Source organism: Rhinolophus sinicus, chromosome 6 (assembly GCF_057876585.1).
Source record: "Rhinolophus sinicus isolate RSI-liver-muscle chromosome 6, RSI-T2T, whole genome shotgun sequence".
Classification (NCBI taxonomy): Eukaryota; Metazoa; Chordata; class Mammalia; order Chiroptera; family Rhinolophidae; genus Rhinolophus; species Rhinolophus sinicus.
In genome coordinates this window covers 14,925,883-15,045,794 of record NC_142506.1, presented here as the reverse complement: position 1 = coordinate 15,045,794, position 119,912 = coordinate 14,925,883, and the positions used below count along the sequence as shown (strand labels likewise).

Sequence of the window (119,912 nt, the reverse complement as noted above, 5' to 3'; positions counted from 1 at the left end):
CTACATTGATTCCAAATAGAATTTCCTGAGGATTTTTGAAAAATCCTGATGCCCAAAGCACCCTAAGACCAGTTATCTGTGGGGTGAGACCAAGGTATTCGTTTTTGTAAGCTTTCCAGGCAATTCTAAAAGCCAAGCTTGAGACCACTAACCTAACCTCTGCCTGACACAGAGGTGATCTCAATAAAGAAAGGAATGGATGAATGAATGATTCAAGGAATGGAGTCATGTAGCTCCTGCTTATCTTTCAATTCTCTTCTCCTTGGTCCTTCTATACATGATCTGTTATTCAGGGATGCAACACCCCCCACCCCACCCCGCCTCAAACAAGCCCTACACTGTTGTTTGTACAAGTTTTCATATGCTACCATGAACAGCCATACCCTATCTCAGCTACCTTAGGAATTTCCCTGTTGGACCACCTGCTAAAATCTGGGTTTGGGCTCAATAGTATCTTCTCTGCCAGAGCTTTCCCAGGGTCCCCAAAGGGCTCCTCTCTCCTTGCCATGTCCCTGTTAGAGTAGTCATGCTGCTGCCTGCTGTGTCATGACTGTTCTTGTCCCCTTGTATCCTCATGTGCAGCAGATGGCCCAGCCAGAGATGGCGTGCAGCAGAGACTGTGAAATGAATTCATAAGTTAATGGATTAACACACTGAATGAATGTTTAAAGAGATGATGTACAGTCTTTTATTTGTTTGCTTGCTTGTTTGGGGGGATTTTTAAACAGCTTTACTGAGCTATGAATCACATGACATACAAATGCCTCAATTTAAATTGTACAGTTCCATGGTCTGTAGGATATTCACAGAGCTAATTGTCACCACAGTAAATTCTAGAACATTTTCATCACTCCAAAAATGAAACCCATTAACAGTCACTCTCCATGTCTCCCCAGCTTCCCAATTCTAAGTAACCACTAATCTACTTTCTGTCTCTATAGATTTGCCTCTTTAGGACATTTCATTTAAATGGAATCATATAATCACTGTTTTTTTGTGATTGGCAGCTACTGTGTTTACCCGAAAATGAGACTGGGTCTTACATTAAGGTTTGCCCCTAAAGACGCATTAGAGCTTATGTTCAGGGGATGTCATCCTGAAAACTCATGCTAAGGCTTATTTTCCGGTTAGGCCTGATTTTGGGGGAAACACGGTAGTTCTACTTTGGAAGAATTATTTGGCCGCAAGCATCCCTTTCACATGGAGTCAACGTGACGGAATATGGGCTCTGGTAGAGGTCTTGGGGGACAAACCAAGGCAGTATTTCTTAGACCATATTACACAGCAACCTGGTAAATCATCCAAATTCCTGAGCTGGGGGAAGGAGTATAGAGAAGCTTGGATGCACTTGCTACAGAAAAAAAGGAAAGGGGGTGGATTCCAAGATGGCGTGTCTGTGGCCTCTCCAGCCCCGTCCCAGTGAGGCCACTGGGGCCAGACCTCCTATGCTCTAAGGCTCCCACGTTGAGGGCAAACTGCCCAAGTCAGACTCTAGCTTTGCCACATATGAGCTATCACTCTTTATTCCCTGCTTCATCTTTAAAAAGAGGATAAAAATAATCCCTACCTTATAAGCACCCATCGCCGTATTATAATAAAGATTAATTAAGGGAAGGCCTATCGACTGCACAGTACGGCCCTGAGGCATTCTAAATGCCTGATAAATAGTTATGCTACTGTAGTTGTTCAAGTTTGGCCACAGCTACTTAGATATTGTTGTTCTAAGTAAAGTTTAATATGGAAAGAGGGTTCTGGTGTTTTAAAAAACGAATGCAGACTGTTATTCTAGGAAAACTCCATGCTGATAGCCACGGCCCAAAGGTCCTGTGTGTTCTGCTTGATGAGAGTCTGGACAGTGGCAGGATTGAGCTGAAACTGAAGAGTAGCTGTTAACGGAAAGTGGGGGGAAGGGGTAAGTGAGGCCCATTCCTGGCATAAAAGCTGATGGAAGGAACCTCAGTTTTCTCACCAAATGTTCCTCAGAGCCACTAGCAGGAAGAACATGTTGGCTCCATGGGCCTTGGGTCTTATCTGTTCATCTGCATTTCTCTCCAGCAATTTCTTTATTTTCCTTCTATTCTTATGTGGCAGACCTGCCTGTGGCATCCTCAGCTAAGCCCTCCTGGGGTGTCTCTGAAGCACATCTGAAATCAGAACTTGGGGGGCTGACCCATGGAAGGCGATCCAATGGTCGGACACAAATATTGTAGCAAGTGGCCACGGGACAGACCAATTTTGCTACCAATTGATCAGACAATTATAGTGCCAGCTCCAGGAGAGCTGTTCTTGCGTGCAAGCATTGAGCGTCTATTCTGAGTTATGGAGGGAAGGTAAATTAGTGGGCCTTCATCTGACTTCCACTGCTTTGAATGGTCTTTCTTGCACATCTGGTAAACCTCTGTTCAGATTCAGCTCAACTGTCTCTCTTTCTTGCCTTCCCCTCCCCCCTCTATGATCCCATAGTTCCCTGTACATGCCTGAGGGATAGCACTTAGACAGGTCCAGTTATCACCTGTGTATATGACCATCTCTTCTGCTGAACTGTGAGCAAATAAAACACAGGGGCCTCTTTCACTTATCTCTCCTATTAATAGCCCTGGGCCAGCACACAGCGCTCATTCCTCCCATTTTATAAGTACATTTTAAGAGCCTACTGTGTGATGATACTTCAAAATGCAAATATTCCATAAAAGCATGGGATTTTTAAGGATGAAAGAAATTTTGAGACAAAGAAATGAGGCCCAGAGAAGGTTGTCTTATCAAGTTTCCCATTTTCTGGAGAAGGGAAAATATTGAGGATAGAATTCAAATCTTCTGCACCTTGTTCTTTTATGGCAGGGATTTTTCCTTTGGTTAAAACAATAGAATTTTTTTAAACGCGATTAGAAAACTAGAGAAACTATGAATGATTATTTTATTCGTGGGTGGTTTTTCCAGCTTGAGCAGTACCCTTCAAAGCACTCCTGAGTTGGGACTGAAGCTGTTAACACAGACCAACCAAAATCTGCAAGGTGGCTAATTTCACTACTGTCTAACTCTCTGTAATAATCACACCCCCTGTCCTGGATTCACATCCCATGCCAGGCCGACCAAGGGCCTGTAAAAATTTAACTTGGTGTGATTGCACAATCATAAAAGCTTGAGTTGCTTTTTGGGGTGATGAATACAATTCTTCAATTGTGAGAATGTTTCCAGTGGGAGGGAAAACAGACCAAGTTGTCACAATCATAAATGTCCCCGTCCAGCTCAGATGAGGTTATTATACAACTAAAGGACATAAGGGACACAGGTTGGGGTACAAACAGAATCTTGTTCTGTTGCTTTTCTTATTCCTTTGTTGAATATCTATTGTTAAGAACCCTTTCGAAAGTGATGGATATGTTTATTACTTTGATTGGTGTATGCATATGTCCAAACGCATCGAATTACAGACATTAGATATGCAGTTTTTTTATATTAGTTATACCTTAATAGATTTGTTTTAAAGGAAAAATAAAGACCTGTTTCCTCAGTGAATCAAAACCATGGTCCAGCAAGCCCAGTGGTCTGTGTCTGTCACAAAGACAGACTTTGGCAAGAAAGAGCAAGACTTTAATTCCTACCTAGCTCCTACCAGGCTGCTGCTGAGTTTCTCTTAATTACTCATGATGGCACTAACTCCAATAAATGCCACTATTTTAGGCCAGGTCATCGTCACCTTTCATCTGGACCACTGAGAAAGGTGCCTAACCATCCTCCTTAACTCCAGTTTGAAGTCTTCTAACATGTCTTCCATATTTCAGCCAGAGAGATGGTCCTAAGATTCTAACCTGACCACCTACTTCATGTGCTTGATACTGTGCTGGGTTTCCCACTGTCCTGAAGATAAAGCATGAACTCCTTCACGTAGTTTAGGAATCACCTGGTTAAGGTTTCTGCCTAAAGATCTCCAGCGAGGGAGTTGAGTGAGCGGGAACCCAATCCATGTTCCACATGTCAAGCCCTGAGGCCTGGCACTGGCCCACTTCTGCCCTAGACCCCAAAAGAGATAGAGGTGTCCCCTGCAGGGCTTGTTACTTGCTGCTGTAAGGTCATATCTCATCGCCCCGACACCTGCTTCCATCCTAACCTCAGCACTAGAATCCCACCATCTTAGAATCTCAAAATTCTCCCCCTTCAAATATATGGTGATGGAAGGAGAACTGACTCTGAGTGGTGAGCACACAGTGGGATATACAGATGACGTATTACAGAATTGTACACTTGAAACCTATGTAATTTTACTCACTATGGTCACCCCATTAAATTAAAAAAAAAAAAAAATCTGCTGTCTTGCTTTTGCCCATATTCTCCTCTGCTTGAACTTTTCATTCTTCTCTTCAGCTGGGTCCGTCCCACTCTTCCTTCTGCTCTCCGCTTATGCATCCCCTCCTCTGAGCCTGTTGGGCTGCGTTAGGTGCTCCTATTATGTGTTCTCAAAGCACCATGTGTTTTTCATAACAGAGTGCTCATTCTACAGCTTTATAATTGCCTATTTATCTGTCTTTCCTTGAAAGCAGGGACTGTATCACAGTACTTTGTAACGTCCTTATGTAAGTATTCAATAGATAGCTGTTGATCAAAGAAATGGATGAATAAATGGATGGATACATAAAAGATGTTAAGAAAAAAATGTCAACGCATGTTTCCAACGATCAACACTTTTTGACTAAAAGCTCCGAAAGCTTATTACCTACTGTCTGTAAAACAGCTCCCCCTCATCCATGGTTTCTCCTGCAGTTTGAGTTACCTGCAGTCCCAAAATATGAAATGAAAAATTCCAGAAGTAATTCCTACGTTTTACACTGAGGGCCATTCTGAGTCCTGTGATGAGATCTTGCACAGTTCTGCTCTGTCCCTCTTGGGACGTGAATCATCCTTTTGTCCAGCATCTGCGGGCTGGACACCCACTAGTCACTTAGGAGCCATCTGGGTTATCAGATCCACTGTCACAGTATCATGGAGATTGTTTTCATGTCACCCTTATTTTATATAATAATGGCCCCAAAGTGCAAGACTGGTGGTACTGGCGATTGGGATATGCCAAAGAGAAGCCATAGACTGCTTCCTTTCAGTGCAAAGGTGAACATTTGGTACTATCTGTAGTTTCAGGCATCCACTGGGGGTCTTGGAATGCATCCCCTGTAGATAAAGGAAGGACTACTGTATTTGTCTTAACTGTATTTTTTTTCTGCTTTCACAGAACGCACTTGAAAAGACAGAGCTCCAGGAATTGGGAACTCATCTTAGCTCCTCCAAAAGCACAGCTTTCCTATTTTTTATAGACTCAAAATACCTGACTTCTTTCTTTTTAGTCCAAATGAAAAGATGCTGGTCTTTCTAAGGTGTCTTCATTCATGGGTCTGCCCACCCTCCCCCAACATGGCACCCAAGGCAACACCCGTGGGAGGCCTGGGATGTCTTGCTGAGGAGTTTGCCATTTGTCCTGTGGATGATAGGCAATCATTAAGGGCTTAACACGGAAGAGTGACATGTTCAGATTTGAGTACTTGCTCTAACAGGGGTAAGGAGGATGAGAGGCCTGGGGGCAGGGACGTGAGAAGGAAAGCCACTGGAGTGGTCCAGGCAAGGGATGAAGATCTTGACCAGGGAAGGAATCGTGGCAACAGAGAAGACGAGGAGAAACCAAGAAACGTTTAGGAGGAAAAGTCTCTAGGACTTGATTAAATATGGTTGTGAAGGAAGGAGAAGAATCAGGGATTCTGGCTTCAGCAACTGGGTCGCTGGTTGTGCCATCATGTGCAGTCAGGACTGTGAAGCTAGTGAGTTCATTCTAAGATGTGTGCGGTTTAAGTCATGGACTTCCGTAAGAAATAAAGGTAGGACCCATCTCTGCATCCCCAGTTTCCGGCATGCCTTGTGCATAGGGGGTGCTCACAATGTTTCTTGAATTGAACTGAAGGTGGAGTACATCCTACTTATAGAATTTTCAGTATCTCATTTCAGCTCTGTCTTTGGTCAAATTCCATGCAAAGACCTGTTCAGCCATACGCTCTACCATTAACATGATATAATATTTATCTATAAGACAAGCTAACATTTCAACCCCCTGGAAAATATGACTAAGAAATGTTACTGCAATAATTTTCACTAAGCAGTGGAAGGAGTCAGGAAAGGAGACAGTTATTACAGCAACCACAAATTGGTCCAGAGCTACACTTGGCTTTCAATTTCACTACAAATTTCAGAGAAGCCATAAAAGATTCAAATGAGTTCTGGTTGGTTGATTAGAAACATTCGAAGGAACCCCAAGCAGGCACGTGTTTCATATTTCCTGCTCTGAAGTTTGCCAAGTATTAATCATCATCCTCCCTGTGTTATTCCAGAAAACAGAATCACTCCAGCTGGCCTTTTGAAGGGACAGAACCTGGGTTAAGAGAATGTCCACAAATCCAGGACGTCCATAGGCAAAGAATTAGCAGATAAATGCCATGCAGAAGGAAGGTTGCCACACCCAATGTCCCCCATCGTCCCCAACCCGGCTCCTTATGTCACCCTCCAGGAGGCCACCCTCAACCAGTCTGTGGTCCCCTCCATGTCACAAGAGAAGAGGGAGTTTGCGGATGAAGCCTCTCAAGTGAGAACACTGTTGCTACATCCTGAACCTCCCTCCCTCCCTCCCGAACACAGATTCCAGAACGGAACAGGCACAGGCTTTGGAGACAGAAACTCCCACACTTGACACCAAACTCCACCTTTTACTTTGTAGAATTTACTTAACCTCTCTGACCCTCAGATTTCTTCATTTACAAAACAAGACCCACGTTGAAGGGTGAAGCCCACATGAGGTAATTTATGGAAAACACGTATATGTGTGTGATGGGAGCAAACGTGTTTGGACCCTTCTCACACCCCCTTCCTTCTGTATGACGACTTGCCCAGGCAAGTGTGGAGCCCAAAGTGTCACTACACATAGTCTCACTCACAGCAGTCCCAAGGGAATGCAGTCCAATTCACCCAGCAACTGGGGACCTGATACACGTGGTCCTCCTGTCACTCACAGAGCATGTGAGATAACAGGTCTGGCCTCAGACTAAAGTGCTACGAGAGCAAGGATGGAAAAGCTAATTTTGCCTGGAACCGTTGGGTAAGACCTCATAGATGAGGCATCGTTTAAACTGGGCCTTAATGGGTGAAGAACATTTTTGGGGGAAGAGAATCAGAGATATTTCATGCAAAAGGAATAAATGAATAAAGACACTGAGGCCGCAATGTGCTAAAAAAAAAACCAATAACTGGTTAGCTACGGCTAGACGAGAGGCAAACGAGAGAAATGTTGGGAGATGGGGCTGGCCAGCTCAACTGGGTTAGTTTACCAAGAGTTTTCCATGCTAGGTGGAGCTTCTGGACTGAGTCCTGTAAATAAGGCAGATTTGAAATTTTGTCTTTTGCATTTTAGTGTACAGATGCTTCTAGCCTTACAATGGGATTACATCCCAGCCAATCCCTCGTAAATTGAAAATACCGGAAGTTGAAAATGCCTTTAATACATTTAACCTACTTAAACTTGCTCAGAACCAATGTCCAAAAAATGCTGGCAACACAGTCCACTGCGGAGCATTGGTTGTTGGTTGATGCTCGTGATTTGTGTGGTTGACGGGCAGCTTTGGCTCGCTGCCACCGCCCAGCCTCATCAGAGAACATCATACCACATACCACTCGCCCAGGAAAGGATCAAAATTCAAAGTACGGTTTCGACTGAATGCCTATTGCTTTCGCACCATTGTAAAGTCACAAAATTGTTAAGTTGGGGACCCACTGTATTTTGTTTTTAGCGTTCTCTATTCTCATTATGAAAACCACATACATAATACCAAAAAAAAAAAAGTATTCAAACAGTACAAAAGGGGATCATAAAAAAATGAATCCCTCTCTTTATCCCAGACTACTGAGTCTCCTCCTCAATATTAAATCTTCATTCTCTCTCCTTCCAGAAAACTTCAGCATACATATGCGTAAGTCTTCCTGTGAAGGAATAGTTTTACTCTGCACTGTACATGCTTCTTTCGCACTCTACAATGCATCATGAAGATCTTGCCATTTCAGCATATATAATTTTACCTCAGTATTTTAGATAGCTGTGTGGTGTGCCACACAACAAGATTGTTGCCTCATCTTTTCTTTAATTTTTAGTTGGTATGTATTTAAGTTGTTCCCCATTGCTTATTATTACAAACAAGGCTGTAATCCATCCTCGTACTTACATCTTTGCAAATATGTGAGAATCTTCCTGTAGGAAAAACAACTAAAAGCAGAATTACTGGATCAAAGGGAATGTGCTTTTAAAATCTGAGAGCTGTTTTCAACTTGCCCATTAAAAAAAGTACCTATTTATACTCCCACCATCAGAGTATGTCTGTATCTGTTTCCACATACCCTTGACATTACTCTTTCCTCAAACTTTTAAATCTTGGCCAATATGATATTTTTTAAATTCTCTTGTTTTGACTTATATTTCTATAACAGAGTGAAGATAAGCAACTGCTAATATTTATAAACCACTTGTACTTCTTTGTCTGAGAACAGTTTTTTTTAATTTTCCTCACCAATTTTTCTATTAGTTTGTGGTCTTTTCCTTACTGATTTATAAGAGCTCTTTATATATTAAGAAAATAGGCAAATTAACCACAATTTCATTTATGGCTTCTGGGCCCTAGCCAGTTCTTAGAAATGTCTCTTTCACTCACTCCAATATTATTTTAAAATCCACCCATGTTTTCCTTCATACTTTTATGACTTCCTATTTCATGTTTACATTTTAGATTTATCATGAGTTTCTTTTCCTACAAGGTATCAGACGTGGCTTTTATGTTATTATTCTTTCTTTGTGTGTTTTAAAAGGTCATTTTACCCCATTTAAGTCTATTCACGTGATAGATGTGTTTTTAGTTAACCTAAGTTATGTTTTCTATGTTTAATGCTTCCTCTGTTTTCTAATTTTTGCTACATGGTCTATTTTTATTTTCTTTGATATACCTGTATTTTTTTTTTTTTCCTTTTCTTTACAGAGAACTAACTATTTGATGGAAAAACAAGGCGGTCTGGCTGGCACACAACAAAGCCTCATAGGTCAGAAGTGTTTCCCGTGCATGTGTCTGTCTGCCTGTTTGTATCAGTTAAATCTGGTGTGATTGCCATCTACCATCTCTACTGCACCCTCGCGCTCTGAGAATTCTTGTGAAGATGGCACCTCTCCAGGATTCTCTTTTTGGCTCACTTCCCAGGACACTTCACAACGTGGGACAGGGACTGGACACATTCCTTGTCTACCCACAACCCCACACGTTGCTGATTCGGGCACAATTGGCCCTTGAGTGGTGTGTTTCTTCTTTTTGGAGACCATTACGGAAATGCAGATTTACTCTAAGAGTCTTCTCTCATTTAGACCCGAATTTTACTGGGTTCAGCAACTATTCTTCAGAGGTTGAGATTGTAGGTATTTTCTAAGTTCTTTAACGGTAAACATTTTCTTTTTTTTTCAGTTCATTTTAAAAGACAGCATTGGGGGGGAAAAACAGCTTTATTCCTCTGTGTTAGCTAGAAGATAGTTAGGCAGGAGTGACGATACGGATATAAAACATTAGGATGTGAGAAGTGGCCGTGGAGGCACAAAAACCAACTAGGAGGCTAGTGCAGTCACCAAACACGGAAGCCAGCTGAAGCAAACCTGGAGTAGGTGGTGGGAGCAGTAAAGGAAAGTCTAAAAGAAATTCAGTGGGGCAAATTGACAGGACTTTGAACTGATTAAAAGGGAAGGTTAGAGTAAGTGGAAAAGAAAGAGGTCATTTAGTGGATGGCCATGCAGTAGCTGAGAGAGGGGATACAGCAGAGGGAAAAGTTCCATTTTTTTTTTTTTTTTTTTTTTTTTTTTAATATGGTGAAGTTCCTGGGACATTCAGAAGAAGGTATAAAAAAGCAAGCTGTTAGAAAGACGGGGCTGAGATTCAGGAAAGAGTCAAGGCAGTAGGTATGGATTTAGAAATCTCCAGCAGATTGAAAGTGGTGGTGGCTGGAGACACGAGATAGATTACTTTGCCAAGAAAGACAGTATAAAGTAAGAGGTGGGTGAAGACGGAAGCGAGAGAACACCAGCCTTTAAGGAGCTGGTGGGGAAAGCTGAGCCCATGAAGCACAGAATTGTAAAGGTAGGAAGAAAACAAGAGACAGTAAGTAGCATTATGAAAAACAGCGGGAGAGAGTACCAAAAAGGATGCATAGTCAGCAGTGTCAAATGCTAAAAAGGGTTATAAAGCACCAAAAGTTGTCCACAGAATTTGGCCATCTCGTGAGAGCAATTTGGGGAGTTAGGGAGGAGAGCAGAGGAGAAGATAACAAACTAATACTAAGTATCTAATACACACCAGGCAATACACTAGTGTTTTGCACATGCCATTCCAGTTAATCTTCACAAAAATCCCCCAGAAGAGGAAACAGAGGCTGAAAGACATTAAGTAAAACTTGCACCATCACCCAGAAACTAAGGAGGGAGCTAGATTTACACACAAGCTTGTCCTGTCTTCAAAACCCCATCCTGTTTCTTTCAAGATTGTAGTCAATTAACACATGCTTGTGGCCTAAAAAATGTAGTGTGTTTCAGATCATAGTTTCTCAGTGACTTTGATAACAAAATTGTTGTTAGATTCCTGTAACAAATTCTGGCTGTCAACACTGCACCCAAGACTGGGCTGGTACAGTTTTAGGCTGGTGCAAAAGTAGTTGCAGTTTTTGTAATTCTTTTCCATCTTTTAAACCCCAATTACGTTTGCACCAATCTAGTAGTTTACCAGCCCCACTCCTATCAAACAACCAGACTGCATTCATGGGCTTCATTCCTGGCAATGGTAAGTGCCCAGCAAATGGTAACTAAATTAACACAGGTCACAAAATTAGGGGCAAAAGAAAGGCAACCATGTAAATATCTTCCTACTTGCCCTGCTCATTTTCAGTAGAAATTTCTCCATCCTGAGTTGTATATATTAATTTCCAACTACCTAGTAAAGAGATGAAAGTATAAGCTTTCTTGACCTGAGAGCTTATGTTATAATCATCCTTTCTCAGGATATCATCTTCTCTTGTGGATTCTGTCTCTCCCAGGAGCCATCATTGGTCTTCACACTTAATACAGTACTTGCCACACAGTAAGTGCTCAATGAATGTTTGTTTTACTGAGTCTTTTTCCCAGTCCGCGGTTACCGCAGGTGATTTTATAACACATTTGCCTCTCTTACAAAGAGACGAAAAACACCAAGGCTGGGGTACATGCCCAAGTTCATTGCTCAACGAATTCAAAACCAACCAATTAATGATATTGGTTGGGGGCGGGTACCAGGAACTTTATAGTGTCCTTCAATATAGGAAAAAGACATGTTTTGTGGACATACTTATAATGGGAACGTATTTAAAGATTCTGGAACCCTTCTATGCCATTTCCATCCAGGGCACCTACCCCCCAAACACAGAGAATCCTATGAGTAATGGTATTTCCCATGTGGCCACAGGACCAGGACCCATATGTACAGAATAGTCACAGCAGTGATTCCCCCAACCAACTTAATTAGAAGGAAAGAATTACTCCTTGTTTTGCCACTGTGGTGACTGCAGCTTACAAGGCACGCATCCTCCAGCTGATGGATGGTATAGCTTTTACTAGACATGCTTTCATGTATGCATTTTCTCAACAGGGAAATTATTAAGGAAGAAAACAATGAACACTATCATTTATTGCATATTATTCACCTGCCAGGACCTGAATTAATTTTTCCAACAATTCTATGAGTTAAATGCCTTCACCAAAGTCACACACGTGCAGTTCGGTAGAGCTAAGGTTCAGATCTGTTTGTTATTAAATCTAGAATTTTAATCATAAGACTAGAGACTGATGATCCTCCCCTAATTGAAAAAAAAAAAAAAAAAAAGACTGAAATATTGAAGTGAAACATTTCTTTCAGGAGTTGTGTCAGATCCTGCCACTTTTCTCCCTGATCTCCGCTCTCCTTCAGTAATTGAATGCCTGATATTTAGGTGAGCCTGCAGCTCTGCAAAAAAGACTACATTTCCCAGACTCCTTTGTAACTAGCTATGTCCATGGCTAAATTTTGGTTAATGTGATTTAAGCAGAAGTGGTATATGCAATTTCTTAGAAGTATTCTTAAATGTAGGGGCATATTATTCTTCATCACGTCCTCCTTCCTGCTGGCTAGCATTTATGTGTAATCCAGCAGCCATTTTGGAATGGAAGCCACACTCAACAGTGCAATAAGAAAGAAGGTGTCTAGATCACTTGTGGCAGAAAGTGCCGGCTACCGCCTACTGACATCCTGAATGTGGGGTAGCAATACACTTCTACTGCCTCTGTTTCCTATTTCCCACAGTTGTGTCTAATCCTAACCAATGTAGGAACCTTATGACATCTTGTGTATTATGACGTCCTGTAACGTTGTTGAATGTAAGTTAATTTAAGTTAAACTGTTATTGGATATGCTAAGTCCTGTGGACAGAAATGACTAAGACACAGTCTTGCTTCAAGGAGGGTTCGCTTTAGAAAGGGGGAAGAGACATGTCCATGAGACTACAATAAAGGGAATAGTTGGTGTGTGAGTAGAAAAGTTCTATGCACAGTGTGTTTTTAGTATGTTTTGGAGTCTTTGTATCTATTTTCCCTACCTGGACGAGAGAAAGTCTTCACTTCTCTGTTGTCTTTGTTTGTTTTTTACCCTTGCATACCAGCAGGTACTCAATAGTTTGACCAATTGATAAATATATTCAATTGACCCACTGCACTTCAGTAAAACTGGAAATTTGGAAGGCTTCTTGTTGGAACCACTAAGCCCTGCCCCACCTTCCTTCTGTGCAAAAGAAAGATAAAGATGCTAAGAAGAGGAGCACCAAACACATGGTCCCTTCCCCTGTAAGAAAAAGAACCAGGACCCCTTTCACTAGCTCTGTGCACCATAGAAACTCAGGATGCCCTGAGAGAAATCCTGGAGGAGGGTTCTCAGAATAAAGATGTAGGTTCCAGCCCCTGGCTCTGCCTTCTCTTCTCACCTCTCTGGGCAGCACAGTCCTTAATTAACAAGAATTAATTAATTAAATATAACAAGAAGGTTGGGCTCAATGGCCTCTAGGGTCGTGTTTAGCACAAATGCTCTGTGACTCTATGGCTGGAACAAGCCCTAAATAGGGAGTTGGGGAATGTACATCTCATTGGGTTGATGACCTTAAGAGTGATATGTGATATCTGCTAACCTCAGGTCTTTCACCAGTAAGATAAGGGAGTTGAGCAAGATGCCTTACAATGTTTCATAGCAGTCAACTAGTCTATAAATGCTTTATGCACAATTATTCTTTCTTGATGGAAAAAAATCAAGTTAATAACATTGTTAGATTTTAAATCTATAGGTTATAATAACCACACGCACAAAATAAGGATGGTTTCTTTATCAAAAGTGACCACCCTGTGAGAATAATAATATTGGCTCAGAGATGGAATTTTGCATTATCTTTCATTATTTCACACAGGCTGTTAGAGGTCATAATTAAGGTCAGAAATGAAAATATCCCTTATAGAAATACAAGTGCCTCTAACAAGCAGAGGGGTTCCTGTTGATAAGCACAACCAACAGTCTTAACGTCATGCTGTTCCCCTTGATCCCAAGTCAAAATGTTCTCTCTTATCCAAGTCCAAACAATTCATCTATGTCCACTGGAAGAAGATTGTTCAGCATCATCTATCCTTTCTTTTCACACCCTGGAAATCCTCCTTTATAGCAAAAGTCAGCCTAAGGCCAGCAAAGTATCATGGTTTTTCCTCCCCTTCTTGTACAATGTGTACACATTTCCAGAGCAAGACATTCTACGTCAACTCTAGGCTGTAACTAAGGACTTAGTAAACAAAAGAGTCAGGGCTGGTGAACACAGCTTAGTGCCAAAAATGGAAAAATTGCCATCTTTATCAAACAGTGAAATCCCGAGTGAATGGAAAATTTTAGTGCTTTGGCTTTTTCAAGCTGGTTTTCAATTTGTCAGAAGAACACGTGTTTATTTACCCATTAAAGGTAAACTTTAACAAAATAAACACCCCCAAGCTTCTCCCCTTCCTGAATTGAGGCTGAAAGTTTGAAGCTTCATGTTACTATAAGCTGAATTGTGTCCCTTCAAAATTCATTGGTTGAAGACCTAACCTCTACTACCTCAGAATGTGACTATACTTGGAAATAGGGTCTTTAAAGAGATAATTTAGACAAAATGAGATGATATGAATGGGCCCCAATCCAATATAACTGGTATCCTTATAAGAAGAATAGATTAGGACATAAGTAACACACAGAGGAAAGACCAGGTGAAGGCACGAGTAGAAAGTAGCCATTTGGAAGCCAAGAAGAAAGGTCTCGGAAGGAACGACCCTGATGACACCTTGATCTTGGACTTCTAGCCTCTAGAACTGTAAGGAAATAAATATCTGTTGTTTGAGCCACCCAGTCTGTGGTACTTTGTTATGGCAGCCCTATAATCTAATATACTTTGCATATTCTGTCGCAGATTTACAGATAGTGAGTCTCTTCGGTCTCTCAGAGCTTAGCACATTTCCTTGGACAGTGTAAACACTGCCTTTGTTTGTCAAACAAATTAATTAATTAGTTTCAAAATGAAACCACCACTCACCTAGATTTCCCACGCTTAATTCTCCATGACGTGATAAATGGAAATGGAAAGACCAGCCGGGTTTTCTTTCATCCTCCTCTCTCCTTGCCCCCGCAATATCAGGCCACTATTTCCATTCAAGTTTTTGTTTTGTCTGTGAAGGCAACCACTACTCTTATTATATTGTTTTCATACATGTTCTGGATTCTTCTAGAATTCTATCCAAAAGTCAGGAAGTAATCTTAGTCTCTTGTGTGTAGCCTTACAAGATACCGGAATAGTGGAGAAAATTTAAGAGTCAACTTCAAAGGCCTAAAGAAACTGATCCATCTTGAGAGTTGAGGAATTGATAGGACCAAATAAATAAGAATCACCTAGTCATCTGGTTCCCCATTGTATGTCTTCCCATTTAACTCTATTGGGTTGAAAATTTACTTGCGTTCTTCCTTCCCGTCCATCCAAATGGACAGAGTCTCAATTATAAAATTTATCTTGGGGCAGTCTTCCCTTCCTACTTTATATTTCAGCTATTTATAAACACATCTCCAAGGAACTACAGAACTACGTGAGGGCAGGATCAACATGGCATACAGGGCCTGGCCCACAGAGCGCTCAGTAAAGCAGTGGCGTCAGTGAATGAACAAGCATCTCGAAAAGATGCCGACAGTCATTCAACCAATTACTTATTAAGTGCATCATCACTGCAGATATAGTGAGCCGGAAGTGTCATCAAGGAGCTCCAGACCACACGGAAGTGCCCTGAGTGAATGGCAATGATACCATGTGACATTAGCTACAGTGTGTGTAAAGAGTCAGTGGGAAAACAGCAAAATGAAAAACCGAAATATCATACGGCAAGGACTCTCATCTTTTTTCTGACTTTTCAATTTCATGCACTTCTATAATATTTGACTCATTACAAAGAGTGTGTATGTATCTTGTAAATTTTTGAGTCCTATTGTCTGAGCTTTTGAAAAGAGCAGCTTCAGTTTTATGTCCTTGGGGGAACTCTTTTCTGATGACCCCACGGTTGTCAGCTCTCTGCCTTCCTTGAAGTCATTTAATAATGACTTCAAGACCACCTAAGAGACACTTCAATTATTCACATGAACTGCTATTTGCCTCAAGCATAGCTTGTATGTTATACCTGCTTAGAGACTGCAAGCTTCTGGAAGGCAGGAGCCATGTCTACTCACAGCATGTTAGAAACTGAAGGAATCTAATGGTCATTTGATCCAGCTCCATCTTTCACAGGTGAGAAAACCCAGAGTCGAGGACATTACCACTTGCCCATAAGAACACACAAAGTTAGTAAAGGAACAAAACTAAAATGCAAAGCCAGAATGACTTACAACACGTATTAGGAGACTAACAGTCCTGACCTATTTTTCCAAAAGCCAGCATCTCCCTGGGTTTTCGTTCTTTCCTCTGATATCTTCTCTCTCTTGAACTCGGTCCCTATAAAATGAAATAAAGAAATATTTTATCCCTAAGGAATAATCGTCCTTTTGCTCATGTGTGTGTGTGCATCTGTATGTATGTGTGTGCATACATACACGGAGCAGTACTGTAGAAAACTACACCCTTTGGGTTGTGTTAACTCCAGAGACTTTGGAATCAGACAGTCTGGGGTCAAATCACACATCTTCCACTACTTTTTTGGTTAACTTTGGGCATCTCCAATCTCAGTTTCCTTATCTATCAGATAAAAATTAGAGTACCTACCTCTTTAACCTCTCACAAGATCAGAGTTGTAAGTGTTAGCATAATGCATCAAGTAAATGCTCATGACATTTAAAACTTAAAGGCATAGCCTTTGATAGGCCCCTGTTTGACTAACATGAAAAGTAGAGGTAAAAACGGACGGATAAAGGCATCATGTAAACTCTTCATATACCATTACACAACTCAAACCTCAGCATCCCTAAATTACTACTTTTCTTTAAAAAAAATGTCTTTAAAGATACAAAAATTCTTCCCTTTCCAACCAAAACTGAAGACCACAAGCGATCCCCCTCCCAGTTAGTGAAACTACTTTCTGAGTGAAATTACTCAGAAAATATTTCAAGGCGTTTATTTCTGTTTGCAGGGTGAGAAGACAGGCATGAAGGTGAAAGCTGCTATTCATTCCATCTAATCCCCTTTCCACTCTCATACAAAAACAGGAATCAATTAATTTCCTTCAGACACCCACCAGTCAAGTCCACTGGGCATCATGGAAGGTTTCTAAGGACTTTCTTTTGTCAATGATGTCATTCAGAGCTTTGTGCGTTTCCTTCCTCCCTGCATGTGTCTTTCTTCAGAGCAGGACATTCCATTCACTGCTCTTTTTTCTTTCCTGGTGGAAAAATAAAAATTTATGGTAACAGTATGAAAAATGACCCCCATTAGAGTTTTCCTTCAGTGCTGCCAAAACAAAGCAAAACAAAACAAGGTTGCCACAGAACTTGAGGAACACGCAAACCAGTCCTCCAAACATGGAGAGGGACTGAGTGAGTTGTCTGAGTTCCAGTAGACAATGTGAATGCTCCATCCCTGGAGGTCTTTCTGCCAGGGAGCTGATGCTCTAGGAAGAAGCGACCAAAAGCCTTTTCTCTCCTCCTGGACTCTCCAAACAAAACAATTCAGATAGGCTCACAGTGGCACTCTGCTGAAGCCAATTGGGCTCAAAGGATATGTGTATTTCTGCCTGGGAACAATGCCTCTGTGAGTGCAGCATAAAGAGTAAGTGGAGAGGGCGTGAGAAGAGGCCGCCTCCCTTCTGCTCCCACCTCCATCCCAGCCATTCCTCCCATGGCGGAAACGCACCAGCACGGCGCTAGCAAAACAGTGAGGTACAGCAGATGGGCTTCGTCTTCGGGGGCAACCAGGCACATGAGTCCATCACAGACGGGGCTGCTTCAAACTACCCGTTAGCAGCCTGTCCAGCAGGGCGGGGACGCTCAAACTACACTGTGACCAAATCACCCCAAGTGTTTGTGAAACGGGCAGATGTCCAGATCTCGCTCGTGAAAGACTGATTTGGCTGCACAGCAATCTGATGTTTTAATAAGCAGCCCAGGTGGGACTGTGGTATAGGTGATGAGACCATACATCCTGCAGGACTTCCCGGGATAGTGGGTCAGGCCCCACACCCTTCTTTCTCAAAACTCACCCTCACCCTCAGCTAGCCGTCTCCCTGGAAACCAGCCATCTCACAGAGCCCAGGAGGTAAGAACGAGGACCCATTGCTCGCCCAGAAATGTCTTTTCGGTTTAATGGGGGTAAGAAAAAGTAGGTAGCTGGTTTAGAAAAACACTTTGCCATAAAGGAAAGGTGCATGCCCAAGGCAACGATGAGCATTTCAGTAGGGACGGAGGGAGACCGCTGGCTGCTGAGCTCAATAGTGAGGGAGCTGCCTGTTCATGAATCTTGCAGGTACAAGCCCGTCACACAGAACACATGAACAGAGAGCCCACGCCCAGGTCTCTCCCTGGAGCGCGGGGCAGGGGTCCTCCTGGGCAGTTTGAGGGAGCCCCACTGTGCCTGGCCCTTTGGCTTTTCTTCCCATCTGTCCAGGAATCTCCAGCTTCCCGTTCTCGGTTCTCAAAGTTTCTCAGGGGACTTAAGCCCTCCCTGAAGTTGTCTCCCAGTCCACATTCTACCTACTCAAGCTGGGTGTGTTTGGCATCACCAGGCACTGGTTTCTTTTGTAGTTTTTGTGTGTTCGTTGCACTTTTCCAATGCAGGATATTATGCGTCAGGGGAGAGCCCTGAAGAGTGAAAAAGGTGATATTCTCAGTTCTCTGTTGGATGGAAAGACTAAAGATTACAGGGGCGGCCAGATGGCTCAGCTGGTTAGAGCGCGAGCTCTGAACACCAGGGTTGCCGGTGCGATTCCCACATGGGATGGTGGGCTGCGCCCCCTGCAACTAAGACTCAAAACAGCAACTGGACTTGGAGCTGAGCTGCGCCCTCCGCAACTAGATTGAAGGACAATGACTTGGAGCTGACGGGCCCTGGAGAAACACACTGTTCCCCAATATTCCCCAATAAAATTAAAAAAATAAATTTAAAAAGAGACTAAAGATTGCTCCTCCTACGTTGAAGACACCTAACGCATGCGTTGCTGATTCGGGCTGTACCAATGTGATTCAGTATTTTTGCTCATGAAAGCCACGGAGAGGACGGCATGGTGGTCTGTGTTCAGAGCTCCCACTAATTCCCAGACACGGAGCTAAGTACGCAACACCCACTGTGCAATTTAAATCTTCTAAGAGCCCTGCCCTGAACAGGAAATGTTATTACGCCCATTTAACAGATGAAGAAAGAGAGGTTCAGAGGGGTTTAAGTGGTTGAAGTCACACACCTGGAGAGCAGAGAGCTGGGATTGCTCCTCTGACTGCATCACCCATCCTCTTACCATTACATCATGCTCCCTTTGGCACATGACAAATTAATTAAAAGTGATTAATTTACAAGTACTAATGTCCTGAATTGACACAGTGGATGCTCTATCTGTGTCCTTTTTGATACCAAAAGCCCATACTATGTGTTTCCCCAGAATTGTGACTATCGTTTAATCAAAACCATACTGTACCCAAACAGCCACCAGATACTCATGACGTGTTTAACACTCTAGAGAAGGAGGTACTGCAACATAAAACCCATCCGAGCAACATGCTTAAAACTGCATTTGCAAACGTCATTCTCCAGTCAACCAAAAACAGGATGGCTTTTTAATTCCAGGGAATTAGTTCAAATCTGTTCTAGATTTGAATCAACAGAAAATTCTTCCCTCCTGACAGGCGCTCATGCTCATTCTCGGTAAGCTGGTGTCCCAGCAGGCAGAGCAGCCTGTGCACAATTCTGAATGCCACCGGCCTCTGCCGAACCCCATGGCAAGAGTTGGGGGAAACCGGAGGAAAAGACTGACTTCCTTTAAAAACAGTCCCTAAAGGGACCCCACGCTTAAGGCAAAACAGATGCTCCTGAGAAACATCAGGCTAAAGAAAGGCATGTGTCCTGCCACAAACCATCCCTTAATTCAAAGCATCCCTTTGCCCAGGTCTCCCCTTTTTCCAATCCTCTTCTTTTGTGTCTTAAAAACAGCATCTGCACGTGCACTCGTGTGTATACACACACACACACACACACACACACACACACACACACACCAGAAGTCCTGGGTACAGCTCCTCAGGATGACGGGAAATCTTCCGGCTTTCCACCACACTGGTTGTGTGTGACCCTATCCAATAGCAATGCAAACAGCTATGTGTATTAAGCACTTAATGTGCCAGGCCTGAGCCAAGTGCTCCCTGTGGGTGTGTAGAGGAGGACTTGGAGGCTTCCAGAAGTCATCATTTCCAAGGTCACATGCCCAGCAAACAGTGGTCCTCTGACTGTTTATCTGGCAAGCCAGACCACCTCCATCATCCTGTGGTCCAAACTGCCATCATCTCTCACTGGATTATGGCAACTGCCTCCTGGCTGGCCTCTGCCCCTTACCCTCATGCCTCATACACAGAGAATGAACCTTTTAAATGTTAGACCAATTCACTTGTCTACTCAAAACGCTACAATGACGTCTCATTCTCCTTGGAATAAATTTCCAAACCCTCATCACAACCGGCAAGTTCCTACACGTACTCTGATGACACCTTCACCCATTCGTTCCTCACTTACGCTAACGCAATAGTTCTCAAAGCGTAGTTCCTGACACCCTTTTGGGGCTCTGGAAGTCAAAATTACTTTCAGTCTAAGATTCTAATTATTCTAATATGCTAGTGTTGTTTTCGTGCCCATTTTCTCAAAGGGGGACAGAGAACAAATATTTCATTGACATAGTTTCTGATTCCATATTGCAACTACCCTTTAAAAAGACTACCATTTATTACGTTTTGATGTCATATCAGAGAAGAATAACTGCAGATATCTGAAAAGGCTGTTAAAACACTGTTCCATTTTTCAACCACGTACCTGGGTGAGTCCAGATTTTCTTAATATCCTAAAATCAAAACAACATAGTACAATGGATTGGATGCACGAACAGGTATGAGATCCAGCTGTCCTATAGCAAGCTCGACATTTAAGAGATTTATGAAAATGCAAAACAATGTTATCCTTCTCATTAAATACTGTTTTGCAAAATACGTTTTTCATAAAAATATTACTTTTATTAATGTCATGTGCTTATTGTAATTTTTAAACAAACCAATAAAAATTTTAAATTTTCTCCGTTTTAACTTCTAATATGACAAATATCAATAGAATCCATATCACCAACACTCTTAGGGAGCCTCAATAATTTTTCGCAGTGCAAACGGGCCCTGCGACTAAAAAGTTTGAGAACCACTACTCTCAACTCATTGGCCTTCTCACTGTTCCTTCCCATGCCAAAAAGAGGTTTACTCTAAGAAACTGGCTCACCGATTATGGAGGCTGAGAAGGTCAAGATCTGTAGTCAGCAACCTGGAGACCCAGGAGAGCTGGTGGTGTTAAGTTCCAGTCGGAGTCTGACGTCGAGAATAAACCAATGTCCCAGCTAGAAAACAGACAGGCAGAGACGGACTTCTTTCTTACTCAGCATTTATTCTATGCAGGCCGTCAATGGATTAGATAAGGCCCACCCACCGTATGGAGAGCAATCTGCTTTACTCAGTCTACACACTCACTTCACGTTAGTCTCATCCAGAAACACACTCACAGACACACCCAGACGTAATATTTAACCAAACATCCGGGCATCCCGTGGCACATTCAAGTAGATGCATAAAATTTACCATCACACCTTCCATTCATTTAGGTCACTGCTCAAATATTATTTTATCAAAGATAGGTTTCCCTATACCACCCTACAAAAAATAATACTAATACTCCCATATCCTATCTCCTTAACCATGCTCCAGTTTTCTTAGCATGTATCACCATTATTTCTTCCTGCCCCACTAAAATGTAAGCTTTTTAGACTACTGAATAGTTTAGTTCCCAGTTGCATCCTAGAACCGGCACACAGTAGTCTCAATAAATACTTATTGAATAAATATGTCACACTATTCAGCCTTAAGGCTATAATTAAGGTTTGAAGAAACAAAATTAATAGGGAGAAAGCATGGAGTTCCCCTGAAGTGGATTTTGATGTGTATATGTCAAATGTAGTGCTTTCAGCAAGGCAGGTATTTATTTTTCTTTCACCTAAAAGTTCAGAACTAGGCAATTTAGGGAAGGTACAGCAGCTCTGCTTTGCAAAGTCCCCAGGGACTCTATGATGTGGCCCTTGTTTCTTGGTCCAATAGGGCAAGTAAAGAGCCAGCCATCATATGTTCCTTCCAAAAGAAAGGAAGGGAAAAAACTAAGAAGAAAAGCGAGGCAAAGGGAACATAACAGCTATTTTTAAAGAAAGATTTTCTGAAGTTGTCCTACAACAACCTTACATAAATTCATATGCCAGATTTAGTCAAATGGCCACACCTGTTTGCAAGTGAGCCTGAGAAACATGCTTTTATTCTGGATGGAAACATACACACCGTGTTTCCCTGAAAATAAGACCGGGTTTTATATTAATTGCTCCAAAAGACGCATTAGGGCTAATGTTCAGGGGATGTCATCCTGAAAAATCATGCTAGGGCTTATTTTCCGGTTAGGTCTTATTTTCAGGGAAACACGGTAGCTAAAACATTGGGGGCGGAATGGAAGAATAGATATTGAGAGACCATTAGCAGTCTCTGCTATAGGGTAGTTATTATTTCAGTCTGTCCTCTTCTTCTGGTAATGGAACCCCTTTTCCATTAACAAACCCTTCCTCAACCTAGAGGATTTCTTGTGATGCTGATGATGTGGGCTACACAGTACTTCTTCCTCTAGCAAACGTGGGATTGTGACGAAGGCTGGGTGAGTCATCACACCCTATCCTCTTGGCCCATTGATTGGTCCGGAGATGCGCATGCAACCAGAGCCAGCCCTGCAATGGACAAGCATGGACAGACAACTTCCTCTGAGATTTGTATGCAAATGGTGGAAGGGAAAAGCTGTTTTGTCCTGGGGTTGCTAAGCTGGGAATGAGTGAATGCCAGGATACTAACATCCATTTCACCCCAACTCCACATTTTAAGTCCTATCTGCAATTGGAGGAGATAAGGCCAGCACACCAAGGCAAGCAGACCCCGGAGGCTGGAAAGATGACATCATCTGAGTTCTCTGATCCAAGTGTGCCTGCAGCCTGATGTCTCGTTGACAAGATCCAGCAAGTTCCTTTCTTCGCTTACGTTGGTTTTTGTTGGATATCTGTCCCTTGCATTTGAAATTCCTGACTACTAAAATGTGTATCATGAGCATAAGTTTTCCTTAACATTTGTTCTCAAATGTTACTTACGACTCAATAAAGATTAATTCATGAGGCAAAATGGAGAAAGTGTGTATGTTTCTGCCTCAAACACACATTTTTGAAGTCTGGGTGTCCTCCGTTGGAAGGCTTTCCCTGACCAAGCTCTCCTTTCCATGGTCCCTGCCCACCTCTGCCTGCGTGGTGACCTGTTCTCTGTCACACAGCACCTGGCTTCCATCTAACACAATACATATCACGTTGTATGGGAACTCCTTGTTTCTAGGACCTGTCCCTTGCAATGACGATGCCCTTGAGGACAAGGGACATCCTGTCTTACTCACCTTTCCATCTTCATAACCCCAGCATTGACCTCAGCAGGGTGTACAGTAATGATTATATTAAACCTAGTGTTGCAAATATGTACACACAACTTTTTATCACCACCTCATGGTAGAGGATCTAAATGACTCTTCCATTTCCTTTGGAATGTATTGATTGAATACATCAAGTCCCCTTGGAAGTGGAAACTACAATACCAAAGTAATACGTTATAGAATAATTCCTGTTCAGCTGACTCAATTAGAGTAAAATTCGCAAAAATGGGAGGTGCTGAAAGGTTTCTAAAGCAAAACCACCCCCCAAAATAGTAGGCCGATGCCTCTAATTTGAAATAAATCTTAACAAAGATCAAATCGTAGGAATCCACTTTGGGAGCTAAAGTTTGGCTTATACTTTTGAAATTCGTATTAGGTCAGAGGATTATTTTTTTAAATTCTGGTTCATTTTTTGCATAAAAGTGGTCTGAAGTCAGTAAACTTTCATTTGTTTCTGTCCTTGAGATGAAAAGCAAGGTCTGGTGCAATCACAGTGCCTGGGCAACCAACTGGTTGCATTTCAGTATCAACAATAAGAGACCTGGGGAGGGGTAGCTGTGGCCTTCTCAGCTTGCCCCTCCTGGCATGGGATCTTCACGCTGTGAATGATTTAGGACGATCAGGCCCCTTATTCTCAGACTACTGCGCTCAGGGAAGAGCCTCCCCGCTTGGGTAAGTGGGGGCTGAATGGGGGAGGGGTATAGCCCGCCTCGCGGCTGCAGTTACCAGGAACTTAGTCTCTGTAACTTGAAGTTGGAGGCAATTAGGGAAGTGGTTGGCCTGACCCTCCTGGTAACTGACAGGATTGGGTGCTGTCTTTTGGGCCCCACCTGCCTGGAGTGGAGCTTCCATGAAGCTCAGCGAGCAGGCACAGAGGGAGGGAGAGGCTATGCATGGTTCCAGCACCACTGACTGGTGCTGGATCTTACATACTTGGCACTGTTCGCTGAATAACTATTTCTTCCTTTGCTGTATGCTCTTAGGATAGTTTCCAGAGACTTTACATGGTTCTATGGGGTTTTTGGATCCTTTTTGTTACTAGTTGTGGTTGTTTCAGTGGAGAATCAGTCAGCAGATCTCTTCACCCCTTTCCAGAAGTTTCAGCCCCCCCGTTTTTTTTAAAAGCAGAATTCCACAAGCTAACATTAGAACTGCTAGCTTTCATTGTCACTCTTGTTGGCTGTTTCATTTTCAAGTTATAGTAAGTGCGAGTAAGGTAGAGAAATGCTATTTTTTTCCTGATCAAGTTGACTTGCGTCCTCTGAAATAAACAAACTGTATGTAAATCTTTAAAGAGAAATGGGAAGAGGGAACCAAGTGGGAGCAACATTTTCTAATTTGTCAAGTTAAGAATACAGGCACTTTTTTTTTTTTTTTTTTTTTTCAGTTTTAACAAACACCAAGACTTAAAGTGAATTTGTATTTTACAAAGGAAAGCAAGCATGTAGATACTGGCTACCAAGCTGAGCCCCCAAGTTTTTATTCTATATTTGAATGTAGGTAACTCACCATGATCCACATTTCTGCATCTATTACATGAGCATCTTGCTTACAATATGGCTTCATTAATTGGAACTCTTTGGGTAGGGTCCATATGAATTAACAAAAATAATTAATAGTTATTGTTCTAAAAGCTAGCATTTACTGAGTGCATATGCCAGGCCCTTTAAAAACTGTTTTAATTGTATAATTTCAATTAGTTCTAGCAAACATTACTATGAGGCAATTTGGATTCTTACTATCCCCATGTCATAGATGAAGCAACCGAGGTCGGAGAGGTTAAGTTACTTGCCTAATGTCGCACAGCTTATCAATCAGTGGTGGAGGCTGGATTTGAACCCAGACAGATTAGTTCACTGAACCTTTGTCCTATGCTAATATTTTTTTTAAAAAACTGGCTTCATTACCAAAAATGCAGCCAGTAACCTCCTAAGAGTGGTGCTTAGGAAATCTTTGAATTTTTCATTCACTCATTCAACAAACTTACTAAGCACCGACTACAGTCATGAAGATGGACGGTTCAATTACACATGAAAACTAAATACCAACCTTTTAGGATAAAAGTTGACTCCTGTCAGAATGGAAAATAACTTCATGAGACTCAAAACCTGAGAGTCACGTTATTAAGCACTAACACGGGCTTGTGACTATGGCAACGGTCTTAACATTTTAATGAGCATATACTACAAGCTGGGTGCCATGTTATGCACAAATGCTTTATGTAAGTATTTCATTTCATTCCTCCAAAAATCACTGGGTAAGTGGTTAAGAGGTCAGGCTCCAAATCAGCCTAGTGGGGTCTGAATTCCAGTTCCATCAGTGACTAGCTGCATAAATCACACAAATTATTTAACATCTCTGGGCCTCAGTTTCCTCATCTGGAGATTGTCGATCATAATGGTACTTCCTGTAATAGGAATGTATTCAACCGCAAGTAAAGGAATATCTGACCATAGTGGCTTTAAGATAAGAGTCTATTCTTCCACATAATTGGAAATCTGGTAAATGGTTACTGTAGATGTTGGTTTAGCATTTCAACAATGTTATGGCTGGTATCTGTGATTCTTTCATCCTTTCTTTCAGCACAAGAGAGCTGCTGCAGTTCCAGACACAATGTCTGTGTTCAGGGTAGAAAGAGCAGAAGAGGTACCAGCCACAGGGGTCCTCTTGAGCAGGAAAGCCAAGGCAGAACCCCCCTAGATTTCCACGTACAGATAATTTCCTAGAAAAAGTGCTACACACCTCATTGCTGAATATCACTGTGGTCACCTTCGAAGTACTCCCCTTGGGAAGCTCTGCACTGAGCCAGCGCCTAGTCCACCCTTCAAAGCAATTTTGGAACTTTTTCTGGAATGGCCATCAGAGCTGTCGTTGTATTAACCTTGCCGTCCCGAATGTCATCAAAATGTCTTCCTTTCAATATTTCCTTTATCTTCAGGTAAAGAAAGAAGTCATTGGGGATCAGATCAGGTGAGTAGGGAGGCTGTTCCAATACAGTTATTTGTTTACTGGATAAAAACTCCCTCACAGACAGTGCTGTGTGAGCTGGTCCATTGTTGTGATGCAAGAGCCATGAATTGTTGGCGAAAAGCTCAGGTCGTCTAACTTTTTCACGCAGCCTTTTCAGCACTTCCAAATAGTAAAGTTAGTAAACTGTTTGTCCAGTTGGTACAAATTCATAATGAATATTCCCTCTGGTATCAAAAAAAAGGTTAGCAGCATCGGTGCAACAAGTTCGTGAACTTCATTGTCAGACCTTGTATGTCTCCATGACCAGAACTCCGTCAAACATGGCTACTCGAGCTGCAAGTGAAGCTTGAAACACAAATATGTAGGAAGCACATTTTCACCCACACAAAATCAGGGCTCTATAAGTGAGGGAGGGGAGAAGGCCTATCATTGGTGAGCACCTAAACAGTGTCTGCCATGCTGCCTCTTGGGGTTGGGAGGCTTGAGAAAATTCATGCTACGCACTTAACACACGGTCTGTCATCGTCATCCAGGGCCCATAGACATTAGTGGTTTCATTTTGCAAATGAGGAGGTTAAACAGCTTACTCCACATCACAATTTCTATACAAGAGAGATGAGATTCAGAGGCAACTTGTGAGTCCAAAGCCTAACCAGTAACAGCATGAAGAGTCTTTAGGACAGATGGGTAGAGGCTGTTGCTCCTGAATCCCTTTTTGTACTCCATTTACGCATCACACGTTTCTCCTTCACAGATATGCTAAGGTACGCCTCAGCTGGAGCCCCTGCAGGCATTAGTGGAAAGAGAAGTGAAGTAGCCAGCTCTTGTGTTAAGTCTTCTGAATCACCAGGCAACCACCTAAGATGCAGCATTAGAACATCTGTATTTACCACTACAAAACCTCTGTATTTAATAGGAAAAATAGCCATGAAACTCGCTCATTTAATTAAGCATGGAAACCAAATCCTGACCTCTTAGGATAACCGCTGGCCCCTCTCGGAATGGAAAAACAACTGGATGAGAATCGAAACCTGATGTGTGAAGGGTCCCCTCGAAGCAAGATATTCAAGAGACGTTAGAAGCTTTCGCCAGGAAAACAGACATCTCTATTTTTCAGTTTTAAAAAAAAGTACCGTTACTAATTAAAACCACAATATTTAAAGAATGATGTCTCTCCTATCGCATGAAAGGACGTGGGTCTGTATTTGCAAGGTGTAAGGAACATGTGAGGTCTGGTGACCTCATACATAATAACTCTATGCATATAATTACTGTGCACAGAGGTGTCTGGAGAGCAGATTTGTAGTCAGTGCCAAGACAGCCTGTATTACATTAATAGAAAATGTAAAACACATGGTTCCAAGTCGGTTTGCTCAACCCTAAAATGAGCAGGGAATTACTGACTTGACTCCCACCCACAGGACGAAAGAGCAGAAGATAAGTTCCATCAGACACAAGCTTATGTTTACAAAGTACTGAGGGCAGTGGTTTCTAGACTTGGGGAATTCAAGGATTATCAAGTCTGACCTTGTCAAGTAGGAATATTAAAATGATAATCAACCAGCCAATCAACAAACCACCTTCCACTGCCATAATCATTCCCTAAAAGGACTTTTTAACACCGAGCAACTAGGATGAACATACTGATTCGCAAAGGCAGTACTCTCAATGGAATGAATGTTATAAAATTTCACTCCCTCATCCTGATTTTCCTCATTTGCTAGGCACAGATTAACATGCAGGAGTCCCAGGGTCAGTCCTGGCATTGTTCTCTCGGTCCTGGATAACCTATCTGGACACCAGATTTCAAGGACAAGAGGGCTCTGTCAGAGCATCACAGGCAGGGCCCAAGAGTTTCAGGATACACACAACTCTTCACTAGCGATTTCTAGAGCGTATCTGTAATTGGAGCAGAGAACTTGGCAAGGCTCTCCCCACTCCCTCCATCGCCTGCCTTAAGGTATCTCAGTAGTTTAAGTTTAGACTCCAGGTCCAAGTTCCCGTTATTGCTACTTATGGATTCATTTCAAGTCTACAATTAGAACGGAGACTCCCTGAAGGCAGGGGGCTTCAACTCCCCCCTGGAGTCTCACACTCGACAGGCATCCAGTGAGACCTATGGACGTGGTAGGACATTGATGCCTGTGGGGCCTGTGAAAGTTCTAAAGGCCAGCATGGCAGCTGACGGACATCCCTGTGCGCTGATCTTGGGAAGAAGATAGGTCTGTCCAAAGAGGTAAGAAGAGAAACCAGTTCACACTCAATTGAAACTTTTCATAGTCATACAGCTAACTACATAATGTCTTACGTACCTGCTCTGAGCGTATACAGATGGTCTGAGGCTAAAAGGTACGTTCTTTTTAGAAAATTCAAATAAAACCAGCCAAGGCTATCTGCATTTAAAAACTGAAACAAGGGCTTTATAACCTAATGTTCTTAAACAACGTGTGACCTTCTCTATGGATATACTGTACAGTGGTTAACAGAATAATCACAGGAGTTTGGCAACCGGCAAGAAACTTCGAGACAATCTTATACAGTCTTCTCATCTTTCAAGGAAATTAAGCTGCAGTGCGTTTGGGTGATTTATTTGAAGCCACAACACTAGATACCGTGAAGGTGGGACATAGCACCCAGGTTTCCTGTTTTCCAGAACCATCTCTCCACAGAGTTATTTACTCTCTGGCTCATGAAATCACCTTCTGCTTTTACGCTCAATAAAATTCAGTAAAAACAGCCCATTTTAAGTGCCAGTGGTGACTTGCAGTGTGGCACTAGATAAAGGAGAATAAGCATCATAAATAGGATAATGAAATGAACTCAGCCCTCACTCAGTGACTCATAATTAAACGGGAAGGACTTCACACACCCAAGTAACATGTTTCTGGGGTAAAAGTTTATCTTGAGAAATAATAAAATTTTCTCCCTTTTCGACCCACCCCATTTGCTGAGTCCTTTCTTCTTTCTCTACTCTATTCATACTATCTAACACGTGCACATTCCACAGAATACCTGGTGCAGACAACTGCATATATCCTTATTGAAAAAGCAAAGCCCTCTAGAGACAGCTTCTTGACGCTGGTGAGTGGAAAAATGAAATAATATACTCTATGCAATTCCCCTTGGTACAAAACTCTGCACATCCGTCTATACCCTGCCATGGAACTTGTAACCATCATACCAATAGAAATAAGAATGCCACTTAAGTGGATGTACATCCGTGTTACGCTAAGCAATGTTCCAAGCAAATACCATCGTGGTAAGAGCAATGAAGACCACAAGAGTACCTAATGAACTACGTGAGCACTGTATGAGTTACACATGAGAAAAGAGTGAGCGAAAGCACTAGCTCTCAGTGGCATGATCTTTCAGGACAGGGGCTGTCTGTCTTATTGACTAGATTATCATAGTAAATAATTTAGGTTATAGAAATGATCCAAATACACTCACAGCCTAGAGGCATGACAATTCTGTTAATTTTCTTCTTAGCAAATATTCCCATATATCCTTCACTCAGTTTCTCCTATGTTAACATGTTACGTTACCATAGCACATTTGTCAAATCTAAGAAATGAACATTGGTACATTCATTAAGTTCCAGAATGTATTTTGATTTCACTAAATTTTTTTCTGTTGCAGGATCCAATCCGGGAAAACCCATTGCATTGTTGTCATGTCTCCTTACGTCTCCCCTGGTCTGTGACAGCCTCTCCATCATTCCTCATTTGACATGAATGTAATAGTTTTAAGAAGTCTTTTGTGGAGTATCCCTCCTTTTGGGTTTGCCTGATGTTTTTTTCTCACTAGACGGCATAGATTGGGATTGTGGGTTTTTATGCTCCCAGAGAAGCATACCCACAGAGGTCCTTTCTCATCTCATCATACTGAGGACGACATGGTATCAATGACTTCTCACTGGTGACATTTACTATGATCACTTGGTGAAGGTAGCGCCTGTCTTTCTTAACCGTAAAGTTACTAGTTTTCCCTTTCCATACTGTATTCTTTGGAAGTGAGTCATAAAGTCTAGCCCACATTAAAGGTGGGGGTGCCAGAGATCATGAGCTTTGAAAGACAGTTTTACTTGGGCTGGAGCACATTTAATATGAAGAAATTTCACTTACTTACAGTAAAAAGTTGGAAACAGAAGCAATGGGTTAGGAGAACAGGATGGGAAAAACTAAATAGCTTTCTCGCTATTTACCAGACAAGGATTTCAATGTAAAGATGATACTTTGATCAAAATGTCTTTTAAAGGAATTTACAAGACTTTGGTAGTAAAGTAGCTTCTCTATTCTCTCCTTAAGATTCATCCAAAAGAAATAAGAACAAGATATGAAAATTGTAACCGTCAAATTCTAAGAAACTAGAAGGAATCTGAAACGCAAACCCATAGCACATGAGGAAGGGTTGACAAGTGCAGAGTGGAGCGGCCAGGAAGATGTTGAGAGACGATGCCCATTCTTGCAGCTCTCCGGCAAACTCAGTGCGAGAAAAAAGTCAAATAAAAGAATAAATTAGACAGTAAATGTATAAAAATTAGAAAAGTAATAAAATTACCATAATTTATAGATGTAGTTATTTTCAAGTAAAACCCAAGAAATGCATTAAAAATATTGCAAATAATGAGAATTTAGTCACGTAGCTGTGATGGTTCATTTTATATATCAATGTGACTGGGCCAAGGGATGCCTGAATAGATAGCTGGTTAAACATCATTGCTGGGAGTGTCCACGAGGGTGTTCAGCATCTGGATACGTGGACTGAATAAAGCAGATGGCCCTACCCGACGTGGGTGGTCATCATCCAATCTGTTCAGGGCCTGAATAGAACAAAAAGGTAGTGGAAGGTGAAATTCCCTCTCTACCTGACTGTATGCGAGCTGAGACATCGATCTTCTTCTTGGCTCTCATGCCTCCAGAACTGCAATCTGTCCTGTGGGCTCTCTTGCTCTCAGGCCTTTGGACTACACCATGAGGTCTCCTGGGTCTCTCGCTTCAGACAGCCGACTGTAGACCTTCTCCACCTCCATAATCATGTGAGTCAGTAACTTATAACAAATATGTGTGTGCGTGTGTGTGTGCACGCACGTGTTCTGTTTCTCTGGAGAATCCTGATGACTGCAGTAGCTAAGCACAAAATCAGCATGAAGAATAGACATAACCGTATTAATGAAAAACACCATTTTTCAATATCAAACACAAAAAAATAAACCACCTTGTAATATAGTTTAAAAAAGTACTATGTCAATAGATAGTAATATTATCCCTAACAGGAATCATCAAAATCAAGATTATCAATTCTAAGTTAACCCTTGATTTAACACACAACAAATACCAACTACAAAAACAATTTCGAGGCTAGAAAGACTGATTCCAAAATTTACATAGAAAAATAAACCCACGAAAAAGTAAAACCATAGGGACGGAAAATCGATCAGAAGCCAGGGGTTGGGTGGTGGGGGAGGTGACTCCAAAGGGACAGCACGAGGGAATTTGGCAGTGACGGGATGGTGGTGGTTGGATCCACAAGCCCAGAGCATTTGTCAAAACCCATAGAAACATACACCACAAGGAATTAATATTACTGTATATAAATCAGTAAGTCAACCAGAAAAAGAAAATAACCTACACGAGTAGCCAAAAATTTCTGAAAAAGAAATGAGCAGACGCTAACTCTACCAGATCTGGCTACAATAATCCTATGTGTGGTATTGGCAGATGAGTAGACATTTCCATGGAAGCAGCTACAAAGTTCAGAAATTAACCTAAATATATAAGGGAATTTAGAATATAACTCTTGAATCTAGAGAGAAAGGATGGAGTTTTAAATACAAGGTGTTGGGTAGCATTCTGGAAGGACTTATCAAAATAAATCCCAGATGGATTCTAGTTGGATAAAGGATATAAACCTGAAAACATAAAAACTTTAAAACCAACAGAAAAATTGGGAGAATTCTTTTATAATCATGGAATAAGGAAGACCTTTGTTAGAATAATACAAAATGTGGTAGTCATAAAAGATAAACTATACAAAAGTAAAAAACAGTTTCTGCAAGTATATCATTCGTTAAAAAGTGTATATTCTATATAGACATATGTGTAGACTAGCTGTGGAAAAATACATGTAAGGCTGCAACAGTGCCTCTGGGGAAGGATATTGGGAAGACTTACACTAGAAGTTTGTATTGTTTGTGTGTAATTACCTATTTCAAAAATGTGAATAATTTTTTGCATTATCTGCTCCTAGTCACCAGGTTAAATAGCTGAAAGCTTACCATAAAAAAATGTTCTTCATAAGAAACATCCAATATAAATATCCAATTTAGACATAACATACACAATATACAGTTCCTAGTATAAAGCTTGATATGTAAGAGGTGCTTAAATTACGTAGGTAGCTATTATTTGTCACTGTCTTCCTACAACGCTGATAATTTTTTTGAAATGCATCCTTACTATTTCAAAGTTGGGAATTCTATATATGGTATAACTGCACACTGTAATATAAAACATTCCATTTTCCAAAAATAATTTCAGTTGGCCAACACTCAATTAATTGGACTCTTCAAGTAACTGCCATTGAGGCCCTTCAGTGTCTGATCACGTTCCCTTTGCACCTGACCTGTACTCCAAACCGACTGCACTGCTTTACAATTATGGAACATACCCTTGCTTTGCACTTTTGAAAATACTGTATCTTCTGCTGAGAGAACGTCACCGCATCTCTGCCTACTGAAATCATTCTTCCTAGCAGGGCCAGATCAAATCCCACCTATCCACAGCGCTCTCCCCAAACTTTGTGGACAGGTATATTACATACACACAGAAAGAGAAATGTAGCAAAAAATGTAAAAAGATACAAAGGCAGAATGATCAATTTAAAAAGTTATTTATTAAACAAGTTAAATGCAAATAAAAGTATATTTAAAAGTCTAACATATGGGAGCCTTTTAAAATATCTATTCTGGGAAGAAGTATCTTCCAAACTTCCTAATGATGAGGGAAATGATAAAAAATACAACAGGGATGAAAAACATACACTTTTAAACAAACAAAATAAAGCACACGGTAAATTCAGAAATAAAAAACACACAAACATACAAACTATTGACGTATAAAACTAAACATTTCATTTGTTTTTAAATGTTTATGGTATGAGGGCCGAATTGTCCATATCCAAGTTAATAAACAGTATATAAACTTTTTTAAGGTACCATAATTTGGGTAATATAGAAATAATTTTAGAATATGTGTTGGGTATGTATAATGTCCACATTTAGCAAATTTTTTTTATGTATGAACATATATTCAATTACACTTAATGAAAAAAGCCAATTTAAACATCGTGATTTGAGAACTACAGATTGGATAGTTCTGTTAAATTCCAACATCATAATTGCTGAATGCATTATCAAAAGACTTACTCAATTGTTTTTCAAATGCTGCTTCTAAAAATTTCAGTATTTTTGGGCAAATGAAAATATCAGGTATTCTTGTTTATAAATTGATATTTAGTTTCTCTGTTTAACACACACACACACACACACACACACACACACACGCAATAGAGAAAAGATTCTATAAGAAAAGCCTTTCTCAGTAGTTCCAAATGGTGGTATGTAATATGTCACTAGTGGTTTCACCGCAGATTTGGCAGTCGCTTCTGTTTAAAACATAACTTTTGCCTGATAACATCCATCAAAGGCTTGAAAACATAATCGGCTTTGGCAGTGCACATGGAGACCGTGAGGGCCGGGAATGAGGCTTACCAGTGGAGACGAGGGCTCCTATGAAAAGGTTTGGGTGGGTGGGTGGGGGTGTGTGTGTGTGGGTGTGTTAAGCAGCAAACGGTGTAGTCCGAGCTGTAAAACACGTTTTCCTAATTACATCTCAATTGTATAAATAATGTAAATCAAACGTTTAGCACTTAAATGGATTCTGAATTTTTAGAAGAGGCCCCCGTTTTTTTCCCTGTTATCCTTCTTGGTAGAGGACAAAGTTTTAGTTGTGTACATTGTCCTGGACACCGAGGGGAAGGTGTCCTTGTCCCCTCCTCAGTCTGAAAGGGAAGGAGAACGGACAGACCTGCCGCTGGCGGGGCTGGAGAAAGTGAAAGCCTCCTTGTCCTTCTCTTTGCTGTCGTGCTTGTGCTTGTGCTTGTGCTTGTGCTTGTGCTTCTTCTTCTTCTTCTTGTGCTCGTGGTGGTGGTGGTGATGGTGCTCACTGTGTTTGGAGGACGCAGACTCCTTAGAAAACACTGAGAGTGGCGTTGTTGCAACCGGATGCAGAATACTCATCTCCAAAGGTGACTGTTCTTTACCTTCAAGATTAAAAACACCCAAATGAATTCCTGTTGGTAACAAGGAAAGTGAGACGAAAGTAAGAGGGAGCTGATGACAGTAGAGAAAAGAGAGATTCCTAAATGTTTCTCCCTTCCCTGGGAATAATTAGGAACAGGAGAAGTATCTAAGTAAGACACCCAACTGGTTACACACAAATAAGTTTTTAGCACTGTGGCCAGGAAGTTGAATATTTCAATCCCTTACAGTCTATACAAATTATGACCTATACCATTGTGTCTCCAAACCATCTTCCAAACATTAGTGTTCAATATTTTACAGTACAAAGAAGCAACAGTAATGAGTACACAGGTGTGTTACAGGTTGAGACCCATATTGGTCCATGAAAACATAGCTCCTTCAACTACAGTTCTGCCCTAAGGTATGCGGGGGGAACGGCAGTACTATATTTGTGCCACCTGTACAACAATTAAACACACAAAGACATGTAACACTAGTTACTCCTAATGATCTCAGCGAAAATTCCAATTTCTGTAGTTCCTTAAGACAATTTCTGGGGCTAGGCAAAGTGAACTATTCTTATATTATTCAGTATACTTAGTTTAAGAAACCCAGAAAAGGTGGATAGTCTACAGAGGGGATGTCTCTAATTTAAAGACAAGAGTAACGTCATTTTAAAATAAAAACAAACAAAAACCCCCTGAGAATTAGGAGCCCTGTGCTCTAGGACAGGTTCTGTTAACCTTCAGCACATTTCATCCCTCTTTATTTCACCTAAAATATGAATCAAATGTCTTTGAAAGTTCTTTCCGTTTCCAACATTCTCTCTGTCCAGGAATCTACAACAGTAGTTTTCAGACTCTCGTGTACAAGAATCGTTTCCTCCACTCTACAATCCTTGGGCCACACTCTAAGAAACAACTCTTTCTGTATTATCCTAGGTTCATGTTACTGCTTTCCATGCAGCCAACTAAGAAGAAAGCCTGAGAAACACTTTAGATCCACCCTCCCTTCCATTAATAGATCTAGTCGGTTACCAAATCTTGTTGATCTCACAAGTATCTCTTAAATCTGCCCCCTACCCTGTCTGCAACTGTATTAATTCCAATCACCTCACCTCACCTGGATTACAGTACTAGTCTCTTGTTAACTGGTTTCTTGGCCTGAAGTGTCGTGTACTATAATCCTTACTTTACACAGCTGCACCAGGAGTGGTTCTCAACCAGAGGCACTTTTGCCCCCACGGGGTTATTTGGCAATGTCTGGAGACATTTCTGTTGTCACAACTGGGGTGGGGTTGGGGAAGGAAGGGTTACTGGCAGTGAGGCCACAAACACCATACGATGGACAGGGCAGCCCCTACAACAAGGAATTCTCATGCCCAACCTGCCAGTAGCGTTCAAGCTGGGGCTTGCCTGCTTCACAGTGATCTTCCAAAAAACAAAGCTGGTCATCACTATCCACTTAAAAATCTCAGTTGCTTCTACCAATAGACTAAAAGCCAAAGTCCTTGGATTTCCGTGGGTTTCCGTGGAACAGTTTCTGAAAAAACATATTTTTTTTAATCCAAACTAAAAAAACTACGCTTTTCACTAAAATGGACTGCAATGCAGTCCTTTCTTTTCTTTTTTAAAAAGTAAGTTCTCAGCACTAATTCTGATCCAAGCCAGCCCCCAAAACTAATTTTACTGACAATTTATAATCTGTCCTGAATTTACCGTTCCAGCCTTATTTTCCACTATTCCCTTCTATACACTCTAGGCTAGCCATTTCATAACTCTACGTATTTGTAAATGCTATTCCATATTGCTCTGAATACCCATCCCATATTTCTTCTCTGGCTCACACATTCATTTAACAAATAGCAGAAACTACACGGGAACTAGAGAAAATAGTGATGAACTGGACACACTTCAGTCCTCCTGGAACTTACAAACTAGCAAAGAAGGAAATGGAATAAGCACACCTGAGTAATGAAAAGATAAAACAGAGTGAAGGAGGAGCAGAACAGGAGAGGTAAATTACGTGGGAGTGGGAGTTGGAGGGAATAAGACGCAAAATTCTCCAAGAAAGTCAAGTTTAAACTCACCTAAAGGAGGGGTAAGAAAAAGAAAACAAACAAACAAAACATTTTAGGCTCCAATAATTTAAAACTCAGCTCAAATGTCATTTTGGGGGGACCCTTCCCCCAAACTGGACCACCCCCTCCATTAGTTCTTTCATTTTCCCACAACATAATAAAGATGAGAAAATTAAGGCACAGAGAAACTGACTTGCCCAACGTTGTTACCAGCAGATCTGAGCTACAAAACCAAAGAGCCGACACCACAATCTGTGCTCTGAGCCATTCCGCCCGTCCGCACACAGCACGGTTCAGACTGCAGCACAGCTTTATCTTTGGGTCTCTGCCATTAGACTCCTAACTTCTTGAGGACAAGGAGTCTGTCTTGTTTCATCTTTGTATCCCAACATCTCACACAGTACCTAGCAGACCCTACATGCCACCTCCCCACCCCTGCCAAAGCTTGCTAGACAAATGAATTAATGTAACAGAATTATAATTGTTGTGTTTCTTTTTAAATAGAATGTCAGGTGCACTTAGTCCAACTAAATGCAATTGGAAGGTCACCGATTTTGAAGGCAGACGGATAAAGCACAGAAACTAGCACAGATCTTTTGTTCAGCTAGTACTGACTGACTACTGTACTTCTCCGCGTCAGGCACTGGTCCAAGTTTTAGAGCAAGTGAAAGAGTCAAAGTTCCTGTCCTCACAGATTATTCACATTTAGCTATCACAAAATTATATTTTTCATATTCATATGGTTTGGGGTAAAGCTATCACTCATTATTATAATACCAAAACTAAATAAAGAAATTATTTATATAGAAGCAAGCCTGGAGATCTATACTCTTTTGCAATTAATTGGTTCCTAGCTATTCTTCAGAAAAATAAAAAATTGAAGAATATCTGATTTTTAAAAATATAAGAACATTACTGTGGTTATGACTTTTTAAAGTCCTTATCTTTTAGAGATACATACTGAATTATTTAAAATGATGTGTGGGATTTGTTTCAAAATAATTCAGAAGAGTGAAAATGAGTAAGGGTATAAATTACACAAGACCAGCCATGATCACTGTTGAAGCTGAGGAATGGATTCATGGGGGTTCATTATACTAATCTGACTAGTTCAGTTTTCCATAATAAAGCGGTTTTTTTTAAAAAGGAGAAGGGAATTTGGCACCACCCGTGAAAATGTTAAATGCCCATATTCTTTGATTTAGAAAATTCATTTCTAGAAATTATTCCACAAATGTGTTCATGCATATGTGCAAAGACATATTGTAATATTCATTAGAATAGTATTTGGAACAACAGAACATCTGATAAAACCTAATGTTACTCGATCACCATCAAAATCTTTAGCTCTTTTCATTTATTGTAGACAATGTGTATTTTCTCTATCTTTCCTGAGTTTTACCAGGTCTAATCCAAGGTGATAAGAAAGTGCACTTTCCTTCTCATATGGAGTTGTATTAAGAGTCAGACTTGGGACACATGAATTTACTTTCATCCTAGCATAATGAGGTCATCAATAGAATCTCCATTGAGAAAAATGCCATCTCCCTGACACAAACATTTACACACATAATTTCACATAATATTTCAGGGGTTTATAAGATGCCTAGGAACTTGAGGCCCACCCAAGGTTAAGCACTACTCATTTTTAAGCCAATGGAAGTCCTTTCAGTAACTTGAAATATGTTTCTACTGCAGAATAGCAGATATATAAGAAAAAGGACATAAATGTACAATTCACATTCTATATTTTCTATTTCATGTTATATAGAAAGAACAAAACAGATGTTGAGTTTTGTTATTCTGCCCACAATAAAATTTTTCCTAGAGACCTAATAAACTGCATTATGGATAAGGGTTAGCTACAGTCAATTTAACAAATGTAAAACAAACAGAAAGAGGTACTCAATATAAGCCTAATGTGGAAGCTTTTCAGCCATTTGATAAAAGTGCTGATAACAGGCGGTAAATAACCTGCTAATTCTCTTAAATTCATTCGCATTAGGTATATATTTAAATTTAACAGAATCTGCAGTTTCCATTAGGAAAAGTGTGAAGTCTGTTCTTTGAACTCTTTAGATCACTATAAAAAAGTGTAGAATTATATCGTTATAATTTAAGAAAAAAGATCAAAGTCTGTTTTTCATATTAGAGTTTCGAAAGAAAGAACTCTAGGGCTCTCAAGCTTTTTTTTTAAAAGGATTTCATACACCAGAACAGTGTTTTGCTGCCTTATGCAAGAAGGTGTTACGTAATACAGCAGCCCTGGCTAGGCAGTTGCTGGAACTCTCCGTCTCACCCCCACAGAAGCCACTAGGGATTTCCCCCACTCCTGCTCGTGTCATTCCTTCTCTCCACTTTCTCACAGCGTCCCCTGCACCGCCTCAGGCTTGTGTAGTGGTAAAGAAAGGACATGGTGTGCTTAACCCATCACCACGGAAACCATATAGCCCTTTCTCCAAATTCCCTTCCTTAGACTCAGGAGAGGGAAAGAAACAGTAATGACGGAAAACACCCCTGTCACTTCTCCTTTCTTACTCCAAATGGCTTAACCTATCACACATGTATCATCTGTACCCCTGAAGTATTCTTCTATCATATGCAAGGAAACAGAAAATTAGGGGGTGTGGTGGGGGGAAGGTTAAAAAGCAAGCCAAACAAAACCGGTCCTATCCCTGCTTCATGGGACCGAAACCGGCATTCCTTTTTTATCCCTCCCAGATGACATCGCCAACTCATTCCAATTCTCATCTTGCTTCCTGGCTCTAAAGCACCCGTCTCAGACTTGCTCATGAATACAGGAAACAGGGGTCCAAACTCCAAAGCTGCACTGAAGGAGGCAGCATAAATGAGTATACAGATTACAGGTGCAACACAAGGGAATCAATGAAATAAAAAGCACATCCCTGCCTAAAAAAGGCTTCTCAGTTAATTATCTCTTTTTCACGAGAACCTGGAAATCCAGATTTTTATGTGTAATCTCTTCATTTTTAGTCAACGACTTCAAAAAAATTTGTAACACTTCTATAGGCCAAATAAAAGATGCCTCAGTTGGAAAAGCTGAATAAGGCCCCCAAAACCCACTTGAGAATTTTAATCTAGAATCCCTGAAGACTTAAGAGAGATCACAGCTCACAGCTTCCCTTACCACTCCCTGTTCTATGCCTTCTCTCCTGAACCCCCAACTCTCAACCCCAGGGCAAGGCTCTCCACAGAAGGAGACCCCCAGCTCTAGCCGGAGGCCACAAGAGAGGACGTTCCTGTTTTACTGCCAACTTTACTTGGGTTAGGTTAAAGTTGTGCTTCTGACATTCCAAAAGATGGAGCTATAAGTACTCCTCTCTCAGCAATATTGTTACACGCAGTGGCTAGGTTTGATACTTCTGTTCTTCACGTATAAATTAAGAGGGTTTCTGTTGGATAGTTTGGGAAAGTTACCTATCAAATACAACAATGTGTCTAAGGGAAAACTGCATTTAGAATCGCAAAATAAATACAGGTATAAATAAACATTTGGAACATTAGCATTTGTAAAATGAGGGTTTTTTAAATTCTAATGGTCACACTAGTGAATTTTAAGACTTGGTCAATGGTCACAGGGTAGGTACCGAACAGCATAAATACATGTAAAGAACATTGCAAAGGCACATTAAAGAATATATTCAAATCAGTCTGTATATAACATACTGGTATACATTTTTTGCCTCATGACATAAAAGGGTCCCACAATGATAACAACCAAAGCTAAAATTTTAAAGCTTTGCTATTTATTCCCTACCACTAGCCCTGTATCTCATCCTGTATTCCCATACGATGCCATGAGAACTATAAGACAGTAAAGAGAAATTCCAAAAAAAAGTAAAAATGTATGTTTTAAAGCAACATGGGACAATAACACAAAGGCTCATTGGTGGCACAAAAAGGTGTTAAGATTTGCTTCTACATAGGTTAGTGTGCCACACAATGAAGAAAAACCAAACAAACGTACGTATTCAGATTATCTTCTACAATAGGAATTTGACTGTTGGAATTTAGACAGAATGTATTTTTCTTAAAGACAAGAAAGGCAGGCAGAAGTATCACTCTCAAACTATAGCAACAGGTTTGAAACATCCGAAGCATTATAATTTTTAAAAATGTAGAAAAATTTTCACGTCTAGTAAAATTGCAATAAGTATAATGATAATAAAGCATAATTACACCCAAACCAAAAACAAAACCAAGGGAATACATAACGGGCAAGGGCCAAGAAATGTCAACATTCACTTATCAAAGTAAATTCTAAAGTCTCCAGCTGATTTCCTTCTGAAATACATTTTGTGAATCTATTACAATGAATGCATAGAGCACACCAGGAGATATAAGCACCCAAAAGTCTGGGGTCTCAACACCAAAATATTTTGATGTGTTGCTTTTGTTTGAAGTCTCCTATTAATCACAGTTAATTCCCTAAGCCTCTCAAATAAATAAACAGTTACTCTTGTTTATATCATAAAAACCCAGTTTATATTATATAAGCAAAACCCATCTGTTGAAATTTTAAAGCCTGACTAATGAGTTTTGGAAAAACTATTCTTTAAAAATGATTTTGCTTATGTATCTTGTTTTTTACTCTCTGTTCCTCTAAAACTTGAAGGCTGAATGTTTGTTCATCAGCACTGAATGTTCACTCTTCATTTGGATTAGAATCTTCTCTTTATAGGCAGCAAAAGAACAATATGAAGTAGGAGAATCGATAATAAACATATCTGAACTGAGTTACCTTTCATAAACTTAAGGCCAATTAGTACAATTTAAAAGACAGAACATGTTAGTTTTCCTAGTATAGCATCAAGTTTTAGGGATTGACCAACTGTAAAACTTTGACGGGAAGTGGGAGGAGCAAAAAAGTGGTTCATTGCTCTATTTTACAAAAGTATAAAGGCACAGATTCGATAGTTTCTACTGAAGTTGGCATTTTTCATATTATAATATTCTTAGAAAAAACACTGCAAGGAATGAGCAAAATGTTAATATAATGGGTATCTTCAAAGGGCATAATGAGGGATGATTTTTTTTCCACTCCTTTCTACTTTTCTGTTATTTCCAAATTTTATGTACTAGGGGTACTCTACTTTTGAAATAGTAAAATGTTCATTTAAAATAGTCTGTATATTCAATAATATAAATTCAATGTGTTGCAAGGAAAGCAAGTCCTCAGATCTATCTTTTTTGTTTTTTTAAATTGAAAAGGAAGCTTATGAAGTTTATAGTTTTGTTCTTAAGCAAAACAATAACAATAATTTCACCTGTTCCCTTCCGTGCAAGTTCCATACTCCACGGGGGTTTTGTGGCAGGTGTGCCATCACAGCCTGGTGAGTGCTGGGGTATTAAAGCAGACCGGGAGCTAGCTGGTCGGTATTTAGACAGCCCTAAAATGCCAAAGAAGAAGGAGAACAGGGATTTATTTCCTTGTTTCCCAAAAGAAAAAAGAAAAACCTGACAGTTTTTTATAAGTTAACCTTAAAACCAGAAGCAGTTCAAGAGTAAAATTCTAATAATAAAAATAATACTTTTTACTACTGATGATCCCATTTGATTTAATCCTTTGTAACGGTTCCTATATGGTTAAGTCTGAGAACAACACACATTCGAGAAAGACAGTAAGTTTGACTGGCCTGCTGAACATATAAATTGGATTCTATACTCTGGGGCAGAAATCATGTCACGTTTTTTATTATTTATGTGGAACTTTGCATATAGTAAAGTTTGCTATCCCCCCTCAAGATGATAAAAAAGTCCATTAAATATTTACTCAACAAATCAATCCAAATAATTTAGGGGTTATAGATGACATTAGGAAATGGTCTAACGTGAACAGCATTATAGTAGGTGTCAGGAGACCCACGTGCTGATTCCAAATTATCAACAAATTAGATATATTATCCATGTAAGACATTTATCTGTTTGTGTCTCAATCCCTTCATTTGTCACATGGAAAAAGTCTAAGATTTGGGTCTAACCCTGAGTTGGCTAGTACTTGACTCTGTCATTTTAGGGCAAGCCATTTGATACCTTTATGTTTAAGTTTACTTATCTGTAAAATGGATAGAACAAATAAATAATTGTTAAGATCTCTTACAATTATAAAAGCCAAAGAATTCATAACCTGTCAGTTTTCAAACATATCTTAAGCTCATATTCTACCTGAAGCCAGTTCTCAAATTCTACTAGCGCATCCCAGATTACTAGATAATGAAAAATAATTTAGGTTTCATAACTAAAATTAAACAAAAGGCCAAATAAACAAAAAGCAGACCAAAGTAGATAGTAGATAAGAGGGATTTTGCACAAATGCAACATGCTAAAAAACAAACAAACAAACAAACAAACAAAAAACCTCATCCTCATTCAAAAATAAAAAGATCATAAAAGACAAATAGCAGAGGGTATGAATAGGATTTTCCAATTAAAAGAAACAGGAACAGTACCCCCCAAAAAAAGAAGAAAAGAAAAATCGTCATAATTATAATAAAATAAATGTATTATAAAGTAAAACTGAATTATCATTTTATAGTGTATCAATAAGTATCTTTCAAGTTATTACACTGATAATAAAACATGACATAAAAAATTATAAATTATAAACGAAAATTAATGAATTACACCTTTTATCAATAAATATAGATGAATTTTAGAACAACAACGTTGAGTGAAAAAAACAAGTCATATTGAATATCATACCATTTTCATAAAATTCAAAACCAAGTGCAAGTAAACATACAGATCATATATCTATGTGGTACACTATAAAGAAAAGCAGCAGAATGATTATAAAAAAGGAACAACAGAAAATTCAAGGCAATATTTACTTGCAGTGCAAAGGCCAGTGAAAAGAATCAGGGAAGAAGCACAGAGGGAACGGGTGAAGCATGGAGTAAAATAGGTAAGGTGGGTGGCAGTTCACAGATATTTGTTTTATTACCATAGTTCACAATTCACATGCAAGTTACATCAAAGCTTTATTTCTGAAAATTAAAAAATGCTGATGACATAAACTAGATATAATCTCTTCAAAAAGTGTTTTGGCAATATGAAGCAAGAGCTAAGAAAATCTTCTGAGGTATCTCATAATATAGCTAAAATTAGTCATTTTGTCAATAATACCATGTTTCCCCCAAAATAAGACCTAGTCGAACAATCAGCTCTAATGCGTTTTTTGGAGCAAAAATTAATGTAAGACCCGGTCTTATATTACATTATATAAGACCGGGTCTTATATTATAGTAAAATAAGATGGGGTATTATATTATAGTATATTATATTATATTATATTATATTATTATAATTATAATTATAATTATAATTATAATTATATTATGTTATACCGGGTCTTACGTCATAGAAGACCCGGTCTTATATTATAGTAAAGTAAGACCGGGTCTTATATTAATCTTTGCTCCAAAAGACGCAATAGAGCTGATTGTCCGGCTAGGTCTTATTTTCGGGGAAATGGTATATTTTGGGGAATTTATTGTTAGAACGTAATTTGATTAAAAAAAAAAGAAATAAAAGCTTTTGTATGAAAATGTGCAGTGCAGAATTACCTGTAATAAATAAAAATCAGAAATAATGTAAATGTCTACCATCAGGGAAATAAGGTACACTATAGTATAACAACTCAATACTGTCTCAGGTAACATTTTCAAAAAGAAAGATTATGATGTTTGAGATACATTTAAAAACATCTATGATACGCTATGTGAAATAGGCAGACAAAAAGGGAAGTAGCTGTGTTACAGGTGGCACTACCTTTAGTCAAGAAATATTTAAATATAATTATGGTTACATTATTAAAAAGAAAATAGATCTAGTATTTTATTTTGAAGTTAAGCCTATTACAAGACAGAAAGAGAGAGAAAAAGAGAGAGAGAGGAATTAAAGTCATTGGAAGGAATTTAATGAAGGGATTTTTTTAAAAAAACAAATCCAGAAGAATATCAAATATTAAAAATAAAATATAACAAAATCTAAAGAAACACTTTTTAAAAAATTTATTCCTTTGCTGATATGTGTTATAATGTAATATTTTATTTTATACCAGCTACTTTAAAACTTTACAGTTGTTCACTTGAAAATAACACTACCCGCCTTGGAATAGTGATACCATGTGAACTCTGTGCATCACCCCAGTGACTGCAGTAATGCCAACCGTACCTGGAGTTGACGGCCTTTCAAGCATGTTCAGGTGATGGGAAATGAATGCCTGGCTATCATGAACGGTGTCCATATCAATCTCCTCCTCGTCTTGAGAACTTGAAAACTAAAACACACACACACACAGAACAAAGGAGAAAAAGGGCCATTGTATCACTTTATGCTTGGATCTTACTTAGCTCTTAGGAAAGGTAGCAGAGAGGCCACAGGCTATACCCCCAAATAATCTTAAAAGGAAAAGCAGTCTCTTTTTCTCAAAAAGTATTAAGAGAGAGAAAAGATTATGTGATTTTTAGCCTCCCAAAGAAGCTGACTGGAAACGTAACAGCAACTAAAATCTATTCCTATGTTGTGGGAAGAAGTAGTGAGCTGTGGTAGACTGTGCACACATAGTTCCTCCCCAAACAGAGAAGAAGTACGTGATAACAGAAGTTAAACAATCAACTGGAATGTCTGAGATGGACACTTGGGTTCTTTTATGATTCAGTCTGCCCCATCTGTTCCTAAGGAAAAACCATTGCAAGTATTCACAAAGATTTATAAGAAGATGAATATCCTACACTGTTAATACAGGCTTAACCTGTATTTCTTACTCTGATTTTCAGTTTGACTTTACTGCTATCCTCATTCTTCTCCAGTATTTGACCAGGTTCTAGTGGGGACCCCAGTGGTGTATCAGCCTTCCTCTTCACTCCCTGCTGATGAGCTGATATATTACATGATGCTTCCTTGGCAAGGTGATCATCTTCCTGCAGCAATATTCAAGATCAAAATTAGATTCCTGAAGACAAGCAGCTCATATTATAGCTGAAAACTAACAGCTACAGCAACCATGCAGATTAGAGCATGCCCAGTGCCTAAAAGTTATCAGCAATGGGCTTACAATAAATTTCACCTTTTCCTGTCTGCTGGTTTTTGATTTTTTGGGGGGAGGTGGGGGGGGGGTAAGGGAGAAGGAAGTTATGTGAACTTTTAGATCTTTCCCAAAAGAATACTATCTTTTGGTGTCTTTTTCTCCTCTTATCCTGAAGACTCCAAGTATGAATGTGAATAAATGAACATATATGAGTAAGAATTATAAACACATTCATTTCTATAGGTTTATAAATATTTAGATCTGAAAGAGCTCTTTAATGAGACTCTTTTTTGCTATGGAAAAATTTGTCTTACTTCTTTATAACCCAAACTCGAGGATACATTTTAAATTTATAACAAATAAGTACAATTATATTTCAGAAACTCTAGATGAATAAGTAATTTAAAATGACTATGTCTAACTAGCATAGAGAGAATCTCTATGTGTCAAAACACCAGTAGGGAATTGCCAGGCAAGTAATCTGGTCTAAATATTGGTGAAAAATGAAGCTTGAAATATTGGGGACATTTTGTCATCAATAAGACAATTTCTAGAAAACTTTCTTTAAATTACAATAAAATGACTGATATGTATTCTAAAGGTTTTTCTATAAAAAGTCTAGTACTTTTATAATCCATAGTCACAAAGAAAACTTTTCTAAAGGCAAACACATACACATATATATAAATTTCAAAATGTAATACATAATCTCCTCCCAAATCAGATTACTCATTTACCTGACCATTCGTCATCATTTCTTTGTTTGATTCAACAAGTATTTGCCAGGCACTTTCATATGTTTAGAACTGTGCTACCGTGTTTCTCCGAAAATAAGATCTAACCGGAAAACAAGCCCTAGCATGATTTTCCACGATGACATCCCCTAAACATAAGCCCTAATGTGTCTTTTGGAGCAAAAATTAATATAACACCTGGTCTTATTTTGGGGGAAACACGGTAAGTAATACACAAAGTAGAAAAAAAAAGTCAAGGCCCCTTGTGTTCAGTTTGCCACTACCATATATGGACAATACAGGTTAATATGTAACAGGTTAAATATTCATTTTAATTTTATACTACTCAAAGAAGAAAGTCTATGCTCAAGTACAAAATATTATTACATCAAAACAAAAGGAGTAAATGGACTGGCAGCACTACATAATTGTCAGCAACACTTTATAAATTGTAAAGTGTTAAATTAATGTCAGCCAGATAAATTCATGGTACAGAAAACTTAGTGGATTTAAAATTTGCCAGTTCAAAAGAAGCAGTTCTCTCAACAGCTCTGTAAAATCAAACTACATCTTCTGTAAACATGTGATTCTTACAGGGTTCTGAAATCCAACTAGCTGTGCATGACTACTTGGATTAATAGCAGTTTCTTGGTTGCCTGCGATGGCCTCTGGAATTATGGTTGGATTCAAGACAGCTTTTTTCTCTTTCAGATTAAGAACCAACCCAAGCTCTGGCAAGGGTAAGCAGGAAGGTCTACTGAGGCCAAAAAGCGTGAAGTACAAGTCCACAGCACCACACCGTAACCTCCAGTCATGCGAAGTCCCTAAGAAGTAAATAATAAAGAAATAAAAGTCAATATGAACATTTATCCATACATTTTAAACTGTTCCAGAACCTGTACAGAGGGAAGAAAGGGTTATGATGCCTAAAAGGAGCCATCTATTGACTAGCCCCACTGGCAAACCCTCTACCTTATTAATGACGTATCTTAACACAGATACTTACAAATTGTTACAGGAACAATGTCAGTGAATGAACTAATGAATTTTATCATTGGAAAAATTTTTATCACACCATTCTTTTTTATAAAATGAAAACAAAAATATAGTATTTTTTCTGCCTCTAAATCTTCCTTTTAATTTGCCTGACTTTCTTCTTTAACAGCCTGTTAGGAAGACACTCCATGAACCTTCAGGAACCCTACCACTTGAAACAAATTCTTCTAACTCCCGGATTTATTACTTTCGGGTTTTAAATAAATTATAAGAAACCCTACAACTACTTGAAACAATACAATTCTAAACTTGGACGTATCATAGAGGAGGAAAATATTTTGCTAAACATTTTCTACTAGGCATTTGTTTAAAAAAAAAACACATACACACACACACACACACACACACAGAGAGAGAGAAATAAGCAAACCCCAGAGGTGGCAAAAGGTAGTAAAACAAAACAGGTATTGACCAGAAGAAGACTGCCTGTGTAGACATTCAGTTTAAAGTAGTTGAGAGACTAGAGTCAAGTTCTTTCCAATCCCTTGATGAGTCTCTGTTTTTCCATGTCCAAAATAAGGGTGCTGGTCTCAGACTATACCTTGCCCAAAGCAATGACAGACCAGAGCACACTGACACCAGAATTCTTTCTCACTTTCCTTTTTTACCCCAGAGAGCACCCCAGGTAGACAGTACCATCAAACAGAACAGACTGATGGATGAAATCTGTCATCTAGGGTTAGATCATTTTTATGGTTTCTGGGCTGAATTTAAAATTATTTTAATTTTAAAAGGCAAATAGAAATGCATACTTTGATGAGCAAGGTAAGGGTGTTCGGTGTTCTGAAAGTCAGAGTAAGGATGATTCGGTAGCACACTGAAGGCCGCTGAAATTGCATGAAACCCCTAGACTATGGGTTTTGTGACTTTATTCCTATGTGGGCTTTTCGGTTTTGGTTTCCCTTCAGTTTGGATAGAGGAATGAATGTTGTTTTGTTCCTGAGGGAAGTTCCTGATAGTTTTTTTTTTTTTCAAATAATTGACTTACAAGTATTAAAATTTAGGGCTGATATAAGGAAGCTAAAAAATAAACAGCAGTGCTTCTGTTAAAATTACAAAAGAGATAAAAAATCAGAACTCCACTGTATTTCAAAATCATAGAATAAAATCTTATAATGGTTGTTATTACAGTGGAATTAAGTTGAGCGATACAATGGGAAAAATCATTTCTGCTTAATTACCAGCTACCTCTGTGATGATCTTGGGCAAGTCAGCTGCCTGGGCCCTAAAATAAGAGCAAATACCTTAGATGATCTGTAGGATCCTCTCAGAACTAAAAATGCTCCAATTTCAGATCAGTCAATTCCAGTACAGAGAGGCCCTGAAACAGCTGCTGATTTCGGTCCTCGGTTACAGCATTTTGAAGACCTTTCTTTCATCTTTTGCCTACCCCACCCACCCCAATCACTTAAATGGCAAGGAATGTTCATATACATGAAAAAAACTAAATCATTCTCTCTCCTCTCAGGTAAAAGTGCCGTCTGTTCTGTCCACATTAGCAGTTATATTAATGCTTTGGAACCAACCCTGCTTACCTGAATCAGAACAGCACTCAAGAAGCAACTAGGAAACCCCACAGGGATATTCTCTATTCAAATCAGAAAATATCTAACGATAAACCTCTAAAATAGCAAATCTGATCCTAAAAAAGCCCATCTCTTCATTTTCTAAAGTAACTGCTATTAAAGCTGCTGAGAAGAAAGCTCACTGTGAAAGCCACTGTTTCAGGACATTTTTCAATAAACCCAGCATTCCTTATTGACGGCAGAAGCTTGGAGCCACATACAGTTGGGCCAGACAACTGTGCAGAATGCCAGAGGGTAGGTCTGCCCTCGTCTTTCTGTCCATCTCACACTAAGTAAAAACAGCAAACTTCATTTATATTTGTGTGTGTATATGAGTATATAATGTCCTAAGATATAGGTGAGAAGACTTATTTCAACTCTTGGTAGCCTCTGAAATAAAAAACAACAGTAACACTTTGCCAGTTCATGTTTGAAGCTCTTTAAATATTTCAGACAGTCTCACATAAATTAATATTTTTGTTTCCTCAACCACCCTGTGGAATATATCCTTAGCAAATGTTATCACATCTACTGATGTGAGGGTAAGTGCAGTAAGTATCCACCTTAAAAAAAAAAAAAAAAAGGAAAAAGACAAAAACTACCCACAGTTTTATAAGTACTGAAAACCTGTTATAAAATGAAAACACACCAATTATAAAACATTTTGAAAAAGCCATTGCTGTCTCACCAGAATTCATAAGTTTCCAAAGTTGATCTACCAGGGCTTCGTTACACAAGGGGGACTCCATGTTCTTCGTAAATGGTGGGTTCTTAGTCAACATGTTTAGAATTTTATGTCTGAAAGATAAAAAAAAAAAAAAAATTAAACTTTTGCTGACCATTAAATAAAAACATTTGAAAATTACCTATAGTTCCTCCTTCCTGTTGTACCATCTTCCTTTTTAGAGCTAGCTTTGTGTTTAAACTTAGTTTAATTTCAAAGGCATTATGCTACATCCTAAATGTTTACTGTTATTTTTTCACTAAAAAATTCTGATGGGTTTGTTCTTTCTAAAATTGGCATAGTGTACAATGAGGTCTTCTAAAACCTGACTCCATGTATTACTAACCAACGTTTCCCATCCTACTTCTAAAATGAACATTTTACTCTCTTTAGAAAAGTTTACAAAAACAACAAAAAAAACTGGTCAGTAAATATAAAAATCTTACAATGGGGCAAAAAAACAAAATCACATATAGGTCAAGAAGAAGTCTACATTTGAGATAATAAAATAAATGTAAACTTCATTATTCTGGTATTTTTGTAAAGCATGTAAAGCATTTTAATGAAAACGTGCAGGAACATTTTAAATATGGAGACTGCAAAAAAGTTTCCTCAAAACAAGCTGAGGTTTACAAGGGCCAATTAATAAAAAAGTATTCTTATAGAGTGTAACAGCTAAACTCTGCTACTGGGAGATTTTATGTACTGCACACATTATGGAGTCGTCTGAAAAACAGGACGATGTGACTAAAACAAACTTTGAAAAAGAAAATGTTCAATGCTATGAGTAGGAGAGACCACAAAAAGAGGACAGAGAAAGAAAAGGAGAAGCAAGGAAGCTACGGGAGTCATTTAGCATTTAATGATGGGGTAAAAGCCAGGCCTAGGACTAGGTCTGAGAAATTCAAGACTTGAGAGTAATGAAATGCTTGGATAGAATGGAGGAAGAAAGAAACTTAGGTTGTACTTTTATTGAAGCTAGCAAACTTCAAAGAAAGTGTAAACCCTGGAAATTTTTATATTTAATTGTTGGTGGACAAATAACAAATGGGATTAGTACTTGAGAAAGAGAAGGGAGGAAAGTGAACTGCTAGTTGTAGTTTCAGTTACTTAACTCCTTTTGGCTTTAATTTTATGTCTGTAAAACTGAAATATGTGGATTCTCACTATTAACATCGTTTGTGCTTTGAAATTTGAAGACCATTTGAAAGACTATTGAAAGGCTATGAGAACAAAAAGTGAAATGTCATTATAGATGCAATTTACAGACAGGTAATATGAAAGAGGATACATATCTTTACGGATATTTCATATCAAATTTTCATACCATTATGGATAAACACAATTCCTTTCCTTAAGGACCTCAAAATCTATTTGTAAGAATAAATCAGTATTATAAATAAATAACATCTTTTAAAATGTGGATATGTCTGCTGTTTAGAGCATGTTGATCTTGTTATACTTTTGATTCGCATGAGGAAGAAAAGTTACTAAGTTTCTACCCAGCTGCTTTCCCAGTTACTACAAATACCAAAGTGGTCCGGCCCAACTAATAAAACTTGACGATATTTACTCAGATCATTACAAACTCTTTATAGCCATGCCAATGAAGTGTAAAGGGTGCTCTGGGGATATCTTTCAAATTACCACTAAAAGAGCAATAATGATTAGTACATGTATTACTTTACGCAATTAAATATTTCTTTAAAAGTGTTGTTTTTCTATAAAGCTTAGGTAATAGAAGACTTGTACAAGGAAATATTTATAAAGGACTAAACACTCAAAAGCAATGCTCAGAGATAAAGTTTAATGGAAGACAATGAGAATCTTATGCTTAATTTTTCAGAGATTGAACATCAAAATTCATAGTAAGCATATGCTTCAGACATATGGAACAGACCTGAAGTAAATCCTGGGAAAGTCATGAGTTTATGTTATATTCATAGCAGCAAAAACATCATGTTATATCTCTAGACACTTGAGAAGTTTCTTGGTAGGCTATCACTATCTATAAAAAATGGAGTCAAATTAAAACCAAAAAACTGCTCAAAATCTCTCAGGAGAAAAACCATTGGATGTATGAGGTGTGATCAAAATACATGGTGAATGTTTCAATAAAAAAAATTTATTACAATAAAAGACACATTGCCATTAATCACTCTCAAAATACTCCCCCTCGCTTTGCACACACTTATCCCATTATTCTGGCCACTTTCTGAAGCAGTTCTGGAAGTCCTCTTTCGTGTCATTAGTTGTACTATTGTGGTTGCCTCGATGTCTTGAATTGATTCAAAACGTTTACCTTTCATGGTCATTTTGAATTTGGGGAAGAGGCAGAAGTCACACAGTGCCAGATGCAGTGAAGAAGGTGGATGAAAGAGGACACACCGTAATGTTTTTATTTGAGAGAAACTGCTGTACCAGAAGTGATGTGTGACATGGAGCCTTTCTGTTGTGATCACAAAATACGGTGAATGCTGTTGCCGGGTGCCATCCAATGGAAAGGCAGAGATCTTCAATATGGGAAGTGGCACGTCCAACCTTAGTAACAGTGTGTGACAAGTCTCAACTTGTTCGGTGCAGTCGGGTGTGAACTGCAGTTGAGAGAAGGTGTGTTTTAAAGTGTGCTGTAAATCATCCTCCATCATGACAATGCTCCATGTCACACATCACTTCTGGTATATGGCAATTACTGTCAAATAAAAACATTATGGTGTGTCCTCATCCTCCTTACAAGTATGAACTGGATCTCGCACTGTGCGACTTCTGGCTCTTCCTCAAAGTTAAAATGATTCAGGACATCGAGAAAGACACGATAGTGCAACAAAAGACACTCACGAAAGAGGACTTCCAGAACTGCTTAAGAAGTGGCCTGAATGATGGAACAAGTGTGTTTCAAGTGAGGAGGAGTATTTTGAGGGGGATTAATGGCAATGTGTCTTTTACTGTAATAATTTTTCATTTTTATTTAAACATTCATCACATTGTTTGATCAACAGTACTCTTGAAATTTCAATGATATTAACAGTTCTACACAATATTTCAAAAGCAATCATTTAGATTCTATAGTATATAATTTAGAAATCTAAAAACTTTAAATATTACATGATACTATAATCTAAAATGGTCTTCAAAGCACAATTCCAAGATCTCAGAAATATGCATCTTAATGTTAGTTCTGTTGATGGAAATTAAAACATAAATGAAGAATACATGGTAAACTCTATTTATACTGTATTTATACTTTCTGTTCCTACTTGCTATCAGTAGGATCTTATTATAAACTTTCAGAGATGAGGCAGCTTTCCTGCCTATCGCCTTTTGTCTGAATATATACTTCAGAATGGGGGATTATGAGATTTTTGTCCATGTCAATCTTACCCTTAGTATGTACCAATCACAAGGACAAATTATTTAAAATACAATTTAGATCACAAATGAAGAACTATGAAGTATTAACAGCAAACCTTTGTATAAAGAATGCTTATATAATAAACATCATTTAAGACACTGAAATATAAAGTAACTTAACCAAGAACTCACTGCTACAACCAACCCGGAAAACTACTGTTGGCAGAAGATAATGTCTCTGTTAGAGAGCTGAAATCTCTTACGTGGATTCCTCGTGCCATGATGCATTTCAGTGAGGTTAGAAGGCAGAGTTTACTTGTTTGTCTTTTTAGAAGAAAACAACTATGTGCCAACTGATGTGTAAAGTTGAGCAAAACAATTCATGTCTAGGTCTGTTCCTCATTGGAATGGCTATAATCTAAGTTACTTTCCAGATTTCTAATTTTATTTTATGAAACCGTAACATTGAAAAATAAAAATCTGAGTGTCTACTATGTGCAAAGAAAGAAAGACAAAAATGGTCAAAAATTTAATCCTATTCAAATATACAATAAACATCCTACTTTGCAAAAGAAACAGCAGAAATGAAGACTGGAAGGGAACACAAAAATGAAAATAATTACTGTGTCATGACTAGGGTTTTCTTTTATTTTCTAAAATTTTTGAAGTGTTACATTACATTTTTTAATCCCAAGTCTATTTAATAAACCTTAAGATTTTATACGTGATAGAAAGGAACAACTGATATACACTAAAACTTTGCTCTTAATTACTTTTAAAGTAAATTAAATCAATCAGTACAAAGATTTCATCATTTTGGATAAGGTATAATCCATGTGCATTACAAACTATTACGTAAGCTTTTCTTTAAATTCCAACAGAAATCATATGTAAAATTAGAGAATAAACTTTACTAACAATGTATTTTTAAAGGCAAATCAAATTTAAAAAGCAAATTAAAAAGGGCACCAATAAATGCATTACATATTCCTATGTTTCCAAATATAACAGAGACTTGTTCCATGCATAATATTCTGAAATTATTCAATTTACATTAGACCTTACCAAAAAAAAAATATATACATAGCATGAAAACTAACCTTACATAGGGCACAGGGTCATTCTGAATCATATTAAGCAGCCACTGCAGTTCTTCATAACTCCTGTCCACTGAAAATAAAAATGAGGAAATGTGTTTGTTGCAATTATAACAAATTAAACAAGTGATAAGCAAAGAGTTTACACTTAATATATAGAACTCTGCCTTCGCTGGATTTCCAATCAGAGTTGAAGGCTGCAGGCAACTCTCTTCTTTTTTTCTCAAAATACTTGTCTAATTTCTTTCTTTTTTTTAATTTATTTTTATTTTTCAAGTACAGTTGACATTCAATATTATTTTATATGAGTTTCAGATGAACAGCACAGTGGTTATACATTTATATGATTTACAAAGTGAGCCCCCCAATTAGTCTAGTATCCACCTGACACTATACATAGTTATTACAATATTATTGACTATATGCCCTACGCTGTACTTTGGGATGTAGACTTCTTTATAATTTTTTATATAATAGGCCACTTTGTAAATTTGTAAGTATTATGCTATATGCAGCCAAAACATAAAACAGGACTAAAGTGTGCATTTTTCACTACAGTCAAATCAATGGCAATTACAACATAAGCAAATTATAATTTATTAAGAGCCCTAAATAAGAGATGACTAACTCTAAATGGACAAAAGGTGTTTAAATAAAATTGTGTAATTTGGTGCTTAAATCAAATTATAGAGAGGTATGATACAATGGTGTCTCAACTACATTATACTACATTATAAAGTTTTGCCAATAAACGTGGTTTTTTCATTTAAGACTAAAGAGAAGCCTTAACTTTTCAACATAACATAAAAGGCAATCATAAAAATAGTGCTATAAATATAACTGACCTACAAAATGACTCATTAGCTATTTCCATTCACCTTTTTAACAAGTTATATTTTCCATTTTCAAATGATCTAAAATTCATGGATCACATTTAAACTTACCTTTCAATTAAATTACACCTACTAATTTGTGTTCTTTAGGAAAGAACTAAGAATATTGGCATTCTATTCCATTTCAGGTACCGCGTTTCCCCGAAAATAAGAACTAGCTGGACCATCAGCTCTAATGCATCTTTTGGAGCAAAAATTAATATAAGACCTGGCCTTATTTTAATATAACATAAGACCGGGTCTTACACAATATAATATAATATAATATAATATAATATAATGTAATGTAATGTAATGTAATGTAATGTAATGTAATGTAATATAAGACTGGGTATAATATGATATGATATAATATAATATAATATAATATAATATAATATAATATAATATAATAAATATAACAGGTCATATTAATTTTTGCTCCAAAAGACACATTGGAGCTGATAGTCCGGCTAGGTCTTATTTTCAGGGAAACATGGTAGTACTAATTCATGAAATCTTCCTCTTTATGTGACAGTGAACATCATTCACACTCCTTGGGAGAGGAGGTTGGGAATATTGGCATATTTAGTGGATCTCAGGACTTGTAGATTTCATGAATTGGTAAAATGTTAAAACAAAGCTGGAGACTTTACAGAGGTTACATTTTTTTCTTGCCAAGAAATTCATTAAAAGAAAAAAAAAATCAGTATTGTCACCATCATTTCTTAAAAGAAAGACTATTTTAACCCTCAATAAAGAGGAAGAACAAATGAGTCCTTTCAGAACTTAGACCAACATATAAAATATACACAAGATATTGCCCTTACCCTTTTACAATTTCTAACTATAAACAAGTATTTCTATAGAAACTTACAAAAAAAAATAAAGATTTGAGTTGTATTTTCCCCTACTTAATATGTAAAAATTAGTAAATATCTCCTAAAGAACTTCCCTCACCCCGTCCTCTCTTTCCAGTCAGATGAGAAGTTCAGCATACATTAACTTCTTCACTCATCTCCTATTTTAGTGCTAAAATCTGGAATTTTAGATGTAGATTATTTTTTTACATTTCCATAGTATTTTTAAAGAATTATTTTTGAACTTTGCATTAAATTTTAGAACCATATTAACAAATATTTAAGCTTAACTCTTTGTTTTACAGGCATAGTTGCTCATCACTATGTCTTTCATTTCAGTTTCAACAATCTTGAGCTATTACTTTGATTCGTTTCCAGATCAACTGAAAATTACCTTTGAGAATTTTATGTTTTTAAATGTCACACAGGAGGTGTACTTCTAAGCCATCAAGGCTACCTGAGCAACAACTTGGCAAAGGAGAGACTCTTAGATCATAATTTTCCCTAAACATTATGTTAGCCGTTTGTTCACTGTCTTTTGAACTCTTCATATTCTGAGGAGGTTACAGGCCACATTATTCTTTGACGTTACACAATAATTGGACTTTGATAGTCCTAGGAACTTACACATTTTTTCCTTAACTTTAAAATTTTAAATTTTATCAGACTCTAGCTTAGGTCAGTTTCATTTATATTCTATCAAAGTATTCTATTGACTTCTTAAAATATTGCTTTTCTGCCACTTGTCCAGTCTTCATGACTTAACTTTTTTTTACATTTTCGTCTCTTTATCTTTCTCCTCTGTATTTTTGAAAATGTTATAAATATGTAGTTTTCTTGTCTTCATTGTTTAGTTTTGTTTTTATCAACTTCATGAATCCTTGCCTAATTCCCCTACTGAAGCTCCTGTTTATCTCTCTTGCTCTACTTTCACAAATTTGTGAAAGGTGCACGACATTTTCTTGAATTCTTCTTATATAGTTAGAAATTTCACAAAAATAACATGTAATTAAAGCTGTAAGAATGATATACTGACTTCTTGGAAAGACCAAAAGTATCTATAATTTTATTCTTTTCCCTCATTTATTAATTCTTATACAAATTCTACATTTACCAAACATCAGTGAGTCAAGAATTTAAAATTAAAATACCTGCATGGCACACAGCAAACATTTCTTTCTAAAATGATATGCACATACATTTCTAATGCATTACCTTTAGTATAATCAACAACTGCTTCCAAAGCTGCTATCCTAATGTCCACAAAGTGGCCATATTCTGCATAAGATTTAAAAAGGGCTGGATCGCTTGGCACATGTCCATTCTTCTGAAGCACGCGTATGGCTCTCAAACAACTAGGAAAATAGTATTGACACTTAAATACTTTTGTTAAAGTGTTTTCAATCAAACTCGTTTGCCAGACATTAGAAATTAATCTGTAACAGTAAACTGAAAAATTGGTAGGATATGAATCCTTTTCAATTTTAACGTTAAATTTTTGCTACAAATGATCATAAAAATTAAAAATATCTAAATCCTATTAAAAGACAACAAATTCTAAAACTTGTTTAGAAATCCAATTTCTAAGTTTTTATTATACTTAATATTTTCTCCAAAAGTTGTAGTAATATACAGCTTAGTAAATAATAAATGTGGCAAGTTAAACTGTTCATGTTTGAATCAGTGAATGAAATTTATTTTAGCAAACTCCTAAAGAAATGAATTTTTTGAAAGGCATATACAAAGATGTTGAAAGAAGTGAAAAGTCATCTTAAAAGAGCCTAACAGTAGAAGGATGTATATACAATACTCATTAGGATAAAAGATTACGCATATATCAAAAATCATGCTTATGAAGAATTTATGATGATGAGAAAGTATTTATGATATAAGCAGGATACAAAATCTCTACATACAATATATGTTCAGTAATTTAAAATTTATATTGTTACAAGAGGAAAAAATTTAGAGGGTCACTCTCCAAAATAGTATAGTAATAATTTATTTATGGATGACAGAATCATAGGATTTTAATTTTCTCCTTAACTTTACCATATTTTCTAGTTTTCTATAATGAAAATAAATTTCTCTTATAATTATAAAAACAAATAACTTTAAAGAAAATGTAAAGAATCATCATACCTGACAGTAATGGTATGTCTATAACTCGGAAGAAGTTTTTCCATATTCAAAAACCTGGTGATTTCTTCTAGAATGAGTCGCACATCCGGATTTAAATTATCCAAAGTTCGAACTTCATTATTCACACTGACTGCAGGCGTAACAGAGTTAGCAAGGGCATCAATCATTTCTGCACGATAATAGTTATCTGAAAACTAAGCCAAAAAATAATTATAAGAAGATAACAAAATTCACGCTTCTGTTCAAAAATTAATAAAATATTTATAACTTAAAAGCATAATTTATCTGAAAACATAAGCAAGTTCTCTGTTAAGTACTCAAACTCTGTCCTTTGCATAGAGTTACACATGGGGAAAAAAGTGAAAGAGATTCACTAATTAGTAATATATTAGTTTACTCAACAAATATTTACTACATGAAAACCACTCTTATAGTAACCTCTCCAGATTCCTCTAAAAAGAAGACCACAGTCCACAAATCCTGCTTGTAATAGAGCTTCATATACGCTATCTAGTGCTCTACTCTCATATATAAACACATAACCAAATACTATCAGATAATAACCAAATATTATCAGATAATTGAGGACAGCACCAACATAAAAAAGACACACCAGAACAAAGGGAAAAAAGCAACTTGAAGGAAATAGAGTATGCAAGGAAAAAAAAATGGCGGGGGGGGGAGGGGGGAATCCAAAAACTATCATTAATATTGCCTAAGAAATAAGCAATGATATACCTTCCAATAGTAAAACATATTTTTAAAAGAAGAACGATACGGAGAATCAGGATCAAAATTAAATTAAAATATAAAATTGAAAAATACTCCAGTAATTTTGAGCAAAAAAAACAGGAAGGAAAGTACAAAGGAAATGGGAGGGCTGACGTATAAGAAACAACATATGAATAATAGGAGTTCTAGCAAAGGCAGAAAAATGGAAAAAGGAAATCATCAAAAAGGAAATTAATTCCTAAATCCATATCCCAGAGAAGCAATTTATTGAAAGGCAATCGGGGTGTAGCTAGATTTAAACTCAGCAAATCAGATGCTCTAGGCTGGGAATTTGAACATGGCCCAAGCGAATTAATTCTACCAGCAACACAAACTGCCAGGGACGAAGGAGGAATACCTGTCCACTTTTGACATCCATGGTGGAGGCAGAACCTCACACTGACACACATGACAACAGAGTCCTTAAATATTCCTATGTTCAGATGCTGGGCGGGAAAAGGAAAGTAAGGCACACAACAACAAACAAACAAAACAAGAAAAACTACTCCACAAGTGTATATACTATGGACAAAGTTTTGTTTTCAAACCATTGTTTAAGTTCCCTTCAAGTATTTGTATAGTTTTATTGTTACTTCCGATAACTACTTTGAAAAGTCCATTTATTTGATCACTGTTTCTGACCTAAGTATTTGGATCACAGAATGAACTCAGAAATCAAAAATGAGAATGGGTTTTGGGTGAAGTAGGAAAACCAAAAGATTTAACATTTACCTTCAGACCACATCCAGTTCTCACATATACTATAATCCTAACTGAACAAGCTAGTTTATCTGATCATCTCGGTTATAAGAGATAAAATGAAATAGAAATAATTTGTGGAACACACTGGGGTAGGGAGGCATCTAGGACAACAAAAACTTCTAAATAAACATACTTGTGACTTTTTTTTTTTTTACTGTTGTAATGTTTTATTAAACTTTTCATGAATTTGACCTATCCTACCAGTTATATGCCTCTTTCTATGTGCTGTTCCTTCTGCCTCGAATAACCTTCCCATACTGACCCTATTCACAGACTTGGAAAATCCTATTTCTCTTTATGACTCAGTTTGAGCATCACCTCTTACATACAAAACTTCCCTGCGCCTTTCTCTCTATACCCCTGGAAGAAGGCAATACTTTTGAATTCTCCTAGAAAATTATGTATATACACCTCTACTATTGCAGTTATGAATGGCTGTTAACTGTTTACTTGTCTGATTTCTCTATTAGGTTGAATCTTGAGAGCTTAGAATCAGATTGTGATATACAGCAGTTGTTTAATAGATGCTTAATAAATAAATGAAATTCCAGATGGCGTCTACCATCTCTTTCTATTTAACATGGTACACTGCCTAGCATAGCGTATATTCTCAAAAACATTTGCTCATTGTAAGACTAACAAGGTGAAATAATTTTGAAGCATGGCATCTAATAGCTATTTGCTAAATAAATGAATAAACACACATAATGGTTAAAAAAAAAAAAAAAAAAGTCAAATTCATCAAAGGAAAAGTTATCCCAAGAGGGAACTATTTTCTGGGACTCACTTGGTAAAAGAAAAAAGGAGTCAAAATAAAATTGGGCTGTCAGACTTTACCAAAACAAATTCTAGCTGGCTTCCCCAAATTTGATGCACTACTATCTCCCCATTACAACAGCTATGAGGAACATGTAAAAACCAGCTAATCTTGGTTTTCATCCACTGGTTAAAAATAAATCCTGTTTGTATGTTTCTGTCTCCAGAAATATGAAGTACAATGGTCTCAACAATAAATTCACAGTCTAAATATTTCTTTAAAAACAAAATATCACTGGGTAGTTATATAATTAAGGTATCTTACCTTATTTTTTCTGTTGTCATTGTACTTGATTAAGTCTAAAATAAATGTTAAGACTTCTTTGGGACAAAGGTTGTGAACATCTCTCAATAAAGCCATCGCAACTGGCATAGTCTACAAAAAAGAATAAAAAAGAAAATGAAGCATATAACTCATTACTACAACTCATTGCAGTGCATGTAGAAAAAGGGTTCTTCTGGGGCTGGCATGGGTATCTGGATGGAGCCCAACCACCCTCACTCCCACCCCCTCCCACTGGGAACATGTCTCTAACATCCTAACAAAAGAGAAGAGCTGAGCAGGAAACCAAGGGGAGAACTGCACAACTGGATGCACTCTGTAGCCCATGTGCCTTTGTCTTCATTTGTTAGAGGAAAGTATATGTGATGTAAATCACATAAATTCAGTTCTGTGTTTTACAGTGCAAAAGATATGGATTTTAACATTAGAAAACCATGATCCAATTCCTACTCCACTACCTACTAAAATGGATTATTTATGCTAGTTGCTTAGGAACCAGGAGCCCCACAACCATTGTCAGGATTAAATAATGTAGTGGGGTGGAGGAACGGAGCAGACATAGAGTTCATGATCAGTCTGAGAAGACACTGATTCTTCAGGACCACCCCATCTCAGCTTAAGGGAAAATGGTAAGTTATCTGAAATCCAGCCTAACTTTCTCCTTCCCAAATTTTCACAGGCAACTTTTCTAAGGAGGTAGAAACCTGACTCACACAATGGTGACCTCTACCAGTAAAACGAAGCAACTCAAGGCAGAACTACAGATATGAATAGACACCACGGGCCCCAGTGCACAGTGAGATTTGGACTATCCCCTCTTCTGATGCAAAGTAACTATACCCTCTAACTGAGGAGCAAAGAGAAGGATGGCTCCTTCGATGGCTTGAAGGACCAGAAGCAACAGGAGAGTCAGTGTTACGACACTATAACAACTGTCAGTGTTAATGCTCGAAGAACAACTGAGAAAAAGCCTTTTTCATAGAAGTATCTGTCCTACGCCTGTTCTGTCCTTTTAGGACTCAAGTTTAATTTAGGTACTAATCTCTGTTTTCTGCCACTAGAAATATTATGGGAAAGGTGAACTGGTCTAAAAGCACAGATTTTCCAACTTTTTTGATGGGTACCCACAGTAAGAAACACACTGACATCCCAACCTAGCATTGGGCGCGTACACACACACACTTAGATGCCACATTTATAAACTCAAAAAAGAAAACCCAAAATACCTTATACGTGCCCTCATTATAAGTGCTGCATTATGGTACTGCCTATTATTTTTTATTTAAAAAACAAACAAAAACTCTCAAATTGATTTCATGACTCCTTCACCAACGGATCACAACTCTCAATGTAAATCACTGATCTGTTGGTATATGGAAGCACCAGGACACAATGAAGGAGACATACTGGGCAGACACAGACATTAACCTGCTTCCATACCATAAATGAGTGAAATGGCCACAGAGCTGAGCCAACATGTCTAAGGACCATCATATGTTCAGTCCTGAAAACTCAAATAACTGGATGCCACCGATCTTTGATCACACCAATACTGGCTTTCCCCCAACTTGGATCTTCCTGAATCTGTTCTGCTGATGAGATTCACTACAAGTCAATTACGACTGCCCTCCCAGCAGGCGTCAGTGTTGCCGGGAAATCCTTTTCCTTTCCCTCTCTCCTATACAAACCTCAACTTGCATAAAATCTCCTTCAACATCTATCATTTCACTTACTTCTAATCTTGCCTCCAAAAAAGGCAGGTTTTTTATCTTTTCTAAAATTAACCTCTCACTACTAATACCTTCAGCTTTCGCTCCATCTTCCCTTTTTTACATTTACTCGCTCCCATTGCATATTTCACCTCTCCCTCTCCAATGGTTCCTCTCTGTGCCAAACATGCCCCAAGGTTTTTCTCTCTACACAAAACAAAAACAAACCCAGAACGTCCTTTCCTCGGCTGTGCTTTATCCTCAACATGTCTCATTTCTCATACTTTTCAACAGCAAAATCATGAAAGAATAGGCTTCATTAGTGTTTTTCTACTTTAACTTCACTCCTCCTTCTAGTTCATCTAGTAACTCTAATCTCTGCCTTCATTATTATTAAATTACTCAAAACATTTTAAAAATGATTTCTTAATTGCCCAAATGCTGACCACCCTGCCATGCTCATATCCCTTCTTAAAACAGTGACTCCATCACACCACTTTCTAAATTACCATTTATAAAAAACTTACTATGCGATAAATATAGTCTAAAACACTTCACATGCTTGATCTTATTTAATTCTGAAAAACAGAAACTTTACGATTGAGTAAACCGAAGCACAGAGGGTAAAGAAACTGGTCCTCATGCAAACGCTAGTGAGTAGCACAAGTGGACCTGACACTAGAGTTGTGTGCTGTGCTCTGTGACTCATACGCTGTCCACTCTAGGAGGCCTGCCATCAGGACTTACGCGTACTGCCATCCCCCAGGTAAGCAGCCAAATATTCAAAATAGCCACTTCTACTTACTTCAGTATTAATGTGGATAGTGAGTGACTTGCCTATAGCTCTTAAATCAATGAACCACCACTTAAATAAAATGTTGGACAAAATTTTAGCAGCAAAAGAAGAACAAAGGCAAAACCTCTCAGAAGATAGTAAACACATCTATTATTTGAACAGTCTCCAAGTTAAACTGAAATATACAGAGAGCGGCATAAAACAATCATAAGAAATTTAGAAAGTAAACTGTACCTTCTGTAGAAAATAACTTTGAAAGCTCATAAAGTTGTTTGTTTTCACAATGTTTGGACAAGTTTTACAACAAAACATTCTAGTAAAGAGTGACTTCATGGCTGGTGGTCCTGTCCACGTGCTCACCATTGAATTTGCAATCTGCAAATAATTAGAAAACAAGTAATTTCCATCACCACTGCAAATACAGTTTTAAATAAAACAACTTTCTAAAAGTTTTCAATACAACTGGATTAGTTTTCAACTTCAATTCTCAGAAATTTAATATATTTCAGTTTTTCATTATCATTTCCAAGAAAACAGACAAACTCACCCTCCAATTCTTATGTAACCTTATAATTATTTTCTGCAAATTAATTTCTAAATCGGAGCACTTTTTATGTTTTAAGAAAACATGTTTGCAAAAAGCTTCTATTCTAAGTAAGTTTGTATTTGTCCATTTAGACAGATGTAATTCTAACATTTTAAATTTATCAGCTAGAAACATCACCATGGATTTTAAATACGGTTTTAAACTCTACCCTAACTGAAAAACAAACCAAGTATAGTGCTACCATTTAAGTTTGTAAGAATGCTTACACAAAAACCGTATCTTGCTATTGATACTTTTAGTGTATAAAAACATGTCTCAAAAGAAGAAAATTATAATTAACTTTATGTAACAGTCAATAATTTTATGGATCTGCTAAGAATTTAGCATGCAAGAATCACAAAGATCTTTCTAGAAGCAATGAAATTATATCCTTAGCATATGATTATCAAAGAAAAATCATCTTTTCCCTCATATACCTGATAGAATGTAGAAATCCAACTTCTCACTAGTTACCATAAAGATAAAACAAATCTAAAACATTACAATCTGTTAAAATGTTGGACAAATGAATTTAGCAGTGAGGAAGGCAAGAGAGTCACTAAATGGGAATGAACCTATTATCAAAATGCTTTTTAAATACCTGGAACCCAGTATTTCTGGCCAAATTTTTGCGTTTTTCTGGTTTCCATTTGTTCTACCTTCAGTTATTTTGCATCTAAAGAAAAATATTTAGTTTTCTTAATAAATTAACTTTTCTAGCATGTTAAATTCTATATAGAACCTATCACTTAAAGTTACATACCACTAATACTGATTATTAAGCCCAAAAGATGAAATAATCACCATAGTAGGTCAATTAAGATGAACTGATTTCATGTACTATCATGTAAAACGTCACTCAAACCAATGAATTTCTTACCAAACACATTCTTTGCTTTAACAATGTGGTTGGCAAGTCAATAAAATGGTGAAAAAATTTTTGGTTTTAAAATCTGACTCTCAGTTTGACAATTATAAAATTTTAGTGCCTTATCTATTTTCAGGTCAAAATATGTTTCTTTCAAATCAGTCTTGTTAAAAATATTTGGCAAAAGCTTTCAAGGGACTGGCTACTGAATGAAATTAAAGACTATAGCTTTTATTTCATTTTCAGAGTTTGCTGGTTTCTTCTTTTTTAAACATGCAATACTCATCTTGTTTTCTTGCTACTGCATGTAATAATCTCACCTTTGCAAGGCAGAAGCAAGCTGACATTCTTACTCGGTAGAAACACTGTTCTTGTTCTAATATGTCAGTGAGCGCCAGCCGCGATGCTGGAGTGGGGAACTTCTCCAAGGCCAAGATGGACTCCTGCTGTGCAACAACATCCCTCTCATAGCGGAGCTGGTACTGCCACATAAAATCAGCTTGCTCAAATTCTACCTTCCTCAGTACTGACATATCGGGATCTATTCTTATCCACAGCAAAGGGGAATCAGCACTGATGGAAAATACAATTTTCGTTATTTTTTTCAATTTTATATACTTATAAAATAAAATCAAAGCATTTATTACCTAGATTCTCTTCTACAAATAGTATTCAAGACTGCCTGGAGTTTTACTGTATTCATTTTTTTTAAATCACATGACAACTTTCTCATTATGTTTAATATATTTCAACTTTATCACAATGTCTAATCTAAAATATACAGGCACAATATGGATGAATAAAGAGTTTCAGCTATTTTTAAAAATGAAAATCAATAAAATTTGGAATAGTGACATTTAAATTGTGTTTTGCAAACACAGAGAGCCTCAAAGAGCTGAGAATTCATCAGGAATGCAAATTATGAGCACTGCTAGTGAAGTGCTGGATCAGAAACTGAATGTTAAGAACCCCAAGTGATTGACATGTATGTTATAGCTTGAGAAGCACTGCTCTAGAAGCCAGCAGGGGAACAAGAAAGCTGCCTGAGCAGAAACTGTGTTCACCCCACAATTATCCTGTACTTCCTCTTAATTTTACCAGGGCCAGGCTAGATTTACTTCTTCCTCTTTCATTATTTTTTTAATTAAATTTATTGAGGTAACATTGGTTAATAACATTATGTTTCAGGTGTACAACTGCATAATACAACATCTGTATACTCTATTGTATGTTCACCACCCTTCTGTCACCTTATATTTCACCCCCTTTACCCTCTTCATTCTCCCCTAACATCCCCTTCCCCGCTTCCTGTCTGATAACCACCATTCTGTTGTCTGTATCTATGAGTTTGTTTGTTTGGTTTGTTGTTTTTTTCTTTTATAACCCACATATGAGTGAAATCATTTGATTCTGGTCCTTTTCTGTCTGACTTTTTTCTTTTAGCATGATACTCTCAAGATCCACCTGTGCTGTTGCAAATGGCAATACTTCACCTTTTTTATGACTAAGCAGTATTCCATGGTACAATTTTGTGTCAGATTTGCTTTTAATATAAGGTTTCCACTGCCTTTCAAAAGTTTTAAAAGCACTAATTCAGGACATTTACATACTTTTAGATGTACATAACAAGACAAATGAGAATGCAGAAAACATTATGTCCTTAAAGTTAAGTAACTTACTCCATTGCAGAAAGATCCATGTCAACCTCTTCTCCATTCATCAGTGGAATTTTTTTCTTCTTATTCCTACATTTTAGAAAAAGTTTAAGTTTTAAATCGTAACATTTCCAGTTCTGAAAGGAGATAAAGAGCAGCTGAAGTTCAAATTAAGGATTTCACGCAACACTGAAAGATACCTTAAGGAAGAAGGAACAGCAAATGTAACAGAATTTAAACACGACACAATCTGTTTATTTTGAAGTTGAAGGGAAGGAAATAAACAATATTGAAATGTATTTCTGACCAAAGTTTAACAAAAAGTGAAAACAGGCAATTAAATGTCAACTTAAAACATCTATTTTTTTCCCTCAAGAACTGGTAGCTGCGGTTTTATATAGAAAAGAGATTTATCAATAAAGAAATCTTCTATAAAAAAATTTAAAAATAACCAGTCCTGAAATAAAACATAAATAATTCTGAACAGAGGCTATATGTGCAAGGGGCTGTCCTATATGAAATGATTAATTATAAAACATCTTAATAGTACAAAATAATATGTACAATTAATATGCACAAGATTTAAGGTAAGCAAAACAAAAGCAACTGCTTCTATGCAAATTACTCTTGAATCATAAAATCTACTGGATAACACACTAAAAACTTGGGTGAGGATGACTAAACATAGGAACAGAGAAGAATCTTCCGGTGGTCTTCACACCAAAGAATTGCCAAATGACATAAGTTTCCAAATTCAATTTGCCTTGAATTTTGCCTGGCTCCAAATACTCAAACTCCATTCCACTGCCCCTACCCCTACAAAATAAGGATTCTCAAACCTAAATTGTAAAATTAATTATTTAATTCTAAGGAAAAAAATACTGTCAACAACAGAAAGCAAATGAAGAACGTTTGGTAATACTAACTTAAAGTAAAATGGAGAAAAAAACCTGAGGAAATGCTATGAAGAGGGTAGCAATCAGATGTTCCTGATCTCACAGGTGGACAGGATAACAAGAAATGGGGATTTCACTCTAAAGTAAGAAAGAATTTTCACAGAGAAAGAACGATTGATTAATTACAGGGAGATTTCAGAATCAAGTTATGAAGGCCATCAAAATCAACTGACATTCCCATCTGTCTGACATGACCTAAATGTAGTCATGCATATAAGACTTCTGTTCCTAAAATTCTGACGTTAACTAACATTCCTCCAGTAAAGCACAAAGATGTTCTCACCTTTCACTACTGACAATATATGCTAATGGTTGATTTAAAAAAAAAAAAAAAAAAAAAAAGAGTGGTAAAGAAAAAATACATTAAATAAAAGATGAACTGCTGGACATCTTTTAAGTAAACTGACGATGTTCCTTTCAAAGACATCAAGAATGTTCTGTAAGGCCACTGGTGATACAGAGAAAAAGGAGAAAGACACGTAGTACAGAAGATGCAAGGGCTTTTCATGACACATGTATTCTGCTCCCTCCTTTAAATTCAATGACCATTTCCCCAATATTTCCTGTAGATATGAATCCAACGAGACTAATAAGAATGAACCTAAGCAATCTGCCTTGAATTTTTCCTGGCTCCAAAAATTCAAACTCCATTCCACCTCCCTTACCCCTAAAAAATAAGGACTCTCAAACCTAAATTGTAAAATTAATTATTTAGTTCTAAGGATAAAAATACCGTCAAGAACAGAAAGCAAATGAAGAATGGTTGGTAACACTAATTTAAAGTAAAATGGAAAAAAAAGATACTAGATAACATGTTCTCCACCTAAAAAATTAGGTTACATTAGGATTTTTATTTTGGCATTTTAATCTGTGAGACTTACAATTTAACTATAAACTTCAATTTATAATTATGATCCAATGCCTACCTTCTGCTTTTGGAATGGCAGGGTATATCATGTTTAAGGCTGTTTTCTTCAATTTGTAATGTATGATTGAAGGATCCATCTAACTCCTGCACTGTCACTTTAAGTGGTCCCTTTAAAAAGAAACAAAATGTTGAAAGATAGTGCTAGAAAGATAGCAATATATTTTCTTACGTGTATAGGTATATATATCAAGATATAAAATAATACTATACATGATGTGTATCTATAGACACATAAAGGCAGTTGGTACCAAAGCAGGGGAAAATTGGAAAAATGTGTGTCCTCTGAAATCTCCATTTCCACCTGTAACCCCTCTTCTCTTCACTGATACTTGTTTTCTTCATTTGATTCTTTGCAAACAAAATTTCACTATGAAACTTCTAACCAGCTCCCTAACCATAAATGCTTCTTATACTGAAATTGGAGAGAAAGCAATGCAAAAGGCCATTTTGGAAAAGAAAACTTACCACATATTTCTGGGTTCCAGGAGATGTATAATCTTGTTTTATTTCCAATTCCAAAACATTTCGTTTTCTATTAAATGCAAAACTTCCGTAAAATTTTACCACTCCACTCTGGTCTCTGAAGACGTGTAAAGGAATTTTTGCATACTGATATAAATATGTACTAAACAAATATTCAATATGTTAGTAATAATTTTCAAAAAATGCCTTCCCACCAGTTCAAAGCTTGAGAGTGTATTTCACTGTAAACCAGGTGGCAAAGTATTCAAAATTCTTGCGAAAAATGTTTCCCCAGAGTTAAGCAAAATTTCTGAAACATTAATAAATTTGTGTTTTGAAAGAAGTAAAACCACTCTACTGGGTTATTAATGTAATAGTGCTTCGAAATGAGAAAATGTAAGAATTGAAAAGCTCCAAGATACCACTCAAGTTGTGCCGACCTCTAACCACATCTAAAAGTCACCAGACCATTCTATTTTACAAATAACCCTACAGGTCTGTCTGGTGCATGACTTACTTCCCCTACCATCAAGCCTATTGCTATACTCACACACTAAAAAGCACTTTAAAATATGCCAGATTTTACAAATGCAGATGTGTATATGTGTATCTCAATAATTAGTAGGCACCCTTAGAAGAAATGATTTATAGCTCCTGGTTATTTCTACTATTATTGAGAAATTTAAATAATTCCTATCTCCTTTCATATCCCAAATCTTCTCCCCCTTCCCCTTCCACACATAACCTTATTTCCTTCCCCCCTGTCGTGAACTGCTATTTAAAAGGATACACCCACTGCTTTATTAAAGGCTGAATGTCTTTGCCAGAGACATTCGAGATGGATTTCAAAAACCCCGATGTAGAAACCAACATCTGACTCCACATATGTGACTGGAACTTCTGAGATGAAGCAGTACTAGCCAAGCTTAGCAGTTTATTGAAAACCTGTAAGGTAAGTGTCATTTAGTAAGTTTGTATAACATAATATATACCTTGCTTTCAATTCTACACTACACTCACTTTGCATTATGACATTATTATTGTCAATTACAGAAGATGGTAATTTCACATTTGACTACATAGATTGTTCTAATTAAAAACTATTACCAGCAGAAGCATGCAAAGATTTAAACAGCCAGACCATTCTTCTAAACATAACTGAATTTTAATGATGTCCTGGACAATGAATATTGTGTTTTCAATAATTATAATAATAATAATATATAATACCTATAATTTATTGCGCTATGAGCTTTAGATAGAAACTAAACATTATTTAAGAAGTTGAGAATGGTCATTAATTGATCATCTCTCGTTCAATATTTCTTTTGTTTACTCTGAAGGCAAGGTGAAGAATAGAAGGATTAAAGAAACTTAATTTTAGGTCAAATGTAAAATGCTTTTAAAAAAAGATTACTAAGAAGTTATTTTTCACTCACCTCTAAGAATGTTATCAATGAAAAAAAAAACAGTTGAACATTTATAATATATCTGGTTTCTACTACCTCAACTATTACATCTCAACTACTTACACCAAAACTTGCTTAAAATACATAATAGAATTCAGCAGTAGCAAAGATAAACATCTTTTATTATTAGTTTGCTTTTTTCTATTGAAAACATTTCTAAATGGCACTTAGTCCTTAATATTCTAAATAATGCCAAGCACAAAGTCATATACATAAATAAGTTTTACTTTCATCCTCACATTCTAATTTTATCTTCATAACGATCCTGCACTAAGTGGGTCAAGTACTGATATCCATTCTACCTCTGAGGAAACACAAAAAGCACAGGCACCTTAGCAGGCAAACAGCTAATGAGAAGTACTAGAACTCCAGCTATAAACCCAGATGCCCCATTCCTATTCTACAGAATACTATTCAGATTACACACACATGCACAACAGATCTTTACAATTGTTAAGTTCTCAACTTAGACTTACTTGTAGCATAAATTCCATACTGATCCTATTTTCAATCAATCTCATCACAAGGTGAGCTTTACACTGAAACATAGTGTAGTATTCCCAGGAGAGTGTATGTGGATGCTTTATTGAAAAGTGTAAATGGGATGCCGGACTAAAAAAATAAACAGATTTATGTATTATAACAAATTTTAATATTAAATAAATAATAAATTTCATGGCTACATCAGGACATTAAACCAAAATCCTCATGGGAATACCATGCAATTTCCTGAGTATGAGAGCAACTAAAGACTAGGAAACATCCCAAAATAAACTTAACTGGAAGAGAATAATGAAGTTTTATGACAGGACATTAAAACTTGAATAAATGGAAACACATGCCAAGCTCCTAGCTAGGAAGACACAACAGTAGTGTAAATATTTCCAGGCGGTCTAAATTCATCAATACAATCAACGCAAGTCTAATCAGTATTTCAAGGTTAAAGCATACACACAAATAATTTCAAGATGAATTACGTACCTAAAACAAGAATAGTTATAAAAGTACTAGAAGAAAATAAATTTTTAAAATTGCTGTCCATAATTTTGGGGTGGGAAAAATCTTCCAAAGGAAATATATTTATAAAACCCGGAGACATTAACACTAGACTATGTAAAAAATTAGAAATGCTGACATGATAAAAGAGATCATCAGCAAATTAAAAGAGAGGTAGTTTTTTAGAAAATATATATGATGTATATGAACATTTAAGATGTTTACAATTTTTCACTATCTCAAATAATGCTGTCGTGCATATCTTTTTACACATGTTGCAAGTATTTCTGTATAGCAAACACCTAGAAGTAGAATTTCTATATTACATACCTAGAAGTAGAACTATTGAATCTAAAAATTACTTTTAAAAATTGATTGGTACCAATAAATTACCTTTTAAAATCACTGTACCAAATTATACTCTCAATGTATAAAAGCATTCATTACACTTCCTTAAAAATGTGGCATGTTGAAATTTAAGTATTTGCCAATTTTACATTTGAAAAATTACTTTTATATTTCACTTATGACTTCTAAGCTTATAAGCAGCTTTATAAGCAGCAATATGGAAAAGGTTAAATAAATTCCAAAGTACAATGGATTATATAGCTCTGAAACGGAAAAAAGTAAATTTATGTATAGTCACATGGAATGCTTGCCAAAATATATCAATATGGTTAACAAACAAATATACAGTAAAATGAGTATGACTAAATTACATTTTGTAAATGCCATCTATACATAAATATAGACACAAAAAAAAAAGTCCCATATATTGGAAGACAATATACCACATGTATAATCACGGTAATCTCCAAGGAGAGGAACTGGTGGAAGTGAGGGGTGGCAAAAGAGGGCTAAAAAGGCTCTTTTACTTTTTATTCCACATGCTTCTAAATTGTCGTTTTGAATTTCTTCAAAGAACATGTACCCATGTGCTGCTTGTATACATAAATTTAAAAAAATTAAACAAACCACAGAACTAAATAAATGTGCAGAACCAAGGTAAAAGCATTTAGTGTAAATAATATTTACACACAATGGGAATGCCCTAATGATATGCTAGGAAACTGCCATACTGCCGACAGCCAGGAGAAAAACGTGGAAGATACTAACACTTACTGAGTGTGTGTGTACTGTGTGTGAAGCTGTATCTCGAATAATCCTCACAACCAACCTGGTTTTAAGATGGATCATCACTGTCACTTTACACAGTAAAACACACCCCCATACACACACACTCTGAAAGTTTACGCAATCTTCTTGGATCACAAAAATTAACTACGATAAAAATCTAAGTTTGCCTAATTCCAAATTCCTATGCTTTCCCACTGACTTCATCTTTCCCCAGTGACCACGCTACAACAAAGAAAAGGCTACTGGTTATACAACTTCAAGTTCCTTAACCTTTGTTGTGCTTTTAGACACTTGGGTAGTCTGGCTAATCCTATAAAGTGTTTTAAAATGTACAAAATAAAATTTACAAGACAACCAAAAAAAAACCAAAACAATTATAATGAAATGCAGCTATCAAAATATTAAAAAATTAAGATATATCAATACATGTGCTAATCTAATAATGTATTAAATAAGGCCTACTACAGTAATTCTGAGGCAGTGATGAGTGCAAAGAATATTTCAAAACATCTGCTAACAATTATAATGTGACAGGAAAATAGCCACGATTCTGTTGTTGACAAAGTCACAGCACTGTCTGTTGCCTATGTTCATAAGTAAAGAAAATGCAAAATTTCAGTTAATGGTTAGTGAAAATTTAGAAAAATTTCCCATCCAATTCAATCCATATTCCCTTAGGGAATCCATGGACCCTAGAACCTGCTAGCACCATTATTTTGTTCTAAGTAGCTGTCTCCTTTACAGTGACTTGCTGAAAAACAAGAGAGAGTGAAAGAAGGGAAAGAAAGTGAGAGAGGACAATAAACAGAAAAAAGGAAAGAGTAAATCAGCATCTAGATAAGTGAAGATTCAAATAAACAGGTATAGGTAGGATGTCTTAATGCTGAAATTAGCTACTTAGATGTAAAACAGTAATTAGTGGTATGAGAACAAAATACTTGTTTTCATTGTTTTAAAATTTTTATGAGAACAGTATGATATAGTAGCATTAAGGAAATTAACAAGGGAAAAAGAAAAGAATTACATTTTTAAGAGTCTTTTTTTTTAAGGTTTAAATCCACTCATAGTCATCACATGATTAAAACCAGTAAGGAAGAAAGGAGTAATGAGAAGATTACCAGTACCAGTGGCCACAACGTTACTACCTACTATTGGTGTTACTGTTCTGGCCTGTGTGGCCTCAACACACATACAAATGATACTAAACGAGTGACACCATACAATAAGGTTTATAATACCATCTCTGAACAATAAACATACTTATCCTTCTCTTTTCCTCCACCAAATATGGGATGTAGTAAAACTCCACCAGTTTTCAGTTCATATGCCACTATTTTGTCCAGCTCCTTAAAAAGATATAAAAATAGAGGAGTCAGCAAAAATTGTTTTACATATAAAACTGAAAACTGAACTGTGATTTCTCATTTCCCAGAATTAGAATGTAAATTTCTTGAAAGAAATTGTATGTATTTGGAGAGCAGTTTATGTTCTTACAAACAAAGCACTCTGCACAGCGGGCTCAATGACAGAGCCTAAAACGCTTCTCAACTCTGTGACTTCAGGGGTGGCCAGCAGCCTGGCAACTTTTCCTAATGGCTCTTCCCAACCTCTCTGACAAGTTTTGCCAGTTTATTTCTAAAGATCCTTCTCTGTTTTGCTTCTGATGAAGGACTTAGGCAAGTAAAAAGGAATGGGAATAAAATTGCATTAGGCATCTATCATTTGAAAACTTCTCTACTCATCTCTAATATGACATACACCGCATTAAAAAGAAAAAAAGCTTAAATGAAAAAAAATAACACAACTGTGCTGGAAACTCATGACTAGTTTAAAGCAGACTATACAAGCAGAATAGAGAAGTGGTAAAAAATAATAATAATAATCACAATGAAGTGGTTAAAAGCCAGGTCTAAATCCTGGCTCTACTACTTACTAGCCGTGTAACTTTGGCCAAATAACTTAACCTCTCTGTGCCTCAGTTTCCTCATCTGTAAAATGGGGATAATAACAGAGTAGTTAGGAGGATTAAGATAGTTAATGTTTATAAAATGTTTATAACAGTGCCCAAAACATGGTAAGTGCTATATGTTATTTTTTCCCCTTTGTTAATAGTTTTTGAAATAAAGAATGGACTCTTCCAGTTCAAGATGTAGGAATTCTTTTATAGTTCTAAATGTCTGAAATCTTTTATAATTACTTTTTGGCTTATTTAAGTTCAGAGTTGGATGATGAAGATATGTAAAATGAGAAAAAGGAGATGACGGGGGAATCTATTTAATACGCATAGTAAAGGCTGAAATTTTCCGTGAAAAGGAAGAAGCTAAGCATGATATGATTAAAATGTGTATGTCCATGAACACAATGGGCTAGCAAAATACAGTTGATTTTTTCTTTTGGGCCAAATCTTTCAATCCTAGGAAAAAGATGTGACAATAACAGAGAGCATAAATGCACTAAGGGATAGCCAGCACATAATAAGCACTTACTATATACAAAGAACCATGCACATTACATGTATGATGTCTCACAATTCTCAACCATGGAGTGACACTACTACTACTCTCCTTACACAGATGAGGCTTGGAAAGATTCACCAAAGCCACAGAGCTTGTAAATGGATGGTATGAGGCAGACAGAAAAAGCAATCTGATTCTAGAACCTGGGCTCGAACCCTAAACAAATTTAGGAAGCGAGATACAGTAAAAATGACTACTATGAGGAGCTGGAATATATCTAATGACTAACTTGATGGGTAATGACCTTAAGTATTCTCTTCCTTAGCAAAACCTCTTTGGAGGCCAACATTGACAATGGAAACTAGATAAAACAGGCCATTACTCTTTCTCAGTAAAGTGATTCTCAGTTTATAGGGAAAAAAACAGACTTTCAAATGACATTAAATATTTTACAATAATTAAAAGTAAAGGACATGCAACTTGGAAATCAGGAGAACACTAAAACGTAATACTGACTGCTAAGTGGATAATGGATTCAGCTTTTTTACCTCTTTAATCCAATGGCGGTATTCATTAACACCAAAAGTTTTTTTCATCCAAAGTCCATAAATATATCCCGAAATTCCCTTCAGTACCCATTCATCAGACCTAAGCAAAAAGTAAAAATATAAAGTTTTAATTATAAAAATTCTTCAGAGAAGACCCAAGAGGATAACAGAACAAGTGTAGTGTATACTTCTCTGCCTTCTTAAAGAAAATCAGTTATTAACAAATTATTTGGTTTTCTCACTTCCTTCAGCTGAGTTCTACTTGTACATTCCTTACACCCTCTTTACACCTGGCTTCACCTTTAACGGTAAGACTGCTTTACAGTCTTATTTCCATATAATGTACCTATGTTTGTGCTGTACTCTGGCACTACTGCTTCTCCCTTGTCCTACTCTGTCCACATTGTCTGCCTCTAAAAAAATACCTGCCCGTAGCCAGGACTGTACGGCTGAATTCTTACAGTCCACATTCTATTACTGCCAATCCCATGCATAATTATCAGTGGGATTCCAAAACCTGAAGTTTATTTATTATTTTTTAAAGATTTTATTGGGGAAGGGGAACAGGACTTTATTGGAAAACACTGTGTACTTCCTAGGCTTTTTCCAAGTTAAGTTGTTGTCCTTTCAGTCTTAGTTGTGGAGGGTGCAGCTCATCTCCAAGTCCAGTTGCCGTTGCTAGTTACAGGGGGCGCTGCCCACCATCCCTTGCGGGAGTTGAACCAGCAACCCTGTGGTTGAGAGGATGCATTCCAACCAGCTGAGCCATCCGGGAGCTCAGGGGCAGCTCAGCTCAAGGTGCCATGTTCAATCTTAGTTGCAGGGGGCACAGCCCACCTTCCCTTATGGGAGTTGAGGAATCGAATCGGCAACCTTATGGTTGAGAGCCCACTGGCCCATGTGGGAATCGAACCGGCAGCCTTTGTAGTTAGGAGCACAGAGCTCCAACCGCCTGAGCCACCGAGCTGGCCTGAAGTTTAATTACTTATTTAGTTTTTCAGTTTCTCAAGAGGAAAGGCCATTGACACCACTCATTCATTTATTCATTCGCATCTTTATCCATTCATTCATTTGTTCATTGCAACATTTTGCCTACCATGTTCCAGGCACTTTTCTTTAATGGAACTATGTAATTTTAGGAAAACTGCAAATCAAAAGGCCTTACCCTTTGCCTTCTCCCCTCCAAGAAAGGAAAGTATACATATGTGTGTGTGTGTGTGTGTGTGCGTGTGTATACAGAATAGTGTTTTTTAAGTTAACTATCTGCAGTTAGGACAAAAGTCAGCTTAAACTGCAGGAAAAGAAAATAAAAACAAAATTTCTCAATTCCTTCTTTTTTATTGGTTGTAAACTTTGAAATTACTCACCAAGACATTCTGGATATGAAACATCCAAAAAACTGCTGGGCCAAGGACTGGGCTAAACACCTTCTAGTCAAAGGTGTCTCATCTATAATCATGGCACTATGTAGCAGATTTGTGCTGGCAATTAAAGGAAGACACAGCTAATTATAACCAAGAAATAAACAATTATTAAGTCAAATTAAAATAATCACACTTTTAAAACATGGAATTTAAGTTAGGCATAAAAGAGAAAAAAACAGAATATTCTCCCAAAGAGCTTTGGCATCTTTTCAAAATGTAGCTGAAATCCATAATCTTGATAACTTTTGCTTAAAGCAATGGCTGCAATGTTTCCCAGTGATTTCCACAAAAAATATAAAAACGCTTTTTGGGGAAAGGGGAAAACATCACTAATCAGAAACTGGTGTGTTAACCAGAAACTTGTCTTCCTATGAAAGGCTCTTCTTATTTCAAAAATCTTTTCCAAATAACCATTAATTTTTTGTGCTCTATTATTTACTTTCATATACATTAACCCATGAGATCCTTCTAACAACTCTCTGGAGAATGCAGAGGCAGTATTATTATCCCTTTTCGCAGATGAGAAAATTTAGGTCCCGAAAGAGTAAAATGACCCTGAGACAAGTAACTTCTAAATTTGGAACTTTTCAAGAAATGAAAGGAAGAAGAGAGAGAAGTAAAGAGGGTAGAAAAAGGAAAAAAGAAAATGAAGTTCTCTTTTTCTTTTTTCTTACAATAAAATTTCTGATTATATTAAATTTTTAAATAACGCTAAGAAAAAAACTCACTAGCTATCCACATGTAATTTGTATGGTTTTTTAAATTGCATAAGCAGAAAAAAGACTAAAATACGTAAAATATTAATATCAATTCTGGATGAAGGGAATATGAGTCTTTTGGGTTATTCTGAAATTTTCTTCTTTATGCTTTTCTACATCTCTTAATTTTAAAAACACTAGATTTTCTACAAAGCTAACCATATCTCCATTAAAGGAAAAAAGGTCAAAACATGAAAACATGTCTTAAAATTGATCACAAAATAACCTGTTTTTACATCATTACCCTAATTTAATAATTTCAAACTTGAAGAAATACCAACCTAAAAATGCTCATGGAAGCATAAGCAGCCACTTCAACATAAGCCTCATCAATGAATACAGTCTTAAAACAAGAGTATGGATATCGACATGTAAGAATTTCTTCATAAAATTCAAAAACTTCATGAAGATATGATGTGGTATGCTTAAGCAATGGAAGAAGTTGGGGTAAACAAAAATGAGTAACCTGAAAATGAAAAGCAAGGAGGAAGATCATTAAATAAGTTAACTTTGATATTTTAACTTTCCTAATTGTCTCAATTATAAACAAATGTTCACGTAAAACCTTTTTTTTTTCTTGTTTACAAATTAATGGTACTGAAATAAAATGCTGGTGTAAAATTAGTGATTAGTTCTACTGATTATATTTACAAAATATTTATTGTACTTAAAAATTAAATTAATGATGGATTGTAAATCTGTGAAATGCTCAGACCCAAAGAAAATAAAACTGGTTCCAAATTAAGTTAAAATTTCTTCTGCATATGCATACCAAACAAGAAAGATTTAAATTTCCGAAACTTACTATAGATCTCCCTTCGATTCACAGGTATCTAACATAGTGAATATGGCACATGTCATAGTACCATGTTAACAATTAATAATGTTAATCACACTATCTTTACTACACATAGGGAAAACTTACTGTCATCCTCCTCTACTATCTCAACTACACATTGAAAGCTGCACGGGAGCTTGTTTCTATTTGGGAAATAAGAAATACCTGCAACAGAAATAGTAATTCTGATTTTCTTAGTGGGTAACATCTCACACCTTGGACACGACACACAAATATCACATACCATCTTCCTGATTCTGTGCCAAAGGAATGGCATCCAAGGTTATAAAGATCGCTATTAACTAGAATGACTTGGCAAGGTTTCATTCAGGAGAATGAATGTGAGCTAATCTTTTTTAATTGAACCAAAGTTTGATAGGCAAGGAGAGGAAAAGAGGACATCCCAAACAAACAGTGCCAGAGATAGGAAGAAACAAAGTATGATCGGGAAAATCGAAACAAACTATATTGAATGCAACAAACATAAATAAGAAAGTAATTAGAAAAAAGCTAGACAGGAGTATTAGGGTCAAATTTTAGAAGATCTTAAAAGCCACGCTCAAGAGCTCTGATTACCGCAGGACTGTGGAGGCAAGGAATGTTTAAACATATGATAAAAATTACTCTTCTAACAGCGTTATAAAGAACAGATTAGAGAGGGATGAAGAGCTCTGTATTATTAATGGACAGGGCCCAAACTGCATCATGATTAGCACTTCTCTTGATACACAAACAAAAACTAAATTACTATTTATCAAAAAAATGATTCACTTTCAGACAAACCTACACAATAGCAAATCTACTGATAATGGGGTAAAAATTAAAGCTATTTATTTGAGACAGAGAGACTATGTCATGGGCTCTAAGTAAGTGTTCAAGAAAACTGCTTCTTAACTGTCATTTACCTTTCTCTCATCCAATGGCTCAGAGTGGGGAAAAAAAAATCTTCAAAACACAAAGTAGGTACTCATCAAATGATTTTAAGGTTGGTCATTTACCAAAGATAAGAAAATTCACTGCCAATCTTATCAGTGAATATACTCTTAAGAGACACTGTCAAGACAGTACAAGCAAAACTGTTCACAAAACATCTTGAATATTTTCCAGGAGTGACGTTTAAAACCTTGCGAATTTCAGGAAAGCAAACATAAAAGCAGACTGAGCAGCTCACTAATAGTCTCAACCTGGCTGCCCTCCATTTTTGATCATATAACTCAAAGAAATACTGTTGAGATACACATGGTCACAGTATAAGCCTAATATAATGTTTATTATATTAAAAAATATTAACTAGAATTGAAAACATAAAGGACTAATAGTAAATAACAAGATATTCAATCAAATGTAACTTTAAACGTATGCAGTAGCGAAGAGGGTCACTAATCAATGAATTACTTTCTCACTACCAGAAATTCAAAGCTTGCAGAGGCCTAAAGCTCTGTCTAGCTGGTCAATTGATACATGATTTGTCACAACGTACAGGATGGGAGGAAACTGGGGGGGCCTTCATGAGTATGTTGACCAGAATTCTAACGCTGCATGAGTTTTTTCTCTTTTCCTCAGTGTATACTGAAGTGAGAACAAATGTTGCTCTTTAATTTTGAAATTGCCGTATTTTTCAGATTCCAGAGATGGACTGAAAACATTCATAAACATATGCTAAACAAAAAGATGACAATAATAATAGAATCTGTTACAGAAATCAAGCTATACTCTAATCAAGGCATACTTGAAGCTCTTTTGAATGCTAAGCCCTCTTTTGGAAAATGTCTGAAATTTTAGTATGACAACATTTTGAAAGGCATTCATTCAGGAATTCATGTTATTCAATATATCAGATAGGAAAACCTTTTTGCTGTAGTGATATTCTTGAGAGCGAAAAGAAGAGTTAAGAAAAACTTAATATTTCATTAATGTCTTTCTTTTTATCAGGAGTAAAAGAGTGAAAGGAGAGAAAGGAGCAAGACACCCTACCTCATGCATATATGGATCGACAAGTATTTCAAAAGGTCCAATGGCCAAGGAGATATTTGATGCAGCTGTTGGGATGGTGAGCATGTAATGGAAGGTCTTCTTTCTCATATCATGGGTATACACTGTCTCCACCAAATCTCCATTGGAAACAGCCACCATTGCAGCATCCACCGTAAATTCTAATTTCCATGTACATAATTCAGAGTATGAATCAACACATGGGAACCAAAATCTAGAAAAAAGAACAACAGTATAGAAAATATGTTGAAAGTGTAACCTACATTGTTTTCCCCACACATTAAGTTATTTTAATATTTACAGAATACGTACAAGAGCAAATGTCAACTACTGGTCTAACAAAATTGAAGTCGTTTACTGTGCAACTTGAAAGAATTTGATTAAAGACAGAAACCTGACTCCAAATATTATTTGGTAATATTAAGAAAATATATCATGTGGTACCTTCAGTTCAAACCTTAAAAGAAGTAAGCAATTCCTAATTTCCAATTTTTAAATTAAAAATAATTTTCACTTATATATTCACATTAGTCAGTTTTTACGTAGCATTCATTTCCAGACACTAAAAAAGCTTATTGTTTTAAGAAACACAATTAATATTCAATCTACTCCATAAGTTAAGAAACTGCTTTTTTGGAGTATATGATGCATTGTATAAATTCAAACAGTGCTGGTAAAACCAGACATGAAATTTGTATCCAACTTTCTATCAATTAAGGTTGGGTCTTATTAAGTGCCAGGGTTTGTACCTGGAACAGAAACACAAAGAAGACATCATGGTTGGCTTGGAGGAGTTAATAATTTGAGAGAACACATATTATCAAATATATTTCAATAATATGTAATGAGCTATAGAACTGAGAATGAACTACAATTATACACAAAAATGAAGGTAAATCTCACTACCATTGTGTTCAACAAAAAGCCAGATATAAAAAGCATAACGCATGTTTCCATTTAAAGTTCAAAGGCAGGTGTAATTAATCTACGGTATTTTAGAAATCAGGATAGCGGTTGTCCTTGGGAAGGAGAATATCAGGTGGAGAAATAGTGAATGGAAGTGGGTGGCGGGAGGACTCTGTGATGCTCTGTGGTAATGTGCTTTTTCTTGACGTGAGTGTGGATTCCACAGCTTACTTGAGCAAATGTATTGAGCTTTCTATTGACAACTTGTGTAATTTTCCATGTTGTTTTACTTTCTGTATGTTGTTTTTCTATATGTTGTTTTACTTTAATTTATCTCAAGTTAAAGATTTGAAATAATTTTAGAACAGTGGTCTTGAGAAGGACAGAAGAGGGAAGACAAGACTGAGGAGGAAGGACTGATTGAACAAGATTGAGAAGAGGGAGAAGTTTGGGGGATCAAGTTGGTAGTTTTCATTTTACACTAAATACGGATACTGTATATTATATATAGAGAGAGAAAAAATGAAATTAACTGAAATATATAAGAATTAATAATCTACCTTGTGGAATTTTGATACCCACAAGAGAAAACATGAGCACCTCTCTCTGCCATACTTCCCTCTACACTGGGTACCACAAAATGAAGACCTCCTTTTGGCTGATCCAAAGAAAAATTGATGTGTATCTTTAGGACCTTTAACTCTGAAACAAATAAATACACACATTGATACATAAATATATAATTAAGTAACAGTGGTCTATATAACAAGGGCAGACTTACATTGAACATAAAATGGAAATCAAAGGCTCAGTTTTACATGAAAAACCACACTACTTAACCGAGTTCAGGTTTTCACTATCTCTCTATCTGTGTTAACTCAACAGCCTGCCCTCACTGGTGTCCTCACTTCCATTTAATTCTAGTCACTCCTAGCTGTGTTCTCCCATAATGTAGCTCTGGTTATGGCATATCCTCCTGTCAACGTTTCTGACAATGCAACACTGCCTGAAGAAAAAAAATTCAAAATTCCCACATAGGACACTTAAGTCTTTCAAGATCCATTTGAAAACTTACTTTTCAAGTTTGTTCTCTTATTACATTCCCCCACAGACTGTCAATCCTGGTTAACTTTGGGGAGTAGATGAAGGAGTGAAGGTTGGGGTAGATGGGAAAGGCTACCCAAGAATTTATGTTATGCAATATTTATTATGGTTTCTGTTATGTTTGATTTATACATAATAAATGTGTTGCTTTCAAAAATAAGATTAGAAGACGTTTCTTTTAATTTCCCCCAAAACATTATAACCCATATGGACTATCTCTAATCTCTGAACATAAAATGACCTTCCATGCCTGTCCCTTAAATTGTGCAAACCCCTACCTTCCACCCCCCAAAATCCACATCCCCCACAAAAACTACCAAAAATAAGCACAAACAAAACAAAAAATGTTTTACTTCCTTATCTTGGTTAATTTTTATAAAGCTAAATAAAGACTATACATAATAATTATAATGGCTAAAACTTGATGCAAGAGAAAGTAAACATTTAGAAATAGTAAGACTATTTTCAAAAGTGTGCAGACTGGGTGTTACAAACCCTATGTTCTAGCCTTGACTCTCCTACTAATAAATGACCTTCAGCGGGTCACTTACTCTCTTTGGATTTCAGATGACTTTTCTGTAAAAGGAAGGAATCAAACCAGATGATTTTTTAGGATCCTTCCTGCTATAAAATGCTGTAATTCTAAACTGATTTGATATTGTGTGGGTTCAAATCTTGACAAATTGTTCCATCCATCCAATTTTTTTAAATAACTTTTCACTGTAAAAACAACAGTCAAATGAGTTGATTTTTGTCACAGCCCTTGATTGCTATTTTCCTGTTAGCCTGTGATCCTTAAGGGGAAAAAAAAAAAGAGCTTCCAATTTGTTCAACTGATTAATTTACGATTCTGGCATCATTAATTTTCAAAGTTCCAGTCACTGAATCTAACAAGATTTTACTGTACAGTCAACATATTCTTGATATTTTACCATCAACGTGTTTCCATAACTCGGACGGCACCTTAATACATAGCTCTCCATTTCCTGCATCAGGATCCACAGCACTAACGGCAGCCGCATAAGCATTGGAAAAATAATTGAGGTTTCTCCTGAGGGGGGTAAAAAAATAATAAGCCACATATTTACCAAGCATTTTCTTAAATATTTGCCACCATTGTTTGTAAGCATTACATTGTCTTACGTAATTCCTAAGAACACCTTTCATACAAGTAACTGTTGCTCTACTACCATGACAAAAACTTTAAACTATAAATATAATGATATATATATATATATCATTATAGAGATATAGAGATAGAGATAGAGATAGAGATAGAGATATATATAGATAGATATAGTCCACTCACCAATGCTCTGTGAGGACTATTATAATTATCACATCCTTCATTAATTTGGGAATGCCAAAGCCACTATACTTTCCTGATACAAAGGTAGAGAATATATGTAGAATTGAATAATTAATTTATCAGTCTGGCAAAAATTTGAGACGATTCAACAAGCTTTATAATCCGACAGAAATTAAGATGTTTCCAACATGTCAGCATGGGAAACACATCCTGGAAATGTAATACTGTGCTTCACTCCCCAGTGCATGACAATGTAAGCTTAAAGACAGAGGCACTTTCGGCTGGTTCATTGTTATAGCCCCTATGTGCCAGGGGACACTCAAGAAATATGTGTTCAGTAGTTGCGTGGCTTTATTTCCCATTGGATGAAAACAATACACGGTCGTCTTATGGAAATATGAAGACATTGCTCTCATCAGCTTTTCTCATTTTATTCCACACAAACAACATATATGTGTGTGTACACACACACACAACATTCCCTCACTGAAATCAGTTAAAGGACTATGGAAGAAATGGGAACAAGAGGAGACACAGGAATGGCAGGAGCAAGAAAACAAGATGAAAAGACAGGCTGTGGGCCATACTCTTGTTGTGCACCTTCGTGTCTGTCCCCTGCCATGAGAGAAATCCGCAAAGCAATGTTATTGACATTTCACTAGCCTAACGAATTGTCAGCCTAGTTAAAAAACAAGTTTCATAGACTCCACAGAGTGATCATAGGGACACACCATTCAAGAAAACATTTGAGTTACACGCTCTTAACCTGACAGAGACCACTCCTCCATCTCCATCTCTCCACTACGTGAGAAGGATGTAATATTAACCATGGCTTTTAACAACTACACAGCATCAGGCTCTGGAAGCAGTTAAACAGACTGCTCAATAATTTGAACAATTTCTTTTTGTTAGCTAAATATGTAAAATAAAGGTGTGAAAAACTCCTGTGTTTTCACACACCGTCTACTTTTTATCATACAATAAAAGTAACTTTTTTCCTTTGGTATATAATTCTATCAATTTCAACACATGTGTAACCAACACCACAGTCAGAATATGGAACAGTTCCATCATCCCAAAAAGTCTCTTGTGCTATATGTGCCTTGTGTCAAATAAATGGAATCACAGAATGCGACCTTTTGAGGCTGGCTTGTCTCACTCAGTGTACCTCTGAAATTCATCAAAAGTGTTATATGTACCAATAGTTTGCTACTTTTTACACTGAATAGCATTCCATTGTATAGACTATACCACAGATTGTTTCTTGTTTATTCACTCAGCCACTGAAGGACATCTGGCTTGTCTGCAGCTTGTGGCTATCACAAACAAAGCTGCTCTGAACAACTGGATTGGTTTTTATGTGAATTTAATTTCCATTTCTGTTGTACAAATACCCAAGAGTGGGAATCCTGAGTCATATGGTAAATATGTACTTAGCTGTGTGAGAATCTGCCAAACTGTTTTCCAGGATGGCTGTACCGTTGTGCATTGCCACAGCAAAACATGAAAGGGCCAGTGGCTCCGCAGCCTTGCCAGCACTTAGTTAACGTAACGTCTAATTTTAAAAACTACTTTGTACATCTACAAAGTTCCATTTATTTTCAGTAAAATTTCAAAAACATGAAATTTGAAACATAGTGGAAGAACTTGTAATCTTTCCCGTTATCTGTGAAATTCAAAAATGCCAAATTTAAACATTACATATTAGGCTGCTCGGTTTCTTTATGGACACGTACTATGAATGTCCTCATTTCCTGAGAAAAGGTAAAGTGGTCCAAATGAAATGGTGAGTCACTATAAATGGAACCTACTGGGAACTCAGAGGAACAATCGTCTCAAGGTTTGGATTTCAGTGTTTGCTTTCATACTGTGAATCAAGTATGTTTCCTTTCATAATAACCTCATAAAAGCCAAAAATTACAAGGCAAGATTATAATAAGTTTTCAGAGAAATAATGACTACAAAATATTGCCGGATAACCATCTCCATCCCCAACCTCCCCGCCCTGTCCTCCTCAAGGAAACAAAGCTGAAAGATGAGTAATGTTGTAGGGGATATTGAAAAATTAGTAAATTAAGGTGATCAAAAGAATTTTCTCTAAGAACCGATTATAATCACGCACATTAATTCAAATAATCTGTTAATTCTTTGTCAAAGAATATGTGCTTCTTATAACTATAGGTGCAGATTTTGCAAAACTTAAGATTAAATTATTTGTAAACTTTTTTCTATTAAAAACATTTCATGGAAGCACAACATACATCAGAGCAGTATATACACTATAAGTATACAGCTCAATGAGTTTTCACAAAACCCAAGGAGCCAGCATGCAGGGCAAGAACAGGACTTCACCGGCCTCCGGAGTCCTCCTGTGCCTCCTGTAATCACTAAGCAAACCCCACTCCCTGTCACCAAGGGTAACCCATTATTCTGACATCGAATATGATGGATTAACAACTCAGCATCTTCTTTTGTGTCTGACTTCTTTTATTCAACATTAAGTTTGTGAGATCCATCTGTATTACTGCGTGCAGTTGTTAGTCTTTCATTCTCATTCCTGTTTAGAATTCCAAGTATGAGACTACCCCATGATCTACCATTCTACCACTGATGGGTCTTCGGGTGTTTTCCAGTTTTGACTATTACAAACACTGCTGTGAACCTTTTTGTACATATTTGTTGGTGAACTCATGAACATGTCTGTACCTGGAAGTGAGACTGCCAATCAAAGAGTTTGCATATATTCAACCTCAATTTCTATCAGTAGTGTTTGAGAGTTCTAGTTACTCTACATCCTTGTCAACGGTTATTTTCTTTTGTCTTCAGTTTTAATAGTTTACAATAGGAAGGAAAAAAAAAGCTAGCCAACAGAAAAATCCATTTTCTAAAAATGGAACCAATACCAAAATTAATAAATAAAAATAACTAAAACAACATTTAATATGAAACCGTGAAATAGTTGGCTTAAACAAAACTCTACCTTTTTCTATGAAAAAGTATAGGGGATTTTACTGATTTTAAGCTCAAACTTGAGTGAACTACTTGAAGTAGCTATCTGTGAAGGGTTAATGAATTTTAAGCTACTAGAAAAACTGATAAGCATAAAATGGCTCTGTTGAGATGCATGTGCAGATCAGTCCACATAGGAAACCTATATCTAGTTCTAGGATTATTATAATTAAGAAACCGCAACGCCAAACCAGGGAGCTTTCAGAGAAGGGCAAAGAGAGTGGAAACAGATTTGGAAAGAATTTTAGATGAGGAATGGTCGAGAGTATTGATATTCTATAGAAGGGAAAAGAGAAAACTTAGAGGAAAACAATACGTAACGAGGATAAGTTTGTGAATATTATAACAAAACAAACTGCAGCTTGACGAAATAAAGAACTTTCTAGTATTTAAAAATAATGAAAGGGGTGTTTTAAAATATAGCAAGCTCTCCAGAGCTGGAAGCATTCAAGCAGAAGGTAGAACAGTACAGAGAATATTCTTGTTTAACTAATTTTCCAGCTATGAAAACTTAATTCAATATTATTAAAACAAATGGCAGTGAGGCGTTGTGGCTGAGTTAAAATATAAAACTATTCATATTACTTAACCATAATCAATAAGAGAGTCAACCACTTTTATATGATACCAGTAAAATAACATTTAAAAGCCCTATGTAGAGGTCTGCATTAAAATACACAACCTAGTGCAAACCACTGACATTTCCCCAAAAAATATATAAAATAAAATACAGGACCTAGACAAATCTTTAAAAAAATATAGTAAGTTTTAAAATTCAACTCTACATCACTTTAAAAATCATTATAATCACTCAACAGCTACTTCATTTGTATCTGAAGATAGCTCCATTTCCACTGCCACTCCTTAGTGAAAAGGAAGACAGAAGACAGGAATTAAATTGATTCTTGGAACTTTGGAAAGTTGAGACTTCAAGCAAAATAAAAAAGGTCTTCTTAATGTGGCAAAGACTATGTGGGAAGGGAAAGAAACATAAAATTCCCACCCTCCCCACCAAAAAAAAGGAGAGAGAGAGATATTAGCCACGGTAGGTACCTAAGCACAGAAACGTTTCTCTGTCAAACTGCATTTATTCTATTCTAAGAGAGAAATGTAACAAAAACAAAAACAAAAAAAAAGAAAGAAAGAAAGAAAAATACCCATCAAAGAGACCTAGCTCCTATGGAAGCAAACTATAATCTATAATACGTAAGATTCAAATACAAAATATATTTGGAGAAACTTCAAGTGCTGCAATTATTTTACTGGCAAACAAATGAAAAAACAAAAGAAGGGAGAGAGAGAGAGAGAGAGGAAGCCTTATAAATGTTATATAACCAGTAGGGTTTTTATTGCTAGTACAGGTAATTTTAACAACTCAGCTAACAATCACTTGGCTAAAATAGGTAAAAATGCCTTTCAGTCTCTTATCTAAATGTCTCCCTTCCTTATAATCAATCCCCCTACAGTCAAAGGTGCTGAATCTCAACTAAGGTAAGAAAGCACACTCTTTCCATTAAAAATAGGAGGGCCTGGCACCTTAACTTTAAAACAAGTAAGAAGAAAATGTGATGAAGTAGTATATTACTTCTTTTAATGTTAGGACATTCTTGTATGTATAAAAGATCAAATTTTACCATTGATTTTTAAGTTTAATTTTCAATTTCAAACCTGTTCATTTCTGTTTTAGCTTTAGTGGAAATTTTAATGGTTCACTAAAGAAAGATACTTTAGAAACAAGAAAGGTAACAAGTATCTAGGGACATGGTAAGACCTTAACTATCTGCCTTTCCCAAAGTTCCCTTTAAAAAATGATGTCATCAACAGGAGATATTTTTCACATCTAGCCACTAAGAAAAGCAGTAGTTCTTCTGAATAACTGGTATGCTTCTGTCTTGCGTCTTATGAATCTTATAAGTAGTAAGTGACAATGTTTATAAGTGGTAGTGTTTCCCCTCTTTGGTATGACAACCAGAAATATGAAAATTATATCTAGATTTCCTCTAATATCCGGGCAGTTAATTTAATAGTGTGTACCTACCATCCTGTACAATTTTTATCCTTCATGCTAATTTCATTAGTTACTTTTTAAAACTGTTGTCTAATAAAAATTCTAAACCCAATCTGAAATCCTCTTTTGAACAAGAGAATAAACAAACGGGAGCAAAAATAACTAATGTTATGTCTTAAAAAGTAATCAAGATTCCAGAGCTAGGCAGAAAAGCAGGGGTAGTCAGTAAGTATTTACTAAGTGACCATGGCTAACAGAACTCTGGTTCTACTGGAAAAGAAAATGTAAAAGATACTTCATCTTACCCAGTTTGCTAACCTAATTTTTGAAAAGATTCTCCTTTATGACTTCCTTTTCTTTATTTACAACATTAAAGTGAAAATGTACCTTCTCTATCATTAGAGAAAAACTGGGGGGATATCATCACCTAACAATAAACACAGCAAAAGTAAAATGTGCCTCAACAGATTTGGGTCCATTGTTCTAGTCATTGCACTGTCACAGATTATCTTCTTTGTGACCTGAGCAGCAACAACTGGTAAATAGATGTGCAAACACTGTGTTATGTAACTGGAGAATGGAGAATGGAAAGGCTTCCTACCCGTGAATTCTGTCATCAAAGTCAGAGTTCTAGGCTCAATAGGATAGCTATTTTGGCCTTCTGAAAAGGCACTGTCCCCCCTCCCTGCCTTTTCCATTCCTTAGTGGTATAAATTTACTAATCCAAAGGCAGATAATATTTTTCTCGGGGAAAGAGGATACAGATGATTTTGTAATAAGTCTTTTTATGTCAGTTCCACAGGTGTGGCTGTAAAAGCAATGTAATCTCAATAACTCACTTTTATGAAATGGAAAGGCCCAGGAGCAATTCAGAGATTCTCTGTACTTTCCCAATAGCATTTTATTTTCTCTTCTCTGAGTCTGAAAGCTTCTAAACCAGTGATTATTGGGATCATAAATATGTCTAAAACAAACCTTTCTCAATCTTCCCGATCTCTTAAGACAGTGGCTCTCAAGCTTTAGCTTGTATCGGAATCACCTGGCAGGCTTAGTTAAAAACACCAATTGTAGGTCCTATCCCCAGTTTCTGAATCAGGAGGTCTGGGGTAACACCTGGGAATATGCATTTCTAACAAGTTCCCAGGTGATGTTGATTGTCTGGAAAATGTATTTTTAAAACTGCTGCCTTAACACGATATTACACATCTCACCTAGTTCAAACATCATCTTGACTAAAGAGTTTATAATTTATAAAAAAAAGTTTATAGCTTGGGACGTTCTACCCCAAAACACTGAGAATCGCAGAAAAGATATAATCCAATGCTATCGAAGCTTTGAAAACAAGTGCCTTCAAATGTAGTCGACAGTATTTAAATCAGCACAGATCTTACTGGGACACAATCAAGTAAAATGCTAAGAGTCTTAAGAATGATAAGTAATCCTATTTTCCACAGGAAATAATTCAAAGGGAAAAAAAATTATCTGTGCCAAAATATTTACTCAACGTGACTTATCATCACAAAAGCTGGAAATTATACAAATACCAAATAACTGGAAAATAATCATGCAAACTACAATATATTGAGTAAATGGAATATTACCTGACAATAAAAATAACAAAAAAATGAAGCCTATCAGATCATATGTGGAAACAAAGTATTTAAATCAAAAGAGTAGAATATAAAACTGATCACAATATGTTTATGAATAAAAATCAGAAGTAGCCTCAATAGATGCAATATTTATTTAAGGTGAAGGAATGAGCTATTTCAGATACAATATTTTTATATAACATTCTATATCTTATAGAATATTTTATAGTAGTCTGTGGTCAACAGATTATGGTGACCACCTAACTTATCGAAGATTACATTTAATATTTATAAAGTAGTTTTTAAAAACATTAAAAGTAGAAATATGGCTAAGAAAATATATTTAAAGTTCTCCAATAGTACTTGTGTAGTCTGAAGAAGTAAAACTTAATAATTTCCTATGTTGGACAGAACTAGTAAAATTTCTTGAACCAAATGTGCAGAGTGGTAAAAGCAATAAAAATTAAAATTAGCAAAAAAAAAAGGAACCAGAGTCTAATAATCTAAAAAAATTTTACTTAAAAAATTAATCCATAACTGTAACAGCTATATACAATGTCAGAGGGGTAGTGGGGGGGAGGGGGGGCTATCACTTTGTGAGGGATGCAAATATTTAACTATTACATTGTTTTGTATACCTGAAACTAAAAAAAACAAAAAACAATCCAATCATATGAAAAAAAACTGTTAGAAATAATTGACTTTTGAAATGTATAACTTACTGTTTTGATTCATTGTGACAAACTTCCAAGGTTGGATCATTATAAATAAAAGCAGCTTCTAAATCATTGATCCTTACTCGGTATATTCTACACTGTTTGCTGCTCAACTTGATTCTATTCAAGTTTGCAACTGTGGGAAATACAGTCAGTTCCACAAATCCCTGTAAAGATAAAGAATAACTCAATTATAATTAAGATTGGTATGTTTTAGAACATATTTCTTTGATTTCTACTACTTATACACATAGTACACTCCAGAGACAGAATCCCAAATAGCTACCGACATACAAGTGTGCTCCAAGTATCTTCATTTCAAACATGGTTATCCTAGTGGCTGCATGGGTGTGAATTATATACACTTCATCACCGTGGTGGTTCACATTCACTATCAGTGAAAACTAGACCATCTGCTAGAAAAGTGTAAAAGAACTTACTACTCTCGAATATTCTAATTTCTAGACAGACTAGAACCCAAACAGGGAGCAAGGAAGAAAAAAAAAAAAAAAGACAGCAGAAAAAGAATGAAAACCAGGTTGGTGAGTGAAAGCACATGGCCCCAAAACAGGGCAAAAAAACTACACCAATGAATCTAAAAAGTATGAGTCTCTACACATGGGCGGGCAATCAGAACATGTAAAGCAGCAAGAGCAACAGCAGATATTCAGGCAAGTAGAGAAAATCTGCTGCCTCCAAGAGCAGTAGATACTTCAAAGTACTGAACGGCCCCAGTACTCTGTGGCCCCAGTGACCATATACATGTAGTTAGCTGTGTGGTGAGCAAGCTATCTGGAAAATGTACTGAAGACACGAGACACTGCTACATATACTGACTGCCCACCACCCTCGTGTTGAATCAAATGGGAAAGACACACCAATGAAACATGAATATATGTCCAGTGAGTTAAATCTCCTGGGTTGAACACTGATGGTCTCAAACATAACATGTGAGGGCATGAAAGAGTAACATTTCGGGGACTGCAAAGTGGACAGAAGAATCTCAGAGGCTGCAACAGAAATATCTAAGCTAAAATTCAGGCAATAACCATAAAGGACTAGATTACAACAATTATAATGGCTACTATTTAACGAGCATTACTAGATGCCAGACTCTACACTATATACTTTCTTAGGTTCTCTCTAATCCCAGTAACAACTTGAAGAGATAAGTACTATGTTATACTTTTTACACGTAAGTTAACACAATTAAGTATATCATTAGTAAGTGGAAAATTGAGTTTCAAATCCACTTCTAAATGATCCTAATTGATTTCCACCCATTATGCCAAAATCTTGCTCAGTACCAGGCTTTTAAATAACATGCAAGAATTTTTTTTAGATAACATGCAACCCAACTGCTCAAAAACCTAGATTCCCTAGCTCCTTTCCCTCCAATCCCCAAATAAGACAGCCATACATCGTTAAATTAGACCATATGGACAGATCTACGTGGAAACAACTGAGAACAGAAAGAGGCAAAAATACTGTTGATGACATCTCTGTGTTTAAAGGTGTAACCTGTGAGCAACTGTGGGGAGGAAGACCCAAATTCCCTTCATTAGCGTATCAGCAATGCAATAACCAGTCTCCATAAAGGAGCTTGGATCAGCTCAAAGACCGCAAGCAGAACCGAGATAATGTCACAAGTGAACTAGAAAAGATTAGGGAAAGTGCTGCCAACAATTAGCTACATGGGTGGGACATAAGAACAGGATTTGGCTTTCTAAACTAAGGTTAGAAACATTCAAACAGTGAATGGAGTGTATTTCATGAAGACAGGAAAGCCCCGTCTCTGAATTCAGTCAGGTCTCTGACACCACCTAGAGTCCTAACCTGCAAGGTTGCCTCTTTTCCCTTCCACTAATTTATAGCAAAAGAGGAAGTAGCTTCTTGTCAAGGGGGATTCAAAAGACTTTTCCTCTAATGCTAGAAAGTAGAGGAGTTTTTGGAAAGGTTGAATGGCACAGGGGAGGTTACTGGAAGTAGGACAGGGACTCTGAGAGGATGGTCACCTGTGAAGTGGGGAGAGAGCGAGAAGCAAGGAGATGTTAGATAACCTGGGGGGTTTGCTGTTACGTCAGTTGCTAAGGACAGCAGCGGGGATTGGAGGCTGATCAGTGGGTCTGAATGTAGGCAGGTGTAACATTCACAACCTTGAAGTTTCCACTGCTACTTCTAGACCATTTCCAGGATTTTATACAGCATATAGTAAACGAGCAAGGGCAGGATAGTGTCACTGTTCCATGCGTGTGTTCTGAAGACTGTCTGCATTCAAATCCCAGCTGCACCAGCTAGTAAGTGTGTGATCTGGGGCTAAGTTACTCTAGCTCTCTGGGCCTAAGTTTCCCCATCTGTAAAGCAAGAGTAGTGACACTGCCTACCATTTGGTGTTGGCATGACAATTGAGCAATTTAGTACAGGGAAAGCATTTAAAATCGTAGCTGGCATTTAATAGTATGTTTTTATTGCTCTTCTCTACTTCGTTTCTTCGTGTTCATGCCATACAGGTATACCACCCTCTCTATTTGTCCCAAATTCCCCAACATTCACGGAAGGCTCATACTCTCCCTTTCTAAATCATCACTGTAAGTGACTTGAATGGAGATATATCTGATCCACGCAGTAAAACTGCTTCAAAATAGCTTGACTTCAATTCCTAAGATCGTCACTTTTATTCCAGGACAGCAATTGAGATCACACTCTGAAAGACACCTCATAGGCGCTCAGAACTGCTTGAGGCTGACATTTTAAACTTGAATGTCCACCATGTCCATCCTTCTGCCCCTTATTACTTCTCTCCAGTCCTGTTCAACCACATTTAGTTCTCCTGTTCCTTCACATCCTCGTTTCTCACTACTATCCCTCCTGGCACCTTTAGGGTGACCTTCTTCTCCATTCACCAAAGACCCTTAACTTCAACCATCCTTCTGCCAATTCTCTTGACTTTCTGTTACATGTCCCCGTCTTTCCCTCCTATTAAGAATGACCCTCCCACTAGTCCGCTACAGGCCATTTTCTGCAGCATCCTCAGAAATCCTGCTCTGTCAACGACCCTCCCCATAATTACAACCTCTCCTCTCTATGGGATGTTGTCCCATGCACTATAAACATGTTAAAGCCTCATGTTATCTTCCTTTTAAAATCTTGAGATCTACATTACCCCCAAATTAATTATTTTTTGCCTTTTTCCTGGAGTTATGCTTTAGTTCTGAACTGACAATAATCCCTGGAATCCCCAAACATTACCACAGTCCACTAATCAGACTGGAAGTCTTTGGAGGTCAAATAATAAAGGGGGTCATGGCCAAGTCTATCTCAGAGTAGGACTAGAGCTTATTTCCCTAGTCCCAGAACATACAGGATAGATTTTAGTAATTGGCAAATACCCTTATTCACTCTCTGATCAGTGGAGGGAGGACCACTATGGAAAGACTAAGTGAAAACCACTAGACAGCCCATTTTGCCTCCCCAAGATAGTAAACCAAAGCAACTAGACATCCCTTGGGGAATTGGAGAGATTAGTATCACCAGAGATTTGAAAGATGTCCACTACATCTTCACTTAACTGAATTACTTGGCTAGTGCAAAAGTCAAATAGGTTTTAAGAATAATGGTGAATTATCACAAACTTGTCAATCACAACCATGTTTGCAGATGTAGGATTTTTACTGAAGCAAATCAGCACAGCTCTTGGTAATTAGTGTTGCAGTTAATTATCAAGCAAATGCTTTTTTCCCCCAGTTCTTACCAGAAAAAAAAAAAAATCAGAAGCAGGTTGCCTTCAAGACAGAAGAATCTCTTCACTGTCATCTAATAACTAATAACTGTATCAATTCTCCTGCTCAATCAAAACAAAGTCGAAAAATCCCTTGATTGCAGGATAGCCCAGAGAATTACACTGATATATTACATTAACATTTTACTACTAGACCAAGTAAGCAGGGAAGAGTAAGTTCTCTAAATGACTTAAACAAAAAAAAAAAAAGAAAAGAAAAAATACAGATGGCAAAGGATAAGAGTTAAATCCCATGAAAGTTTAGGGGTTTGTCACATCAATAATGCTTCTCAAGTTCCAGTGGTCTGAGACATATAAAAACAGGCCTTCTAAAGTGAAAGTTGCTTCATTTTGCGCTGCCCACCAAGGGTGGGAGAAAGAGGCATGAAACTTGGTGGGCTTCTTTGGATTCCGGAGGCAATATGCACATTTGGGCATACTGCTTACCAGGCAACCTATAAGGCTATCAGTTCTGAGAGGGGTCCAAGGCAAGAACGGGTTCTACAGCAGGTCCAGGTTGTCATTCAAGCTGCCCTGCCACTTGGGCCTTATGACACACACATCCAATGGTATCAGCAATGTCCACGGCAGACAGAGATGCTTTATAGACTTTGGTCTTCTCCAACAGAATGACAGTGCACGTTCCTGGGGTTTAGGAATATGGCCATGACCTCTTCTACCAACAACTATTTCCCAACTACTGGTTGGCTACTAGACCCTAGAGTAGAGACTGAACACGTGACCATGGGACTCCCAAAGACTGTGTTATGTGAAATGGCCATCACGAACTGAGTGTAATATGACGCTGTGAAGAATAAAACTGAGCATGCGCAGCAGCTTTCCACTTTTAAATGGAAACAACACATCTGAACTAGGCCAAGCAGTCTCTTAACACACAAGCGAACAGTGGGGCTTGCTCCCACTACTTGTCCATTATTTCTTCCTCAGTCCACACCTATGGCCTCATGGAGAGTTCCCCTTGCTCAGCTAACAGAACGGGACAAAGCATAAGCCCGAATTATGAGTAAGTCTTCACAGAATGCTAGCTCCCGTCAGAAGTGGATGGTAGTTGACATCAGAATCTCACTGAAGTGTGGCCCTGAATCACAATGGTAAAAAACTCTCCAGTGGACAGAACGTTGGAAAATACATCTGGCTTCACACACTGTTTGAGGCAGTAGAGATGTATGATCTCTACACACCTGCACAGATCGGTGATCAGTCAGTTACTCATAAGTTCGCCACCTGGTTACAGACTTATACAGAACAAGATTAAAATCCTGAAAATTAGAAGGTGGTGAAGTATAGGAATGGATTTCTCAGAACGGGTATAATACAAAAATACTCATGCTGTTATCACAAAAATGACCATCAGAGAGCATCCACTGTGGAGGGAGCCCTCAAATATCAACTGGCAAGATTACCTCCCCAGTAGATGTCAGAGACTCTTACCCTAGCCACCCTGCTCAATACACAAAGTGGTTATGGTGGCAAGAATGGAGGCAACCCATGAACCCCACAACATGGTCACCCCCACCAAGACTAATCTGACTGATTTCCACCACTGCTGAGTGCCCATCTCCCAACAGCAGAAGAGCACAGTAAGCTTCTAATATGGGACCTTCCCAGGAAGGATCAGTCGGTCGCTTGGTAGAAAAATAACTACATCATACAGTTCGCATCATAGAGAGGGACAGTGATTTGTCCTTTCAAGAACAGACACATATTCTAGATAGTCCATCCCTAACTACAATATACAGTTGACCCTTAAACAACTTGGGGGTTAGGGGTACCAGGTATCCAGTCAAAAATCCACATATAACTTAAGTCAGCCCTCCGCAACTGCAGATGGTACATACAGTTGACCCTTGAACAACGTGTGTTTGAATTGCGCAGGTCCACTTACACACAGAAATCCACATTTAAGGGGATCCGCACAGTTCAGACCCGTGTTGCAATACTGCATATATGCCTCCAACCAAGTGTATAGGGAAGTGTAGCAATGGGCCCTTAAAACACACGAAACTTGCTGGTTTATCCTGTGCCCTTTCACATAGAAGCAACTGGCATTATCAATTGCTAAAGGCTCAGTTACAGCACCAGCTGAGGTACCTCCAACAGGGTGCTGTCTCACACTAGTGAACAATACATAGGGTCACTTCTCCATAGCTAGAACAGATCTGGGAACCAAGGGGTAAAAGTTGGAATGAATATTTTCACTATTGCACCAAAAAGAGCCAATGAATTTTTGCTTCCTGTCTTTGTAACCTTGGGTTCAGTGTATCTGAAGGTCCTAGTGGCTAAGGGAGAAATGTAGCCACCAGGGTACATAATCATGGTTCCATTAAATTGGAAGCTGAGACCATCCTTTGACCACTTTGGGCTCCTTATGCCATTGAACCAATAGGCAGAGAAATGGGTCACTGTCCTGGCTGGGATGACTAACCCCAATTATCAAACAGGAACTGAGGTTCCACTATACAGTAAGGACAAAAATTACGTTTGGAATTTTGACCAACACTCCTACTCAATGGAAAACTAAAACAACATAATAAAGACAGGACGCAGATTTATAGGAATGAAGGTCTACGTCAAACCAAAAGGGATGCTGGCAAAAGGAAAGGGGAAAATGGAATGAGTGGAGGAATAAAGAAGCTGGTGTATCACCTTTGGCCTTGACACCAGCTAAAGAGAGCAGGGGCTATAGCAATTAAGTTTCACATTCTTTTACAGTTTTCTTTCCACTATCTAGTATAGGTACTGGTGATAGCTAGTATTTTAGGTGGGAAGAGTACTGATCTGCCATTTCCTCACAGTATGACATTAGCTCAGGGATCAGCAGACTTTTTTCTTAAAGGGCTAGATAATAAACAGGCTTTATGGACCACAGTTTTTGTCACAGCTACTCAACTCTGCCATTGTAGCTCCAAAGCAGTCATAGACAATATATAAATAAATGGGTGTGCCTGTGTTCAAACAAAACTTTACTTACACAAACAGGCAGTTGGCTACTGCCAACCGCCACAATAGCTGACAGGGCTGTTAAGTTCCCTGTGTTGGGAATACTAGCTTTTCATCTCAACCAGACAAGAGAGGATGCTTTGGGGCAAAAGGGGTAAACTGTTCTAGATAGTCTCCTTTTGCTTCCCCTTGTCTGCTCTCCACCCTACTCTGCACCCCAGGAGCTGCCGTAACTGGACACTAGCTCTGCAGCTTTTCCTGGGGTTGGTCAAAAGGGAGGCACAGAAGACTGAAGAGCAGAAGGAAAGGGAGCCCTTGTATTCATTCCCCCAGGTTACTTCCTGCCAGGGTGAGGGACGCAGTAGCTTCATTCTTCTACCAAAGGCCATTGCTGCTATAAGATGACTTTCCTACAGCTACGGTAGGTTCTAGTAACCTCTCCCTTCCTTTGTTCTTTTAGGTTTAAATGTAACTTCCTCAGTGTTAATCTAGTGTGTTCCTCCATCTCCAGTTTGTTCTCTTAACCTTGTTTGTTCTTCATGAAGTACTCCTTTCATTATTCCCCCTCAATTAACCTGTATGAATGTGACATTTGTTTCCTTCTAAGACCCTAACCCACACACCATCCAACCAATTTTTCCAGTGGGAAACCTAAAATCATCCACAATTCCTTGCTAGCATTTAGGGATGCTAGACTCATCTGCAATGACTTTCTGCCTGTCATTTTGCCAGGGGCAAAGGAGGTAGAGAGGGGGGCAATAGACAGAAAGGAGATGCAGATGACTCTTAGGTCATCCTTAATTAAAGATGGCTCAATCATTTGCTAACATCATGCCCTTAAATTGACTTAGTTCCCATTCTTTCAGCTGCTCTATTTATAAAAATTAAAATTAGAATAGTATCTACCTCACTGGGTGAACATTGAGTGAGGTAGGTCGTACACATATGACCCTAGAAGATAGTCTTATGCGTAGTATGTACGTAATAAATTCAATCATGTCAACTCTACTTCTATGCATTTCACTAATATCACCATGCAGGGCTTCATCAATTCTCCTCTAGATTATTCCAGTAACCTCTTAAATAGACTCCCTAATTCTTATATTCACTACCCAATTTTTACAACACAACATACCTAAGGTATCCTTCCATGAAGCACAAGGTAAGGAATCACATGAAAGGAAATTAAAAGAGAAATTCCTTAAATGAGGAAACTGGATTTAATGAACCTTTAAGGTTCCTTATAAATCTAAGATTCTATGATTCTTTTGAAAAGGTTACATTTTTTTAAAATCTATACAGCTCATCTTAAGTAAACAAGTTGAAAAGGAAAGGTTATGTCATCACTCAAAGAAAACCAGCTCTCACTAAGAGTTTGGTCTACTTTTCACAGGTTCCCCTGAGAGAGTAAATTAAGTACTTGGGTTGTCAAGGACTTTTCAAGAGTGGGTTATATCCACAATCAATTACATCCACAATCAATACATCTAAGTGCGGGGAAGGTTACTAGATTTCAAACACCTAATCTAAAATTTCACTAGCGAGCAATGTCACTTAAACCAGATCAGTCACGAATCAGAAAAAACTGGCCTCTTAGCGGCCAACTTAAGTCAGTGTGTGCACTAACCTTACTTAATTTTTTTATAGAAGAAATCTCACTATGGGGATATTCTTGTTTCATGCACAATTTTAACATGCTTGGTAATACAGACATTCATATTCCACAACATATTAGAAGGAATAAAACTTTAATCAGGAAATAGGACAAAAAGGTGGGTGGGGAGGAGATATTCGCAAGGCCATGGAACTTGAAGTCATACAGACTTGAACGCTAATTCTGACCTGTTCTTGAAACACAGTTATCTGGAAGGGAAAGTTTCCAGGTATTGCAAAGGGTGGACTTGTTACTGCTTATAGTTCTTGAGATTAGACTTACCACAACAGATTTCCTCTGGAAGTTTATGTTGTTGATGCAGACGACCTGATGGGTTGTATATTAAAAAAAATATAAAAATAAAATAAAGAAAAGAAAATAATTCTATTATTAAATGAAGCATAATTATATCCACGTATAAGCAACGACTATGTCCTAAGCAGCTCAAAATCACCCTTGCTGTCTAATTTTAAAACCCTGCAAATTGGGTTAACTTGCCTGTTTTCAATTTAACAACAGCCACAAAAATAAATTTCTTTGGACAAATACAGTTTAGTACTTTTAAGAAAACGGTTTATTAACCTGCAAGGGACATTCAGTCTGTCGAAACACACTGTCATTCAAAGCATTTTCCTCCTACAAACACCACTTCCATGATGGTGAGTGGGTTCTCGTTTCCCACTAAGTTTCCCAGGCCCCCCGAGTCAGTTTCAAGCAATTACAAAATATAATTAAGGAAAACAAAACCCAGAAGAGGAAAGGGAGATGAAAAAAATACTTATAATTTATACGGCCTCGGGCTTTCAAAGCCCTTGTCTCCTTTCTTCCTGTTCATCCTGGCGGGCTCTAAACCAGTGGGCGTCATGAAGCGACCCCGCGGAGCCTGGTTCCCCGGTTCCCGGAGGGCTGCGGGCGTTCCCGGGCTCCGGCCCCTCACGCTCCCCACTCCCCCTCACGCTCAGTCACGTCCCACGGCCGGGCCTCCTTCGGCGCCCACGCCCGGCCCGGCCCGATCCGCCGCCTCAAACACGCTGTCCCGACTCGGCTCCCTCCAACTGCCTTAGCCGAGCGCCTGTCACGAAGATGCGCCTCTCAAACACCGCTCAAAGCGACCGTCAGCCGACATCTTGCCTGTCACCTATGACCTCCAGCGTCTGCGGAAGTAGGACGGAGGGACCGGAAGTTTCGTCGGGGGGCGGGGCTTGAGCGACTGTGGGGATTTTCCTGTTGCCTTTCCAAGCACATGTAGAGGAGGAGAGTAGTTAACGTTTAGGAAAGTGCAGGAGGGCAGGAAGGAAAGGAGGGAACCTTTCAATTTTAGAATAAAGGTCTAGCGCAAACACATGGACAAGTATGGGAACAAGGTTTGCGAAGAGCCCGGGGCTGGGGGCTAGTGACCCGGGAGTCTCCTGAAACCAGGAGGTGTGCCTTTGATTTGCTGTGTGGACAGACACCCTAAACTCACTGGGTCCCAGTGATTTCAGCTGTAAAACATTTGATTAGACACCAGGTAGTCTAACTTAAACTCCAGAGTACTCACTGGACACTGCTGCCTCAGTGTTTATTTAAAAAAAATAATCCACATAATCCCCAAAAATGTTTTGAAAGGACAAATACTTTGAAGCCATCATAGCTGCATTCCATGTTTATGAAAATAAAACTGTAAATTTTAATAAGTTATATCTTGGTTAATTAATTGTGGATTATCCATTAACATTGCTTTTTAACCTTAGATCAGATTTAACTCTGGCCTACCCTCTCCAACTGTCCTGGTGACAAATTCATTAGCTAAATTAAAATTAATTTGACCTTTGGTCTAAATGAAAACCAATTAAGAAAATAAAGCTATAAAAACTTCATCGAGCATTCCAAAACCAACTAGAAATTACTTGTATATAGCTTTCTAGTGAGTACGACCTGTATCAGTATTCTCCATTATAAGGTTATAAACTGCACTATTAGTTTCCTTCACATAGGTTTAAGGATTGAATCTATTTCATCCCAAATTGCGTCTATACCAGCCAGGAAAACAGAGGAGTAATTACCAAGCTAATTTCATCAATGCGAAGAACTAATGTAGATAAGTGACAGCATCTTACGACTTCCTGTTTTAATGGGAGGTTGAAAATTGAAGGGGAACCCACTTACTTGAGAAATGACATTTAAGTCAATAAATAATTATCTTCTAGGAAACTATCACTAGTTCTCTGAAAACTTTTAAATTTATTAATGATTAGAGTGTCAAATCCTGATTAAAGAAATGTAATGATAAATACAAAAAAAGCAAATTCTTTTTATATAAATAAAATCGTATGGACTAGAGATATACTAAACATAAGAACTAAATATAAACATACTTTCTTTTGTCCTTGTTTACATTGTATACACCATGTACATAATACAAATATAACTTGAAAGATATAGAAATATCCTATTACATTTACGAAAAAAGAAGAGCAGTGGTTTCAAAATACTTAAGATGAGGAGAAAAGTGACTCAAAGCCCTAGGTTTTTAAAAATCTGGGATACAAATACAGAAAAGAATCTTCTACTTATAACCAGCAACTTTATATAACAACTTTAGTCCCAAAGGAAAAGCTGTTGTTCTTTTAAGAAATGGGTCTTCTTGAGTTATAAACTTTAACACCATTTTGCATTGAAGATCGAGCATATTTAGTGAGTAATGCACCTGTGGTTTGCTTCTCTCCACACAAATCTCTGTGGGAACAATAAAACAAGAAATGAATAGCATGAATATTTTAGGGAACATCACTTAATATTAACAGTATTAATTATTTATATCTCTCTTCTCTAAGTCCATCTTTCCAAAAAGCATAAGGGCGTGTGTTTGTGGGCAAGACAGTGTGGGAGTAGTTAGTAAGCCTTAATTGAACTATATATATTACATGTATCTTCAACCTTCACAATAAGAGTATAAGGCATTATTTAACCCCATATTAGATATGAGGAAACCAAGGCTCATATTTTGTAGCTACCTCTCATGTTTTCTCCATTTCATCACATAGCCTCCAAATTAGAAATGCAAGCAATATGATACAGTGGGGTCTAGACCCAGAGAACCTGGATGCCACACTACCTGTGTGAGCTTGTCTAGGTTACCTATCTCCCTGAACTTCAGCTTCCTCTTCGGTCCCCTAAAGAGAAGACTATGACTGGAACACAATTAGGGAAAAGAAAAATGGGAGGACATGAACTAGAGAAAGGAGGCAAAGCTAGATCATGTAGGGGCTTTGAAAAACATGGCAAGGTGTGGTGATTTAATTCTAAGCATAATGGGAAGGCCGGCCTAGGAGGGTTTTAATTAATGAAGTTTAATATGATCTAAGTTTTAAATAATGGAAGCAAGGAGTTGGTGATTATGGAAGCCAGGTGGTGAGTTCATGGAGGGTTCATTACATTATATTGTCTCCCTGAGTGTTTAAAATTTTCCAAAATAAAAAGTTATAAAAGGAGGAGAGGGGAAGGGGGCAAAATAGAAGCAGGGAGACCAATTCAGAGTCAGGTACAACATGAGCCATCAGGATTTGCTCATGGTTTGAACCAGGGGGCGAAAGAAGAAACAGACAAGGGTGATTCCTAGATTTTTTGTTTGAGTAAATGGATTAATGGTAGTGCTGTTAAGAGAGATGAGAAAGATTGGGTTAGGACAAGGGGGTATCGACAGTTCTGTTATAAGCATGTTAGGTGTGCAATTCCTAGTAGATATCCAAGTGTAAACGTTAATTAGGCAGCTTGATCTAAAAATCTGGAGCTCAGGGAAAAGGTCAAGTATGAAGATAAAATTAGGAAGACGCTAAATTGAAATCCAGGCCTAGATGAGGGCATCAGGGGAAAAAATATAAACAGAAGAGCTGGCCAAGAACAGTGTCCTAGAGCACTCTAACATTTAAAGATTTGGAAGAACAGGGAGACATCAGCAAGACAGAAAAGGAACTGCCATGGCAGAGAGGGAGGAAACTGGTATATTTCAAGTGGGAAGTGGTCCAGTGTGTCACATTGTGCTAAGAGGCCAAGTGAACAAGGACAGACGATTGGCCACTGAATGTTGAACGATGGATGGCACTGGGGTAAGATGTCATTGGGTTAAGAAAAGAATGGGCTATAAAGAAGCAGAAAGTGAGCACACAAACTTTTAAAAGGAATTTTCTTGTGAAGGAGAACAGAGGACATGGGGTCCAGTAGGCTGTGATTGTTGTTGTTTTTTAAGATGAATAATACTACAGAAGATCGTATGTTGCTGGGAATAATTCAGCAGATAGGGAGAGGCGAGGGGAGAGGGGTAACTAGAGAATACAAGTCTTTACGAGGCCAGAAGAGATTTGTCCTTAGAAGCAGGGATGGTTCATACATTATATAGGAGGGACTGCAAAGCAAGTGGGTGCAGACACAAGGAGGCTGGCAGATTTGGCAGTGGGAAAGACACCAAACAGTTCTTGCATTGCCTTGTCTGTTTCTATTTTCTCAAAACACAAGGTTATAAGCTGAGGGTGAAGAGAAAACCAGGTATTGATGGTATGAAAAGAGAAAAGAAGATGTACAGTGTAAAGCGAGCTCCAAGCGTAGAAAAGTTCATGAGGAAATGACGCCTTGCCAGGGGCTCAGTACCACTTAAGTTCTTAAGTGAACCTGGAAAGCTCCACTGTGTATATTTCCCCCAGGAAATTTAAGCTGCCCATGTGAAGGCACAAAGCAAGCAGAAAGTTGGGTTTCATCTTTGTAGATTTGTGCCTAGGAGGTATGACCAGACAGGGACGGGGGGCCAAAGGAGTAGCATGTGCAGTAAAAGCTAGAGAGACTGACCAGGGAATCCAATCTGGGTAGAGAAGAGAGTGGACTAGACAAGTGAGACACGGTGAAGCGGTGGTAGTGTTAGTGGATTTGGGGTCCTGTAAGCAGTGGCTTCAGGGCTCCCCTGTTCTTCTGCAATCTGGCTTTCACCACACTGTTCAAGCAAGGCAGCAGAAAAGATAGGAGGCAATCAAGAGAGGGGTGCTTGCATTAGAATCATAGGGGGGTATCATCTGACATCCTTCTAAGCATTGCAATTTTGCAGGGAGGAGAGCAGAGAAGTGGTTTTCAGAAGCTGTAGTAAGGAAGGAATATAACACATACCCAACCTCCAGGATAAGTAGTTGTGGAGAATGATAGAGAAGACAGCCACCACTTGAGAAAGTTTTGAAGGAAGCAGTGTCCTCTGGGAATACTCAAAAAAATTCTTTTTGTGTTCTAATAATAAATATAAAACCCTACGCCACTCTTCATTTAAAAAAAATACAAACTCAAAGTCCAGTTTTAATAATTTACTTACTTAATATATGGAGCAATGTCTTCTTCTGTCCACTTCTCCCTTAGAGAAAATAGACTATTAAAACGTTCCTGATTATCCTCAGGTAAATCATCTACTTTTAGCAAAAATATGATTTCTGGTCTCGAGTGTCTATCCACCAAGGCTAAACCCTGTTAAGAAATAAGGAGAAAAAGGGACATTAAAGTAATGGTCTAATGTTTAAATATAACTCATTCTTTTAACTTTAGCCTAGCCCAAGGCATTTAAAATGTCAGCTACCTGAAACTTACATAAACTACCCAGAGACTTACAATGGCCTTTTAATCCCAAAAAAAATCTCCTTTAGACAGTGAATTTTCCTTTTCCCTCTGCAGTCTGACTTCTAGCATACAATTTATCTAGACAGCTCTAGTTCAGTCACAATAACCCATCATTGTCACATCCAGTGGGCCCTTTTCTTGGATTCATCTCATTAGCCCTGTTTTCCTTGTAATGTTGATTACGCCTCAGTCTGTGAATCTCTATCTCTGACATCAACGTCTCATTATTTTCCCCCTAACTTGATGTGGCAGTTCCCTGGGCCTCTATCCTGACCTTTCTACTTGTCTCACTGTCAACTGTTCTACTAAACCTGTGATTTCCACCACCATTTACTTGCTAATGACCATAATATTTGTATCTGCAACTAAAATCCCTCTTCTGAGCACCCGCTCTCTACATGCAAACCTATAAGTGAACTCATTGTGTTTGTCATCCAAACCTGCACTAGTCCCACTGTCCTAGGAAACCAAGAAAGCTCGGCGTCACCCTTAATTCCATTATTCAATCTCCACACCTAAGTGGTCACTACATCCTACAGGTTTTAAAGCCTCAACATTTCTCCCTATTCTCTGTCACCTATTTCTTTGGCCAGTACTTAGTTAGGAGTATTTAAGTGTTGAGAGCCTGGACAGTTCTTTTTCATCATCTAGTCTACCGTCCATGCATCCATCCTTCCATCCATCCATCCATCCATCCATCCATCCATCCATCCATCCTCATTACTGTCATAGGTTCTTTCCAAAAGGCAAAACTCACCAGGTAGCTCTAGATTCTAAGTGATGTTAATGAATGACCCCAAAGAGTTTTCTACAGAGTTGAAATTCCTTAGCACAGTCCAGTGCCCTCACGAGCTCACCAGCACCCTTCACTCCAGTCACTCATCCCAAACAGTGCCCCAATTTTTATCCCTCTATGCTTTGGAACACGCTCTCCCATCTGTGCCCTTCCATCTAGAGTGATAGTTCAAACTTGACAGCTAAAACATCCATTCCTTCCGAAAATCATCCTGATTGACCAGTCAGATAGACAAGTCCCAATTCTTTGTTTCGGTAACAGCTTGTGTATGCCTTTCCCATGGCACACATCGCTCTACATTGTAAGGAGAGATTTATACGTGTAATGGGCATTCCCCCTTCCATTGCCAGTCCCCAGGCTGATGATGTGGAGGTACCTTGTGTGATGTTTTCTCCACAACATCTCGCATGGTGCCTAATCATAAAAGGACTATATACTAAGCAAATCCTTTCACTTATTTACCAATACTTATCTTACTGAGCATACCCTACATGCCAGGCAGTATGCTATATATTGGCAAGCAACAGTGGACAAAATTATATCAAAGTAGAGAGTGGGAAACCACATAATTAAACATTTTTACAAAGCTACCGTGTTTTCCCGAAAATAACACCAGGTCTTATACTGTATTTCCCTGAAAATAAGACCAGGTCTTATATTATACTTTTTCCTCCAAAAAAACGCATAAGGGCGTATTTTCAGGGGACGTCTTATTTTTTTAGGTACAACAATCTATATTTATTCAAATACAGTCATGTCATCCTCTTCTGGAACATCGTCATAACGAACTAATTGTGTCTGTCTGGCTGACGATCTTAACTGGGGCTTATTTTGGGGGTAGGTCTTATTTTCGGGGAAACAGTACGTGATAAGCGCCATGAAGGAAAAATATAGAGTGTTATGGAAAAGTTAAACAGAGGGCACTTTTTTTTAGAGTGGAGGGCCTCCCAGATGAAGTGACTCAAACATGAGTAGGAGGTGGCCGGGTGAAATTAGGGAGAAGATCATTCTACAACAAAAAGGCTTGTGTGAAGGTCCTAAGGTAGGAGATAGCTGGATGGTCTTGAAAGCCTAAAAGAAGGCTGGTATGCAGAGAGCAGGAGAGAAAGTAGCAAGAGATGAAACTACAGAGGGGATTACGAAGGGCCTTGTAGGCCAAGATACGAATTCTGGATTTCATATCTTAAATGCAATGGGCAACCATTAAAGTGATTTAAGCAAGATGTTCATCTAATTTGACTGGCATTTTTAAAAGGCAATTCCAGTAGCAACACAGAGAACGGATTGGAAGTGGGCAAAATTAAAAGTATGGAAGGCCTGTTTAGGGACGTTATTGGTATTTAGAGCCACGAAACTGATACTTTGGGCTAAGACGGTGCTGGTAGAAATGGAGAGAAGTCAAATATAAACAGATACACCAGATTGGAACTGGGATTAATTGTAAATGGGTCTGAGGGACCTCAAGGAGGTGATAAAAATGTTCTAAAACTGGATTGTGGTGATGGCTGTGGAACTCAATAAATTTACCTAAATTCTTTTTTTCAAAGGGTGTGATATGTAAATTATACTTCCATAAAATGTTGGGGTTTTTTTTGTTCGTTCTTTTACAGATTTTGTGCTGGATTAAGTGTTTGGTGCACTCCTAATGGGTGCCTAGGAAAATAAATACTGGCTCCAAATTCAGTTCCAATACAAGTTTCATTTCACCTAGTAATTTACGTTACCTTGTTGGGTCACGGTACCAGTCACTATGGCTATCTTACCTTAAGCTGGTCAAGCCTCGTTATCATTCCTTCAGGAACACTCTGCTGCCACACTTCTTGAAACTCAGCAAGATTGAATTTCACTGCATTTTGAAGTAGCATTTGTGCTGTTGCTCTGCATATTTTATCAGCACTCAATTCAAAATAAACTTCACCTAAGGAAGAGGTATCATATAGTTTCCTATTTTCTTCTTACAATTAAATTCACTACTACTGTTTTCTTTTCTTCCATGCAGTTCACAGAAGGAATTATACACAATTCATCTCCCACAAACCCATGCTGTTATTTTTAACATGAACACACCTCAAAAAGACATACCAATTTTAACATGCATGAGTTAAAATACCCATTAAAATACATTCCAAGTCGTACCTTCTTCTATATATTTCCTTCCATAACATTTAAGACAGTGTTCGATCATCTCCCTGAAAAATGTAGAACACTCATTTGAAAAGTTATCACATTTTTATGCATTATATTTTAAATACCACTACTAACTAGAAACTAAGATAATAAACTTGCGATTTGAAATAGTATGTGATTTTGGTTGTCAAATAAAACTTTACATTAGGAACTAACTAACTAAAACATACTAACTAAAATATGCTAAGTATTTTTACATGAATTATGTGAGCATGCATGAATCGTTTGAGCACACATTATTACAAAATAGCTTAAACATAATTATCTTATATTTTTATAAAAAAAAAAAAAAAAAAAAAAGAACGTGATGCACAGTTATTCACCCCAGTGACCAAAATTCCCAAGTCCTTCTTGATTGTACAGTTTTTAAATTTCTATACCAAAATAGAAGTAGTCTATGCCCTGGGTTTAATTCCACCCTTGAAAATAATTTTCTTCCCTTTAAGGAAATCTGGAGGGACAGTGATTAAAATACTTACTCTGGCTCTAATGGTCCAAGTTCCTGAAGGCTTATACTCAAAGGAACTTTACTAAAAGACCAAGATTCAGAATCCACAAGCTGAGTTACATGAGTCAGAAGTTTCATCTCATAATCAAATTCAAGAATCCTCCAATAACCTACAAATTCCAAAAGTTATATTTATCAGAGAACATACTAAGCAAATCAATTGACTAATAAATTAATAAAGTAGCTGCATGCTCTTGCCCACTGCAAAAAAGGAGACACTAAAAGTCTTAGCTTTCTTCATCAGCAATGCTTCTTTTTATGCTTTTCTCCCAGTCATTACAATTATTTCTCGAGGGAGATGAAATAGTTTTTAAAGAGTACTTTACATATGATTAACACTGACTTTTTTCAAGTGCTTTAATACTCAATTATCTCACAATAATCTTGTTGTTCTCAATGGAACTATGGAAACCTGTAACTGGTATAGTCATTTCATTGGAATGTCCTACAAATGAGATGAAGGTCATAGGTTTGATATTTCACACAGTCCCTTCTGCTGTGGAGTACTGCCATGGCTATCATTCTCATCTCGGCTATCTTGCAGAGGTGTTCTCATGCTCAAAAAGAAGTCTAGCTCATTTAAGAGACAAAAGATTCAGAGGTATGATGTAGACCAGGGGCAAAATAAAGGCTGGGCATCAAGATACCTTTCCCTATTCCGGGAAAGATTATGAAATGCCATCTTATAATCGAAGGCACACCCACCACCCCTGGAGAAACAAATCACGTATGCATCCACCATTTCCAAGGGAGAATGTTGATATCCTTATGTGGAAAAAATAAAGGCAAAAATAAAAATGCAATGTGTAATATAAAACAGAAATAAAGCTAGGAATGATCTATGCACCCCTCCCTCCCAACATCACCAAAATGTTATCTATCCCCAAGTAGTAAGTGAATAATGCACAGGGCTACATTAAAATCCACTGTTGTTGGTTTCTTAACCTTAACATTTACAGAACCCATATACCACAGCAATTAGCAGCAGGTATCCATAATTAAAACCTTTATTTCCTATTCTTAGGACCAAATGTGTCTCAAGAAACCACCACAAAGAGCTAAGTGCTTCCTGTTAGTTCTAAAGTCATGTGCAATTGCTTTATTCAGCATAATTTGCCATATTTGAGAGTGAAGGTCTCGGGAAAGCTAATCTGGCTTGGCAGATTGTGAGTAAATTGAACAGTGCATCTACCAACCCATGCCAATTTCGTCCTTCCTAACACATGGGTACAGAGTTAAGCTGCTTCTCTGGGCGAGCTTAAAAGGGCTGAAAAATGCACATAAACATCTACTCAAGTATTACTGCAGGCCCAGATGCTGGAAAAAAGCTCCAACTCCAGACCAGAAACCAGTCAAAACACTCAAGAAGGTACTACCAGGCTTGTCTATCAACCTGAAACCAACACACACTACTGGATCTTTTACATAGGTATATTATACTAACTACTTAACACATATTCAAAAATGTGGTAAGAGTTATCACAAGACGAAACACAGTCCCATCTTCCAAGTAATTTGGCAATACAATGAGTTCATTAAGTTAATTCTGAACCAGGAGTTCAAGTCAACCTGGGTTCTAAGCCTTACCCTATCACTAACTCAACATGTAGCCCTGGACAAATGGGTTTCCCTTTCTAGGCCTAGTTTCTTCACCTCTTAAAAATAATAAAGGCACTAGACTACCTGATACCTAAGACCTTTCTCAGTCTAACATGGTTCTTCCATTACCACTTAACCCAAAGAAAAAGACCTGTAAGGAGGGGTTCAAGTCAATGGCTACACCCAGACCCCCTCATGTAAAGATGATCATATGTAGTCTCCATCCCACACCCAAAAATACAAATATCATCAACCTTGAGCCCAAAACATTAAGCAAATAACATGCAATAGGGTGAAGCTGTCCAAAATCTTCTCTCTCTCATATGATGTCCAATTCTATCATCATTAATAACAATAGTAATGCTACCTCCAATCTCACAGGCATTTAGAACTTGTAATTGGGCCATTATTTCTTCCTCACTTGCCTGAATTTGATCAAGCAAATCTTCAGTTGTATACTAAAAACAAAGAAAAAAAACAAAACAAAACATTTTAAGGCCTTTGAAGAGTATTTTTTAAGACTTATTTAGTCTGAGAGAATAAATACATAGCACAGATTAAGCCAATATTTATACACTAGCTCAATTTCTTTTGTTTATGTATAATGATTACTATATGAAGTCAGAGTATATCTTAGATGAAAACATGGAGTAAATCTTCATGATGCTAGATTTAGCAATGGTTTCTTAGATAGGACACCAAAATACAAACAACAAAAGAAAAACAGATAAGTTGGAATTCATCAAATTGAAAAACATTTGTAGTTCAAAACATCATCAACACAAAGGGACAAATATTACATGAGTCCAATTATATGGGATATTTATAGTCAGATACACAGAGACAAAACGTAGTATAGTGGTTGCCAGAGGCTGCAGGCAGGAGAGACTGGAGAGGTAAGTGTTTAATGGGTACAGTTTCAGCTTGGGAAGATGAAAATTTTCTGTAGGTGGATGGTGGTAGTGGTTGCAGAACAATGTAAATATACTTAATGCCACAGAACTATACACATATGGTTAAAACAGTAAATTTTATGTTATGCACATTTATAATTTTTTTAAAAAATTAAGAAAGTGAAGAGACAACCCAGAGAATGGGAGAAAATATTTGCATATCATATATCTGATAAGGAACTTGTATTTGGACTACATAAAGAACTCTCTCACAACTCAGTAATAAAAAGACAAATAACCCAATTAAAAATTAGACAAAGGAGTTCCTCGAAAAGTTATACAGTTACCACATCAAATCTACTCTTAGCTATATACCCAAGAAAAATGAAAATATAAGGCCACTAGAAACTTGTACATAAATGTTCACAGCAGTGTTATTCATAATAATCAAAAAGTAGAAACTATTCAAATGTCCATCTGCTGATGAATGAGTGAATAAAATGGGGTATATTTAAAAATAGGGTATTATTCAGCAATTTAAAAAATGAACTGCTGATACATGCTGCAGCATGAATGAAGCTAGAAAACACGTGCTAAGTCAAAGAAGAAGCCAGTCCAAGAAGACCACATATCATATGATTCTATCATTTGAAATGCCCAGAAATCAACAGAGAAAGACAGTAGATTATGGTTGCCTAGGGCTAAGGTGGTAGAGGGAAGGAGGGAAACGTAGGAGCACATGGTTTCTTTGGGAGGTGATGAAAATGTTCTAAACTTCTATATGGTGATGACTGCACAATTCTGCGAATATACTGAAAACTGTTGAATTAAACACTTTAAAATGAGTGAATTGTTTGTTATATGAATTATATCGAAATAAAGCTGTTAGAAAAAAAGAAATCAATCAGTCAATGGAGAAAAAGAGAACTTCTGATACAAATATGCGTATGGTCTTCAGGATAACAGTAGAGTTCTATAGTTTTGAATTGAATTACATTAAAAATGTACCATATTTTAAAATTTGGTTTAGGAACTTTTTTTCATACGTCCAGGAATTAGTCAATCCTGATATTAGAGTAAGAATACTCTCCACAATGTATTTATGTAATACGGAAAATCCAATATTTACCATCATTCATTTTCTCAAGTTCCTAATTATAATTTTTCATTAAATAAAATTAATTTAACCTGTAAAAAATTATTGTTGCATAGTTAGGAACATGAGCTTTCAATTATGTAACCATCAGCATGATATCCAAGATTTGGTTTATTATGCTCCAGAAAAACAAAAACAAACAAACAAACCAAAAAACAAAACAAAACAAAACAAAAAACAAGGTGGGAGGAAGCAAGGGACAGAAGAAAACAAGATTGACAAAATATCAATAACTGTTCAACTGGGTAATGGATATATGGCGGTTTTTGCACTTTGGGGTATGGTTGAAATTTTCATAATATAAACTAAAAAGTAAGAATGTCACCAGTAAGTGCCTCTAATCATAGCTCTATTTTTTAAATTCCAAATTTAAAAATGATAATAATAGTCTTACTTTTGAGCAATTTGAATCCTTTTCTTTTTGACTGTCAGGTCCTTCGTAGGTATTCTCCATCAAAAGTCTCTTTAGCTTCTTTAATTTAGGTCTACACCTTCTTAATTCCCAATAATTATTAGAAAAACCAAAGATCTAGAAATTAAAAACATATCATAACCTTTTAGGGGCTATTCTAAAAGAAAATTTCATACAAAATTTCAACCAACCCACCTGCCCTCTACAAGAAGCAAGAAAATGGAGACTGGATTTCTGCGTTCTTTTAGGAAGGTACTCATCCAGCCATCTCAAGCAGATAGATGGGGATCTTCAGGAAACATCTTTTCAAACCCCAATTAAGAACATGCTGCCAGGGCGGGCAGTTGGCTCAGCTGATCAGAGTGCAGTACTCATAACACCAAGGTCCTGGTTCGATTCCCACATGGGCCAGTGAGCTGCACCCTCCACAACTAGATTGAAAACTATGACTTGACTTGGAGCTAATGGGTCCTGGAAAAACACACTGTTCCCCAACATTCCCCAATAAAAATTAAAAAAAAATAAAAATGTGCTGCCAACATAGAACCAATAACTGAGCTCCATATCTCAACAGTCTGAAACTAGAATGTGCCCAGAAAAGAATGACCAACCAGGATGGTGACAATTCTGCAAACCAGGCAGAAACAACTGAAAATGAGTACTTTTAGGCTGAAAAACAGAAAATAAAGAAGAGACATTATCACAGTTATCAAATAACAAAAGGATGTTAAAGGCAAGAAGGGGTACCCTTGTTGCTCATGACGTCGAAATTAAGCAGAAGTTAAGGGACAGAGACTTCGATTCAATGCTGGAATTTTTAGGCACCCAAAGTACAACCACAAATTAAAATTTTGGTTAGTAGACCTTTGCTAAGTTTTACTCAGTCTCAGTATACAGAATTCCCATAGCAAGGGCTCGAAGGTATTCATAGATACTGTTGGACCCTCACAAAAACACCTACAAAACTAGTGATGAGAAAATAACCTCTTTTACCAAAGGATGAACTGCCAATACTTCTAGTTAATTACAGTGAAAGACATGACCCTACAAAGACCAAAATACAATATTTATTGCAAGTTCTTCTGTTCTAGCAACATCCTATAAATCACTGAGACATCCCAGTATTTTCCTTTATTTCTATTCCAATTATTATTATTTTTTTTTTTTACAAAAGTACTTGGCTTGAAGTTATTCTGACAGAATTAAGGGCTGTGCTTTGATTGTCATATGTGTAACAATCTAGCCAGGATGGAGACTTGTTTGGTATCTGTCATCAGTAGTCTCCCCAAAAATTAAGAATTTGTAATACATGGCTAGAGATAGTAATGAACTAAACAGACATCAAAGGTGAGTAATACGCTTCCCACAAAAACTCAAAGTTCTTCATTTCTCTATTCATAAATATTACCTAACGCACTAGTTATGATTTGAGGGAGTCTTTTCTCAAAACATATCCACAGAAAAACTTACCAAAAATGGATAAAACTCTTAGAATGAGTCACCTGATAGCAACTTTCTATGTTACAGAAAAGGATCAACTTGTCTGGGACTCAAAACTTAAACTGGGAAGAAAAAGACAACTTCACAAGGCTACAAACAAAACAATGCTCAGAAATTTCAAATTTCATTAGGGAATTTTTCAGATTTCCTGTGATTATACATTTCACACCTGAAGTTTTTAACTAAAGCCAAGATTAGGACATGTCTTGCCATTCTCATCCTTATATAACTCAGGAGACAGAAAACAGTATACCTCAGTGTGAGTAAGGTTACAGTGTGTTTCTTCCATCTTCAGCTGGTCTGGAGTTTTACAACCAGGAATTACAAGCAACATATTTGAAGTGTCTGCTATCTTCAAGTCGTATGTTTTGTCTCTACTGCACAGTACAGCCGGCTCATCTTTATCACCACGAATCACAAGGCTGCAGGAAAAATGGGAGAAGAAAACACATGGTCTATTGAAATGCCAATGGACACCTTCATTATAAACAGCTCCAACATCCTCTAGGCTGGTAGAATGTAAAATTTTTCCTTAATGAGGCTGTATCTGGTCCCTGCTCTCATCAGGTGGCCTCACTAAGGAAAAATAACTCAACACGGGTAAGGAGTCAAAGAGACCAAATGTCACCACATGGCACCTTCGCAAACTGCTGGGAAGAGCACAAGACAAAACTTCAGTCATGGTGTCACACTTCTAAAACACGCAAAAGTAGTATTTCTGAAACTTATGCATAGGCATCTTAGGGAATCTTGTGAAAAAGCAGATCGGGATTCAGTAGGTCTGGGATGGGACGTTGGCTTCTGCATTTCTAACAAGCTCTCCGATGACGTCCATGCTACTGGTACTGGTTCCCACCCAGCAGTGGTCCTTCTTGTTTTGTTCTGAGAATCCCCTAATAATCAATGGAGCACATCCTGGCCTAACCATCAGCTATGTTGCAAAGAAATCGGGAACTTATGAAAACAAGACTACAATGCTGAATGAAAAAATATGTAAAAGATGTTTACAAACTGGTCTACCCGAAGTCTCTGACAAAGGGTCACAGGTAGAAAAAAGAAACAAGAAGGAAGAGGAAAAAGAAAGACCAAAGACAAAGATAATGAGATGACAAGAGTTGGTTCTAGCAATTTTCCTTGTCTATAAAGCGTTTAACCCTCCTGTACACGATTCACTTTTTTGAAATAAAGATAAAAAAAAAACACCTGAAATACAAGGCTGTGTAAATACTGTTTAAAACTAAGCTTTCATTTTAAGTGACAAGAGTAAAAAGTTTTTATTAGCTTTCTGGTGCTAATAACACTTACTATTCCCGATACCTACCCTAACATTTATTTGGACATTGTACTATCCCTGCTCTGAAGTATTTTTAGAACCAGCCCACCCCCCCACAAAAACTTTTTAACACACATTTCCAGATTAACTATATGAGCTAGATTAACTATAACTGGACAAAGCGAAGGTCCTCACACCTGAAGTCCTTTCTCAACTCTGCACCCACTGAGGTGGAATGAAAACCCATGAATGAAGTTCTTCAGTTCCCTTAAAGATACTTTGTGGCTACCATCTGAAGACTGGCCAGTTAACTGATGGGTAAAGTGTGAAAACTGATACAGCCCAAAGGATTCAATTTAAAGGAACCTATAAGAGAACAAACAACCTAATAAAACACAAGTGTTGGGGGAGCCAGCAGTGCAGCAGCGAATCAAACCACGACTCCTAATCCTAATTTCCAGGAGTTGGGACCGCAAAATTAAGAGAAAATGATTCTTTAGACTTCTCCTTTGACTGTGTTTTTTAATCCATGGTCTTGCAGCAAATGCGTAGTTGACCTCTAATTAGAAACAGCTTCAGATTCCCATTCAGTGACGCAAAACAGGTCTGTTTTGTTGTTGTTGTTGTTGTTGTTGTTTTTTCGTGCCTTCCACAATTACCAAATCTGTAAAACGGCTTTAAACGTATTCCCTACGGTCCTACACATCGTGTGAGTAAAATAAACATAAGTAGAGGGCAAGAAGAACTGTATAAACATGAGATATGGCCGTTGGATTTTCACGTAGAATGGCCAAAGGTGTTCTGTGCAGCCCCCTGGCATCAATATTAATCAAACTTCAAAAGGTCTCTTAGGTTCTATGTCCTGACCTGTCTCTGCGGACAGTCCTCTAAGATCAGCTGGAGCAGGCCTATTTATTGATCACCTCGAGTTCAGCTAACCGGACGGTCTAGCAGAGGCATAGAAAACGCGGGTTTCCTCTCCCAGCCTAGAGAAAAGGCAGCGAGCGTGCTGGGGGTCAGGCCACCAGCCAGCTGTGAGCACCGCCCCCCTCTCCACCCAGGCAACTCAATCCACCTCTCAGGCCCCGTTTCCTCATCCTGCGTTTTCGCGCAGAGAAAATCAGAAGGTGCTGGCCCGAGGCTGGAGGGGCGGTCGACCCCAGCTCACCTGCTTCCCGCCTCGAGCTGCTGGCACAGCGCGGGCTCCAGCTCCAGCAGGCAGAAGTCGCCGGCGGCGGCGGCGCTGGCCTCGGGGCGAAAGCTCAAGCAATGCACCGCCGGCAGCAGCTCGGCCGGGTTCAGCTTGGCGATCTGCAGCGTCGCGTCCACCTCCTCGCGGGTCCTTCTCATCGCTGCGCGGAGTCCGGGCTTGAGAGCGCGAGAACCCAGGTCCGGACGCTGCCGGGACCACGCAAAAGCCACAAGACCCAGAAGAGACAGTTTCTAAAGCGCGCCAAGGCGGCTGGCGGCGTGTTTCCGGGGCGGAGCGCGCCGCGGGCGCGTCCCCGGAGGGTCCTAAATCTTCGCGCGCGAGCGTGGCGGGTGTCTGGTCGCCCCCAGGCCGAGCAGCGGCTGCGGCAAGGAAACCCACTTACCCCGGGTGGTCTGTCCCTGAGCTCGCCGGGGCAGAACCGCGACCCGGCGGGGCGCCACGCGGAACTTTCAGCCCCTTCTTCCGCTGCCCGCTCCCCGCCCCCCCTTGTTTCCCGCCAATACCCCATTTCCTCGCAATCAAAATAGTCTCCTGCCACTGGCGTGCCTTGTAATAAGGGCTTTGCATGCTTAATTTCACGGACCCTTCACCACACCCCGTGTAAAGTGGGCCCTTGTGTATTCATTTTGCAAATGAGGAATCAAGCTCCTTGCCCGTGGTCGCCCAGCCGGGAGGTGGCAAAGTCTGATTCCAGCCCATTCTATGACTCTAAAAGCATCCTGCCGGGATTCGTGCAAACACCATTGGCCTGGAGCGAGGCCCTGGTAGAACTGGGCGGGGTATCTCACTTCCTTGGTCTGGAGACCAAGGTGGGAGTCTCTGCCACGTGGTACTTAGTTTCTGCCAGGTGGCAGGCTGGGACCGGTCTCGAGAGCAATGCAAACTTTCTGGAGCTGGCAAGTTTGTCTCACCTGCGGGAGACAGGCAAACTCGCCACTGCAGGGTGGGTAAAATGCCCACTTGGTGTTCTCCAAGGTGTCTGCTAGAACTAATCTTACAGTGATCTCAATGCAAAGTTTTAAGAGAAGAACTCCTCAGTATACCCACAGACATGAATAATTTGTAACAGCATAAGGTGGTCAACTCTCCCAGGGGTGCTTGCAGGCTCAGTTTGGGATTCTTGCTGCCCGTGGGAGGAATATTCCAGTTAAGAGATGGTGGCCCCTTAGTAGTTGGTGTAAATTTGGTAGAAGTAAAAAAAAAAAAAAAGAGGGTGGGTAAGTGAGTGGTTGAATTCGAAGGAAATGAGCTGGCATTTTTTTGGGACTCCTGCGTGAAATTATATGCAAATACAGACTAGAGCATGGGGGAGGGGGGGTCTGGGTTGTGTTTTTGTTGATGGTGGAAAGGTTCCTATGACCTACGTCTTCATTAACCTTCTCTTTTACAACAGTTGAATGCAGTGGAGCAAAATGCTGAATATGAAGGCCTTTGCCTGCTGAGAATTTATGGTTAGGAAAGGAATCTATCACTGTGAATGTTCTATTAAAGGGGAAATACCCTACAATGAAAGCAACTTAGTATAAGGAGAATACTAGCATTTACATCAGACAGACCTGGCTTGAAATCCCAACTCTGCTCGTCCTAGCTTTGTGACCTAGAGCAGTTTACCTAATTTCTCTTAGTACAGCGTCCTTATCTGTAAAAATGGGATATTACTACCTACATTTTAAAGTGCATGTAAAGCAAAAGATGTTTAATAAATGGCACCTTTTTGTTGTTGTTACCTAGTAATTTATTCTTACTTATTAAATAGTATTACTATTAATCAATTAATGACATCAGATTATTGCTATTGTGGCAGGGAGCTGGACCTGGGTTCCTCTCTTAAAACCGAATGATAGTTTTTATTAATTCATTTTTTCAGATCATGTTAGTGGATACATTTTTCTAAAGTAAAATTTTTTCTACGTATTTTTCTTAAATATTTGAGGCTTGCTCATTTATCTGGTGACAGGAATAAAGAAAAACTTTTTAACAGGTAAATAAACAATTACAGAAATACTTCAAAAGAGCCAAGCATACTAAAATTGATAGTGTTTATGGACACCATACCCTTGATTATAATGTTCATGTATTGTGTTTCATAGTATGAAAAGTGAATTTTATTTAGTAAACCATAGTTCACATAAGAATTACACATGAGCACTTTTTGTTTGTTTTCCCTCTGTTTTATTCTTTTGTAATTTAGTGAAGAACACGGTGATATCCAGTCATTCCAAAAACTTAAAACGTCTCACAACAATGGCTTTGGTTTGGCTCCTTTTTTCCTGTTACTGTGGCCTTCTAACAGGTTTTCCTGCCTTCCATCTCCCTTCTCCGAAATTCCAAGACTATTATACATATAATTAGTATCTTCGAAGAGATGAGAGATAAAATCCATAGGTAACAACCAGCCAGAGATCAAAGATCATTTCCTGGTTCCCAAATATCATTTTCATTTTTAATGATGTCTTTAGTTGGCAGCCTCTCACATTACGTAGTATTTCCTTCACTCGTAGTCTAAGAATTATTGTAGTAGAAAAGGCAGAGTAGAAGCCCGAAAACTGTCTCCACACAGATGTTAAAAACAGTATCAATTAAAAACAGGGGTAATGGCAGAAATGAATGCTACTGTCAAAGACTTAAGGGCGCAAGGGTAGTGGGTCAGCTCATACACCCATTTAGTTCACCTGTCTTGCCCCTGCATCTGCTATACTGAGTGTAGTATTTTTCCTCAAGCAGATTATCACAGCCTCAGGTACACGGCATGCAAATGTAGATCTGATACATTTGACCTCATCTCCGTCATCCTTTTATTTCTCTATTTACTGGGCACTTTTGTTGTTTTGTTTCCTCTTATTATCTTACATTGTCTTTCATTGAATTGATTGTGTCTATTTTTTTTTTTTTCTCTAGCAATTTGGAAGGTGTATGTCCTACTCTGCCTCGCCTGCTTCTGCCTTCCCTCGTCCTCGTCAGCACCTCCATGTAGCATCTGGCAGGCACACTGGTTCTCTGTGAGGTCTTTTCTCTCACTAAGATGCCTCCTGCCATTTGGGGCTCTGTCTGCTTGGCATTTTCTTCCCCTCCTTTTTGCCTGGTTTAACACCTATTCGTTCTCTAGCTGAGCACTCTCTGATAGAACTTTCTGACATGTCGGAAATATTCTACTCATACGTATGTCTGCACAGTTCAATTTGGCAGCTACCAGCCAAATGTGGCTTTTGAGTGCTCAAAATGTAAATAGTGCAAATGAGGAATGGAATTTCAAATTTTAGTTAATTTAAATTTAAATAGCCACATGTGGCTAGTGGGTACTTTATTAGACCACTCAGCTATAGGTCCAGTAGTCACT

General features: G+C 37.8%; 2 protein-coding genes and 1 long non-coding RNA gene across 8 annotated transcripts; all 3 read right to left on the bottom strand.

The window, feature by feature from the left end:
• Positions 1 to 14,698: 14,698 nt before the first annotated feature.
• Positions 14,699 to 26,785, bottom strand: LOC141567866 (uncharacterized). The gene is made up of 5 exons (XR_012490795.2): positions 26,101 to 26,785; positions 21,091 to 21,205; positions 16,874 to 17,017; positions 16,062 to 16,137; positions 14,699 to 14,833 (listed from the first exon to the last, which is right to left on the bottom strand). It is a non-coding gene; the product is annotated as an uncharacterized LOC141567866 (long non-coding RNA).
• Positions 26,786 to 33,203: 6,418 nt separating this feature from the next.
• On the bottom strand, positions 33,204 to 100,547 carry TAF2 (TATA-box binding protein associated factor 2). 5 transcript variants are annotated; one of them, XM_019715846.3, is made up of 27 exons: positions 100,193 to 100,547; positions 99,693 to 99,747; positions 91,024 to 91,184; positions 83,316 to 83,434; positions 81,840 to 81,981; positions 80,356 to 80,587; positions 77,825 to 78,009; positions 76,729 to 76,842; positions 75,362 to 75,461; positions 73,618 to 73,703; positions 70,701 to 70,836; positions 69,546 to 69,700; positions 68,759 to 68,873; positions 68,292 to 68,401; positions 66,434 to 66,499; positions 65,075 to 65,327; positions 63,535 to 63,675; positions 60,778 to 60,888; positions 58,164 to 58,357; positions 57,237 to 57,376; positions 54,293 to 54,362; positions 49,806 to 49,915; positions 47,091 to 47,320; positions 45,500 to 45,655; positions 44,907 to 45,012; positions 41,999 to 42,121; positions 33,204 to 34,680 (listed from the first exon to the last, which is right to left on the bottom strand). In XM_019715846.3, the coding sequence occupies exons 1-27, from the start codon at positions 100,273 to 100,275 to the stop codon at positions 34,385 to 34,387; spliced, it is 3,789 nt and encodes a 1,262-aa protein (XP_019571405.3). In that variant the 5' UTR covers positions 100,276 to 100,547; the 3' UTR covers positions 33,204 to 34,384. The 5 variants fall into 5 exon arrangements, with proteins under 5 accessions (XP_019571405.3, XP_019571473.3, XP_019571562.3 ...); XM_019715914.3 differs by having other exon boundaries at positions 33,204 to 34,650; positions 100,193 to 100,545; XM_019716003.3 differs by lacking the exon at positions 45,500 to 45,655 and having other exon boundaries at positions 100,193 to 100,545.
• Positions 100,548 to 100,857: 310 nt separating this feature from the next.
• DSCC1 (DNA replication and sister chromatid cohesion 1) lies at positions 100,858 to 117,040 on the bottom strand. Of its 2 annotated transcripts, none has more exons than XM_019713295.3 (9): positions 116,531 to 117,032; positions 114,343 to 114,511; positions 112,572 to 112,706; positions 110,496 to 110,586; positions 108,501 to 108,639; positions 107,971 to 108,023; positions 107,598 to 107,752; positions 104,740 to 104,888; positions 100,858 to 102,128 (listed from the first exon to the last, which is right to left on the bottom strand). In XM_019713295.3, the coding sequence occupies exons 1-9, from the start codon at positions 116,710 to 116,712 to the stop codon at positions 102,020 to 102,022; spliced, it is 1,182 nt and encodes a 393-aa protein (XP_019568854.1). In that variant the 5' UTR covers positions 116,713 to 117,032; the 3' UTR covers positions 100,858 to 102,019. The 2 variants fall into 2 exon arrangements, with proteins under 2 accessions (XP_019568854.1, XP_074172589.1); XM_074316488.2 differs by having other exon boundaries at positions 101,991 to 102,128; positions 104,740 to 104,778; positions 116,531 to 117,040.
• Positions 117,041 to 119,912: the final 2,872 nt, after the last annotated feature.

Coding starts and splice junctions, on each gene's coding strand:
- DSCC1 (XM_019713295.3), bottom strand. CDS start 116,712: ATGAGAAGGACCCGCGAGGAGGTGGACGCGACGCTGCAGATCGCCAAG. Junction 108,024..108,500: donor CTTGGACCATTAGAGCCAGA/GTAAGTATTTTA, acceptor TACATTTTTCAG/GGAGATGATCGAACACTGTC. Junction 107,753..107,970: donor AAGGAAATATATAGAAGAAG/GTACGACTTGGA, acceptor CCTCTTCCTTAG/GTGAAGTTTATTTTGAATTG.
- TAF2 (XM_019715846.3), bottom strand. CDS start 100,275: ATGACGCCCACTGGTTTAGAGCCCGCCAGGATGAACAGGAAGAAAGGA. Junction 83,435..91,023: donor TGTCACAATGAATCAAAACA/GTAAGTTATACA, acceptor TACCCCCCTCAG/GAGAAACCTCAATTATTTTT. Junction 78,010..80,355: donor TCGATCCATATATGCATGAG/GTAGGGTGTCTT, acceptor TTTCATTTTCAG/GTTACTCATTTTTGTTTACC.